Here is a 143,237-nt window from a genome sequence, read left to right as displayed (position 1 = left end):
CAGCCAGCCTCCTCTCACCTTAACGCAGTGTCTGCCTGCGATCCAACCCAGTGACAGCTCATCAACTGCTCTGTATCCCAGAGACTCTGATCGGATGGGGCAGAAGGGAACCACTGTCAGGTTACAGCACACAAGCTGGGGCCGAGACCCTGTCACCCTGAGTGAGGAAAGACCTCACATGCACTTGGTGGTGCCCAGGCTGATGCTGTCCTCTTCAGTGCCGTCCTCCTCTCTGGAGAGATCCTCTATCTATATAATCTATAGGAAAAGAGCAGTTTCAGAATCCCATCGCTGGCTGCGAGGCATAGTTTTGTCTGAGCTGGGAGGAAATGTGATTGGTGCCAAGGTTATGGCATGTGGCCCCTAGACTCAGGGTGGGACGGCCTATGCCAAGGAACCAGAGAGAGGGAGGGAATGGCCAAGGAGAAGCAAACACGAGAGGCTTGAGCGAGACTTTGAGGCTACCCCAACTTCAGGGCCCACAGGGAGAGGCTTGGGTGTGTACATGCACGTACGGACTTGCATCCACGTTTGGGCTCTCAGCAGGCTGCGGAACTATGCTGAACACAGTTGTGAGATCTAGATGAGGCAAGCGGGTGCTTGGCTTCTGCAAACAGAAGACTGCAGGCAGGATGAAGGCTGGGGACCAGGAAGAGGTGATGAGTGTTTGGTAAGGAGAAAAGGGAACAGGGTAATTACTCCAAGAGTGGAGAGACCTGGGTTCAACGTGGTTGGCCAGCTGTGCCTTCTCCATCACCCAGCTAAGAATGGTCTTGTCGCTTCCTGTCCATACGGGATGTGATAGTTCCACCTACAGTCCTTGACTGGGCTGGCCTGGCTGGATTTGCTTGGTGGCCTGAGGACCTGTGGGCTACACTGGCATCCTCTGCTGGCGTTCACATAGAGAAGTCCCCTTACTCACTTATAGGAGGTGAAGGCCTCTCACACCAACCCATATCACCTTCTGGCAGCCCACATCCAACATTAAGTAGGCAAGGCCACATTAGGTCACCCAGTGTTTGCCAGTGTCAGATGGCTGCAAAAGTAGGGACCCCTTGACGGGCAGAGTGAAACCGGGCCAGCAGGCTGCAGCTGGACCCACACTATAGGAAGCTCCCTGGGGTGGGTGGGGGTGGGGGTGGATTGTCACCAGCAGCAAATGACTGACACAGTTCCCCCTTCCTGTCTCCTCCCCTGGCTAGCTTTCCTCAGATACCAGCACGGCAGCCTTGTACAACGAAAAGCAGTCCCTGAGGGTAGAAGCATTTCCCTAAGCCCTGTCCCTCTTTACATAAACAAGACAGATGAGCGAGGCCCCTTCTTGTCTCGTTTCTGCTTGACTACTCCTTGGCTTACATCTGAAGAGCTAAGCGTGCTGCCTCTCAGCACCCCACAACCAGGGCACGTTCCACTTAATCCTCCTCTCCTCACCCATCTGGCTCATTAGCATAGCCAGAAGAACAGACGTCAGTTCAGCGTGTCTGTTCCTTCTTGGCCGTAGAACAGGCAGGCCAATAGAGCCTAGCCCTCCTCCCTCCTCTCTGTTATTCACCTACCTCACGCCCCAGCCTGGACAGATTCATCTGGTCAATAGATCCAGACCAGAATCTGAGGGCTATCTATCATTGTGGTGAGCGTGACCCATGCCAGAATGTGAGGTCCAGGGAGATTCAGACCACAAAGGGAGCAGTGAGGTCCCAGTAGGAAGATCAACTAACAGTGTCCCTGTGCTTTCCTGCCGGTCCATAGCCTCAAGTGGCTCTCACTCCACCTAAGACTGCCCTGCTTGTCTGATTCTATGTCACTGTGCTGCCCAGGCCTGGAGACACTGCATGGTGAAGAATATTAGCTTGTGGATTCGCCCAGCCCTGGAGACAGTAGAACTCAGGAACCATGTCTCCTTTGGATGCTGTGGTTGGAAGAAACCAAAGCAACAATAACAACAAACCCTACCAAATGGAAACTGCCAGCCTGAGCCAGAACGTCTCTTATTCCCCCACAGGAACCACAGTAGAGTGGTGTGGGAGGTCCTTCTGTCTATGTATTGCTTTTGTTGGTTAATGAATAAAGAAACTGCTTTGGGTCTATAGCAGAGCTATAGGGGAACAGAGCTAGGCAGGGAAAACTAAGCTGAATGCTGGGAGAAAGGAGGCAGAATCAGAGAGAAGACATGGAGCTTCCACCGGAGACAAACTGGGAATTTTACCCCAGTAAGCCACAACCTCGTGGTGATACACAGATTAATAGAAATGGGTTAAATAAGAAGCTAGAGCTAATGGGCCAAACAGTGATTTAATGAATACAGTTTCTGTGTGGTTATTTCCGGGCTAAGCAGCCAGGAACCAACAAGCGGCCCCTCCTCCAACAGTAGAGGATGAAAAACAATGGCAGATGCAGGAGAGCTGCGACAGGTGTCTATCCAGGTCAGATCCTGCTGGTGGCTTCTGTGCCCCAGTGATGCTGCAGTGCAAGAATCTACACACGTGCTGAAATCCACAGAGACAGAGACAGCAGTCAGTTTTCCTGAATGATAATAAAACAGCACCCAGTTTTTAAACACTCCTAGCTATACAGATCTTGGAACTGTGGTAGAAGCAAAGACCCAGGCAACCCTGGAGATGTTAGTACTTGTCAACCAAATAGGGAAAGCCAGAGTTTGGAGATACTGGGGAGGATAACCCAACCTGAACAGCATTGCATGGAAGAAAGGTCAGACCCTGGACCAGAGAGAATTCTGTACTTGCCTCCCAGGTGGTCACATCTGGAAGGACAAGATGTGGACCAAGTCACTAGAATACACTTGTGGTTACCAGTCTTGGCATGGCCGTAACCCTGCCTTCAGATATCCAAAGTCTTCTCCTTTACAGTACTAGGGATCAAGGGTTAATGTAAGGAGAGGAAATTAAAGGTCAGGATGGGCAAAGTTTGCTGAGAACACTAGTCTCTTGGTGCCAGGGATGTGGGCTCCTCTGAGACCACAAGGACACTGTGTAACACCAGCTTTGACTTCATCCTGAAGCATAAGCGGACACTTAGAACTCTCTGCTCATCCAGCCCTGGCTCTGGAGGCCCTGATATTGGGACCCTGACTGTCTTAACTTCCTTGGTCAAAGAAGATGTACCCTTGGGCTCTAGTCTCCCAGTGGCTCCAGTGGTCCCCTTGTGCCATATTCAGTTACTAAGCTGCATCCTGAAGGGACTTGGGAGAAATGTCTCCAGTCACAGTGTGACCCAGCATGGCCTCAGTAGAAAGGCTTCCACTGTTTGTAGAAGCCCATGCTAACCAGTGGTCACTTCTGGGGATGGCCACTCAGCTGGAACAGCAACAGAGGTATGGGATGAATGGTGACGACATTTCTGAAGCAAGTCACAGCAGCGCTGAAGATGCTGCCCACCCTCGGCTGGGCATTGGCCACTGAGACCACCCTGCAACAACAACAGCCTCCAGTGTCACCGTGACAGCTGCTCTGGGGAAGTTTATCTGTAGGACTTGGACTCAGGCAGACTGTCCCTAGGAGTGCCCCCCCCCCCAGGATATGTCCCTTCAAGGCCACACAAAGTCATCTGGACACAATGGCTCTAATGGGACTTTACGATGGCTGAATTATGGTGGGGATGACCTTGAGATGATCTGTAGGGACAGTGTGGGGAGCTAGACAGGACAGTGACCAACTCTGACCACAGGCTCAGATAGAATAGGTCCAGAACCATAAGCACCGTTGTTAGAATGAAGCTGCTTCTGAGGAAATAACATAACAGCAGGGATTCAGGACCAAGTGGGCACAGGATCCAGGATCCAATTCAGCAGTTCTGATCCAGTTCAGGATCCAGCGCAGAGCTAGGATAGAGGAGGGTGGGCTGATCAAGAAAGGTGAGCTCTAAAGAAAGAGATATCGTGATAGAGCGAGTCATTGTGGGATTAGGGAGAAACCTGGTATCAGAAAAATTCTCACGAATCCCCAAGAATGACCCTAGCTAAGAGTCCTAGCCATAGTGAAGAGGGTGTCTGAAAGGGCCTTCCCCTTTAAACAGATTAGTGACTGCCCTAATTGTCATCATGGAATCTAAATCCAGTAAGTGATGGAAGCAGATGCAGTGACTCACAGCCAAATACTGGGCTGGGCTCCTGGAGTTCAGTTGAAAAGAGGGAGGAGGGATCATATGAATAAGAGGGGTCAAGAGCATGATGGGGAAACCCACAGAGACAGCTGACCCGAGCTAGTGGGAGCTCACAGACTGTGAACTGACGGCTGGGGAACCTGAATGATGTTGTAAAGAGGAGCGGCAGCTGTGGCCCGCCGCCCAGCTCCCTGCCGCCTGGCTAGCTTATGTCCAAAATAACCACACCAAAATTGTATTAATTAAAACACTGCCTGGCCCATTAGCTCTAGCCTCATATTGGCTAACTCTCACATCTTGATTCAACCCATTTCTAATAATTTGTATGTCACCACGAGGCCATGGCTTACAGGGAAAGATTCAGCATGTCTGACCTGGCAGATTCATGGCGGGCAGCTCTCTCTGACTCTGCTTTCTTCCTTCCAGAATTCTGTTCTGTCTTCCCTGCCTACCTGAGTTCGCCCTATCAACTAGGCCAAGGCAGTCTCTATATTTAACAAATGAAAGTAACACATAGACAGAAGATCCTCCTACACCAGCATGGGATCAAACCCTCTGAATGTGGGTGACAGTTATGTGGCTTGATCTGTTCATGGGACGGGAGTAGCAGCATCACCAAGTCCTATCCCAGGTGCAGTAATGGCTTTTTGGAGCTCATTCTCTATGGCTGGATACCTTTCTCAGTCTTGATATGGGAGGGGGGCATCATGTTCCAGCCTCAAGTTGGTATGCCAGACTTTGTTGACTTCCCAAGAAAGGTCTTACCCTCTCTGAGGAGTGGATGGAAAACGGAAAGGGGGAAGAGGGCAGTGGGAGAGGGGGAAGGAGGGAGCACTTGGGTTGGTATGTAAGATATAATTTTTTTTATAGAAAGTATGAAGAAAAGAAAGGTGAGTTCTGTGGAGAGGACACAGACAGACCTCAGACCTGGCAGCAGCCACATACCCTGCCCTGCTGAGGACCAGGCGGTGGTGGGCAGTGCCACTCCGAGGACACACAGGTTTGTGTGTGTGTGTGGGGGGGGGGGTCACTCCTGGCTGGTGTGCAGCCATTATATAAAGCTGGGTAGATGGAGCAGCTCTTATGTGGCCCAAGAATCCTGACATTCTCACCACTGAGCCCTGGGAGGGGAAAGGATGCCAGCCTCCGTTTTGGAAGCAAAACTGTAAGTGACACCATACACACCAGCGCCCTGTATCCTCCTTCATCTGCCATGGTAATCACGTAGATGCACCCTTTTAATTAGGTGTGCTCCCTCTGTGAAGAGGCTCATTTTCCACTCACAGGAATGCACCTGTGAGCTGTTCCCCTGGGGTCTCAGTCCAGGACGCTGACAAAGCCTCACGGGCACGCAGGAGAGGCCATGCCCTGCAGGCTTGCCACACCCTGCCCAACTCGTTAAGACATCAGCTCCCTCTTGTCTCTTGGCACCAATAAAATCTGCCAGGAAGTAAGAGTGTCTTGAGGGTTAAGAGAGATCATACTTTATCAGTACATGGTGTAGTGAAATGCTTTCACAATTTGCAATGAAAGTTGATAAGCCTGTTATAACTTACAGTCACCAATAAAAGACACAGTTAATCCTAAAGATCTCTTCCTCACGCAGAACAGCCAGGCAGAAGCCTGCAGCAAAGCAGGCGCCCTACTCTGGCCACAAGCTATGGAAGTTCATCTTTCTCTGCAATTCAGCTGGCCAGTGCCAGGATGTGCCCTGTGTTGTCAAGGACCTAGGCATTAAGTTAGACCCCAGAGATTTCAGAGCTAAAACAAACATGGTCCTGGATAACCCAGTGGGTAGGCTACCGGAGTCTGTGCTTCTTGGTGCACGAATTACAGCACAGTATAGTGTTCTTCCAGCTGTAAAGACAGATGCCATGCAAGGCCATTCCTGAGCACACAGTACCCAGAAACACTGAATGAGTGAGCCCTGCCTGGCAGGCCCAGCCCCAGTCCCAGGAATGCACGCCTATGCACACGTTCTAGATCATACCTGAGCTTTGTGTTGTACACAAAACCCTAAGGCCTAGGGTATCCTCGTGCTGTCCCAATTGCCTTCCCAGAATCTTCCATCCCACACTGTCTGAGCCAGGAGGTAAGGCATTGTATGGAACCCTCTGTTTCCAAAGACATGCTTGTCCAGCTGAGCCCCCCTGGAGGCTTCTGAGGGTGCACTTGTCTAGCTGAGCTGACCTCTCACAGGCAGCATTAGCAGAGAAGCTCTTCGCACCCACCCCTCAGCCCACCCAGCTCTCATCCATTTCCCACTGTCTCTCCCTGTATAGCTTCAAGCCTTGAGGCTGCCTTTACTCCCATCTATAGGAGCTGTCACCTCTGCCGTGGTTCTGGAGATTCCATACAGAATGTCGCCGTGGTTTACAGAGAGCATGCTTTCTGAGAATCAGATTCTTCCAGCACTGAGAGCCTTGTAGCACTTGGGCAGTGTGTTCCCCCAGCCTGGGTTCTCTTCAGGTCAGAAAGCATGTTTGTTTTCATATCAGGTGGAATACAGCCACAAGTGGCCTGGGGTAGCTTGCCCATGGCCACGCTGGTCTTAGCTCTAAAAGTTCAGAGGTACATCTCTACTGCCTAGGGGCTGAGGGGAGGAAAATGGGGCCACATCTAGGCACTGGCTGCTATTAGGGCTTGGTAGCAGAATCTGGGATGCAGGAAGTTCTGAATAAGTACTGAGCACTGTGGTCGCCATTGCCACTGCTATCACCACCACTGTCACTATAAAGATGAATGATTGCTATTATCATTGTCACCACACAACAATCACCACCGTTATCATCACCACCGCCATCATCATCACCACTTCCACACAGCCATCACCACCCCCACCATCACCTCATTACCATCACAATCACCACCACCATCTAAGTCATCACCACCACACCTCACCACCACCATTACCACCACCACCATCAACACTATCACAACTATCACTGTTGGAAACAGGATAAGTGTCACAGATCAAGAGACCACTACTCAAGAAAGCTCAACAGGGCAAATTTACTTGTGCATAGAAGGGGGCTTGGCTATCCAAAGCAGGAAAGCACACCTAGTTAAATGGGCTTTTATCTTTCATCCCTAACCCAAGGGGAAATTAGCTGATTGGTCACTTCCTCATTGAATAGCTGTGAACTGAAAAAATGCTGTGGTCAACAAGAAGTGGGACAGGAAAACATGACTTATTTTGTGTAGGAGGAACAGAAAGATATTTTCTGAGATGCAGTTTATGGCTTCAAGCACATGGCTTCTTCAAACCTGTCCTCCCTGTCTGTTCGTGTGTTTAAAGAAGAGAAGCCACATGCAACGGCACAGAAAGGGCTGCAAAGTTCCTTTGGCCCAGATCTTCCTGACAGCCAAAGACGGGAGTGGACTGTGGGCCCTTAGGTTCCGGAATCTCTGAAGTAGATGTTGCTTGAAACTCTTGAGCAAAACTCCACCTAAAGCCCAGGGTGCACAATGTCACAATCGAGCCCCTCAGCCTATGCAGAGCCTGAAGCTTCTCCCTCCACTACCTAGAGGGGCAGCCTCTCTCTTTCCATGTCCACCAAGAGACAATCCTTGGGTACCTCAACTATGTTGATGCAGGAGGAACTTGTAAAAAAGTTGATGCTGTAGAGGATTTACTGCTATCTCACGTAGGAATACTAAGTTACACAAAACAGAATTTAGCTAGAGGCACTGTCTCCAATAGGAGTGGAAGCTGGTAGTGTACCAACCAGGCTTGTTAGAAAGTGTAGGAAAGAGCATTTGAGACGTAACTGAAGTTTAGGGTTGCTGAGAAAGTTTTTGCTCCTCTTTGTTCACCAAGACTGACCTCCATTTAGGCCCCATCCTCATAGCAAAAGGAGACAGCGTTGGTTTGCAGACATCCATTAGGTCAAATCTCTTATCTAAGAACATGTCTCTGAGGGGCAGCTCAAGTGGACAGCATAGTGTCACAACCACCACTAAGTACTCCTCTGCCATTAAGTCCCCATGTCTTATCAGAAAGCCGTAATTCTGCCAAGTGGGCAAAATGGAGCTGGGTAGCAACTACTGGAATAGAACGACACAGGTGTACTTAAGAAATAATCCTGGCAATATCTTTACTGTGAAAATCTCCCATCTGCCCAAGTGTCCAGACTTGCAGTCTCCTGTCCCTGTTTAAATTGACCTGGAGCCAGGACCTAAGAGAGATGTAAGGACGAGAGCTTATGTGGAATGCCTAAGGTGCATGTAAGTTAGTAGAATATCTTCGAGGCTGGATCCTCTTTGGACAATAGCCACAGCTGGACCGGCACTGCTAAAGAGCTTTTCCTTCATTAATCTCTAAGTGTGATGGACGATTTCTCACTAGGAAGGCATGTTGATTCTAGCACAATGTCACCACCAGAATGAAACACTAGGCCCCGAGAAAGGAAACCGTCTGACAGCTTTTGCTAAGCCCTCCAAAGGGAACCCTGAAAAGAGAATCCAAGACTGATGCCATTCTCCGAAACCCTTCATTATAATCAGACACCCTGCCTTGAGGTGACATTGCAGGGTTCAGTTGCATCTACCCTGCCTTTATCCCTGGGAGGATGAGCATGGGGGTCCAGGACCACAGTTGCTCAGGAGCTCAGTCAGAGGCCCTGAGGACAAGGGCTGCTCTGAGGCCAACACAGCAAGCCACCTCCATGTGATGAAGGAGGGGACCGGGATGTTAAAAGAGCGCTTGGGGCAATGGGTATGCAATTTCATGGATCTGTGCTTCTCAAATTCTTGCAAAAATAGAGTTTGTTTTCTTCTTTTCTTTAACAGAAAAAAATTTTATCTTTTCCTTTTATTTCCAGTATGTTTCCAGCATCAAATTATGACTCTGTTCCTAAGAAATGCGTCCTTTCTTCGCCATTATGGAGACGGAGTACAAAGAGCCCTGGCCACAAGCAGTGTGAGCTGCGGGGAAGGGGCAGATCTCCCTTCAGTACCCTAAGTGGTTTATGGTTCCCTGGTTTTTTGTTTAGGTGTGGCTCCATACAAGAAGGGAGAAGTCCCCAGAAACTAAGGGGTAGCTGAGGTCCCAGGCTTCACCCAGAGACCACCTGGCATTTGTGTCTCTTCTCCAGAAGAAAACACTGGTCCTAAGACCAGGAGCTTTTGGATAAATGCCATCCTGTGTCACAAGACCCAACCGACTTAAAGCAATTCCCAGGCACTGCTTTGCTTTTTCATCTTTGTTTGCATACAAGGTGTCTATTCCCACCAACTATTAGTTGGGGTGGGGAGGGGGGGAGCAGGATGGGGGTCCGGTAGGCGTGGAGGGAGCAGGATGGGGGTCCGGTGGGCGTGAGCAGCATATGCCTCACCAACAGGAAAGGGAGGCGGTGTTGTCCTAGACAGTCATCAACAGCAGTGAGTTCAGAGGTTCTGTTCAGGTGGTTGGTGGTCGTCTCTTGCCATCCTACCCTCCTCTCTCCTTCATGCCCATCCCCCACATTCTCCATTTTCCACCCCCCACTCTCTCTCCACAGCCACTGACTAAGGGAGAACTCCTTAGATCCCTGAGACCTAAACACTGAGTCTCAAGACTCAAACAGAGAGAAACCAGGGCTCACTCTTTTCCAGTCTGCAGATGGCCCAGAAGTAGCTCGGTACCTGCTGGAGGCAGACAGAAGACTGAGTGAGGCCTCCGAGCCCACTGGTGCCGCCCCTTTGTAGAGCAGAAAGGGCAGCTCATGGTCACTTGTCACTGATGTAGCAGCCTGGTCCTACCCAGTCAGTACCCTAGCAGCCAGAGCCCACAACATTCCTCAGAGCTCTAGCCAGCCGGAGTCAGAGACATGGATCTACCACACCGCCCCTTTTCTTGTACAAAGGTGGGTGCTCCCTAGAGAGCAAAGACATGTCCCTCCTTCCTCCAGCTCCTCACAGGTCACCCCAGAGTTTGCCCATAACTGGCAGCAGCACCCAGAAGACTTCTTGGAGTCACTGTGGAAAGGTTCAAAGTCTTAATAATAAACAAAAGCAAAAAGGTTCCATCATCAGAAGCCTCTAAGCCATCAAGCAGGGAGTGGGCGGTGCATGCAAAACTGTGTTGTCACAGCTAAGGGGACTTCTCAGACTCCATGAGCTGTTGTGGAGAGGTGGGTTCAAATTCCCACAAAGGGAAGTCAGGCTGGACACAGGCACCTTCTGTGATTGTTAGCTGTTTTGAGCTTTAAATGCCTGTGAAAAGTATTGTGCCGGGCACACATTACAGTTGCAAGTGCAGGACATGGCACTGGGGATGGACAAACCCTGCCCTCATAATTAGGGCACACTGAGTCTGCAAGGGGTCACCTACAAGAAGGACATACCCCAATCTGTCTCCATGATGGGGACTTCTGAATTGGACAGAAAAGAGGTGATACCTGCCTCTTGCCAGTGTTGTGTCCACTTGCACCCACCAAGAGTACATTTGGCACTCACTAAGCTGTAAATAGCTGAGGTCCCAGCAATTCTCCAAGGGCATTCCACTGAGCCTGCCCTGTGGGCTCTCTCCAGATGAAGCCCCTGCCTTCGAGCTGCTGCTGCCCGAGGTGAGAGGAAGTGGCAGCTGCGGGGTAGGAGCCATCCCATCAGAAAAGGTGGGCTGAGATTTCCAGGTCACCAGGAGGTGCGCTTGGCTATTCTTACCTAAATCACTTGTACTTTTATAGGAGGGACTAGCTGTTTCTTTTCTTCCTGTCAGACAGCTGCTGCCACTAATGGCAAATCTGTCTTCAAAGATCTAGAAAAGGGCTCAATAAAAAGTGCCCATAAACTGTGCTAAATTAATATTTATACCTTTCTGAGCCTGATGCTTGTCAGGGGCTGACAGGTTGGTTTCTTTTCCTGGTTTGCAGAGGAGCTTTTGTCAAGACATCTTTATCACAGGGTCAGGTGGAGACTGTCTCCTCTCTGGCCAGCACAGGACCGAGAGCCCCAGGCGTCAGGAGAGTGGAGCGTGAGGAGGGGCTGGTTGTGGGATCTGACAGAAGGCCTGCCTGTGTGTGGAGGTAGGCTCCAGAACATGGCGTTCTGCACCTGTCAGAGTCGCTGCAATTTCAGACCTAAGACACATCTCTCTGGTTACTTAATCTTATCTCCCTTGACCTGCCAGGGGCCCAAGCTTTTAGGTACAACTGAGCCTGAAGGCAGAAAGAGAGTTCATCCTCCCTCCTTCTCCTCCTTCCATTGTCATTGTCCCTCTTCCTTTTCTTCTTTTCTCCTTTCTTTCTTTCCTCAAAGTCTGTCTACAGGAGTTTCCAGGAGGCTTCCCCTCTCTGGTGATGCTCAGACACCATAGTGACCTACTACTGCCCTAACTGAAGATGGCCGTCTACATGGCCCCTCTCGTGGGCCTTCCACAGAGTCAAACTCAGATATCCAGCATCCTTCCAGAGCACATTGTTCTGGAGCTGCCTTTGTGAAAGCAATATAGCATGTTGCCCTGGTTATGTCTGGTCTCCTCTTAGGTATAGCATGCTGTCCTGGTTATGTCTGGTCTCCTCTTAGTGGGTACAGCATCCCACCCTGGTTATGTCTGGTCTCCTTTTAGCAAGTACAGCATCCACTCTGGTTATGTGTGGTCTCTTAGCAGGTACAGCATCCCACCATAGTATGTCTGGTCTCTTCTTAGCCTCTTTCTGCTGACTTGGTCACAGGACAACAGTGGCATTGATGCTGCAACCTGACTGACTCAGCACTGACTGTCAAAAGCCAAGCCCTTCAGAAGACTGTTCTGGCTCATGTCCCTAGGATTTTGAGCAAGATCAAAATCTGCCCCAGTGTTTAGCTGAAATTTCTTCTTAATGGAAGCCTTCTTTCCTAAAGCCAGGAGAGGGTCATTAGGACTCAGAAAGTAAGATGTCTCAGGATCTCACAAAACTGACAAGACTCGTGGGGTTAAATTCAATTAAAATATGCATATCTGACATTCTTAGAGAATAGAAGGAAAGAAATCCGTAAGGTTCGCATGGCTCTTCCTCAAAGCCATCCATGTACAGCGATGGCTGGTGAGAGGCTCTCTGGCTGCCAACAGGTCCTCCAGAGAAGTCCAGGGAAGGAGCTTTCGTGAGCCATCATCCATGCAGAGTGGGCTTCTCAGTCGTGCAATAGTGTCTGGGAGTCATCCCTGCCCCTGGAAGTTACCGCAATGGATTCTGGTTCACCAGGATAGGTTCAGGTGGGTTGTGCCATTGTTCCGTTGCCTCTCTTAGATGAACAGACTTTAGCTCACAACACATCAGGAAAAGTCACACAGCACCTGGCAACGGCCCAAGCTAAAATGGTCCAGGGATGCAGCCACCTGTGTCTGCCACACCAGCCATCATGTCCCGTTTGGAAGTTAAAAAGGTTTAGTAACGTCCAGCGGGTCCCCAGCTCTCATCCTGTTAATTTCCGATTTACAGTATCTGACTATCCTCTAGACAAGGATGCTGGAGATCAGTGACCTCTCCACTCAAACGTCAGGGTGACATCCACACAGGGGACTTTTGCCTTTTCCTAGTTTTCTTTCTTGAATTATGATCGGGATAAAATATTCATGTGAAGCTTTTTCCTAGGTCACGAACCAGTGAGTTGAAGAATAAAAACATGCCTAAGGGTGGCATGAGGGAGCGGGGCTGAGACCTCACATGTGTTTCAGAACGTGGGGTCTCAGAAATGAGCTCTGTCAATGTCGTGATGGGAGGGAGCTAAGGCTTGCAGAACAGCGAGGCACCGATTTGCATCGCTGCCCAGGCTATCATGTGTTCCCACAGAAAGGGGTTTGAAGGCCACCATCTCATGTCCCCACCAGAGAAGTGGTTCCTCCTGTTTTGAACATCATAGCAAATCTAGAACCTTGAGTTCGGTCATTTGTCTCACCTGCTGAGCTGGGTCACTGGGACACAACAGGTCCATTAAAAGATTCTGATTCATCCCGCATGTCTCCTTTGGAGCTCTGAACCTTTATATAGCTGCCTCCTGGAGTTGGGGTGAGGGCAGGGCTTCACTAAGAGGTGTTGGTAAGAGGCGTCCCCCAGCTTGGAACCAGCATCCCAGCTACAGGACAATCCCAGCTCACCCCCATGGGCCCTGATGTCCTGTGTGGGTTCAGTGGCTCTGGTATCTAACTGATATCCCAACAGTCTGAGAACTCTCTGTACCTGGGGTATCTGTCTTCTCTTCCTGGACATCTTCCAGGACCCACATCCCTTCTTGTTATAATCGGTCTTGATTTCAATAGCTCCTACAAGTTGGAGACCCAATTTTCTGCCTGAAATGCTCCATATATTTGTGACACCAGCATGTTTCCTATTTTAGTGGACCCACTGGAGTAGGGGTGGACCCTGGGACACTGCGAGCCAAGCAAGGTGACACAGTCTCAGTTCTCAATTGGCTGAAAGAGTAGACGTGAGGCTCGACAGGCCCTTGAGTCCTGCCTTTGGTAACAGGTTGAGCCGAAGGGGTGAAATCCCAACAGCCAGTGTTTCCAAACGTGGCCATGCTGCGTGGCATGCCAGCCATGGTCACATCATTCCTCTCTACCCAGCTCCTGGCAGAGCCAGCCACTTGGCTCTAGTGATAAGGCCTGTGTTGAGGAGTCATCATGGTTTAGTTTGCCCTCCACTCTGACCTTGATGGAGGGGGCACCTCTGTAGGCCTGGGAGCTGTTTCTGCATTTTCCTTTCTTTGGTGTGCTGCTCTTCCCTAGAATGAGAAAGTGCGCCCACTCGGTTCACATCCGAGGCTTTTGTTCCTTTTCACAAACTGCCTTTTTATTTTCTCAGTGGTATCTTTCACGGGAAAGATTTAGGTTTTGATAAATTGCATTTTGCCACATTTTTCTTCTGTTGTAAATGACGAGCTCCCGATAAGAAATCTTTGTGTAGCCCAGGATTGCAGAGATTTTTCTCCTGTGCATTTTTCTGGAAGCTTTATTGACTTAGGATTTACAGTGTGGCCTGTGGCCCACTGTGAGTTACTTCTTAGAGGGCTAGGTGAGGGTAGATATTCTTTTTTTTTTCTTCCACATGGATATGTAGGTGTTCCGGTGTGATTTTTTTTTTGAGAAGATTCTTTCTCTGGGGAATAATTTCCACATTTTTGTCAAGCAATTCTCCCACCAGGAGCGTGGGAGCCGGATTACACTGCTGCGCTCCACTGCGCTGATCAGCATGTCTGGCTTTTCGCTGTGAATGGGGGTCACCGAGCTTCACAGCCAGACTGAAATCAAGACTGCAATTTTGGTAATTTTATTCTTGTTTTTAATAATAAGCTGGACATTCTGGTTTGCTGGCATTTTTATACTTCCATATGCATTTCAAGACATCCTGTCAATTTCCACCAAAAATAATTTCACTGAGATTTTTCTTTAGATGCAATTTTTGTGTCTATAGCCCAGTGCGAAAACCAGCAGCCTTCTAGATTTAATGTCACTCCATCTGAGAACATGACGGAGCCTGAAAATGGCTAAGGTCGGTGTTAACTGAGCTCAGGTCCACAAACTGTTCTGCAGTTCCAGCAAAGAATTTGTGTACAATACATGTTTAGTTTATTTCTACATTTTTATATCTTTATTATGTAATTATCTCATATTTTTTGATCTTATATTTTTTTTGTGTTTGTCTGCTTATACTACATTTACGTATTTACCATGGACTTGTTTTCTTGAGATTTCAATTTCCAAATGTTGGTTGGGATCATATTAAAATACACTTTATTTTAAAATACATGCCCTGTACCTCTGCTGAACTTACTTATTATTTTTCATAAGTAATAAATGATGCTACTTAAAAATAGAGCCAGCCTTATTTCTTTCTTCCAAATTTTATATGTTGATTTTTTTCCTGCTTTATTGCAATGGCTAACACCTCCATGACAAAGCCGAATAGAAATGGTGAAACTGAGCATCTTTGTTTTGTTCTCAACATCAGCAGGAAGGCTGGGGATTTTTTTATAGATGCCTCTTAAGATATAAGAAACCCCTTTCACTCCTAGTTTGCTGAGAGTTTTTGATGGGTCATTATTGCTAGTTATTGAGTTTTATCAAATGCTTGTCATCTGATGAAAGTTTTTCTTTTATCTTTTTAATGTGGCTAAAAGTACTTTCAAAAATGTTAAGCAAAGCCTACATTCCTGCGGTCATGGATACTGGACCGCACTGTGTTATTGGCTATTAAAAATATTGCATTTTATTTATTTATTGTGAGTGTGTGTTGCTTGGGGGTGCGAAGTTGTTATGGTGTTCTTGCGGAGGCTAAAGAACAACCTTTAGAAGCTATAGAAATTGGTTGTCTTCTACCATGTGGGTGCTGCAGACTGAACTCAAGTCATCAGGCAGGGTGGGAAGCTTGGCTGATATTTTGTCAGGAATTTTTTCACCTATACTCATGAAACATGATGATGGAATTTTCTCCCTGTTCTTCCTCTTTCTACTTTTCTTTAAAACATATTGATTTGTATTTCACAAGCTGTGACTCTTTGTCCTGCATAACAGGGCATCAGATCCCCTGGAACTGGAGTTAGAGGTCAAGGGGGTCTTCTGGAAGAGCAACCAGTGCCATTAACCTCTGAGACACCTCTCCAGCCTCCCCTCCATTTAAATAATGCCTTTGCTACATTTTGGGTTTCTGGGTGTGCTGAACTCATAACAGAAGGGAAGAATTGTTCCTTGACTGTGAACTGTCTGGAAGCTTTTGTATGAGAGTGCTCCTGCTTATGAAAACTCACCATCCAACCATCCAAACCATTTAGGGATGAACATTTGGATGAAGGTTTTGGTGAGAAACAGCTTTGAAAGGATGGAACCATTCATGTTTTCTATTTTATTTTGGGTCTACGTAGTCATTGGAACATCCAAGGAGTTTGTCTGTTCTGGTGCTGGAAAGATGGATCTGAATACGGCAGAGACATGAACAAACCACACACTACAAATAAGATAGGCAAGTTTTTCTATTGGGACATCAGCTTGAGCTGGTTGAATTGAGCCAAAAGGGGTGAGCACTGATCTAAGGTGAGCATGCTCATAGCTTAGCACAGGGAGCAGCAAGCTTTGGTTGATTTTTCTGGAGTGGGCTCATCTGGTAATTGTGGGTAGTTTCAAACAATGCCTTTTCTACTGTGTGAAAACACCTTAGCTTCACATCTGGAGGGTCCACGGGAGGACCCTTGGCCTTTGGAGAGGGCCGCAGGCCTTTCAGCATCAGAGATGAATGAAGCACACAGGTGATATAGATAGAACACACACATTCCGACAGTCAGCAGATCAAGTTCACCCTGGGTGACAGATAGTCGTAGGTAAAACATCATTCAAATGGTTGGCATGTCTAGTGTGGAGCTCAGGAGAGTCAGGCTCAAAGGTGAAGGCAGCAGAAGGGCAAGCATGCTGTGTAGACAGAGACATGGACCTCTTACTCTGTTCAGACGCACACCAGAGGCTAGAGGCACTGGTAAAGAGCCAATGTTTTTACTAAACGCACACTGCGAGTTTCTGCAGTGGCCTGAGCCACAGTTCCTGCTATTCATTCATCAGAGGAGACATCCTGCAGCACATTTAGTGGGAAGTCAGTAACATACTGCTCAACTGTATGACTTCTGCAGGTCATGATTAATGGGAGCAAGTGAAGAATGAAGACTTTTTTTTTTCTTCTGTAAAAAGCTCCCCTTGTATTTGCCATGTGCGATTCCATCATGACACCCATTAACTTGGTTAGTCATGGGCTCTCCTAGTCACTTCATCATCTGACTCGGGGACCTTGGACTTCGGTCGGGACAAAGCTATTGAAAAGGCACAAAGACAGAGGAAGAAGAGAGTGCATGTCGCTGCTAACCGGAGACAGGCTAGTGCCCCCCGTTACTGCCATTTGTTTCTTTGTAGTGGTCCCCACCCCACACTCTACCGAAGCTGGCTTGCATGAACTACTCCAAAGTCCGTGTTGTCTGCACACATGCTGTGGCCTTTTATTGTGACGAGGTCTCATTCTGCAGCCATAGCTGGTCTAAAATTCAAAGAGATCCTCACCCCACTGCCCGCCTCCCTGCTATTTGGATTACAAGCCTGAGCCGCCACATCCAGTCTGGATCTTTAGTAGTGATGGTCAATTATTATAAGTCCTTGCTATTCTTTATCAACGTGACACAAACCTAGACTTACCTGAAAGAGGGACTCGAAGTTAAAACATTGTCCCCATCAGTTTGGACATGACCTACTGGACATGTCCGTGGGTAACTTTTTGGTTGCTTAGTCACCTGTAGGTGGTGCCCTCCATGGGCAGACAGGGCCTGTGCTGTGTAAGCAAGGGAGCTGAGAAAGCCAGAGGGGCAAGCGAGTAGACTGTGCTTTCCCGGAAGCTGAAATACATCATTTCCTCTTCAAGCTGTGTTTGATTACAGTGTTTACCACAGCAACAGAAACCAAACTAGAACGCTGTGCTAGTGGGGGTTGGCATTTTCTACTACAGCCCTTCCTGTCCTCAGGCAACTCATTTGTTTAAGGAATTGGCACTTGGTTCTGAAAGCTTTCGCTCTCGCGTAGGGTCTTCTATCTTGTTGATAGAACAAGTGTGTGCTTGTCTTAACTACTTTAGGTTTATTTTCCTTCTCCTCTTCATGTAGTCACTGGTCGTAAACGTTGGGCATTTTCCAGTGCCGAGCTTCACTGTACAGGGTCCTCTCAGGGTTATTTTAGCTTTGCTCATGTAACTGTGTTGTTCTCAGTGGTATTTGCTCTTGATATCTCCTCATTTTCTTTTTTTTTATTTCATAGTTAATCCTTGGGTAATGTAAGTTTTAATTTTTTTAAATTTACATTAATTCTAATGTAATGCTGTTTATTGCAAATATTTGTGGTTTTCCTTGTCGATCTCTGAAGGGAGCAGGCAAAAGCACCTTGGCCTGAGTACTGCCATTTTGACTTCAGACTCCATTTTACCTGTCAGATGAAATAAAGTTCAGGTTCCCAAACCCTAGGGGAGTTGAGAATCATCTAATGGCTGGCCCACCTCCTCCCTAAACCATAGAAATAATCATCGTGCATCTTTAGTTCTCTAGAAACATTATGACTGTTCCTGTTGAAGGAGCAAATGAATCTGATTGGTTGGATTGAAAGGCTTGCATTGTTTATCAGCTGACAATGATGGGATAGTCAAGGAAAATCCCTCTTTGATTTCTGATTGGTGAAAATTACAACTGTAACTTGGCAACAAATGTTTGTGAATTTTATGTTGATAAACCCTGCTTCTGCCCCTGCTTGGGGTGTTAGGGGAAACAAGGCTCCTGTTTCCTTGTCCTGCAGCCTTGATCAATCCACTTATGTGGTGAACTGTTAAAATCTTTAGAACCCCTAAGTGTTGTCTCTCTCCTTCCTTGTGGCATAAAACAGGCTCAGTGTAACAATCTCTAAGTTAATTTTACTGTGTTCAGAGGGCATCTTCTATATGGTTTTTGTTCTTTTAACTTTGTTGTTGGGTTTTTGAAACAGGATCTGGCTCCACTAGTCCAGGCTGGCTTTAACCTCTCTAGTGCTGGGACTACAGGCACTCTCCATACCTGGGTCCATCTCTTTAACACTGAAAATTGTTGACTGACCAAGGACATAAGGGCCATGCCGGGCAGTGGTGGCGCACACCTTTAATCCCAGCACTTGGGAGGCAGAGGCTGGCGGATCTCTGTGAGTTCAAGACCAGCCTGGTCTACAAGAGCTAGTTCCAGGAATGGCTCCAAAAGGAGAGAGAAACCCTGTCTCGACACCCCCCCCTCCAAAAAAAAGACATAAGGGCCAGTTCAGTGAAGAGACTGTGTGTGTGTGTGTTGGCTATGAAATTTTCAAGCGCCAGCTGCTCCAAGGCACTGGCTGTGAAGGAAAACCCATGCTGGTTGCTTTTTGTCTAGTTCCATCAATTCCTGAAAGAGAAGTTTTCAGATCTTACAACGGTGTAGAACAATGTTTTTCTCTTTGAGTCTGTCAATTTTTGCCTCATGCATTTTGAAACCCTGTTTTTATGACTATAAATATTTATAACGGTTGTGTCTTTTAGATGAATTAACCAAAATGGATGGTTTTGGAATGTCCTTTCTTACTGCAGTAACATTCTTTGTAATGAGACAGAATTTATTTTTGTGACTATACAAAATATGGTTCTCCCCACATCCCTCATGCTTGCTGCCATCTGGGTGTCTCTTCCCACAGTTTCTGCTTGAGGACAGAGTTGTCCTCTGTGGTGGCATGTTCTGTCCTCCTCTAGGCATGACATGGCTGCTGCTGTCCTGATCAAAGTAGGTGTGGTTATCCACAGGAGACCCCACAGAATGGGCCTATGAACATTGCCTGATGGAGTTGGGGAGAGTGGCTAGAAACTCCCGAGAGACGGAAGCTATTTCCTTGAGCCCTCTCCCAAGCTGTATGTTATTCTTCCTTGTGTCACATCCCCCAGAAGTGCCAGGATATGTACAAGAGAGAAGGGACCAGGGAATCTGTCTGCACAGTTCTCATAAATAGTCACCAATGCCGGAAGTGGGGGGGACTTTTCAGTGACACTGACATCCATGGTTCATCCATGTCCATCTCTGGTTCACCAAGATGGACATTAGTGACGTCATTGCTGCCATTTGTAACTTCCCTTCCTGAAAAACAGAGAAAAGTTCACAGCAGACTCTTAGAGATGACATATACCTAAGTTGCTTTCGTTTGTTTACTCTTTTACTCATTTTATAATCTCTGCCTTTTTATTGCCATACTCATGCCATTAATATTTAATATAGCAATTGGTATGGCTGAATTCAGTCTCCATCATATATGTCTTGTATTCTTTTATAGTTTCTATTGGCTTCTCTGACAAAATCTCTGCACTTCCTTTGTTATTTTAGCTCTTGCTTTAGGGATGGCAGTCTTCACACGTCACTACTCCCTCAACTTAAGAGATATCTTGTAACACTTTCCATAAAGTGTGGAAACTTCATAGCCCTGTGTGCCGTCTGTTCCCACTCTCACTGTCTTTGTTGATTCCTGCCAAGCCCTGTAACCTCTTTTTTTTTTAACATGTCAATGCTTTGTTTATACAATTATATGGTTTTCACAATTTTAAATTACATTTATTTTGTATGCCTGTCTCTGTCAGTCTGTCTGTGTGTTAGCACACCTACGGGCCTGTGTGCCAGGGTGGGCACTGGAGATCAAAGGCAAGAGTCAGTTTTTTCCTTCCACCATGTAGGTTTAGGGTCTCAAACTTAGGTAACCAAGCTGGGTGCAAGAGCTTTTTCTCACTGAGTCATTTTGCTGATGACATATTTATTTATTTATTTATTTATGGAATTAAACAGTAGATGGCTCGTGCAAATAGCATCTGTTTACCAAGTGCTCTGCTGCTCTAAAGTGTCTGAGCCTCAGACACTTGTCAGGGAACTTTCCATGAGGAACTCTCACTGCTCTTTGCTTTTACCTGCAGTGGCCTTCTTATGGAGATTCTTGTCACATACAGAATTTTGGACTATTTTTTTCTCTCAGATTATATCTCACTTTTTTGGAATCCAGTTACCCATGTCAGGGTGTCAATCTTGTCCCACAGTTCCCTGAAAACTGCTCTTTTCTCCTCTTCTCTGTCATTCTTCTCATCTCGTCTTTTGATTAGATTTTTTTTTCTGTTGACGTGTTAAGTCACAGTAGATACTTCCCCAGCTTCTTTTGGTCAGTATCATCTCTTTCCTGGCTGATAGGTCCCCCTGTTGCAGTCCCTGTGAGTAAACCTACCACTTCCTTTGAGATGTATCAAAACCCTTTTCTGACTGCTGTCTTGAGGTCCTTTAGCATCTCTCCGGCATCTTGGAGGAGTTTCCTGACTCCGTATACTGAGTGATAGGGATTATATTTGCAACACTGAGTTTTAAGCTATGCTGACTCTGGATCCAGTCACATTCCCCAAAGAGCACCGATGCTTTCATTTGCTGTAGTGTCTTGGTGCATGCTTACACTGTGGGTTATGCCTCCCTGAGGCAGTGGTTTGGATCAGTTCAGAGCTGTTGGTCCTTCTCTTCCTGGAAAGTTGAGATCAATCCAGAGCCTGTGCCAATCAAAACACTGTCTCCTCCCCTTCTGGATTTCCCCATTTCAAGGTCCTTGTCCCCCCTCTCTCTTACATACACTCAGGCAACCTGAGTGTCCAGGGTCCCTTGCTTGTCACCTCGTTCCACCCATGCAGTGTGGCTATTGGTGATGTTCTGACACTCAGAGGCAGCCATTGCTGCCCCAGCTTAGACCTCTGAAGTCTGCCCACATTTTCCCATGGGGCCCTTGGGGCTGCTTCAGTGCTTCATCTGAGCTCCACTGTGGGGATCTGGGAATCCTGTATGTTAGCCTCTGGCTTTGCCACATCAGAAGCAGAATCTTGAATTTCTTGATCAATATTCTCCTGCCAACTGTGTTCATTTCCCACAGTGCCTTCTTTGTCTCCAAAGGTCTTAGTAGCAGAGTTCCATCCAGCACCTCATGTAATGTCAGGAATATGTGAAAGGAGTCATAGGAAGATGCAGCAGTTAGGCCTGATGCCAGGAGCCCCATGTTAGGGAGGTACAATGCTAATGTTTCCCATACTACCACTCTGGGGTGGCTGCTGAGGCTACAGAACACTGTATACTATGTCCTGGGCTCATGTTCCCCAGGCCAGCATGACCCACTGCTTGGGTGTTGCTTTCCCAGACCAGCATGACCCCATGCCCTAGACCCTGGCCTCCTCAGATCAATGGGATCCTTTGTTTTCCCTTTAGGAGACTAGGATTCCTGAGATTGGTGACTCACCCTGGTCCAGTGGTACTAGTGGGGATGGGTGAACGGGAAGAAGTGCAGGAACACAAAGAGTTGAGAGACCCATGAGGACACCTTTGTCTGAGGAAAATCCAGACAGGACAGGCAGGACTCTAGGTCAAAGGCAACAAAATAGGGCTTTGTGGAAAATCTGGGGCATAGCATATCCATTGTTAGGAAAGCCTGCCTCAAATGCAAGGACCAGAGCCTCCACCTCCAAGGGAGTTCATGGAGCACTAGAGCCCAGGATTTAGCCCCAGCTACCTATCTGTCCCAAGCCTGAAATAGCTAGCTTACAGAACCAGCCTTCTGCTCAGTTGATGGAGATTATCCTGTGTGTAGTCTCTGAAATTGCTTCAACCTTTAGAATTGGAGGTGGAGGGAAAACCTTGCCAGTTCCCCACCAGGTTAAATGTCAAAATGTCAAATTGAATTGCTGTTAACCTATAGAAGGTAAACTAATCAGAACAAGAAATTAATAAACAAAAAGGTCCCACCTGTGCCCTGACAAAAGTAACATTAAAAAAAATACACCAAAATAACAGCTTTCTTGGAATCATATATATATATATACACACAACACTCTTCTCTTGCTTGCCATTAGAAGGTGTCAGAGGAGGGCAGTGACAACATGCACAGGATCCGCACAGGTTTAAGCCAGATGGGGTCCCAGCATTAAGATGGGGAAATGGACACAGGCTCCCACCTCTAGCCAAGAAGCTATCTGCAATTAACACCCGCCTGTAAAGGAAAAATGTGTTGTCTCCAATGGAGTCTCATTGAGAATATAAACCACATTTAAGAAAGGGCCCTGTGTCCAGCAGTAGATGACCAGCGCAAAACAAGCTCAATGGTATTTTTGTAGGCTTTTTCATATGGCTGTTTCTGGGCACTTTTCATGTCTCTCTCTCTCTCTCTCTCTCTCTCTCTCTCTCTCTCTCTCTCTGTGTGTGTGTGTGTGTGTGTTCCTGTGTATTTGTATTATGTGTATATGTGTACACGTGTTTATGTATACATGTGTTTCTTGCATTTTTTCTTCTTTAAAAAAAATTCTTTGTGCGTTTGTTTACTTGCCTATTAGTTGTCTAAAGACAAAGAAGGAAAGGAATTGGGTGGGTAGGGAGGGGATGTATTGTATGAAATCTTTTTTTAAAAAAATTATCTGCTGTGTTAGAGTTTTCCTTCTTTTCACGTTTTTACCAGCATCAGGTCATCAGACTGTGACTATGAGCTACAAACTCTAAAGGGTTGAATAGGCTGCTGGGGATATATGCTTCTTCCTCGGGCATGGGTGAGCCCCCTCTGCACACACAGACTTCACCACGCAGCATCTCTTGGGATAGACAGAACTATAAACACATCCTGTGATACCAGTGTGTCTGCTGGAGGCAAGTGGGGCATGGATGTTTCCACCTGTGGGCAAATATGATGCTAAAATAAAGCCCCCAAACCCCATGGGTTGAGGCCCCTCTGCGGTCGTACTGCCTGCAATCTTTCTTGTGTATTGTTCAAGGGAATCCTAGACATACAACAAACCGTCTTGTGTGATGAACTTGTGGACCCCAGGAATTCCAGATCATTTACGGAGGCCATCTGGTATTACCCACCCCAGCTGTTCTGTTTTGAAACAAATCTCAACAGTAGAATCTCATGTATTAATATTTCAGTGTATTTCGCAGGAACTTGGACCCATTAGATAAATAACTTCAACACCATGTCTCATTTAAAATGAATGACAGCCAACCATCACATGCCCAGTAGGAATCTGTCACACTGTGTGACTCTGTGGCTTTCCTGTCTCAAGACTCAAAATACCTGGCATGGGCACTTACCTGTTAGGTCTCTTCTGCTCCACAGTCCCCCCATTTCTGCCTTTGCTGTGATGGTCCTCACTCCTTGAGCTGTACCCCCACACCCCTCCTTTCTGATTATCCCATTAGTAAGACAGTAGGAGCGAGGCATGATCATACACAGAGTCTTTGGTTTCGCACAGAAATCCCCCCATCAGAACACAGGTGACATCTGCTTGTTTCTCTTTGGGGAGGGGACTGACTATCATTAAACAATTTAGCAGGGAACTGTTTCTGTGGACAGAGAGGAGGGGGGATGGATGAATGGAAAGGTGGGAGGACAGGAATGGAGGGATGAGTATGAGAGTGGATAGGGGTGTATGTGTTTGTGTGTGGATGGATGGATGGATGGATGGATGGATGGATGGATGGATGGATGAGTGGGTAGGTGTGTGTGTATGTAGAAGGGTGGATGAAAGGATGGATGGATGGATGGATGGATGGATGGATGGATGGATGGATGGAAGAGTGGGCAGGGGTGTGTTTGTGTGTGTGTATGTGTGTGTAGATGAATGGATGGATGGGCTTGCAGAGTTCTGCCCCGAGGCAAGCATGTACATGCTTTTCCTTTGGCCTCTTATTCCCTCATGCATGACTTCTTCAGTTTCATATTAAAATTAATAAAACTTATATGGAAGTTGTAGAAATAATAGACAGATCCCATCTGTTTCCTGGAGACCTTCATCACTCATCCACGTGGGAACCCACTGCAGACACTTAGTTCCTGCCATGCTTCACATCTAGTGCATTCTCCAAGAGCAGCTAGTGCCCTCTTCCTGCAGCACAGCCCCAGCGCTGCCCTCCAGTCCAAGGCCCCATTCAGCCCAAGGCCCCTTTCAAAGTCCGGGGCTGACTTCAGTCACCAGGGTCTGGGGATGAAGCAATACCTTGACTGCCCTTGAATTTAGAGCTCCCACAGAACAACTGTCTGATGCTATGTCCTTCAATTTGTCCAGCGGAATGGCTTGTTTTTCCAGAACACAATGCTGTCCTTGGTTGTTTTCAGGGAAGGCTCAGTGCCACTCATTTGTCCCTTGCAGATCACCTGCCTAACAGGATGTCTGCTGGGCTTCTCTGTTGTTAAAGCAACTTAGCGAGCATGATGTGGCTGGCAAGGCAACGGTCCCCAGCAATGTTCATGTCCTGATGCCCAGAATACGGAATCTATAGAGCAGAAGGGTCCCAGACTACAGATAAAGAACAGGTGGCAGACAGCTGTCCTGGAGACGGGAGTCACTCTGGGCTCCTCTTGTGGGTTACACAGACAGAGTCTAAAGAGGAGGAAGCCTGAGACTCTAGGGCTAGGGAGAGAGCCAAAACTGCACCTTAGCTTTGAAGACTGCCCTTAATACAGGAATGTCATCATCCACACAGCTAAGGATGTGGAGTTCTGGCAGGACGGTGTGACAAGGTCCTTATGACAGAGGATGATTATGTTTAGGTCGTTTAGAGCCACCAGGTTTGTGTTCAATTTTTTTTTCTTTTCGTAGTCGCTGAAAATGGATCCATGTGGCACACATTAATTAAAAAGCAATTAATTCTCATTTTCTGGGGAGATGCTGAGAGACCAGTTTAGTTTCCTATACATCGGAAATTTGCCTGCCAAGTTGCCATCCTTGGAGGACTCCTGCCTGAATTAGTCGCTGCCGACGTGCTAGTGGCAACTGTCGGAGCCGTGCTCAGTGGAAGGCTTTTGTAAGGCAGAGCACTTGAACCGTCCAGCAGCCATGTCTCCACCAGGTGTTTAGGGCTCGGGGGCAATGCCATCACTGGGTAGAGGTTCCCGCTGCCCATGCCGTTTCCCTTCCCTCCTCTCCTTATAGTCCCGCCCCCCAAACCTTTCTCTCCTCACCCCCAATCCATTCCCCCTCCATTTCTGTTCAGAAAAGAGCAGGCCTCCCATGGATATCAACAAAACAGGGCATATCAAGCTTCAGTAAGACTAAGTACCTCCCCATGTATTAAGGCTGGGCAAGGTGACCCAGCATGAGGAGTAGGGTCCCAAAAGGCATCAAAAGAATCAGAGACATCCCGTGCTCCCACTGTCAGGAGTCCCACAGGAGGACCAAGCTGCAGAACTGTAACATATATGCAGAGGGCCTAGGTCAGTCCCATGCAGGCTCCCTGGTCATCAGTTCAGTTTCTGTGAGCCGAGGTTAGCTGGTTCTGTGAGTTTTCTTGTAGTGTCCTTGACCCCTGTGACTCTTACAATCCTTTTCCCTCCTCTTTTGCAGGATTCCCCAAACTCTGTTTAATGTTTGGCCGAGGGTCTGCATCTGTTTCCATCAGTTTCTGGATCTAGGCTCTCTGACGACAACTGGGCTAGGTACCGATCTGTGAGTATAGCAGAATATTGTTAGGCATCATTACACTGACATTTTTTTCCTCCAGTCATGTTTGGTTTCCGGGTCATCCAGCCTGTACGTCTTGGTGTTCCAGGCAGTGTCAGGGGTGGGCTGACTCTCCTGGCATGGGTTTTAGGCTAGACCAGTCTTTGGTTGACCGCTACCTCAATCTCTTGGTCACACTTACCCCAGTAAGTCCCTAGGCAGGACAGACTGTATGTAGGACAAAGGTTATGTGACTGGGTTGGTGTCCTATCCCTCTATCTGAAGTCTTGCCTGGTTCAGGAGATGGCCTGCTCATCCCCGCTTGAGTTTCCAACTCTTTACAGCAGAACAGAGGTCCCTTTGCCATGCTCTTGCGACCCTTACACTTGGCAGACATATCTACACTGTGTTTTCAGCCCCACCCCCAGCACCTCCCCCAGGCCTAGTTCTCCTTATCTCCCAGACTCACTGGCTTTGAAAGCATGCGAATCCCATTTGTGTCTTGTTCTGCTGAAGTCTAAACACTACCTTTCTTTCCAGGGGCTTCCTCTTGCATGACAGCCAGAGCCAGGAGGCCAGGTGAAGGTGTCCCTGCGCCCCCCTGCCCAAGGCCTTCTGTAGCCTCAAAGCCTATGGGTGACGGGCTGCCTCTTGCCTGGCTTTAAATAGCTCCGCAGGGAGGTGAGGCAACTCAGCTCAGAGGACAGGAAGGTAATCACGCCTGACAAGTGTTATTTTTACACAGATCTGTCCAGCTGCGGGGGGGGGGGGCGTTATGTAACTAAAAGCAGGATATTTGCTAAGTCTAAGTAAACCCTCAAAAATAGGAAGGAAGAAAGGGAAGGAGGACGGGGGGGGGAGAGGAAGGGCAGGAAGGAAGAAGGAAAGAAGCAAGAGAAGGAGGGAAGGAGGGAGGGAAGCAGGAAGGCAGAAACATATAAACAGAGATGTAAGGGGGATGGATGAAAAGAAGGAAAGAAACAGAGGAGGAAAGGAAGAGGAAGGAAGGGCTGCAGATGCCTGAGCAGCACAGACCATTTGCAGCTTTCTTTTGTTGCCACCTGGTGGTCATCAGTATTCACTGCAGGTATGGGCCCACCCACCGCCCCAAACCCAGGAGTAACCTGGGACAAGGGACACTCACTTACGTGGGGCACAAGGGAGAGGCCTGCCCGGCCTAGGCTGAGTACTGAGCCTGCAGCTCCCAGCACAGCTGGTGGCGGTGTGTATCCTGAGCCTGAAGCTTTGTATATGATGGAATTGATTGTCTCTCTTTGAGGATCGGGAAACTGTCAGGAAAGTGAGCATCATGACACCATCCTGCCATAGGGAGGTCGCAGAGCATCCTGTCAACTACCAGGGTCCTGATCTGAGGGTGCCCAGACCCTGTCTCAAGGGCTGGGTGAGCCACCTCCCTTCGATAAAGGTATCCCAACTCCTTGGGCTGAAGCCAGGGACAGTGTATGCTTGGAGTCCCACACAGCATGCAGAATGGTTTGAGGCTCCCGGTCCTTGGTTACTGGGTGAACTAACAGGTCACAATCTGTGCTTCTGTAACAGAGAGACCTGGCCTCAGGTGGAAGGTGAAATGGCTTTCCCACAGTTCCCATGAATGAGCCTGTCTAGAATGGGGCTCTATGTCATCTCCATGAGCACAGAGCGCCAACTCCAGCTCAGCAGCCCCAGCGACTCGTCAGCAGGCCTGAATCTCTACACTGGTAGAAATCATCCACTCTAAAAGAGAGAGAGTATTTTAAAGTAATAGAAGGGAGGAAGTGGCCTACTGCACACAAGCGTGGAGTCCCAGAGGGACACGAGAAAGACAGCAGGAAAAACTTGCCCAAGAAGAAAACATGTTTATAGATTCGCGAAGTCCAGCAAAGCAGAAAAAAAAAAACATCACACCAAGTCACAGCAACATCAGCTAAAAAGCACAGACCAGGAGAAACCTCTTCCGCAGTCAGAGGAAAGGGAATAATGGCTGGAGAAGGATTACACTGGTGCTGGCTGACTTCAGGGGAAATGGACAGCAGAAAGAACACTTTGAAACCCAGTGATTTTTATCTGCAAATACAAATACATCTTTGAGTAAGAAAATACTTTTAAAAATAGAAACTGGATCTACAGTCAAGCAGAAGTGTTCCAGAGGCCATATGCATGTGATGAAATGTGAAGGACTATATTCCTTTGCTGTCTGGTTATTTCAAAATTATGTGACTGTTTAACATAAAGAGGAAAATATTGCTTTGGAGTTTACTAAATATATAGATTTAAAATATGAGAAGAAGAGGCAGTGCTTGGGGCTGCACGGCATTATGGGAAATGGATCAGTGTTTATCCTAAGGCGGAGAAAAGTCGAAGGCTTGCTTCCTAACTCTGCGAGCAGGCATTAAAATAACTGTGTAAAGAGGCAGAGGAAAAGCGTAGCCAGGAGAGTTAAAATATATTAACTGGCTTCTAGAGAGATGGAAGGAGCAGAAAAGCAAGAGGCAAAAATAAGAAAGAAAGAAAAGAGAAAGAAGAAACCAGGCAGCAGCCACGTAGCAGCCACGGCAGCAGCTCCAGTAGTTACAGAAGGATGGACTTCTCTATAAAGGTTGGATTGTCGGGCTGGAGGGCTCAGGATGTGGGTCAGGTTGGGCGCTTGCCTGGCATTCATGAGGCTCTTGAATCAATGCCCAGAGGTGTCAAAATATTAAACAAACAGATAAAAGTTAAAAGGGAAATGCTACTTTATAGTGTAAGAGATTATATTTTCAAGATTCCTTTTTTATTATTTTCATTTATGTGGGGGGTCATGCTATGTGTGTGGGGTGCAGTGTGAGAATGTGTCCTCTAAGGCCAGATGAGGCCATTAGATCTCCTCTTCTGGAACTGGAATTGCAGGTGGTTGAGAGCCCCTCAATTTGAGCTCTGGGCACAAGCTCGGGTCTTCCATAAGAGCAGTCCAGGCTCTTTATGGCTGAGTTATCTTTCCAACCTTCAGGCCGTATTTTCAACAAAGTTTGGAGAAAAGAAGGCAAAAATGCCAATAATGAACAAAAGAGTAATCTACAGTAAATTAAAATTAATTACTCGATATCAGACAAAACAGATTTTAGAAAATATAGAGACAAAGGGTCAGTTCATCAATAAGACATACAAACCATAAATGTATATACCCCTCTCAGAAGCACTTGAAATATAAGCCCAAACAGTTTATAAAAAAATAAAACATAAACTGAGAGTTAAAAAGAAATATAGGAATCTGCAATCACAATGGGACATTCTGTCCAGCCTCTTTCCTGATCGATAGAACAAGCAGCCGAGACAGGAGCAGGGAATTACTCACTCCCATCCACATGGCCCCATGGCTCCCACAGGACACTCGTGGTTCCTTCAAACTGCGTCATCTTAGGCGCACGTGGAACATTTGCCCATGCAGTTGCTATGTTTCGCCAAAATAAGATTTTTTTTTTTTTTTTTTTTTTTTGGTTTTTCAAGACAGGGTTTCTCTGTGGCTTTGGAGCCTGTCCTGGAACTAGCTCTACAGACCAGGCTGGTCTCGAACTCACAGAGATCCACCTGCCTCTGCCTCCCGAGTGCTGGGATTAAAGGCGTGCGCCACCATCGCCCGGCTCAAAATAAGATTTTAATAAATTTCGAGACGTTGAAACGGTATTGAATGTTCTCTAATCACAGTAGAATTAAATTAAAAATGGTGCCAGAAAGATATCTAGGAAAATCTTCTGCCTGCCAGACATTCGGCAATTAGACAACACACTTTGGAATAGCCTGTGGGTCAAATAAAATAAAAAAGTTAGAAATATTTCACATTGATAGTGAACATTCAAAATCCTCTTATGTGTCATCTTACTTGGATGATTTTAGGGAATGAAAATTCAAAACCATTTATTTTAGGCAAGGTGCTGCCGAGAAACCTGATCACTGGACAGATAGATGGATAGGTAGGTAGGCTGATAGGAAATAGATACACATAGGTAACTGATGATAGGTAAATAGATACAGATAGATGAATAGATAGATATGATAGATGGATGGATGCATGATAGACAGACAGATGATAGGTAGATAGAGATGGATAGATGAGACAAACCAACAGGTAGATAGTACCTGTTGCAAGTTGAAAGATAGATAGGCATCTAGATAGATAGACATCTAGGTAGTAGGTGTAGTTGATAAATGATATCATCTATCATCATAGATAGATGATAGGTTAATTAATAGAGAGGTGATAAATAAAAGATAAGTAGAGCAGATGGTAATTTAGTTCAAGTTCAAGGGGCTGAGGACCCAAATGCTGTCTGAGGAAACAGGTTTTCCAGCTCAAAGGAGGCTGTGTGCACCTCTGCCTTTCAGTCCGGTTCAGAGGCTCTGCGGTGTGGGTGATACCCCAGCCACACTGGTGAAAGTGCATCCTCACTCAGCTCACTCGTTCAACTGCTGGTTTCTTCCAGAAGCACCCTCACAGACACTCAAGGAATCCTTGTCCTAGCTGTCTGTGGTCAGCCACCAAAACTGTGCAGCCCAGCTCGTAACCTCCTAGGAGTCCTTTAGACAGACGAGCAGAATGAAGGAATCACTGAATATAAGACTAGAACTCAACACTGTAGGAAGCAGAGAAAAAGGAGCTAGACTGATTCAAACTTAAATTATCTTTTTACTTTAATTTTGTTTTCATACTTATGCGTATGCCACAGAACATGTGTAGAGGTCAGAGGACAACCTGTGGGGATTGGTTCTCTCCTTCCACACGTGGATTCCAGTGATCATTCTTAGATTGCCAAGCTCGACAGCAATGCCCTTACCCACTGAGCTGTCCTCAGCCCCCCAGATATATTTATTAATCATTTTTCTGCATATGGACACATGCCTGTAAGTATGCACCGTGTGCGTGCCCGATGCCCGAGGAGGCTGGAGAGAGGCCATGGATCCTTCGCACTGGAGGTAGACAGCTGAGAGCACCTTGTGAGTTCTAGGACCCGATTGGTTGCTCTCCAGCCCCAAAATTTCATTATTTAAAAAGATAAGTATTATCAAGAGAAGTCAGAGGGTATGTTAAATTACTCTAGAGCAAAATTTAAAAATCGGAAGATTTCATGAAAAGCACGACTTACCCCAGCGCTGATGAAATGAGATGGAAAGTCTGAATGCCAGCTCACACTCGTCCCTCACAAAATAGTTGGCCTGAACTCTGCAAAGCAATCAAAGTCCGGTAATCCAAAGCAGGGCTAAAAAGAAAGTCCATAATTCAAAATGAGGGATATGAAAATAAAATCAGTCATGTGATCCTAGTTTAGACACAGAATGTAGGGAAAGGGGAGAACACTTTGACATCTGGTGACATCTGAATTATTTTGCAGTAGTTATTTTTTTTCTGGTGTTAATTTCCTTCATTTTGATAAGTATACTTTGGGTTATTAAATTATATGCCTCTGTTTGGAAATGTAGCCATGAAGTATTTAGCAGCAAACTGGCATAGCGTGTTCAGTTACCAGCCTGATCTCAAGCACACACCCATGTGTGCCTGCACGCATGCACGCACACACTTGCGAGGTGGGCTGTGGGGGCAGACCAGGAAGTTATAAGAAGCCACCTCAGGAGCCCTTCCTGAGCAGGAGTTCTTGGTGGGCCTTGAGGTCCTTTTTGCGACTCTCTGTGAATCTGAAATCCCAGTCCTTGGACTCTGTGAGCAGCATCCGCCTTATCCCAGACAATGCAGATCGGGACAAGTGGGCTGCAATCTCTGAGCCTTTGGCTACACTGGGTCTCATGCAAAGGTTGGTTTCAGGCTCTTTAGGGGGAAGTTTCACAGCGTAATCACAGTTAGCAACTACTTGTATTGTCTCACGTCCCCTTCTTACTTCTTGTCAAACTGTCTCTCTACATCTGTAAAAATTATGAATAGCTGGCTTAGCCCTGATGCCAGACTTGCAGAGTCGGGTTACAGGTTCCTGGGATGAGAGGAGAGTGCAGAAAGATTACTGTAATAGGGATGTAGAGGTGTTGTTTGCAGAACCTGAGGCTAGGACTCCTTCTGACTCTGTTGGGAGGAGTTTCTTCAGCACAGACTCAGAGCGCAGAATTGTCACGGAGGGGAGGCTGAATGAGGTCCATGAAAGGCTGGGACAGGCTACTCTCCTGCCTTCTCTCACCTGTGCCAGCAAGCCTAAATGGTTGGCATCACTGGGTACCTGTTCACACCAGCATCTTGTTTATGTTTGTGTCGTCTTGCAGTCAGGTCTCCTTTTTATCAAAATCTTGAAATGAAGCCCAGACAAAGCCCTTAGCAGTTCTAAATCCCACTTTTGCAAGTGCGCGATCCCTGGGAGGGTGAATTATATCGTACGAGGAGGTGGAGCTGGAGGTCTAGCTCCTGTTCTGTGCTGTGACCTGCTCAGAGAGCAGCTCAGGTGAGAGCGGTTTGGATTTAGGGCTGGCCCTAGATGGGATGGCTGGTGTCTTTGTGAGAGGCGTGTGAAACCAGACAGGCATACTGGAAGATGGAACAAAGACTTCAAGAGAGGGACTGCCTTTTCTGGAGCGTTCCAATGGTGCCGCTCTGCTGACCTGGGATTTTAGGCTTCAGGCACCTGGATTGAGGGGGGAATAGATGTGTGCCATGTTCAGCCCCCCATCGCTGCTGCATCCCGGGAAACCAGAGCCCATAGGTTCCCATGGCCATTCCTCCTGATGATGGAGAGTCTATCCAGGGAGCTATGGCAGCTCTCCAATGCAGCTGGTTCAGCTGGTGCAGTGGGCTCCTCAATCTGCCGCCCTGGGGCCATGTCTGTCCATCTACGAGAGGCTTCCTCGGGTCCTCCGAAGGTGACAGAGCTGTCTCTCCCTGCATACACCCCACCAGAGCAGCAGAAAGGGATGTGTGTGCAATTAGCAGCTTTGGGAAATCCCCGGGGAAGTGAAGATACAATCCAGGTTTAAATCAGCCCCCGACTCAATCCCGGGAGTTATCGGAATGAAATTTACCTTCGTGAAAGGAGGCACTCAACCACTTTCCGCTTCCAGCCTGTCTGCATTCGTAAACATCTTTATTTTGTTTTCATATTAGACAGGGAAATCGTTTAAAATTTAATTTCAGTGGCTTGAGATACCAGGGCTGTTCGTCTTGCCCATTGTTTTCTGGGAAAAGATTAGGATCGTCTTGCCAAAAGGAAAAATAAGCTTAATAAATAATGAATACAGAACAAATTACTAATGCTTAAATTTTCATACTTCTATGAATATTTAAGCAAATAGTGAAAGGTTCTCCCGCCTTGCCATAATAAGGCTGTCAGGGAGACACCTTCTTCCCAGGACCCTCATGATGCCATTGTTTCAGATGGACACAGGAGCCCCTTCCATTTTCCAGTCCATTGGAGAGAAGATTGATAGGCAGAGCATCCCTCCAGTACCGCCCAGGTGCTTTCCAGAGGCCTGGTGTCAGCTCCTCGGAAGTCCCCTGCCTGGCTTGGAGCTGATGTGCCAGGCACTTGTCTGTGACAGGGCCACCTCAAGTGACATTAGCTAAGGAGGTATGAACACAGAGTATCTGCCTCGGTATGTGTATACAAAGAAGTGGAAACCTCACATGCGCCAGAACACATATGTGCACACAAATGCTCACACCCCCACACTCATATTACATACCACACGGCACAAGTACTCCACACTCATAGCCCCTAAACATGCCTATAGTTATACACTCGTGTTCATGTATCCCAGTGTACATGGACTCATTCACGCACGTGGGACCCACCCACCTACTCACATGCACGCATACACACACTTACGCGCACTGGTATGCAGTCACACCCACAAGGTATGCACTTCCTTACACTTGTGTGCACCACATCCACATTTGCTTAGTTTCATTTCCTTTGCTGTTGACAGAAGCAACTTGAGGGAGAAAAGGTTAAATGAACCCAAACAGGCTCACATTTCTGGGTCACCATCTGCTATGTGGAAAGCCAAGGTGGCAGAGACGTGAAGCAGCTGGTCCTGCCACTCTGACAATCAAGAGCGGAGAGTAGCGAATGAATACATACATGCATGCTGGGGCTCGGTTCACTCACTCCTTTCTTCCATAGTCCGGGATCTTCTTCCTAGGGATTGGTGCCACCCACAGTAGATGGGTCTTCCCATCTCAGTTCATACAATCAAGATATGCCCACAGATGTGCCCTTAAGCCAACGTGATCTAGACAATTCCTCATTGAGATTCCCTTACCAGAGATTCTAGGTTGCATCAGGTGACAACTGAAACTGTCCATCACATTCACATGCATGGTCACATATACTCATACATGGCCAGCACCCACATGTTCACAAAGTTGCATACACACATGCTCACATTTGTGCATGCGCGCTCACACATATACGCACACACAACATGCATACTCATACACAGAATACATGTACCTATACTTGCATAGGCATGCTTACACGTATTTGCTCACATACATGCCAACATACTCAGGAGAAGGGGCGATACAGAAGGACTCTCAAAGCAAAGCCAAGGATGGGGGAGCTTTGCCTAAACACCGTCCTTAAGGCCCTGGTTTTGGTTGTGCAGGAAGTGTGACGTTTCTGGCATGCTATCATTTCAGCCTTTTGTTCTTCCTCAAGCCCATAGAGATGGAACTAAAGCCAACCTCAGTCAAAACATTTCCAGATTTCCCAAGACATTCACTGATATCACTAACTAGCACAACCGTCTTTTCTACCCTTTTAAAGGCTTAAGCATGAAAGTCCTAGATTCGAGCCGTGGGCTGGTCCTTGACACTTCTCCCCATCCTCTGGGAAGCACGGGTTCTGGTTGGCTTTGCTCTTGCTTGTAGACACCGATAACGTCACTGCTAGACCCACGTCTGGACGCATGAGCGAGGACTTTACTTTAGGGGTGCGTGTGGTGTACCAAGGAGTGTGGCTCCGGCCCAGGGCCTCCAGACCTGCACGAAGGAGCAGAGTTCCCTTGGCAAGACATTGTCCTCAGCATCCGGCACACGCCTGACCCTTGCCTGCAGCAGGAGGCAGTGTTGTTAATGGTAATGATGCTAACGATGTAGGGAACCGAACCCCAGTGAGCTCTTGGAGGCCTTGCTGCCTATGAGAAAAGTCTGGGGGCCCAGACTGGATGATTAGATGGGAACTCCTTCTACTAAGAATGGGGATATCCATGTGACAGGACCTGTAAGAAAGGAACTGTGTGTCAGGAGCTCCCATCCCCCACCTAGCCCCACTCCCAACTCTAGGTACATTCTGCTCATGCCCTCTTCATCCCATATAGCAGCCCCGTGAGAGACATAGATGAACTGTGTGGCTGTACCCCTAGGACACGTGTGGCTACAGTCAGATGGTGCATTACCCAGTCCCTCCTGGCTTTGGGTCAGGCATGGCTTCACCTGACCCCATGATCACTAAGCAGGGAGGTTCTGACTCAGACTATTCACAATGCAAATTAGAAATACCCACTTCACTCAGCCTAGCCTTGAGAAGCCACTAGCTCTATAGGGAGGGGTGCTGTGGAACAATGTCTGTATCCTGTCAATCATATTTTAAATAAATGCTGATTGGCCAGTAACCAGGCAGGAAGTATAGGCAGGACAACCAGACAGGAAGTAGAGCTGAGTCAAGGAGAACAGGAGAATTCTGGGAAGAAGGAAGTCCTAGTATGCAGTCATGACCCAGCCACAATAGAAACAGGATGTGACTGCGTTGCCAAAAAAGGTACCAAGCCATGTGGCTAACATAGACAAGAATAATGGGCTAATAGAAGTTATAAGCGTTAATAAGAAGCCTGAGCTAATGGGCCAATCAGTTTATAACTAATGTAGATTTCTGTGTGATTTCTTTGGGACTTAACAATTGTGGGAACCAGAAGGACAGAAATCTCAGACACAGGGGAGGTCACCTTGATTTTCACTTCTTCTGAGAACCTAACTGATCCAGGTCTTGCCTGAGATGAGAGCCTGGGACCACAGATGGGATCATCCCTTGGGAAGGCAACCTGTGTCTCCAGTCTAGTGGGAAGCATCCTTCCAGAAGCAAGCCCCACAGAAAGCTTCATCTGGCTAGACAGGAAGAGCGTGCTGCGTGCCCACTTGGGGCATGTTGTCAAAGAGACTCAGGCCATGTGTATAGTATCCACCCACATCAGGACACCTTCAGGGTATTTTAGCAAAAGCAGCACACAGGGGTTGGGGAGGCAGCACCAAGGTACCAGAGCCTAGGCTGGCATAAGCAGAAGCCCCAGGGACCACTGTTCACAAAGGTGTTCTTAGTGGGTCATGACAACCTGGCCACCACCTCCTGAGGCTTCCTGCAGATCAGTACTGTAGTCCTGCCTCTCCCATCCCAAACACCCATTCTGTCATGGCTGCTCCTAAGGTTGCCCAGCCTCTGTCAGCACCTGCCAGCTTATCCACTTCAGCCTGCAGGGGGTCCAGCAGTGGCCCCAAAGCCATCTCAGGAGTCACCTGTCTACCGTGCCATACCTGGGTGGACCCTCCACACTCTAGAGTCCCAAGAGAGGCATGATCCACCCCTACTGGGTGTTCCAAGTCTTCATGGGTACCACCACACATTTGACCACCATTCCTTGGAGAGTCACCCTGAGTTCCATAGGAAGCCCCCTCTCCACGAGGCAGATGACTCCAATAATGTGGGATGTCCTTCTGTACAGGTGATGCTTTTATTGGTTAGTGAATAAAGCTGTTTTGGTCAATGGCTTAGCAGAGTAAAGTTAGACGGGAAATATAGAGAGTAGGTAGAGTCAAGGAGATGCCATGTAGCTGCTGAAGGAAGAGGACCCAGACCCTTAACTGCAAGCCGCAGCCTCTTGGTGATACACAGATTAATAGAAATGGGTTAATTAAAGATGTAAGAGCTAGTCCCATTCACACCCCTGATCTCACCACCTAAACTTGGGTAGACCTCGGAGGTGATATGAGGGTGAGATCCTTGGATATGGAGGTGTGGATGATGCCAGTCTGCCTTTGTCGCATAACTAGAAGGTTTGAAGGGCAAGATTTCCCTGAGGTCTGAGGATCCAGGGCACACAAAGAAGGTGACTGTCCTCTGAAGAAACAAGCAAGTGGCACAGCTAACCGAGTTGCAAAAGATGCTTCCTTGAAGGGTTTAATTGTCCACTGCTGTTGGAACAGCTATACATTTCTGGTCCCAGTCCCATGATGTCAGACGTAAGGCCAGGGCAGCCCCTAGGCTAGGACATATAAGCTCCAAAGCAGTCTAGCTTCCGCCTCCTCCAGGCTGTGTATTCAAGGAGCACCCTGGGCCAGTCTTACAGGGACAGATTGGCCCCTTGCCATTTTCCCCCAGTGTCCAGTTGAGGTTACGTCCTCAGAAGAAGCCCCTAAGACTCCTTACATATTCTCTGGGGTTGGGAGGAGTGTGAGTACTACAGGACCCTCTCCATCACTTTCCAAGAGGCCCCCGCTGAGGCTGATGGCAACTAAGTGTCTAAGGATTGGCTGTCCCAAGCACGAAAGTTCAGCATGGCCTTTGCTTGCCGGTCATCAGGTGGTGAGGTGATGATCTATACCTCACTTTTAGTCTCTTCCTGCTTAGGGGGTAGAATTATGACATCTTCCTCTCAGATCAGGGCATCCTGTCACAGCCCCCTGGGTCTGCATTTAAACAGCTGCCTGCTGGGCCCTGATGCTAGGAAAATAGGAATTGACCTCAGTTCCTAGGCTGTGAGATCCTGTGCTGGGTGCCCAAGAAGAGCATAAGGCCTGTGGAATTCCTGGAATTCCTCCTGGGATGGCCTGAAGAGCTGGGTGGTAGTTGGTCAGGGTTCTGTCTTCCTGAATGTTAGTCACTAAGAATACCCTGAGCATGGAGGCAACCCACTGGTGCCTCTGGAGTCAGAAGCCCAAGGGGCAAGGCCATCTTGTAGAAAAATATTCCAAGTCCCCCATTTTCAGAGTATCTATTAGACACCAACCCCCATCTCCCACTCATTCAAACCCTGTATATGTCTCATAAACCCAACACAAATGTTTCCCAGGCTAAAGAGACCCTGAAGGGATAAAGGACCCAGCTCCCTGCACTAATGGAAGAACCCCTTGTTATCATCTCAGAAAAGTACCTCTTGGCCCAAACTGGGTCCTATCCTTCCCCTGTAGCTTTCACCCAGTCACTTTTGATAGTGGAACCCAACTGTCAGGTTATGAGCCCATATGGATTCTCCCTGCAGGAAGCAGACCAGTAGCCAGAGGGGAGCACAGGGAAGGGGGAACAGGGCTCCACTGGCATCACCCCCATTCCCCATGATGAGAGTTGGGGACAGCCTCAAGTGACCTGTGCAGACACTGATCTACTATCTCACCTGGCTGCTTCCCCAGGGCGGAAGTGCTATCCTGAAGGTGGCCTTCAACTAGAGATACACACACTTGTGCTTATGTATGCGCGCACCTGTACAAGCACACATGCAAACACACACGTGTACACACACCTGTGCTACATGAGATTGAAAAGCAGCAGCCCCAATCTCGTAGAATCCAGGAAACCTCTAGGAGCACAGTCGTGGCCTCTGAACCCAGCACAATGGCACAGAAACACAGGAAGAGCACATTTCAAAAGCGGGGCTTGAAAGGAAACGGGGGAATGAGCTTCTGTACCAAATCAAATTCCTCAAAGTCCATGCAAGATCAGCAAAGTGCAGGGAAGGAAGGTGGAGCACCACATGGGGTCCTGGAGCAGGAGTCCCCACCTCAGGGTGGTCAGTCAATCCATAATTGAGTCTCTATCATCCTAAAGGAAATGTCATGGAGTGTTTTCAGTTTTGTGTTTTCTATAGATATATTTTAACTAGACCAGATGACGCAGCATTTACATAAACATGCAAATATGGGCTTGAAAGATGCTAAGAACGGAGACAGCCCAGGCTCGGCCTGGCAAAGCAGATGCAGAAACATATTGGAGATGGGAACAACAAAACAGTGTGTGTGAGCTCCACACAGAGATGCAGGAAGAAACCAAACCAGAATACACAAGCCACCATGTGTGTGAGACCTGCAGAGACCAAGAAAGAAACAAGACCAGAATACACAAGCCAGCGTGTGTGAGCCCTGCAGAGACCCAGGAAAGAACAAGACCAGAATACACAAGACAGCATGTGTGAGCCTTACACAGAGAGCGGAGAAAAAATCAGGGCACACTACAGCGGGGTGGTGTGTCTTACACAGAGACTCGGGAAGAATCCAGAGCAGTCCTCACCAGGACAGCGTGTGTGGGAACAGGTTTGTCTTATTCCTCACTCCCGAATCAATTGGTTTGTCCAAGACCTTGGAATCCCTGAACTATGGGAGGGCAGAGGGAGTTTCTTGGAGGACTGAAACCAGGCAGGTCTTTCTGGGGAGACAGAAACGGCCAGATTACCTCAGCTACATTCAATTTTTAAAATTCTGGCTGACAGAAATCAAAGTAAGCAAAATCAAAGAAAATAACACCAAAGCACGAGACATACTTTGAATTAATATCACAAAGTGGTGGTTTCCTTAGCCTTTAAAGTCCCTGACAGTCTTCTCAACTTGCCAGGCACCTAACGGAAATTACCCGTAGAACACAGTGCCCGGCTGACAGAAAAGGACAACAGCCGACATGCAGAGAAAGACGCCCTGGTTAGTGAAAACAAACGCAAGTTGGGACTCCTGTGGGAGCTGAAGAAAACATGTTCTCCATCACACTGGTGATACTCAGTGAATTTGACAGCATCCTGTGTAGATTGGGTGTGAGGCAGCAGCCCCGTTGTTCCTTGTCAGAGGAAATAGAAATCAATACTTCACGGAAGTGGGGGAGCGGTTGAGCCACGGAGACAAAATTTTAGATGCACAGGGGCCTGTGACATGACAACTCTGCAAATTCCTTGACAGACTGACAGACAGAAAGACAAGGTAGCTAGAGGATTAAGGTGCACAAAAGGAAACCAGAAAATGGGTGCAAGGTAAGCCCCACCCACTCCTGTCTCACCTTACCAGACCATGGACTATCTTAAGTAACCTCCCCCCTCCCCTGTGCTTACTCCCCAGGGCCCCTTTCCTGAGTCTCCTGCTTCCACACTTCACCCCTCTGTTGAGATGCTGCAGGCACTAGGACCTCCCCAGCTGCAGCCTCACGTTCCTTTCTATCCTCAGGAGACCCTTAAGCACGCACAAAAATTAAAATGTTAACATCAAATAAAATGTGTATCCCATTTCATTTCTAGGGCCCCAGATGCTAAACCCAAGAGGAAAGGGGGAAGTTCTTACTCCCTTAAAAGAAATGGGAGGCCAGACAAGAAAGGTAAGTTCCTGTTGCTGAAGGTAACACATGCCCTTCAGACACCAGGTCCAGAGGCCCCTGAGCTGGAACTGAACTCACTACCTCCTCCATGAGGACTACCTTTTAGGGTACCAGAAGGCACCATGCAGGCTTCCAAAGGAAAGAAGCAACTAGTGTCCCACCTAGCAGTGAGGCCCATGAACTACAGTGACCAGCACGCTCTGGTAACCCTAAGGGTGCAGTAGGCATGCATACATTGATGGGAACCAATGACTGTCTAGACGGATGTAAGACCTGCTCAACAGGAGGCAAATCACGCCTGGTACTGGAAACCTAGCTAACTACCCAAGGCTATAGGAAAGCCATGGATCTTAGATAACAACCTATAACCACTACTTAACTAAACCAGCAAACTCCCTAACTACTTTCTAAATGTTTGCTTTTATACCCACAGGTAAGTGTAGTCCTTACCCCCCATCAGGGAAACTTCTCTTTGCAACAGACAAAGACCACTACAGAAAACCACCACCAGTTGAAATGCAGAGCTGTGGAGTCCAGTCCCGAGAGATCAATCTACAGAGTGACTCCCACACCTAAGGTGCAGGGGACATGGCGGAAGAGGAGCCAGAAAGATCACAAGAGTCAGGCCAGGAGGTTTGTTTTGAGAGTGTGTCTCCTAGTAAATGTCAGAAGCTACACCCATAGTCTCACAACCATGAATGCATAAACAGGAGCTGAGCAAGACAACATCAATAGACATGGTATGCTGGATGAGGGTGGGATGGGGTACCTCATGAAGCCTCAGCTCTACACAAAGAACTACAGGCAATTAGGGAATGCTGAGAACAGGAGAAATGTAGTCTTCCCCAGAAGAGTATACCAATTGGTTATTTAGAACCAAATAGTCAGCCCCCAAAACTACAAGTAACATTATGCAGGTTGTATTTATGACTCTCTGTGTGTGTGTGTGTGTGTGTGTACATATAAGCATGTAACAACAATTAATGGGGGAGACCATGAATCTGAAATGAACAAGGAGGGGTAAATGAATCTGGAGGGAAGAAAAGGAAGGAGGAAATGATGTGATTATTATGATTTTAAAAATAAAGTAAGTTAAAATGGTTTAAAACAAACAAAAATAGATGAGAGATATGGAGATAACCTGGGGGTCTCTACTGCAGTTCTACCCCAAGGGATGCACGTTTGTAAACATTTTGGGGTGCTATAACCCAGGCGGGAAAGCAGTGCTCCTGAGAGCTAATGCCATTCAACATCCCATTATGCACATGGCATTCTCTAAAGAACTATGCGATCCAGAGTGTCTCCGTGCTGAGCCTAAGAAGCCCTGATCTGAAGTGGCCATAGCTGCAGTGACTGCCACGTGGGCCCTTGGTAAATGATGCTGAGTAGATGGATGTCTGAGGTAGAAGAAAGTGCGAAAGACAGGTGGTGGTGCATCGCCACTTCCGTGGACAAGAACAGAATAGATGTGCACAGGTCACCTGAGCCACGCTGTGACTGGGGGATGCAGAGATGAAGCAAGAAGCACAGAACGACAGTTGCACACTCTCAGATGCAAACACAGGAAGCCAAGTAAAGTCTAAATGTCAGCTAAATAATGAATAAGCCGTTTAGCATTTCCATAGAATCCTTACATATGCTCTCGCGGTACTAAAATATCATCCGTGTGTCACCTGACTGACTGGAATGGAAGTGCAGTGGAAGGTTTCTGTGGCCTGTTTGAACGTATTCCTTTGTGAAGGGGTGCTGACATACCAGAGACAAAAGGGACAAGTCTGGTCAATGAAGAAAGACTCAGGTTGAAATGCAGAAGGTGGTAGAAGCCATAGGACCATTTCCTGGAGATTCTGAGAAGTTTCTAGTGCTAGAGATACCCCAGGTACTCAGGATGCTGGGGTGCCAGGTGTTGGGTGCTGGGGATACTGGATGTCGGGGTTGTTGTGCGCTGGGATGGTGGATACTGGAGACACTGGGATGCTGGAGATGTTGGAAAGTTAGAAGGGGGATGCTGAGATCCTGCGGATGCCGGAATGTTGGTGATATTGGCATGCTGAAGAAATTTGGGGGTTAGGGTTTTAGGGTAGCTGGGGTGCTGGGTTGCCAGGATGTTGTAACACTTCACTGTTTGCAAGGTGGGGTTACAGAGCCCTCCCATGGCCCTCCAGGGAAGTGCAGGAAGCCATGTGCCCAGGGAGGCAATGTCCTTTCTGTCCTGGGCTTGTTCCTTGAGATAGGCAAAGATGGAAGCTAAGTTGTCATTTTCTCCTGCTCTGTGCTCTCCTTACACTTCCTAAAGTCATCAGCGTCCTCTTCCTGGAAGGAACCAGGTAGTATAGGCTTGGTCTGTCCTCTGATCAACACCCAGGGCCTGGTCCCACACATTTGCTCTGGTAACATCTGAGGGTAGGAGGACTGTATCTCTGCTTCCTGGGCAGCAGCAGGTCATATGCATGCTCTTATAGACACACTCAGGAATACTTACATCGCACACTGTATACACTCACCTACTTGTGCTCATACGCATTACTTGCCCAACACTCATAAACAACTCACATATCCACAGTCACACATATCAACACAATCACATTTACACACACATACAACTCGCAGTCATGTTTCTGCACTCACACATGTGCCTTTAACTCACACACTCACATGTACATGTACACTCAGCACACACAGGAGATGACTTGGAGGACCCGCTGACCGCCTGAGCATTCCCTCCACGCCCATCATGACCTCCATGGGACCTCCTCTGGAGCAGGCCATGGATCCGATTTGCACATCTCCTGATGGCCTCTGATCAGACTGTGCCCACTTAGGGTCACTGCAGCCCAGTGTTCGCCCATACTTCATGCTTGAATTCTCATCCCATCATAAAGCAGACTCAGTGGTTCTCAAAGTGAGCACACAGCCAGGAAAAGCCACCACGGGCTGCTGCCTGCAGTGAATAGAGGACTCACTCCCCACGGCGGTTTCTTCCTTGTGTGGGAGATGCAGACCAGCAGCCCACCGATTTCCTCCAGGGGACATTCAGCCGGGGATAAGCTCCAGCCCACCAGTGGAGACATGTGCAGGTAGTGGTTAGCTAGGCAAACCTTAGGCAGTCTGGGTGGGCTGTGTCCGGAGGAAAAGAACCAATGTTTTGGATCAGGAGGCCACCTTTGTGTTCCCCTGGGGGAGTTACTTTTCCCTGTAGACCCTCCCTTCCCAACTTTGGAAACTCCCAGGTAACCGTAGTACCACAGTCTTCTGAGAGTAGCTAGTGTCCCTCCTGCCCTTTCTTGCTATTGCTAGAGTTCCAGGTGCATTTTGGCTGTCCACCTTCTGGGAGTTTTGCTCACCAGCTGGCATGGGCAGGAGAGTCTATGTGTCTGCTCCCTTGGACATATTAAGCTCTGGTAAAATACTGGAACTTCATGGAGTCGGGAAGTTGTAATCGCATTAGATGGGTGTGTAGAAACTCCTGGGGCTCACTCTTTAGAAGCAGAGAACCTTGCAACACTGCCATAGCTTATGGCCCCCATGCCAACTCAACTCCGCCCAAGGTTAACTTATGGGACACCCAGTGGTGTCTAGAGAAGGTGGGAATGTCTCCTTTGTGGAGGAAAACACATCCCACAAAAACTTCAGAAAGCTTGGTTACTATCTTCCTGTTCAATACTGACCTCAGCACTGCCTGAAAGGATGTTAAAGACTTCCTGCTATAGATGGGTGCCAGTGGCACCTGGGCATCTGAGAGGCAGAGAGGAGTATGAGGAACGACTTGAATAAAAACGTGCCGACCCCAGTCCCAGGAAGCCCCACCTCGGAAGAGCCTGACACCAGGGTCTCTGCTGTCAGCCAGGAGTCGCTGCTCTGTCTCCAGCACTTCTGCAGACAAAGGATGGTGGGTGGCACCTGCAAGAAGGGATGTGAGTTTCAGGGGTGACACAAAGAACCCCACAATCTCACGCTCTCGGAGTTAAAAGCTGACCTGAGTGGTCCGTGGCAAAATGAGGCACATGTAGTCAGAAAAAAATATTTTGTGTTGCAGCCTTCATATTTATAGCTACTATGTAGCCAGAGAAGTAAGTTTCAATATCTGATGTGCTTGGATTTGGAAACCGAGATCTTGCTACATAATGCGTGAGCGATGGTTGCTTGGTGGAAGTAAACATCTTTATATTTACTGCAGTGTACACACTGCAGAGAATCTTTATGAATAAGCAAAGACTCATAACGGTGCCGTCTTAGGGATGGAGAGATGGTCAACTTAGAGGGACTTGGGGCTTCTGTCTCTAGGGTGGAATACTGCTCTGGGACCCTTGGGAAAATGTGACATTTAAGTTTCAAAATTGTATCAGCCATACCCAGCTTTATTATACACCCACACATAGATGGTCCATGGCATTCTCCTGCCTCATGAAGCTGCAAAAGAAGCCTATATTCAGTAGCACCCACACTTCAGTATTGGATTCCAATCTCTTCCCTGATTGACCTGTGAAAGACAAATCTTGGATGATACAAGGCAGTAGCTGGAGCCATAACCTCCTCCACATCCTGTAATCATGTGTCCCCCAGACCTCGGTGGCCACCCCAACAGATCTTCATCCTCAGCATCCCACAAGTTCTAGAAAATAAGAAAGTACCTTATAGATGCCCCAGCCTCCCAGTGCAAACCCAGTGTGATTGAAATCTCAGTCTGACCTGCCCAGGGCCCCAGGGAGCTCCAGCCCCACTGCACTCCCTCCAGGTGGGGTTCTCTGCTCCTGGCCCCACTGCACTCCCCCCAGGTGGGGTTCCCCACTCCTGGCCCTACTGCACTCCCCCCAGGTGGGGTTCCCCACTCCTGGCCCCACTGCACTCCCTCCAGGTGGGGTTCCTCTCTGGCTTTGGGTTTTGTTTGGTTCCTTCACAGAGGGAACAAGAACATAAACCAAGATGCTGCCAGCTAAGAGACCAATCCCAACCTCTGAGGTCTGATGACTATGTACCATGTGTGTATACCACCAACACCTTCACCATCAATCCCAGCCAACAGTCAGTCTGAATGTAACACCCTAGCCTCTCAAGCTGAAACTGTCACAGTTCACCAACATACACAGACCACACATGCATACACACTTGGGTCTGGGCCCATTGTCTCCACATTGCCGGAACTCATCATGGTATTGTTGCCTGCCAAGATTCATTTTTTTCTTTAACTTTTATTCTTCTCTCATACATTATACCTCCACTGCAGTTTCTCTTCCTTCTGCTCCTTCCAGTCCCCCCACATCTCCCTTTATTAGGGTCTGAGAAAAAAACCCCAAAGAAGACCAACAACCATGGGGTGGCAAAAAAGTGACCCCCAAAGAAGGTCACAAGCTCCTTTTGAGTGGAGTTTGGGGAATTCCAGAGAGGAGGGATTAATCTGGGGCTGATTGGTGGAAGGTCCCGGTGGTTGGGGACCTTCCAGCAGCAGGGTAGGAAAAGCTATCGTTAGCCTGCAGAAGTCTGGGGGGTGGGATCTGCTAACGTAGCAGAAGGGCTTTTGGGGCCTGCTGATCCAGCAGAAGGGCTTGTGGGGGGGTGCTGGCTGATGGTCACCCATAGGTTGTGGTTTCATGAGACCTGCTTGCTCAGCTCTGTCCCACTCAAGTGAAGTGAAACTAAGGTCTGGTCTCTATCAGGGCTCTGGTCTGCTGCCCCCCCCCCCCCGCCTTTTCACTTTCTCCCCCAGATCAACTCCTCCTTTTCCCCTTATTGCAGAGCAATAGCCCATTGTGTAACTGGCCATCCTGAGGTTTTTGTTGGCTATTTGGGTCGTTTCTACCCTCGGGCTATTATGAATAAAGCAGCCACAAACACTCTCTACAGAACTTCCAAGGATAGATGCGTCCATCCCTCGGGGCAAGCACATGTGAGGAGAATTTCTGGGTCATCAGGCAAGTACATGCCTCAGTTTACCTGGAGCTAATGGTTTCCCCTCGGTTGTCATTTTACATTCCCACCAGCTGTGTGGCAAATGCAGCTGTTTGTCCTCCCTGGCTTCTTGATTTTAGCTGCACTAATGGGTTTGAACGTGGGAGTCATCTCTTGGTGCTTTCTTTTGTGATTAGTGACAACGTCAGCACTCTTTCTGTGCTGGCTGGATAATCATGTATCTCACTTTGCCACGTGTCTGACATCCAAGTCTTTAGCAGCTTTTAAACTTGCTATGATTCATCTGTTGAACTCTTGATCTTGTAAAAGAGATTTTATTGTGAATGTTCTCTCCCAACCTGTGCTCTACCTTTTTATTTTCCTAACAGCCTGTTTCAAAGTTCAGAAGGCTTTGCTTTTGAAGACAAATTTGTCTGTTTCTCTCTTTGTACCTGCTAAGGTCTCACGGGCACATGTGCTGACTCATAGCCCCAGCAGGTGGCGCTATTTTGAGAGGCTCTGGATTCCTTAGAAGGTGGCTCCAGGCTAGAGGAAATAGGTCACTGGAGGCGTGGCCTTGGGGACTGCGGCTCCTTCCTAGGATGCTTTTTTTTTTCTTTTTGGTTTTTCGAGACAGGGTTTCTCTGTGGTTTTGGAGCCTGTCCTGGAACTAGCTCTGGTAGACCAGGCTGGTCTCGAACTCACAGAGATCCGCCTGTCTCTGCCTCCCAAGTCCTGGGATTAAAGGCGTGTGCTACCACCGCCCGGCTCCTAGGATGCTTTTGTCCTTCTGCACGGCACTCCGTTCTAAATGCTTATTTGATCTTCTAGAGCCAGCTTTGTCTTTGCCTACGCGCCTGCTCACCTGATGCTCCGGGGGTCTCCATCGCTGCCCACCCACCATTGCTGAAGCACAGCCCCAACAATAACCAGGGGCTCTGCCCAGCTAGGACCTCCAAGACTACCGTGTCTTATTTGGAGTCCTCTGAGAGTCTTCTTCGCCCAACGGCCCTAGAGAGCATAAAAGGAGTCTTCCCACCTTTGCTGACTCCACGACTGCTCCTATCCCTGGGAATGGAGCTTCTGTCCCGGCAGCTACAGGCGGATCTGCTCAGTCTTCCTTCCTCACATCCCTAAAGGCTTAGATGGATGTCACAAGTAGACCTGCCACAGGTGGCACCTGAAAATAGAAAGGGAGACTCTTTCCCAGACTGGCAGCCTCCCTGTCCGCTGGTACCCAACAGCCCTCCTTCCTACTCCTCTAGACATCCTCTGTTAGATTCTTGCAGACGTGCGTCCAACCCGCGCTCTCCCATAACAGGGAGGTCTTATGAAGAACTCATATTTTCCCTAACTCAACAAAGCGGGACCTGAAGAATGGGAGGTGAGCGCAGCCTGGCGAGAAACTGAGGAAAGCACGGCGTTGGTACCAATTCAACACTCAAAAGTTCTTGACCTGGCCGCACTCTGTGTCCGCCAGTCCCGCCCCACCCCTTCTTGCTTCCTTCCCCGCCTCTTTCCCCTTTCTACTCCGGGAGTCACTTACCCCCTCCCTCCCCAAGTTAGCCCCGCCCCGCCCCTCCGCGTCCTCAGTGTGGATCCGTCTCTTGGCAACCAACCGCTACTGGTACAGCAGCGAAGTCGCTGTCTGGCTGTGGGCCTTAGGCGCCATGGATTTGGTTATCACGCAGGAACTGACCCGTGCCCAGAACCAACAAGGTGGGTCTCATCCTAGCTCTGCTGATGGGAATCTCTTGAGCCCAAGAGAGTGGCACATGATGCGGTGGCTACAGCTGTTGAGCCTGACCTAATTGTTGAGTAGGGAAGGTTGTGGGCAGCCTGACTAGGAATTCAGACCCGTGTTTCTGTGCCAGAGGAAGGCTTTTTCCGGGGACTGTATCTCTCTGACACACCCATGCCGGGCCCCTCTGCTGATCCTCTGCCCGACAGATGCAGCTGCCCTGCGACGAGCTTATGAGCTGATCAAGTCCGCAAACCTGGGAAAATCGGAGTTCGACCCCTCGGAGAGCTTCAGCCCGGACCTGTTCGTGCTGTGTGCAGAGCAGGCACTCAAGGTGGAGCCCCGGGCCTGGTTGGCACTGGCACACGAAGAACCTGCCCCCCCCCCCACATTTGGGAGTGTTAATGGCAGAAGAGGGTGGGTGGGACACCGATGAGTGTTGTGGGAACGGGGATGACCAAGCTTTACTTTCCCTGGTTTCAATCTCCTGCAGATGGGAGAGCCTGAAATGAGCGACGACTGCATCCAGATGTACTTCAAAGTGAAGGGGCCAGTAACTCAGTTTCTGGGTCGGGCACACCTGTGCAGGGCCCAGCTCTGTGCCCCACAGTCAGAGGAAAACCTGGTGAGAACATCCCCGTCTGTTTTCACCCCCCCTGGGGAGAGCAGCAAGTCAGGTGTTAAGAGTGACTTTTGGCCTGGAGAGATGGCTCAGGGGTTAAGAGCACTGACTCCTCTTCCAGAGGACCTGGGTTTCAATTCCCAGCACTCACATGGTGGCTCACAGCTCTCTGTAACTCCAGTTCCAGAGGATCCCATGCCCTCATCTAGACATATATGAAGGCAAAAAACACCAATGCATGTACATTTTTTTTTTTAAAAAAAGTGGCTTTTAAGCAAGATGGAGTTGAGGAACCATTCTCTCCTCTACAATGCTGCACAACAGTCAGAGTTCCCGTCTGTGCTTTTCTCTCCACTCAGCATTTGCAGTGTCCAACATGAGTCCGTCTGACCTCCCATCCCCATGCGGCAGTGCTATGGTCTCTCTGTCTTCTAGTCATCCCTGAGCTGGGCAGAGAGGGAGCTGGGAGAGTCAGGCACTCAGGGGCACAGCCAGCTGCGGTTTCTGTGCAGAAGCTGGGGTGCCACGCAGTTTGCATTTGGTGACGGAAGTGGAGATGCGTGGTGACAGCTGCTTGTGTGGCAAAAGCGCCTTACCTGTGCATTCACTGGGCTCTTTTAGGAGGAATTTGAGAACTGCGTGACTCAGTACATGAAGGCTATAAACTTCGCAAAAGGAGAACCAAGGTAGGCATGCGGAACTGTCTGCTTCTGCAGGATTGTGTAAGACTTTGGTGCCCGAAGGTACCAAGTGATGCTATTTATTTATGCTTCCCTCCATCCATCCCCTCTCCTTTCTGTTTTGTGTTGAATGGAGTCATGGCACAGGCTTGTCTTATTACCTGGGAGAACCATCCATGTTCATGCAGACTTCCCAGAGCAGCATCCTTTGTCGTGCTCGGGACTTGTTGGGATTTGTTAATGGCTGTCAAAGTGTTTTCTCTATGGCCTCCTTTCCAATCCGTCCCCCAGGACCCCTTGTTCCTGACTTTGGGCGTCAGCCTTTCTGAAGGGAGAAGGGCACACTCTGGGGCTCCTCTGGTTGGATTGTGGTCCTTTACCCCTTCCCCTCTTCTTGTCTTTGCAGCTGTGAGTCTGTGAAACCCTAGCACAGACTTCTAGTTGGTGGCTGTCTTTTTTCCACTCAAACCCAAATTCAGCTATTGAAACGTTAAGTCAGCATACACTGGCATTGGCACACTGCAGTGGGACCCAGCATTAGAGGGGCTTTCATTCATTTTGCCCATGCCCACTGCTCATCTGTTGAAAGCCTTCTCAGGTCACACACTGCACAGGTACAAGGGTCCAGGGTCCAGCCCCATAGGCCTTCCCTCCAGGGGTCAGGAGCCGACCCTGCGCCAGAGAACTCGGCAGAGTGGATGTTTCCAAATACAGCCTTCAGTTCCTGGCCATGATCCACTGCAAGGGTCTGAGCTGGTCACTGCGACTCACTAGTCTGGTTGCTGGTCACTTGGTTTCCCTTCTTCCTTCCTGGGTAATGAGCAGCCATGGCCTGTCTGATGACCAATCAGTGTTAGAACAGCAGGGCTGCCCACTCCAGACAGTGGCTTTCTGGTAAGAAAGTCCTGAAGCTTCCCTGTGTGACTCCCTCTGATGCTGCCCTGCCCCTCAGAGGGAGGTGCTTGGGAAGTGCCTCTCCACACACCTTCATCACCTCCACAAGGGTTTATGCTCAGACATGGAGTTTGTCCTTCAGTCCCCATTTCCACCTGCAACACACTGTGTCTGACCATCTTTTGTCCGCTCAGCTGCTGGCTGAGTCTTGGACTTCTTTTTGGTCATGGTAGGATGCCATCTCCTCCAAGAAGCGTTCCACGCTCTTCCTTCCTTCCTTCCTTCCTTCCTTCCTTCCTTCCTTCCTTCCTTCCTTCCTTCCTTCCTCCTTCCCTCCCTCCCTCCCTCCCTCCTTCCTTCCTTCCTTCCTTTCTTTCTTTTTCTTTTTTTTCCTTTTTTTTTTTGGTTTTTTGAGACAGGGTTTCTCTGTGGTTTTGGAGCCTGTCCTGGAACTAGCTCTTGTAGACCAGGCTGGTCTCGAACTCACAGAGATCTGCCTGCCTCTGCCTCCCGAGTGTTGGGATTAAAGGCGTACGCCACCACCGCCCGGCCTCCACACTCTTTCCTTCCTTGCTCATGACTGTGTTTTCATGGGGCATGGTTAATTTGTGGACTAAGGTACCATGTCATCACCACCACGAGACAGCCACTGCTTGTGTGGAACAGGGCTGTGTGGGGCAGGGGTGGCTCTTCATCCTGGTGCTGATGCAGGCTGGAGAGAAGTGTGTCAAATGAAGTGCCTGCATCTGATGGTGATGGGACACACCTCCACACCCCTTTTGAATTGGTCCAAGAATCAGGATGCCCCAGCCCTGTGCCTCAAGCATTCTGATTTCCCCTCCCTGCCTAGGTATTACTTCTTGGTGTTCAATGCTTCTGTTCTCTACTGGAACATGGTGCGGCCATTCCTCAAGCCTGGCTATCACCAATTTGTGATCCCCAGCCTCTCTCAAATCATCGCCGTGTTAAACCAGACAGAAGAAGAGGACAAGGAGTGGCGGGCAGAGCTGATGATGTGAGTGGGGGCAATAGGGCAAGTCCTATACTTATTGTGACTCAGGCCATATGAACCTCTTTCTCTCCCGAGGAAGGGGCTGGATTCCTGACTTGTCAGGGCACTCTTTCTAGAATCTATGGCTATTGCAGCAGGTCTTAGAGATTCCTCAGGACTCAAAGAAGATGAAATGTGACTCCATCACTGGTCCTGGCCCATGCTTTTAAAACCTTAGTGAGTAGAGTTTTGTTGTTGTTGTTTGGTTTCGGTGTTAGTAGGCACTTTGGCAAGTAGCTATGCCGATATGAGCATCACATCTGGGTTCCCAGGTGCCTGAGCATGGGAGCTCTGAGGTCACTGCTCGGAAGCCACAAACTGTCAGCAAATGCCTGGTCACTGTGCCAGCTAGACCAAGAGGCGATCTCTCCCAGGTTTTCTCAGGATCTTTCTGCAAGCACGAGACCAAGTGGATTTTTGACAATGTAGATCCCAGCACCAAAGATGTCAACCCAAGTCTAGACCACAGTCTGCAATCTTGGGGCACCTGCTTGTGGCCAATGGGAGGAACCTCTAAGAGAAAGTTGATGCAAATGAGATCTGCCTTCAAAGTGCCATCCGGAAATGTCCTTGATAATTAAAATGCCAATCACCCGTGCTGTCTGCCGTCATTTCTTCCACTCCCACTGGCCTTGCTGTGGATCCTGGCGGGTAGAGGGCACTTTCCTGGGAAGCATTTTTTTTTTTTTGGTTTTTCGAGACAGAGTTTCGCTGTGGCTTTGGAGCCTGTCCTGGAACTAGCTATGTAGACCAGGCTGGTCTCGAACTCACAGAGATCCGCCTGCCTCTGCCTCCCAAGTGCTGGGATTAAAGGCGTGCGCCACCACCGCCCGGCTTCCTGGGAAGCATTTTTAAAGCTCGTGAAACACAGAGTTTGCAAAAGCGCAGACCCTGGCTCTCAGAGATTTGCAGCCGAAGGCTGCTAAGAAGGCTAATGTCTGCTGCTTTCTGTTGTCCAGGGAACTTCTTGAATGCTACTTGCAAGCCGGGAAAAATGAGGATGCTGCCAAGTTCTGCTTGACGGCTGCACCATTCGTCAAAACCCATGTGCCACACAAGTACAGGCAGATGTTCTCAGTCATGGTAAGCGGACACGTTACAAGGAAAGGCAAGGAGTGGCGCTGTCAATCATTCAGAGACTATGCAGAAAGCCTCAAAAAGTCCATTTGTTGAGGAATATAAAAACATACACATATGTGAACAAAACAAGCAAAAATGATGAAGAGAACAGGCAGTTCATCTTATAGGGAAGAGCAAAGTTCTCTCACTACTATTGGTTAAGTATTTCTTTTGTTCTAGCATCAATTTTTTAAAAAAAAATACTCACAGAAAACTTGTGAAATACAAGTAATTGCTATAGCACCATGTCCCCAACACGTCTACAACCTGCTAATTTTGATGTATAAGAATCATCATAAACCATATCTAAAAATGTATAAAACTTAGTGAGAATTTGTCTTAATTACAAACATTAATTTTATAGGGGAAATAAAAAATACGTAGGCACAAAATCTGAATGCATCTCTCGTTCCTCATTTGAACGCAAAGTAACATGCAGTTGCATTCCCGGACAGGTGCGTCATGAGCTAATGGATGATCATCAGTTAAGGGAAGAGAAAAAGCATTCCACGAGTCTCTCCATCACTTACCACATTAATTCACTAAAAGCGTAAGTAGTCAGGGGAAGTTGAGCTCAGGCTGGGATCGGGACACCGTCTCTTCTCTTAGGGTGCCCTTTGTCAGTGAGAGGGAGTTTTAGGGCTTAGGACTGGCTATAGGGCCTGTCCTAGATGAGATGGTACTAGGGGTTTTGTGGGGAGGGCCTAAAGTAACCCCCATTTACCACATCCATTACTGAGAAGCAAAGGGGGGATGATCAGAGTCCCAGCGGGTGAAAAAAGTCCCCAGCTGAATCAGATGCTTCTCACAGCCCTGCTGGCCTGCCAAGGAGAGTGAGGAGGAGATCACAGTGTGCCTGGTCCTGAGGAGAGAGAGGAGATTGCAATGTGCCTGGTCCTGAGGAGAGAGAGGAGATCACAATGTGCCTGGTCCTGAGGAGAATGAGGAGATCACAGTGTGCCTGGTCCTGAGGAGAGAGAGGAGATTGCAGTGTGCCTGGTCCTGAGGAGAGAGAGGAGATCGCAGTGTGCCTGGTCCTGAGGAGAGAGAGGAGATCGCAGTGTGCCTGGTCCTGAGGAGAGAGAGGAGATCACAGTGTGCCTGGTCCTGAGGAGAGAGAGGAGATCGCAGTGTGCCTGGTCCTGAGGAGAGAGAGGAGATCACAGTGTGCCTGGGCCTGAGGAGAGAGAGGAGATCACAGTGTGCCTGGTCCTGAGGAGAGAGAGGAGATCACAGTGTGCCTGGTCCTGAGGAGAGAGAGGAGATCGCAGTGTGCCTGGTCCTGAGGAGAGAGAGGAGATCACAGTGTGCCTGGGCCTGAGGAGAGAGAGGAGATCACAGTGTGCCTGGTCCTGAGGAGAGAGAGGAGATCACAGTGTGCCTGGGCCTGAGGAGAGAGAGGAGATCACAATGTGCCTGGTCCTGAGGAGAGAGAGGAGATCGCAGTGTGCCTGGGCCTGAGGAGAGAGAGGAGATCACAATGTGCCTGGTCCTGAGGGAGAGGAGATCACAATGTGCCTGGTCCTGAGGAGAGAGAGGAGATCGCAGTGTGCCTGGGCCTGAGGAGAGAGAGGAGATCACAATGTGCCTGGTCCTGAGGAGAGAGAGGAGATCGCAGTGTGCCTGGTCCTGAGGAGAGAGAGGAGATCACAGTGTGCCTGGGCCTGAGGAGAGAGAGGAGATCACAATGTGCCTGGTCCTGAGGAGAGAGAGGAGATCACAGTGTGCCTGGGCCTGAGGAGAGAGAGGAGATCACAGTGTCCCTGGTCCTGAGGAGAGAGAGGAGATCACAATGTGCCTGGTCCTGAGGAGAGAGAGGAGATCGCAGTGTGCCTGGGCCTGAGGAGAGAGAGGAGATCACAATGTGCCTGGTCCTGAGGAGAGAGAGGAGATCACAATGTGCCTGGTCCTGAGGAGAGAGAGGAGATCGCAGTGTGCCTGGGCCTGAGGAGAGAGAGGAGATCACAATGTGCCTGGTCCTGAGGAGAGAGAGGAGATCACAATGTGCCTGGTCCTGAGGAGAGAGAGGAGATCACAGTGTGCCTGGTCCTGAGGAGAGAGAGGAGATCGCAGTGTGCCTGGTCCTGAGGAGAATGAGGAGATTGCAGTGTGCCCGGTCCTGAGGAGAGAGAGGAGATCACAGTGTGCCTGGTCCTGAGGAGAGAGAGGAGATCACAGTGTCCCTGGTCCTGAGGAGAGAGAGGAGATTGCAGTGTGCCTGGTCCTGAGGAGAGAGAGGAGATCACAGTGTCCCTGGTCCTGAGGAGAGAGAGGAGATCACAGTGTCCCTGGTCCTGAGGAGAGAGAGGAGATCGCAGTGTGCCTGGTCCTGAGGAGAGAGAGGAGATCACAGTGTGCCTGGTCCTGAGGAGAGAGAGGAGATCGCAGTGTGCCTGGGCCTGAGGAGAATGAGGAGATCACAGTGTGCCTGGTCCTGAGGAGAGAGAGGAGATCACAGTGTGCCTGGTCCTGAGGAGAGAGAGGAGATCACAGTGTGCCTGGGCCTGAGGAGAGAGAGGAGATCACAGTGTGCCTGGTCCTGAGGAGAGAGAGGAGATCACAGTGTCCCTGGTCCTGAGGAGCGAGAGGAGATTGCAATGTGCCTGGTCCTGAGGAGAGAGAGGAGATTGCAGTGTGCCTGGTCCTGAGGAGAGAGAGGAGATTGCAGTGTGCCTGGTCCTGAGGAGAGAGAGGAGATCACAATGTGCCTGGTCCTGAGGAGAGAGAGGAGATCACAGTGTGCCTGGTCCTGAGGAGAGAGAGGAGATTGCAGTGTGCCTGGTCCTGAGGAGAGAGAGGAGATTGCAGTGTGCCTGGTCCTGAGGAGAGAGAGGAGATTACAGTGTCCCTGGTCCTGAGGAGAGAGAGGAGATTACAGTGTGCCTGGGCCTGAGGAGAGAGAGGAGATCACAATGTGCCTGGTCCTGAGGAGAGAGAGGAGATCACAATGTGCCTGGTCCTGAGGAGAGAGAGGAGATCACAGTGTGCCTGGTCCTGAGGAGAGAGAGGAGATCACAGTGTGCCTGGTCCTGAGGAGAGAGAGGAGATCACAATGTGCCTGGTCCTGAGGAGAGAGAGGAGATCACAGTGTGCCTGGTCCTGAGGAGAGAGAGGAGATCACAATGTGCCTGGTCCTGAGGATACTTCCCTGGCATTTTCCTGCAGTGATATAAGAAAAGGAATATTTCCTGCAAAAAGAAAGCCATGGAGGCATGGAAATTCGCCCGGGAAATTAGGCACAAAGAGAGGAGAGGGATCCTTTAAGATCTCCATTCTTTAGGAAGCATGGGTTCATTGATTGAAGACTTGCCCTGAGAATAATTTTTTAACAAATATGACAGGATGATTTGACAACATAGCGTTTAATTAAATCAATTCTAGGAAATTGGATAAACGTAATTTGCCAGAAGACATCGACCAGATTCTGAGGAAAGCCTATAAACACTTGAGTCACTACAATCACCACCGCTTCCCTTCCATCAAAGAAGAAAAGTAAGTGGAAGCTTTGCTTTATCCGCACGCGGAGACACCCACACAGCCAGTACACAGCACTCAGAACACACCTGAGAGTGTGACAGAGACCCACGCAGCCAGCACACAGCCACCACACAGCCACCACACAGCCACCACACAGCACTGAGAACACACCAGAGAGTGTGACACAAACCCACACAGCCAGCACACAGCACTCAGAACACACCAGAGAGTGTGACGCAGAGACCCACACAGCCAGCACACAGCACTCAGAACACACCAGAGAGTGTGACACAGACCCACACAGCCAGCACACAGCACTCAGAACACACCAGAGAGTGTGACACAGACCCACACAGCCAGCACACAGCACTCAGAACACACCAGAGAGAGTGAAAAGATACACGAACAAGCAACTAGACCCAGGTAACTACCTGCTCCACGCCAGGGGAGGATTTGGGGCTGCCTCCCTGGCAATAGCATCATGACATTTATCTCATCTGTGAACTGCACTTGGGGTGTGGGCCTTCATGTCCTACCTCGGAAAATCAAACTTAACTTCTAAGCACAATCATTTTCAATTCACGGCCGTGCCTCGGAAACATCTTAGTAGCTACACAGAAGAACGCGTTGATTTGAGCCTTTCCGGGGAGCCTATCTTAATTCTGAGGTCTCTGGCATTTCTGGAACCTGGAGGAGTCGGGAGGAGCTCTGGGCTGGCTCCTGTATGAAGAGTGGGTGGTGTGAAGCAGAGTTGAAGATCTGGAATGTTCTCTCACAGAGGTGGCAGGAGTCTGTTTCTCGCCTCAGTGGCTGTCCGTCACACCCTTGTGAGCGCAGCATTTGTTTGAGATGATGAGATCATAATTGCCACCATGTGTGGGCTTTTGCTTTCCAAGTCTCTGATCACCAGAGGGGTTCAGCGTTCACCTATGATTGGGGCTTTCGAACCTACTCCTCTGGGAATTTATCTTCTGAATTCTCAATGATTTTCTCAGTAACTTCTGTTCACTTCTGATGGAAGAAACCCATTGACCCCTTGACTATGATAATTGTTTAAGCCACAGAGCCTCTCCATATGAAGTCCACTGTTACCAGAGGCAGAGCACCAGCTGGCCTCACTGGTCATTTGGCCACTGACTTGGGCTGTGGTGTGTAGTTTTGTATACAAGAGGATGCACCCTTGATGGGAATGGCATCAGCATCAGATGCAAACATGATGTGGAAACAGGCCCTCGTAGCCAAGAGTTCAGATGTGCCACCCCGAATAAAGGTGGGCTCTGGCTCCCAGGACAGGTGTCCTTCTAAGGAAAGGGAAATTTAGGTCCAGAGACACACATGGGAACAGAAGGTACCAACAAGTACCGGCCACAACCTGAAGAAACAAGGAGGGATCCTCTGCTGGGTCTCTAGATGCAATGTAGCGTGGGGGAACGCCTCGATCTGAGGCCTGGCCTGAGAACTGGGAGACAATCGTGCCTGTCATTTTACGATACGTGGCCTGTAGGGCTTTGCTGTGGGAGCCCAGAAAGCTGATGGAGAGCACGTGTTAGCTGTCTGTGACAAATGGCCACTCACTGGACCTCAAAACAGGGCACATTTGTATCTATCTGGTTGTGTCTGTGGGCAAGACTCCCGTGCGTTTACCAACAAGATGTTAGCTGCCTCCCTCAGGTCTCTCTGGCAGCTAAGTTGGGAGAGAGCTGCCCTGCTCACATGGCTGCTGGCACAATTAGTTCCTTATGGCCCATAGGGTATCTCCACGGGGGATGGCTTGCCTTACCAGAACAGCCAGGGAAAGCACCAACTGTCTATAGACGGGGCTATGTATGGTTCAGGGCTGGGGTAGACTCTGCTTACATACAGGAGCTGTGTAGTGCTTGACACATACTTCTGGGGGGGCACGCAAAGGGCCACACTTGGGGTCCCAAAGGCCTGAGTAAGAGCCAGAGGAGAGGGATCGAGTGTACCGGACGCCCCATATCAGCTGCCAGACCCTCCTGTCAGGCTAATAGCCACTCTGAGAGGAGTGAGTGCTTGTAATTATTTGAACGTGTGGCCGTGCTTGTTCCTGGAAGGAAAGCCACATCTGTCATCAGATTCTCCAAATTTAACCGCAATTGACTCCAGCAGTCAGGCAGGGTATTCTCCCAGGGGTTTGGTGATGGTGAGGTCCCTTTATGAGAACATGCTCATTGCTGTCCGAGGCAAATTCCTAGAAATAGGGTTGCAGGGCGCTGCACAGATAAGCATGCAGGGAGCTTGCTTTCTGATCTCTTGGTGACTTCTCTGAGCCTGTAAGGTAGAAGTTCCACTGCTTGACTATGATGAAGCCAGACGCTTACCTATGCATGTATGAGTATTGGTTTCTTTGTTGGCCCCCCTTCCTTTCTTTTACCTGACTTTAAAAATACGGCCTATATCCCCACTGTACTGCTCACTGATAACATTCTTGTACTGAGATCCAAGGATCCAAGCCCTTCAACTTTGTGATAGTTCCAAGTTATCCAGGTGACCAGTTAAGCTTTTTCAAATTTTGATATACAGAAATGTTTTACTTACTATAGAAATAGTGTGAGCTAGCATTCATTCCCACCAATCCTGGGCCAGGTGCTGTCTTTGGTCTTTTATACATGTGAATTCAGCTGCCTAGTGGAACCTGAGGGTGGATGTGTGGATTCTCAGGGGAACTCACTAACCCTGGCCTCCTGGCTGACGTTTTCTCTACCAACATACTTCCGACAGCATTCCCTACAGTGAGCTATGGGGAAGCTATTCTCTAAGGCTCCATTTCTGTGTGAACCTCTAGTTGAAATGCACAGGGACCCCCAGAACCCATGTGTCTAGAAGGACCCCAGAACTCTTTCCAACCCCCAGTTCTTCGTGCAGTCACCACTCGCTGCCACTCCTAGGGAGCTATCTTGCCCAGGATACATCATAAGCAGCTCGAGCTGCCTTTAATGGCTGTAGGACCCTTCCCCACAACCCAGAGAGCCTTGGAGCTTCCTGACACTACGGGGCGCTACCGCCATATCTTCATTTGGGTTTCTGTGTCTAGAATTCTGACTAGAGAAAAAAAATGTAACATCTGTTTAAAGCCAAAATGGTCCAGGGACCAGCTCTTTACCCTTCCCTGAGTTCCTCCTTTTTGGCCTGACTATCAAGCCCAGAACACAGGTGAAGCAGGGAGGCAGAAGTGCTAGGACCATGCCTTGAGTATGCAGAGCCTGAGGAGAGAAGGGTGGGCAGTAAAAAGCTGCCCCCACCTGGAAGAGCTCAAGACAAAAGAAAGGGAGGGTGGTGCCACCATGCGAAGTCACTGGGACTCAGCCTGAATGTGTCTCTAGCAAAGGCAACGAGATACTGGGTCTGTTCCTGCAGAATAGCTGCCAGTCTCTGGAGACACTTGATGGTCATGGACAGGGAAGTTGCTGGAGTCCAGTGGGAGGAAAGCAGGGATGCAGTGGTGGGACTGAGGATGCTGAGATGCAGAAGGCCCCAGGATGCTAAGGTCAGGAAGCTCTGGCCAGTCTCCTAAAGGACCTTGGCCTAGCACACGTCTCTCCCAATTTGTTCTTTTTCAAAATTGTTCGTCTATCACAGGTCCCTGCACTTTAATACACATTTAAGATCACCTACTGAGACTCACATTAGTGACAATGACTGTCTTGACGCCATCCCATACGCCTGTCACAGGGAGGAAGAAGCTGGGCTGTGTCTCTCCCCGACATGGCCTTTTTCCAAACTGCGCTCACCAGGTGGGCGTCGACAGAGCCTCAGTGGGCACCTGGACAGGGAGTTCGTGATGACCCAGTATTGCCGTGGCATCTGGGCCGCAGCCTAAAACCCTGGGTGGGGACAGTGTGTCCAGTGGGGACTGATGTAGCATTGAGGAGAGTTTTGGGCCCCACGACAGCTGTGGGGCAGGGCCAGCACAGCAGGTACAGCTGTAGCTTGGTATGTCTCACTTTGCTCTCAGCTCCTGCCCCTGCCACGCCACTGCCACGCTGGAGCAAGACTGGCACCGCCACTGCCAACATGTACTTATGCCCTGTGCTGAACCAGGGCCTGTTTGTTTCTTTGTTTCCAGAATACTTCTGCTTTTTGAACTGGCTCGCCTGTCTCTGACCTTGAAAAATGAGCCAATGACCAACGACTGCCTCTCAGATCTGAAGAAAATTGAAACCAAAGTAAGTGATTAGCTCTGAATGGTGGGCACAGGGGGTAGCTCAGAGCTGGTGGGAAAGGCTTCCATTCTCAGCATGTGCCGCCTGCAGGAGTGTACTGGCCATGTCCGCTGGTCTGCCCCTGTGTCTTCTCTTTTACCTCTGGCCCGTGTTGCTACCGCTGTTCAGGGAAGGGCTGTGTAATGCTCACAGAAGTAGTGATGTACCCCTTGATCCTCTGACCCCTAGACATTTAGATCATGATGAATTTTTGCTTATTTCTTGAAGGACTACCATAAAAATTCTGTGCTTAAACCAGCAGTTAGGGACTCCTCAGTGACATGGATTACCAAGGAACCGTCACTGTTAATTTTTTTTATGCTTATGACAATATTGTCATCCAAGGGAAATTTAGGACATACACAGTAGTGAAAGCGGGCTTTGGGATGGTGGCCCCTGTAACTTCCGAAGCTGCCTGAGGCATTTCCAGAGTGGAGAGTGTTCTTCCTACGCATGCTGCCGCCTTCAGGAATGAGGTTGGATGATGGTGGGCTGGATAACCTGGTCCCTGTCTTGACCACTGCTTCCTGACATCTCCATTGAGGACTTGTTCTCTGCTCGGTCCTGGTGGCCTGTAAAGGTGATCTTTGGATATTTGTCAACTAAATAAAGCCATGGGGACAGAGCAGACAGTCAGGGGCAGTTCACATTGCGAAAGGGAAAACAGGGGTGCAGAAGGGGTGGCAACACAGGATTGCTTTAAAAGGAAATAAGACGCCATCTGGACTTTGATCATCAGGCGACCCTTGGATAGGATTTTCCAATGGGGTGAGGAGAAAGCAGTTGAGGCTGGGGATACATGGAGTGTGGAAGGAGCATATGATAGGTTTATTTTTCAGCACTTAACCAAAGTCTTTTGTGGTCCATTTTCCTTTTCTTGGTGTCTATGACACCAGCACCCAAACCCAGCATTGCCCCTTCTTCACCAAACACTGGCTTCCTTCTCTCTCTGAATCCTGGGTTTTGTCTATAAGGAGGCAGTGCTAACAGGGCACGTCTCAAAATGACACCTGCTCTTGGTGAGCGAAGAGGTGTGGAGACAGGTCCAGCTCGCCAGCTAGGCCTGCAAAGGGCTCTACCCACAGAGCACTGCCCAGTCGCAGACCTCTCATCTCCTCTGCCACAGCTACTGCCCCATCCACCTCTCTGCCACCTGCTGGAGCAGGCCCCAGCTAACATTCCAAGGAGGCTGCTGGGCTTCCTGGCTCTGCCTTCCCTAACTGAAGCTGTTGGTCTGTGTGCTAATGCACCTTGGCTCTGGGTATCTCTAACCTTCTCCTCCTATTCTGTCTGAGGCCTCCACCTCCATGTGTCCAAGTGTGTCATTCTTAATCATGTAGACTTGAGAGAGAGAAATTCATTTTTAGTTAAGGAGTCTATAGGCAACTGTAAAATAGTATGTTTGTGTCAGTAAGTTTTCCAACCTTTTACCTTTTTTGGGGGTGTGTGTTCAAGACAGGATTTCTCTGTAGCTTTGGAGCCTGTCCTGGAACTAGCTCTTGTAGACCAGGCTGGTCTCGAACTCACAGAGATCCGCCTGCCTCTGCCTCCCAAGTGCTAGGATCAAAGGTGTGCGCCACCACCACCCTTTCCAACCTTTTACATCGTGTTTGATGTTTGCTTTGTGTTTACTTCCTGTGAGAAAAATCTCCATTCTTCACTTGTGAGATTGGATGTCTCAGTCTGGCCAAGAATATCTCTCATTTGTTTTGTTCCTTGGTGTGAGTTCAGGGAAGACAGGTCATCCTTTGCCGGTGGAGTCTCCGGGGCCTTCCTGAGAAGCACGCTGCATTGTGTGGTCATTGTCCACCTTCCCTGCTGGGATGCAGCCTTCCTGAGATGGGGACATGCCTACTTTACTCCCCACTACACCCCACCTCCTGCTATAGAAGCTGGTGCCTAAGAGCTCCTCAGGAAATGTCTCCATCTTGCTGAAGATGGCCAGATTCAGGCCTGCAGGAAACTACGGCTGAGGGTCAAAGAACCAGGCCACTACCAGGCTCAGTACAGAGACACCCCTAGGAGGAAGAAGCCCTGAGCCCAAACATCTGGCACTTTGGCAAAAATTAAAGCAAAAACCCAATTCTATGCGACTGTCCAGAAATAAGTGAGCCTTTTGCCATGTGAAGCATTGCAGGGAGACGATGACAGAGTCTACCTTGTGGTCCAAGCAGCAGAGATGCAAGAACATTGTCTTTGAGTCGGAAGTAGCTAAAAACCAAGCAACATAGAAGAAACTGCAAGCTTCAAGACCCTGGAGAGCAAGCAGATAACGAGGGAAAGTTCTGTGCCATTTAACCATCTTAGGAACCTCAGGAGAAGCCTAGGGCAGGAACCTGCGGGAGGGGGTGCAGTGGGGTGCAGTGGGGAGAGAGCAGCTACAGGTCACAGGAGCAGCCCCTGAGTCAGGCACACAGGAAAGCCGCCCTGACCCCTTAGCTGAGCGCTGAGGAGCACATTCAGCAGCAGCTCTCATGTTGGGGAAGCAGTTTACCTGCAGATGACGACAGCAGAGCTCTCTGCAGACAGCCTGGGTACAGGTCCTGTCCTCTTCAGCCAGAGACCAAACTCTGGATTCTCAGGTTGAGTGCCCAGAAGTGTGGTGAAGGGCCATCCCCTCTCTGCTGCGTTCTGGTTGTGTGTAACAAAGCTTAAGGTCAGGAATAAAGAACTGAGCTATGATGAGACAAATTTAGGTGTAAACTCACAATGGCTGTGACTATTTGCACGAACAAGGTCAAGCCAGACAAAAGTCCCCATGGTGGAGGGGGTTGCTATGTCCCACTCTAGCTGGGGAATTATTGGCAGTTGATACCTGGTGGCAGGAGAGTAAGTGTTCTTCAAGGATGCAATCCCCAAGGAGGTAACTCAAACTCTAGTAGATTATCCTGGACCCATGCTCATTCTAGAGAACTAAGTAGACTCAGTGCATGAGAGAGAGAGAGAGAGAGAGAGAGAGAGAGAGAGAGAGAGAGAGAGGAGGAAAGAGTAGTGAGAGGGATATGGAAAGAGTTGGAGGGAGGCAAAGGGAGGCAGATCAAAATACGTTATGTGAATTGTGAAGTACCCAAACATTAAAGAAATCTACATTATCCAACAAGGTAGAATCGACAGTCTGTGGGACCTGATAAAAATTACCAGACATGCAAAGAGAGGAGAAAAAATGACCCATGAAAAAATGAGAGAGAAAAGCAATCAAAATCAACCACTAAATGATATAAATGGCACTATCGGTTGATGCGAGTGCTGTTAACTCTATTATAATTTATCCCAGACGTTTAGAAAGGTGCTGAGAATCTCTGAGGACAGAAGAAGGGAGGGGAAGGAAGGAGAGGAGGAGAAAGGAAAGGGGAGGGGAGAGGAGGGGAAAGAAGAGGGGAGAGGAGAGGAAGAGAGAAGAGAAGGGAGAAGACAAGATGGGAAGGGAGAGGAGGAGGGGGGAAAGGAGAGGAGGGGAAGGGGAAGGGAAGTGAGGGGAGAGAAGAGAAGGAGAGGGGAGAGGAGAGAAGAGAAGAGGAGAGTAGAGGAAAGGAGAAGAGAAGATAAAAGAAGAGAAGAGAAGAGAAAGATACTGGAAGATATAATTATCCAAATGCTACAGTTGGCAACCTTGAAGAAGGAGGATTAAGTTATGTTAGGTATCTAGAAAGTGCAATTAGGGGTGGCATCAGCCTGCTTGCTGGAGACAGTAAAAGCAAAAGACAAGGATGGTCATTAAGATCCTAATGTCTAGTCAACCTAAATTCTACATCTTGAGAACATATCTTTTTAAACAAAAAGGTTTTCCTTGGCCTCCTCCAATTCCCATGAGCACAAAGTAAACTCTGGGGGAGGAGAAAGTGGTGCTGACAGTGAACTGGATCTGCACAGGACAGTGGTAGCAGCAAAGATAACCAGGATGTACTGTGGGGGCACTGGTAAGCAGAATGTGAGGTGAGACTCCACAGCAGAATGGTTGGGAACACACCAGGATGTGTGTACTGGCATTGAAGTTACTAACATGAAGTTACCTTGGTGAGAAGACTGCAGGAGGTACAGTCTGATAACAGATGACAACTGCTATATGTCACATGAAAGCAGCACCAAAGTAGTAGTAGTAGTGGTAGTAGTAGTATATAGCTAGTGAACTCTCAAAGGAGACAGAGGGACTGAGGATGTAGTTCAGCTGGTAGCATACTTACCTATTAGATATGAACCCAAGATTCCATCCCTAATACTGAGGAAAAGGAAAAGTGGAAAGGGAGAGGAGGAGGAGAGAATGAGAAAAGGAAAAGAGTAGATCATCTAAAGTAAAACTGAAGAAACAGAATAGAATAGAGAAAATATGGAACAGACAGAAATAAATGGTAAAATGATATAGTATATCTGATCTATTATGCTGTAATCACAATAAATGTAAATGTCCTAGTTACCACAATTAAAAGGCAAATGCTGTCCAAATGAGAAAAGGCCAGGTTCTAAGTCCATACAGACTGTGAGAAACCCACATTCAGTGTGAAATGCTTGAGATCTAGTTGAAGCATGCAGCAGTGCTCACACTGACAAATGTCACCTGCTGACACTGTAGGGAAGAAGCTGGAGTGGCTGCTTTTCTATTATTCAGTGTCTGATTTTAAAACTGCTAGTTAAGGGAAGTACGGGGACTTCCGGCTGGCATCCCACGCGTGCAGTGCAGTCGTGTTTCTCAGGTAAGGCATGGCTAAGAGCTTACGGAGTAAGTGGAAAAGGAAGATGCGTGCTGAGAAGAGAAAGAAGAATGCCCCAAGGGAGCTCAACAGACTGAAAAGTATTCTCAGAGTTGACGGGGATGCTTTAATGAAAGATGTTGAAGAAATAGCGACTGTGGTGGTACCCAAACTGTGCAAGGAGAAAATGCAGTGTGCGGTGGAGGGTGAAAAGGATGACATGAAAATGGAGACTGAAAGTAAGAGAAACAGAAAGACTCTTCTAGACGAACATGGACAGTACCCAATATGGATGAACCAGAGGCAGAGAAAAAGACTGAAGGCAAAGAGAGAGAAAAAACGGGGGAAAAGCAGAGCCAAGGCAGCCAAGGGCCTAGCCTGGTAGACCTTACAAACTGGAAAGAAGGCAGAGGCAGGTAGATCTCTGTGAGTTCAAGGACAGCCAGGACTGCTAATGTGGAGAAACCCTGTCTCAAAATCCACAGCAAACAAACAAACAAACAAACTGGGAAGTATTGATGGGACAAAAGTTAAGTTGTTAGGATTGTCTTCACTGATTTCAGCTCTCTCTGATGGAAGCTCTTTGTTTTCATACTTTAGTTGTTAGGACTGTCTTCTCTGATTTCAGCTCTCTCTGATGGAAGCTCTTTGTTTTCATACTTTAGTTTCATCTTACACCTGTAATTCAAAACCAGAATAATTCATTTGTTTTGGGAATTGAATAAACTATTTTCTGTTTTAAAAGAAAAAAAAACTGCTAGTTAAAGAGAGGTAATTTCACAAGGTGAATAGGCTTAGCAAGTAGGGAAAGAATGCCAGTTGTCAGGTACACCTCTTTAAAATAAAAGAGTTGTTAAAACTGTGAGGGCAAACAAAGTCCAAAAGTAAAGCTGGACATTTCAAGGGGACACTCCGAGTGATAGATAGGGTGGGAGATGTAAAGACTGGAGCTGGAGAGAAGGCTCATCAGCTAAGTACACTTATTGCTCTTGTATGGGACCAGGTTCCATTCCCAACACCCACATGGTGGTTCACAACCATCTATAACTCCAGTCACGGGATATTCTACACCCTCTTCTGACTTGCACATGCACATGGAGTGCAGACATACGTTCAAAACATTCACACATATAAAATAAAAATAAATCTAAAAGTTTGAAAATTATCTGGAGAAATACGAAAGGCTAAGATAAGACATCCTATTTGTTTTGTTTCAGCTATAAAGCACACCCCACACTGCCCTGCCCCCCAAGCAGCAGAATCACCATCTTCTTGGGTCACAGAGCATTTGCCACAATAGGTTATATTCTAGACTTAAAAATACATACGTTTTGGATCGTCTGGAGGCATTACCATCCCTGACTTCAAACTCTACTACAGAGCTACAGTATTGAAAACAGCTTGGTATTGGCATAAAAACAGAGAAGTCGACCAATGGAATCGAATAGAAGACCCTGACATTAACCCACAAACCTATGAACACCTGATTTTCGATAAAGGAGCTAAAAGTATACAATGGAAAAAAGAGAGCATCTTCAACAAATTGTGCTGGCAAAACTGGATGTCAACCTGTAGAAGAATGAAAATAGATCCATATCTATCACCATGCACAAAACTCAAGTCCAAATGGATTAAAGACCTCAATATCAGTCCGAACACACTGAACCTGATAGAAGAGAAAGTGGGAAGTACTCTACAACACATGGGCACAGGAGACCACTTCTTACGTATAACCCCAGCAGCACAGACATTAAGGACCTCATTGAATAAATGGGACCTCCTGAGACTGAGAAGCTTCTGTAAAGCAAAGGACACTGTCACTAAGACACAAAGGCAACCCACCAACTGGGAGAAGATCTTCACCAACCCCGCAACTGACAAAGGTCTGATCTCCAAAATATATAAAGAACTCAAGAAACTAGACCGTAAAAGGCTAATCAACCCAATTATAAAATGGGGCATTGAGCTGAACAGAGAATTCTCAACAGAAGAACTTCAAATGGCCAAAAGACACTTAAGGTCATGCTCAACTTCCTTAGCGATCAGGGAAATGCAAATCAAGACAACTTTAAGATACCATCTTACACCTGTCAGAATGGCTAAAATCAAAAATACCAATGATAGCCTTTGTTGGAGAGGTTGTGGAGAAAGGGGTACACTCATCCATTGCTGGTGGGAATGCAAACTTGTGCAACCACTTTGGAAGGCAGTATGGCGGTTTCTCAGGAAATTCGGGATCAACTTACCCCTGGACCCAGCAATACCACTCTTGGGAATATACCCAAGAAAGGCCTTATCATACAACAAAAGTATATGCTCTACAATGTTCATAGCAGCATTGTTTGTGATAGCCAGAACCTGGAAACAACCTAGATGCCCTTCAATGGAAGAATGGATGAAGAAAGTATGGAATTTATACATATTAGAGTACTACTCAGCAATAAAAAACAAGGACTTCATGAATTTTGCATACAAATGGATGGAAATAGAAAACACTATCCTGAGTGAGGTAAGCCAGACCCAAAAAGAGGAACATGGGATGTACTCACTCATATTTGGTTTCTAGCCATAAACCAAGGACATTGAGCTTATAATTAGTGATCCTAGAGAAGCTAAATAAGGAGAACCCAAAGAAAAACATATAGGCATCCTCCTGAATATTAACCTTCAGCAAGCGATGAAAGGAGACAGAGACAGAGACCCAAATTGGAGCACAGGACTGAAATCTCAAGGTCCAAATCAGGAGCAGAAGGAGAGAGAGCACGAGCATGGAACTCAGGACCGCGAGGGGTGCACCCACACACTGAGACAATGGGGATGTTCTATCGGGAACTCACCAAGGCCAGCTGGCCTGGGTCTGGAAAAGCCTGGGATAAAACCAGACTCTCTGAACATAGTGGACAATGAGGACTACTGAGAACTCAAGAACAATGGCAATGGGTTTCTGATCCTATTGCACGCACTGGCTTTGTGGGAGCCTAGGCAGTTTGGATGCTCACCTTACTAAACCTGGATGGAGGTGGGGGTTCCTTGGACTTCCCACAGGACAGGGAACCCTGATTGCTTTTCGGGCTGGGGGGAGACTTAATTGGGGGAGGGGGAGGGAAATGGGAGGCGGTGGCGGGGAAGAGACAGAAATCTTTAATAAATAAATAAATTAAAAAAAAAAAATACATACGTTTTAAAGGTATTTGATTCTTATGAAGTGTTGACTGACTAGTATAGAATTACATGTGGAGCCATGTTTCTACATAACTCATGAGTCCAATAAAATTTAAAAATGGAATTAGAAGGAATTTTTAATGGAGTAGAAATGTAAAAAAAAAGCACCTATCAAAGTTTGTGAATTATAAAGAGGTAATTTTTAAATATGTGGCATGTGTGTTTGTTTGCATGTGTGTGTTTACACATGTGTGTATGTGTGTATACATGTGGCAGCCAGAGGTTGATATTCGGTATCTTTTTTATCATTCCACACCTTATTATATGAGACAGAAACTCTCACTGAACCTGGAGCTTGCCATTTCAGCTGGACTGTTGGCTAATGAGACCCAGAACTGCCAGTTATTGTCCTGCAAGCACAGGGGTTACAGTCAAGCACTGCTGTGGCTGCCTTTTCCATGGGTGCTGGGGATCCGAAGTCGGGTCCTTGTGCTTGCACAGCAGACACCTTACCTACTGGGTCATCTTAGCCATGTGGGATGTTTTTAAAGAGAGAGACTGCATTTGGTCAAGGAAAATGAGACCTGCCTCCACTGAGAACACTTACACACAACATTCCATTTGGTAGCAAAAGAAAATGGGTAGGAGCCAAAGTGGACGTTAACAGGCGGACAGACAAGTTGTGATGTGTCGGTCGAGAAGGAACAGTGCCAAGCAGTTCATAAAGACATGGCAGGACGAATGAAGCTCTTAATTTTCCGGGACTTAGAGCAACAAGCAGGGAGCACCATGAGATTCCCTCACTCATATAAGCAGATGGAGATGTTGTTTGGAAAGTAGATGGGATGCTTGGGCACCAGTGGGCAGAGGCACAGGCACAGAAAACCGGTGGGTCAGTGTTATTGTGTCTTCAGCTGGTGAGGCTTTCCTGGGTTTATAGAGGCGTAAGTCAAAGCTTGCCCAATTGTGCACCTTAAATATTTGCAGCTGACTAGATGCCCTGTGTGCTCTCAGAAAGCTATTTAAAATAGGGATAACAGAAAATCAATAAATTAAAATTGCCCATGAAACAGAGATGAATTTCATCCATGCAGGAGCCTCCTCCATCTCCAGAAGCCTGTGCCTTGGGCACAGGGATCATGTGTTCTCTAGAAATGCTTTGTCATGAAGATCTGAGCAGTGTAACTGTGTAACTCTGGAAAGTTCAGAAATTCTGGTTGTGCCCCTCCCCATAAACCTCTTGAAGCTTCAGACATCCAGCTGTGGTATTTCAAGACTGTGATGGGGTCTTCACACAAGGCTCACTCAAAGAACTCTGCAGTGGTCACAGTGATGGCAGGGATAGGGCTTCTGTCACACCCACCCACAAGGGCAGGGCGCCTCATATCAAAACCAGGAGTTTTTGCTGCTCAATTATAGTTGCTAAATTTTATAGATGTTGTAAGGTAGTTTGTTATTTAAAAATTTAAGCCAGGATCTCACAGACTCCCCGCTTCAACATTACATTTGTTCTTAGCTGCCCTCCAAAACTTGATGGCTTAGACCCTATTGCTGAAGATACCACAAGCTTTAGACATAGAATTTAAAGAAGTCAAGCCAGTATGTGGAAGCTTCATTCCTATTCAGAACTCTGGCTTTCAGAGTACTGATTCTAAACACACTACCAAGGGAGAAAAGTTGCCATTAGTCTTGCATGGTTGTGAATCATGTGAACTACAGTAACTTCAAGCCGAACAAGACGTGCCCATGGTACAATAGTGGCACAAATGTTATAGGGAAAACCAACCACTTTCTGACTGCCGTGTCCACTCCAAATGGCAGAACTCACGTCTGGCACTGCTAGCATGGCCCAGAATCCAAGGTTATCCAAAGCTAGGCAGGTTTCAGGCTCCAGAGAGAACCTAGTGTTGCTGTTCTACTGTAAGGGCATCGCAATAGACCGACTCCTGAAGACCTGTCATATTCATAGGTCAGCGCATCGCTCAGTCGTGAGAGAAGTTCTGTATGGTATAAAATGAACCCAGAGTCCCACAAATGATCAACATACAGAAAACAAAAAATTGCAGCGTGCTCATCCCTAAATGTATTGTACCCCACCTCCCGAAACTCAGGATTGTCGCAGAAGCGAGGGTAGAAAGAGTCTAAGAGCCAGACACAATGAAACAGTCTCATGGGCTGTTGCACACATGAGCCAACTGTGGCTGTGACAGAAGGCACAAGATCCGTAGAAGATCAAGCCAACCCAAATCCCAGCATGCAGTGAGGAGGTCAGAAAGATTCCACACCTAGCTGAGAAACTATTGGCGATCAATGGCTGCTAAGAGAAGGAGAGGCTGTTTTCTTCAGGGATGCCACCCCCGAGAGGTTACCCAAGCCCTGGTAGATGGCTCTACACCAATGTACATGCTGACAGCAATAAGTGGGCTCTGTAGTTGTTTTTTTAAGTCAACACGGAATTTGGAGGGAGTAGAGGTGGTGCTGATGGAAGAGGAGTTAGAGCGGAGTGCATGGGAGTGAGTTTGGTTCAACCACATTGTATGCACTTATGAAGTTCTCAATAAAAAAGGCAAAAGAATTTAAACCAGAGGCTAAACAGACGACTTGGTGTGTAAAAGGTGCCTGCCACCAAGCCTGAGCACCTGAGTTTGATCCTTAAAATCCACATTGCGAAAGGAGAGAGCTAACTCTTGCGTGTTGCCCTCTGACTTCCATACTCATGCCATACATTTACATGATCATTGTTTGAAAAAAAATCTAGGCCAGGTGTGGTGGTTTACTTCCATTGTCCTAACACTCAGGAAGGTGAGGTAGGGCTGGCATGAGTTCAAAGCCTTCCTGAGCTATATAGAGTGAGTTCCAGGAGTCTTGGCTATCCTGTGAGACCCTGCATTTTAGAAAAGAGAAAACGAAAAACTAAAGACAAATTCAAGGCCATCTAAAATCAGTGAGGGTTTTCCTCCCTCCTGTTAAAAGGTTTCAGAAGTCTCTCTCCCTTTGTGTCTTTCGAGACACCTTAGGTTTTTGTCCCGGTGACTTTGCACTGCTCTCTGTCCGTTTTCTGGTTTCTGTTTCTTCTGGGAGTTGAAGGCATTTGAAGGGTCTTTAGGGCTGATGAATGTGGCTTGATTGCCGCCATTTGTGTCTTTGTGCTCGAAGTTCCACCTGCATCCACAGGATCCTAGCAAGCTGCTCGAAATCGAAGGCCTGGAGTGTGAACTGGAAGCTTTGAGACTGGAGAGTAAAGTTAAAATGTACTTTCGAGGAGCCGTTGAGGTAAAGCCCAAGTCAGAGTTCCCCTGGAGCCAGGATCCCTGGGGTCAGGCTAGCATGGCAAGCACTGGTGCAGCCTGACAGTGAGGTGCCTGGATGTGGGGAGCCGGGGACCATGGGGGATACGACTGAGAACAGGATCAGTGTGGGGCTTGAGGAAGGCTCAGAGAATGGTGAGTGTGTTCCACGGGCTCTGAAATCCCAGCCTGGAGCATTTCTTCTGGGAAGGACGTATAACACAAACCAGAGGTGATTCTTCTGGGGTGGTGAATGAACGAGGCAGCCCGAGTGAGGAGACAGCGATAAGAAACAGTGGGCTCTGACTCCACTTGTGCAAGAAACACCATGAACCACAGCTGTGTCTAAGCCCTTCATAAAGTGCCCACTTCAGAATAGGAAGGATCACTGTGGCATTCTCAGAGGGACCGGGGCCCTGGTCTGATGACCCCGCTAATCTGCCACCTACCCTGACTGCCATCCCCAGCACTGGCTTTTCCAGATGGCGACCATAACTAGTTTCCCACCCTCGCCTCCCAGCCCTCAGCCAGCCACTCAATATGCCCCCTACAGGAACTGCTGGATATCATCAAGAGACTGGACATCACGCTGCAGCGGGCCATCCGTTTGGGTGACACCAAGCTCATCCACGTACTGTGTACCGCACAGTGGAACACCTGCTTGCCCCTGCTGCAGCGCAACCTGAGGTTATACCTCCGGAAGCCACTGACCGCCATCGCTGAGATCCTGGAAAAGCTTGATAGGTGGGCGCCATTTCTCCTGTTCTCCCTAGGGTCGGCCTCTCAGTAGGGGAGAACTGGGAGAGTCCAGGGTGTGAGTGCCCTGTTCTTGGCATCACTTGCGGGATGCACAGGTACAAGAGCCCGGCTTCCTCCTCTTGTGCCTTTCAGTCACCCAGGCAACACAGATCAAGAATCCTCATGGTATAAACAGTCCTCATCCTGTCTACCTGTCAGCGGAGGGCGGTGGTGATTATCTGGAGGGAGACTTGGAAATGTATCCTCAGTAGCCATTGTGGGCATGTTGTGGATGGCCTAGCATCATAATCCGAAGACTCCTTCTAAGTGCACCGCCCTTAGCTCGCAGCACATTGCAGGTCCCCTGCCATTTCATGTCCTCACAAACCCTTAGCTTGATTCACCCCTTGGCTTCGGCTGTGCTGTGGATGTGCGCTTATATTCAACAGGAGATCCTTTTTTATTTCCCTGGGTGGGCAACAGTCTTTCCTGTGCTGTTGACATTTGCCTGTCCGTTTTGGTGACCTGCCTACTCAGACCTTACGTCCCTGCCAGTTTAACATCAAGGTCATGCTGACTTTATGTGCTGATTTGTAAGGTACCCTTCTAAAATCGCTTTCCAGAGGAGTCGATACACCTGTTTGTCATGTTTGCCATCACCATGAGGGAAGTCGTCCAGGTCCAGGGTGTGCTTGTCTGATTGCCACTATCCTGAGAAGGCCTTCAGTCTGAGACAGTCCCCGAGTCTGGACTGAAATGAGTGAGCCCGTTCCCAGAGCACTGTGTCGCCACGCTTGGGTGGTCACATGGCTCATGATCTGCATCCTGCTTTTGGCCAGTTGTAAAGATCTCAGGGAGGGGAGCACCACACGTCCTAGCAGGGTGTGATGCCACCGCCTTCTCTCTGCTCTGGTAGATGCAGTCTCCATTAAGGCTGCGTGTGTGCCTAGCTTGGCATTCTGTGTGGTTTGATGCAGACTGCGACATGCCTGCTTCCTGTGCCCCCTGTTGCACAGCTTGGTCTACCAGAGCTTGCCTTGAGGTGAGCAGCCTGGGCCCTCACCAGAAGGCTGTCTTCATTCTGCCACTGCTCTGTTCCCAGGAGCTAGCTGAAAAGTTGAGAATTCCCTCTCCCTTCTGTTGGCCTCCTCGCTTTTATGTGTCTCTTAGGAGATTGGGGGGGGGGCTCCTCCAAGATCATAACTGGGCTCCCTTTACCTAAGAGAACCTGTATGAAGCACTCAGTTCCCATGATCCCTCTCTCCACCCATAGAGATGCCAGCCTTATACCACCATGGTGCCACCCCACAGCTAATCTGTGCCCATTGCTGGTCATCTTTTAATTCTGGGAAAACCATAGCCTTTTATGTTCACCTCATCTTTGCGGCTTCCTGGAACATCTCCTTCTTCCAAAGAGCAGAGCTCTCCAGCTGTGGGGGGGGGGGCACCCATCCTGAAGCACAGGGTATGGCCGATGGATGCCCTCAGCCCTGCTGAACAGATCCCACCCCATCTTAGTTTCAGAAACTGTTGCTTGTTACTGGATGCAGGGCTGGCAGGCACACTCGTCTTTAAACACCTTGCAGGGGTTTTCCTTCCGGCCTCCGCCATCTCTGATGGACAGTCCAGGGCAGTGTGACTCTCTGTGCACTGTTCCCCCCTATATTTTCAGCATGTTGATTATAATACTCCTGGGAGCCTTTAAAATTTTTAATATAATTCCAGTATGCTAAATGACACTTTTATAAGATTTGGGGAGTTATGAGCTATTGTTTCTTTAGATACATTCCTCTTTCTGGGATTCTAGCTATATGCATGCAGAATATGCCGTGTTCATCATGGCTCCTGGACACTGCTTGGTGTTTTAACCTTTTTGATCTCCATTCCTCTGATCAGACCATTTCTGCTCCCAGGCTTGTGAGCTTGCTGGCTGCCCACTCTGCCATCATACTAGTCTAGAATGGCCCTTCTTTCACTCACTATGGATTTTGGGTCTGATAACGACTTTTTTCCACTGTTTTGCCTTTTTTTTTTTTTTTTGGTGAGCAGGCTCATGATCTGTATATTGTGATATCTACTTTAAAAGATTTATCTGCAAAACCCAACAGCTAGTCCATCTGCGTCCTGACCCTGTGTTAGAGTCTTCCATCTCCTGGCACAACTAATGGACTCTATGTTAAGCATTGCAGATGGTATCCTATGGATTCTTTGCATTTTTTTTATTTAAAACAGAGTCCTACATAGCTAGTAGACAACGAGGCCCTGACTAGCTCTGAGTTGACCTCCAGTTTGCAATGATCCTCCTGCCTCTGCTTCCCAAGTACTGTGAAAGCACCACCATGGTTGTTGCCATTTTAAAAGAAGTGTTGTTTCAGTTTTGGTGGGCAGTTTAATGTTGGCTGGTGCTCTTAAAATCACACTGACTGGTCCACCTTGCTCTAGCGTATCTCTGGGCGACCAGGTGTTTCCCATGCCCATCCCAGAGAGAATTTGCCTGCGACACAGGCTCTGTTCAGGCTGAGCTTTGTATCTTGCTGCGGGCAGAGGGACAGAGATCCCTGCCATTCAGCAAACCCATGCTCTGCCTACTGTCTGCTCAGAGGACACTGTGCCCAGCTGCTCTGCCTCTCAGGAGCCCATGGCTACCTCCTTCCTGAGTTTTCTTCCACGGGACCTCGATTTCATGCTTTCCAGGATCAGTGCCTAGAAACAGCTACCCTCTTGTTAGATCACTTTTCAGATGCTGTGGGTGACTGGGTAACTGTCTTCTGGAAGCAGAAGCAACTGTAGCCTCAGGCCAGCTCTCTGGCTTGTTTTCAGGTTGAGAACTCTGGTTTTACATCTGTTGGTTGTGATTTTCATTTCTGGCCCCCTGTGGGCTTCTCTTTATGACTCCTGCTGTCTGCTCCTGGCAAGTTTCACGTGGGCCCCTCTTCCCCCATCCACTCTAGGCTGAGGCGCACCAGATCCCTGCTCCTTTGGGGAGCAGAGCTCCAACACCTGTTAACCACAGACTCTCTCAGCTTCTCTGTACAGGTTCATAGTATTTCTATTACCCCTGAGGTCATGGGAATGTTACTATCACTTTTCTTTCTCCATTTTAGTAGAAAAACCAATAAGCCCATGCCCTAGCAGTCCATAGGTGATTAGCTCTGTGTCCTGTGGCGGTGATTAAGGTGACCCCCTCCATCACCACTGTCCAAAGCTTTTACTCAGGTGTAGGGGCTTCTCTAACCCTGGCTGAGTTCCAACCAGAATGTGGCTAAGCCTCCTGGGCAAACGTCCCGTGTATCTGTAAGAGTAAAGACAGTGGACCGCAGCACCGACACCAAGCATGTTCCAGGAGACAGAGGTTCTTCACAAGTAGACAGCAGGGCGACAGTGACATCTGGGTGGCCATGGGAAAGCTGAGCCTGCCCTTGTGCTCTTGTCTCTGTAGGGAACACTACACTAACCTTTCCTCTGCTTCTTCTCAGCCTGGGCCCAAGGCTCAGGAGCACAACTCTAGCAGCCTACTCCAACCGCTGCGGATTTTCTCTCCCTTTGTGAGGTTTCTAGAAAAGACAGGAAGGAGGCTGGAAAGCAGGGCTCTGGGGCAGCCATGTCAGTCCATGCCTCTTGCTGGTGACCAGACATAAGGCCCCCAGGCACACCAGCAGCCCACCATAGCCCCCTCACATGTGCTGTTATCTCTAGTCTCATGATCCTGATGCGCTGCCAAGTCCACATGGAGCTGGCGTATATCGACCAGGACGAGGACCGGCTGGAGCCCGCCATTGATCACCTGCAGAAGGCCATGCGTCTGGACAGCCTGGGCCTCTACGAGGAGAAAGTGAAGGTCACTTACAAACGGCTACAGCTGTGTACCATGCTGTACCAGTCCCCCGACCGTCCTGAGGACAAAGCCATCATGGCCATTGAACAGGTGCAGACCCAAACCATTGTGGGGCTAGCCCGCAAAGGAGGAGACTAAGGGGAAACCCTTAGTGGCCATGCACACCCACGCATGAGGCCCAGGCTTAGCTATGCAAGGTCTGTCTGGCATCCTGAAGGCCTGTGGGAGTTCTGTTGCCTGAGGGTGGAACCATAAGTTACCTTAAGAGTCTCAGCTGTCCCTGGAGAGGGGCTACCTCACATCATGTCCATCATCCTGTCTGCAGGCAAAGAAAGCCACCATGAAAGACAGTGCCCGGAAGAAGCGGGCACTCCTGGTGAACGCAGGCCTGGCCCTCGCCCCTGACACCTTCCAGATTGTGCTGGACAGCGAGAATGAGGCCAAAGGTTAAGTGCTGCCCTTGACCTCGCTGCCCTTGACCTTGTGACACACTGCATTGGTCTCTGGAAGCACTAGAGAAGGATTGTGTCTACATGTGGCTACTAGTAGCAGAGGCCCACCATCAGAAATTAACTTCTCTGTTCTAGACGCTGGACATCAGTGATAGGGATGCAATGGGCTAGTCTCTTTCGGTGCCATCTCCCCTGGCATGTGGATAGTCGTCTTTGCCTTTCATCCTCACTGTCTGTCCTATACATTGACCTCAATGTCCTCTTTGCACAAGGACTCAGTCACCCTGTGAACAGAGCCTCCTGGTGGTTTCCTCAGCCTTATCATTTATTCAGACCCCATCTCTTGAAAATGAGGCTGTGTTTTGGAATCCCAAGGGCAGGGCTTGAAAGCAGCCTGTCTGGGTACACAATTCAGCCCACGGTGCCATTTGAGGAACAAAGGCAGCAGCTCTGGGGATGCTCTTTGTATCAAAACCAAGTATATTTCACTGACCTGCTTACCTGGGCCACCTACTTTGTCCCCAGGGTAGAAACAGGATTGTACTATACCCTAGTCGCAGCTGCTGAGCCCGGCTCTCAGGGTCAAACCAGCAACTCTGGCTAGATTGGTAGCGCCACTGTCGCTGGAGCCGCAGACAGGTCTTGGTTGGTGGGGGCACTCTCCTGGATCTCCCTCCAGCACAGCTCTGACAGAAAGCGTTATAGGGACGGGAGCCTTGGAGATGACCGTTTGAAGTTGAGTTGGCTGTAGCCCATGTTGTGGGTCCAAGACAAGGGGCAAGAAAGGGAGGGCAGAGTCATGGCCCTGGGCTGGGATCAATGAAGTCTCTGGAAAAACAGCCCTGCTGGCCCAGGAGCTGTCTGTCTTACTCCACCGCCTCCTTTGGCCTTTTCACAACTCTGGCTTTGTTTTGCCCCTCATGAGTCTGAGAATGAGAAGCTGGAGGTCTGTTGACATTACATGGGTGGGCCCATCCTACTTGGTTGATTCATTTCATTAGATGAATATAAACAGCCAAGAGTCTGCATTTTTACCAGACGACAGAGTGCCAAGCTAGCACCTGAGGGCTTATCAAGGCAAGGGGTGGTTTCAGGGGGGAGGGGACCCCAGCAAGTGAACACCTATGTTATATATGGTAGGAGATCACCTGAGAGGAGACACACTCTCCCAAAGCCCCAGTTTCCACCTGGTGTCTCCTGTGGCTGGCTCTGCACTGGACAGCTGGTTCTCACTGGGAAGCTGAGCTCTGGGTGGGCGCTCATCTTAGATCTGGAAAAGGGGCAGTGATTCAGAACCTCCACATCAAGCAGACATGACTGCTGAGTTTGTGAGTGAATAGTGGGTGCTGCTTGAGAGGCCAGGGTGTGTGGGGCAGGTCAGAGGCTTGATGTTTCTGAGTGAACACAGGCTGTCTCGGAGGACTGGAGGCTCTACTCACTCCATAGCAGCTCAGTGTCCTTGCTGGTCCAAAAGCACTAAAGATGGATGCCTTTAGTGATGATGATGGGGCCTCTTCATACCCCTAGAATGAGCTCAGCTGTCCAAACCTCATTCCTGACTTTGATCCCATTTGTCTGGGTCAGCATTGCTATCGCACGCCCAACCCTGGCCCACCTCCTCAGCTCGGATGTTTTCTGCTTTCAGTTTCCACAGGGAAAAACAGGGGTCGCTTCACCTACCTCTGCGCGAAAGCGCGACACCACATCCTCAGTGTGGACAAAGCTGCTGGGCACCTGAGGCGTCTGGGAAATGAGAATGACAAAGAGAGGTGAGCCAAGGAGGAGGGATAAGGTAGGTCTGTCAGCTGATGCCTTCATCCAGGCACTGACTCTGTGGCTACCTGGGACCCTGTGAGAGGGGACAAGTCACGTAAGCTCCAAGGGCAGCCTCTGTGCTGAGGACATGGCCTTTTCCTGTGGAACAACTGGGCCACTTACTAGGGCATTCTGGCCAAGGCAACCACAGGAGTCCCCGACCTAGGGATACCCATCCATACCACACGCAGGAAACGACTCTGGGGACATTTCTCCTTAAGTGACCAGAAGTGTCGCTGGCACTGGGGAAAGGCCAGCAAGAGAGCTGCATATAACTTTGGGGACAGTCGTAGCTCTGACCTCTGGGCCTTGACCCAACAAATTGTTCTAGCTCTGACCCCTGAGTTATGACCCCTGCATGACCCCAATGTCCAGGACAGTCTTCCCATTCATACCCTCAGCCGACTGCACTTCTGTGTCTCATTCGGTACTTGGTACCTGCTTGCCGTAGGGTGGCTCCCCCCCTCCGCCCCCGGAACCATCCCTCCAGGTGTTCCTAACTTCACCTGTGCTTCTTTTCCACCGCCTGGATCCTGATGCGCAGAATTGTGATTTGGGCCGAGCTGGCTAAAGTGGCCTGGAAGCAAGACGTGTGCGACGTGTGTCGCACAGCAGCCCGCTTTTGCCTTCTGTATGACAATGTCAAGTCAAGGAAGTCCACAAAGCTAAAGCGAGGTGTGCATCCCTACCCTGCGTCCCCTCGGCTTGTGGGCAGGCCGAGCTTCAGGGCGTCACGAACCTCTGGTGGCTGTGGCAGCCACAGCACCTCTGCACCAACAGAGCCCACCACGGGACAGCCAGCAAAGGGCGCAACCCGGAGCCAATGGCCACTTCCTGGAAAGATGCTGGCCATGGGTTTGGGTTTGGAAGGGCCTTTTCACAGATAGCAGCATCTCTGAGTACATATTGGGTCTGGCCTCTGTGTCTGCAGACTCCACATCCACAAGGTCAGCCACGAAAGTCTGAGAATATCGGCAACAAAAACAAGCATTTCTGCTGAGCATACATAGCCTGCTTCCTGGCCCTTAGCCCCTGACCATTGCCCTTTAACAGTGAACCACACGATGCATAGATGGCAGTCAGTGTCACGGTCAACTACAGATGGTTTATAGTTCAAAGGGGGACTGTGTAAATCCCAAGTTTACTTGGCATCGTTTTATAGAAGGGAGTGTGCCTCAGTACCCTCGGGGGCAGGTCCCAGCAATACCGAGCAGCAGCTGGATTTAAAACTGATCAATAGTAACAATGAGGGCTACAGGGTTATAGCAACCCATGCTGCCCTTCTTGAAGGGCTTGTCCCACCAAGAGCTGGACAGAGACTCGGGGAAGCAGGTTGGTGGGGGAGGAACTGCTGAGGTTTGGCTTGCTCAAAAAGGGCCTCTCTGTGCCTGTGGCTGTTTTCTCAGGGAGGAAGAAAAAAGGTGCCGAGGCCTCCCAGCACGACTGGGGACAGTCTGAGGCGGTCCTGCACAGAAATATGTCCACTGACCTGCTGAGGAAGATCGCGGAGGTGGCCTTCCTCAGTGCTGAGGTGCATCATGAAGGCCTTGGCTGTCGTAGCTGCCAGTGTGGATGTGGCCAGTAACACAACAGAGAGACTTGTCATACAGGCTCCCCTTGGCACACACATCCCTAAACAAGACTGTACTCTAGAGAGAGAGAGAGAGAGAATTAATTGATTTCTTAGAACAGTGCATGAGAAAAGTGTGAACTGAGATGCCTTGTGCTGTGTGTTGGTGTAACTTTTCTTCATGGGAAATAATTTCTGAATTCTCTGGATGTGAAGTTATATTTGGGGATTGAACGTGGAGGTGATTTAGGAAGTCCCTGAAGGAGGTGTGATCTCCACTAATATGACTCTGTCGGCTCAGCCGAGACTTGGGCTGGATCTTGGTTCCCCAGAACCAATAGGCCTGCTCCTTTGCAGATGGGGTACTGAGACCCAGGGCTGGATCTACCCAAAGCTAACCATGTATATTGTGACCTAGATGTATCTAAAGCCCTTGATGTGAGCTCTCAGTCCCCACACCCGTGCCAGCATCAGAGGCAACCTTGGCCATGTGTTTAACCCTCACTGTGGTACAGCATTTCCATCGCTTTTACCCAGTGGGTTCAAAGCAGAGGCTGGGGGCGCTCACCTGTTTATTCTATCAGAGTCTAGTGACACAGGGTGACCAAAGACAAGCCCTGTGCTCAGGGAGCAAATTGCCAGATGGCAGTGCCGAGAGTGGGCATGCAAAGAGACCTGTGGCTGAGACTGACTAACTGGCCTGCCAGCTAGGGGCCGGCCTGACCCATGTGACCTCCCACCCCATCTGCCTGCCAGGTGGGCTTTGCAGAGGCCTTTGGTGCTGCAGAGCAAGATTGGGAGGCTTCAGGGAGATGAGCAGTCAGCCGGTTGCCGTGGGAGAACACGAGGACTGTTCTGCCCACTCGCCAGAGTGTGATGTGGCTGTGGGCTGTGCTCCTGAAGGAAGCCCTCCTCCCCCGGGGATGCACGAATTGGCAGGCTGTTGAGGCAGGTGGGGTGTGCAGGCCCCTCGTGCACTCTTTACTTGTGTTTGGCTTTTTCAGAAGCAGAATTTGCTGTGTGCTCCCCGAGTGCTGTGGTCTGCCTAGCTATGACTTCTGTGACCCTGTACTTCCTCACAGGCCACGGTCCACTTGCTGCGCTTGGAAGGTGTGGAGCTGAATGACCAGGCCATCCCCCCTGAGGACTTGAGCCAACACCCAGCTGGCTATGTGCCTGAACCACCAGACAGCAATCCCGAGTGGATCACGTACAGGTGGGTGAGAGTCCCAGCCACCCTGTAGACCAGCGGTTCTCAACCTATAGGTCACAATACCTTTGGGGTCACATACCAGATATCCTGCAGATCAGAGATTTATATGACATTTCGCCACAGTAGCAAAAATTAGTTATGAAGTAGCAATGAAATAATTTTATGGCTGGAGGTCCCCACAACATGAGGAACTATACTAAAGGGTCCCAGCATTAGGAAGGTTGAGAGCCACTGCTCTGGACCACGGGTTGAAGAACCACTTCATTTGCCCAGACCCAGTTGTGGATGAAGCAGGATATACAAGTTAGAGCCTAGGCTGTTTGTAAGCCGTGGCTAAGAGTGGCTTGGACAAATCAAACAATTGTAAAACAAAATGAAAGAAGCATGCTGCAGAGACTTTAGCAACTCACTAAAATACCACTTGGCTCCTGACAGAAGGAAGTTTCCCAGCCTGGGCTGGTAGAAGAGAGTTGCTTTTACCACGAGCACTGTGCAGAGCGGCTACATTGCCCTGCTCTAGGTACCACCCGGCAGGCTATGTGTGCTGGGGACAGGCACAGCTATAGATTATCTTGGAGCCAGGGGGTGAAGGCAGCCAAAGAAGTGAGAGAAGGCAACCTGGGAAAGGCCTTAGGCCAGCACCCCTCCTCAAATCAGGGAGCTCTTAGCAGGGCCTGTAAGACTCATAGCATGGGTGAGAGGTAGCTTGCCAGTATCTGGGTCGTAAGGAAGGACAGACGGGCATTTCCAGAGGATACGGCAAAGTCTAGCTAGGACTAGGTGTAATCAGGGACATTTGGGGGCAGCTGCATGCGGGGAGCAGCACCAAGACAGTCTCTCTTGAGCCTGGATCCCTGGCCTATACAGACAGTCTGAAACACCCTCCAGACCTAGGTGGGGATGACACAGAGAGCCCAGGCTCACATCCTCAGTGGTGTGTGGGATGGGGAAGGTAGAGTCCGGATATTGAGCTGACCGCTACATGGTGTGCTGTTGCAGAACCTGGATAGAAAGCCTGTCGCAGTATGCCATGAACAACTGGCTGCGGGCTGCAGAGATTGGGCAGGAGCTAGGCGAAGCCTGGATCGTGCAGAACGCCGTGGTCTATGTTTTAAACCACAATCGTCACCTCATCGCGGCTGGGAGGCAGAAGGAGCTGGTGGATTCCCTGTGTTACCTCCTGAACACCCTCAAGGCAACTGGCTATAAAGGGTGGGTGTTGCCACCACATCTGTTTATGTTAGGGAGTCACAGCTGTGGGGTCAGGCATGGCCATTGTGGGGGCAATGAGTTGAGAGACTGCTAGGCACAGGTAAGGTCTATGCATGGAGGAGGCGCTCAGCCTGCACTGGGATAACCTGGTCACCATGACCCAGCTGCCTCACTGCCCCCTGCTGGCTCTGCTCCAACACTGCCCTCTGAAGGCTCTGCTCCAAGCCTTTACAAAGAGTTCAGCTGAGGGCCCAGGTACTCTGTGAAGTAGCTCAGCGGTCACCCCACCTTGGGCTGGAGGTGGGGAGAGGGTGAGATCTCATGACTGTGTTTCTTTTCCAGACGAATGAGAACTTAGATTAATGTTTCCCCAGAATAAATTAGAAGCCTGAATGCATCATGTTAGGTTGGGCTTGAGGCCAGCCTGGTCTACAAAGTGGGTTCCAGGGCAGCCAGGGCAGCATAGTGACAATCTGTCAAGAACTAAAAAAAAAAAAGAAAGAAGGAAGGGAGGGAGGGAGGGAGGGAGGGAGGGAGGGAGGGAGGGAGGGAAGCAAACCAGCACTCACCCATGGTCTGTGTTAAACCACAACTATCCTCTCCTCTTGACTGGGAGGCAGAAGGAGTGGGCGTGGTGCTGTGAGGTTGTGCCTGGGGCTGAGCCTTGTCCTGCCCTTGCTGGTGGCACAGCTCACATGTTACACCCTCCAGGGATTTAGTCATGCTGGTCTCGCTGTGTGATGCCCTTGCTCGAGGCCTGATCGTCAGCTGGATTCCCACCCAGACATCTGAAAAGTCGAAAAAGAATGTGCGCTCTAACTTCGTTCATATTCCAGCGGAGTTTTCTGCCTCTGAGATCAGAGCAGCGTTGGAGGTACTCCATCCTGCAGCCCAGGAATGGGCCATGGAGTGGGCCCTGGACTGGGCCCTGGGGTAGGCCCTGGGGTGGGCCTTGGGGTAGGCCCTGGGGAGGACCCTGTGGTGAGCCCTGGGGAGGGCCCTGGGGGAGGGCCAAAGGTTAACTTGATGCCTGGGTACAGAGAGTCATGGAGACAGCCAGAGGGAGGATGGCTTAAGGACCCCTCTTAGATTTGCCTCGTGATGAAGACGCTTGTTTTAGGTCTGTGAGTTTGCGCTGCACCTCACTAATGGAAATGTGCCTGATGACATCGTCCCCACCAGCGTGCGGCAGCCTCTCATCTCGGCCTGGGTGAAGGCCAAGCAGCTACTGCAGCAGCAGATTGGGCAGCGACTGGGCACTGATGAGCAGGTGGTTGCCGAGGATACCGTGGGGGCTTAGGACCCACAGACTGCCTTTCCCCGGCGTTCTCCTTATTCAGTGTGGCCACAGTTGCTGGAAAGGGGGTGTTTCCGCCTAGTAAGGTCTGAGGTTATTCTCTGCTGTCACCAAAATTGCCGCTCTTGAGAGCCAAGGCAAAAAGTCTTCACCAGGTCTGAGCGCTGGGCCTCTGGGAGTGCTGCCCACTCTCAGTGCTACTCAGTCATCGCTTTGATATGGCACCAGCCCACCTCCAACACTAAACCTGTGGGAGCCGGTCTGGGAAGGAGCAGGGAATAGTTTGAACTCGCGAACCCTCCCTATGACCCCGACACAGCAGCAAGTAAACCACGGGACGGAGCGGTCAGGAGGGAGCAGGGGAGAGCTCAGGAGGGACATTTTCCTGGGCCAGACAGAAGCGGTGCATGGGATAGTCCCAGACCAGCAACTTCTTACCAGGGCTCAGCAGCCTTCTCCCTCTGGAAAGTCGTCCTCAGTGGCCAGACAACACTGTCTTCAAGGCTCAGAAATATGCAGATTTCATGCCTTGTTGCCTAAGAAGACAGCGTAGAGGTTGATTCCTACCAGAATAGCCTCAGATCTCAACTTTGCGAATACTGTGGTCTGGCTGTCCCTTGCGGCTAATGCAGCACAGGGTTATCTCAAAAAGTGGCTCAGATATCCACAGTTTTTCCTCCCTGTTTCCTGGGCAGTGAGACACTATCCCTTCCATCCCTCCAGGGCACCAATGAGGATATCAACTCCATAACCAGAGTCCTTGTGGCCCTTGAGATGTATTCGTGCAATGGACTGGGTCTCATGGACTTCACGGTTCCCCCGCTAGCTCAGGTGGGTTTCCCAAGAGGTAAGTCAACAACCCCCATCCAGGAAAGACGAGGAAACTGAGGCCTAAGGTCCTGCCTGAGGTAGTCAGAACTCAAACCCACATCTCCCTCTGCTTCCTGACAGCTGCCATCTCTCGAGGCATACATATCTGGCTTTTGTATGGGACAGTCCTTTATACCCGTGGGAGGAAGATGCTTCTCTGGGTGGCTTTTCTGTGTTCTTCTTCATCTCACGATCTCAGCCCAGGCAGAGACATATAAGAGGACAGGCATGCCTTCGGTGGTGGGAAAGTCATGAGGACGGAGCAACTGAGATCAGTTAGGCTTCACCGATCACTAGCCTATCTAGGCCTGCATATGCTTAGTAATCCATGCATGCGAAGCCGTGTGCGGACATTGCAGGGTGGATGAAGCTCAGCAGGCTGGCAGCAGTGCGATTGTTGAAAGCCACAGACTCCTAGAGAGTCGCTGTTGCTAATGCAATGTTCTTTTCCTCACGTGCTGGGAAGGTGGTGAAAATGGCTTCTGAGTGCAACTGGTCAGAGCCCCTCGTGGAGCTGCAGACCCTGACGCGCCTCACCCACTTCGCCTACGTGGCCCACGACCATGAGATCACCATGGCATGTTCTCACAATGCCACCCAGATGGGCCTCAAGCACCTGAGGTCATTTAATGCGTAAGTGACCTCCGCAATGGTGTCCTAGAGGCATGCAGGAACATAAGCAGAGTGTGGACTATGTCCCATGCCACAGAGCAGGGGCCAGAGGTGTAGCCCTGCTGAGCAAGGGACACCTGGCAGGAATCTGACTGCCATGCCGCTTCCTCTGTGTGTGCCACAGGACAGCACAGAAAACAGGACCCGCGGAGCTATGTGGGGTGTTAATGGGGACTCAAAAGACACATAGGTCTCAGTTAGGAGGTCTGTGCAAAAGCTCTCAGTGTGTGACAGATAGATGAGAGCTGATGGTTCTCTTAGATGAGGCTCCTGTGTTAAAATACCACAGCTGGGGAGGCCTTAAGAAATGGGGATTTATTGTTCATGGCATAGAAGCTGGACGTTCAAATTCAGGGCATGATAGTTGGTATCTAGTGACTGTCGCTGCCTAGTTCAAAGTTGGCCACTTCATGTGGTGGAAGAGGGAAAAAGCACTGTTATTCTCCCCTTATGGGGCAGGATTCCATCCTGAGGTGCCAGCCCCGCACTCCACCACCTTCATCTTCCAACAGCCCTTCTACTTATGCCGTCATCCGGGGAATCAGATATCAGCATGTGACTTTAGGGAACACATGTGGTTCTCAGATCAACCACGGTTCCATCCTGACGCATGCAGCTTTGTCCGAGGGATTTGGGGAGAAGCAAGATGCGTGATGCTGAAGTGTACCAATGCCCCTGGACAATGCCCCTGGCTTGTTAAAATGGGAGACAGCTTCTCGGTCAGGTCTCCATGGTAGCTGCTGGAGAATGCCAGTCACCAGGTGTATTAGTTGTTTTTCTCACTGCTGTGAACTGATGAGAAGCAATGCAAGGGAGGCAAGGTTTACCTTGGCTCATGGTTCCGAGGTCCAGTTCATTATGGAGGAAGGCATGGCGGCAGGATGCTGGAAGGCAGCTGAAGTGTGCAGAAGAGGAAACCGGGAGCAGACAGGGAGTAAGGCCAGGCCACACAAACATCATGACCTGTCCTCAATGACTGGCTTCCTTTAGCATGGAAGTGTCACCCCTTATAGGTCCTACAACCTCCCACAACAGTGCCTCCAGCTAGGAACCAATGCTCACACATGTGAGCCAATGAGGGACATTTCTCCTTCTACCTACAGCAGCAGTGAAGCACCGGAACACGTCCGTCTTCCTTCATGGTTTCGACAAAATTCCACAGTGTTGACCCATGATCAGAAATATCAGCCTTTCCTTCTCCCTGAATCTGGGGCTGTTGTAAAAGGCAGTGTTGTAACAAATGCCCATGTAGCCAAGAAGGTTTTCTTCCGGGCTCTTCTTTTTGGCTTCTTTCCCAAGTCCAAGTATCCTGAAAGATAGAGTCATGACCCAGGACTATAAAGGTATTTCCTTTGCCCAGTGGCCAGTTTGGACAATGGTCACCAAATCCACAGAGTTCTTCCCCATGCCCATGTTACTGGTCTTGCACCATGTCTACCAGCCTTGCTTTCTGAGGCGTTGATGTGCTCCTGGTGTGTTGGCAGGATTTAGTGGGCATGTAACATGTGCCTCTTAGTTGGTTGGATCCCAATGAGGACAAGGCCAAGCACATGCCTTGCTCACAGTGACAGCTCCAAGGCTATGTTCATACAACTGCCGAGAGTCTGAGAATCAGCAGAGCCCCATGCCCTGCAATGTCTGTAACAGAAGCATCCACTTGTCTAGACCCCCTGCACACATAGGGGCAAGGACATAGCATTGGTTCCGAGGAGTAGGGTGCTGTTTCTTTGACCAACCTGCTCATGTGGTTCATGGGCCTTTAGAACTGGTTTGTGGGAGGAATGTGGAAGAGTTCGTAGGACTGAGAATTCCTAGAAACCCTGTAAGCAAAACTCAGTGGACCATTTTGATCAGAGTGTAGAAGAATAGAATGCTAGAGGGATCAGCAGGGGAGCCCCAGCTCGTGAGGTTTTCAAGAGGAAGAAGAGCTTTGTTGGGGACTGGGTCACACTCCTGTCCTATTCCAACAGAAAATCTGGCTACTTTCTCCCCGTGTCCTGATTATTTTAGTAAGGCTGAATTCAAAAGTAATGGAAAATCCATTATAGCACAATGACCAGGCTGTGGCATGGTTACTGGTCACTGTTGTTAGTCAGATCTACAGTGATAAGGAGCAACAAGGTAAGAAAAGTGTACAGCCTTGTGAGGAAAGGAGAGGCGCAGGTTCCAAACTTGTGCCTGAGCAAAGCAGATGTGGTCTTAATGCCACTGGAAAGGAACCTAAAGTTCTGCCCTGAGAGCACAGGAAAGGTGCCTCTGGAAATGCAAAGTCATTTGAAAGAAAGAAAAAAAGAAAAATGACACACAAAGTATTTTCTGCTCAGAAGCAGCTGTCAGGGACATCTTTTCCCAGATTGAGCCAGGGTACAGAGACCACCACAGCTTTGGGAGAAGGGGACCTAACTACATCTCAGGCTAACATCAGAACTTGGCAATGTCCACATGATGCTGGTTTTGTAAGCAGGCAAAATTCAAGAGTGAGAGATTAACAGAGGCTTATACCCAAGTTCTGAAAAGTCATTAGGGCCAGACAATGTGTGACAGAGTCTAGTTTCCAGAAGGGAGATGCTGAGAAGCCACCCTATGAAATGTGAAGGTGTTACTTAAGTTGCAGTAGGGAACCCAGGATGTTGGAGATGCCAGGACCACAGTAGCCAACAAAGGAACACTGTAGACATGAGCGGAGTTATCCTGAGAGAGAGGCTACATGTATCGCAGGTGATAGAATTGGAGGTGTGGGCTCCTTGGTGCTGCTGAACCCATATGATTCCATTATAATGGTAATTCCAGATGCTGAATGGGAGCTGCAGGGTTTGGTTCCAACCCTGCTGAGTCTGTCTTTCTTTGGCTTTGTGTTTCTTTGGATATGTTTGTTCTGTATCACTGTATATTAGAAGTTTGTAACTTTTAGATTGTATTTTATAGGGACTCATAAATGAGAGATGGCCAGAGTCTCAGAAGAGACTCAACCGTTTAAAACTCTGAAGGCTTTGGAAGTTAGAATTGCTTCATTTTCCATTATGAGAGGGCCGTGAGACTGGGGGACCAGTGATATGCAAACACAGGGGGAATCGGAGATAGCTTTATTCTGAGCCACAGGGAGCAGGGCTTCAGATGAGATTGCTCTGAACAAAATGTTCCTCCTTGAAAGCAGTTGCACCTTGTTAGGCACAGAACAAAAAGAAATCCTAAATCAATGTATTTACTCAACACACTGGTGGGGACGGCAGAAAGGCAGATTACAGACAAGCAGGGAACTCTGCTATCTGAAGACATTCTTCCTTTTTGGGTTGGTGGAATCCAGTGTCTTTATATTAATACATTTCAAAGGTTTGCCAGTAGTTAGGAGCATGTTAAGTCAAATACCAAGATGACACATGAATGGCTGTTAGGCGCACTAACCCAAGGTAGTCTTGACTTTGGATCTGCAGCATTCCAGCTCTGACTGACTGGTCAGTCCTATAGAATCTTTACCACATTTTCCCCTAAAACTTCAGTTCACAGAGAGAATGTTATGGCTTAAAGTGATGTGTTTGGGTGTCAAGTTGATAACAGGTCAAGGTGTAGTGGTTAGTTTACTTCAATTGCCACTTGATCGTATTAAGATGCACATAGGACGTTAATGAGGCAGACCTCTGGGGCTGTCCTTGAGGGTGTTCTCACAGAGGTTTAACAGGACAGATGGACTCACCTTGAATGCTGGTGACACCATCTTACGGGCTGGGGACAGAGACGAAATTACAAAGCGGGACAGGAGAAAGCCAGTGGAGACCAGAATCACCTCTCTCTGCTTTCTAATTGTGGGTCCCATCCATGTGGCCAACGGCCTCCTGCTCCTGCCTTTCCTGCTGTCACTCCGGTTACATGCACTAGCCATGAACTCTGAGGCATCCTTTGCCGTATCACATTAAAGAAAGAAAGAAAAACTCCTCCCCTTTGAGTCATTTAACTAAGAGTGAGTCCTGATTGAGTTCTCTGCTTCATGCTCCCTGTGTCTTCTGTCCTCTGTCTGTCTGGTGCATGAGTCTGAATCTGTGCCTGCCTGAAGACTGTGTCTGCCCCCCCAACACCCCCAACATTCATCTGTTCTGTCTGTGTGTGTCTAACAAAGCGCTTCCGTCGGTCTTTATTGGACCACACAGAAAGCATCACTGGAGGAGGAATAGGGTGCTCTTATAGCGATCGCTAACAGAGTTTTAGGAGGGATCAGGTCTCTGGTTCCAACTGGCCCAGACAACAGACACCAATCAGCGTTTATCAACCAATATCCACAAATGGTGGCTTCCAACCATTATCACAGATTTTAGGGAGTGGCTTTCAATCTCTGTAGTTGCTACTTTCAGCAAATGATACACACACATCGTCTGGGGCAGGGACATGGACGAGTCCATAACTTAAGATCATAGCTATGCATTAGCTCAGGTTGGAGAAGTTGATGCTATGAAAACCCAAGGCAAATAAGGTTGATTGTTACATTGTTTCTTAAAGACAGGTTCAACAAAAGGTTTGAGTACACAGCAGTCTTAAATCTTGAGTGACCACACAGTGCTTAAGGCTGTGAGGTCCAGCAAAAGTTCTGGTCTCTTAGAGTGTGGAACAGATATGTTCACAAGATAGTATTGCCACAAGTCATGAAGGACTATATTACCTCAATTGTGAACCCAAACAAGCCCCCCCCTCAAAAAAATAGTTCTTCAGGAATTTGGTGACGGCCATGAGAAAAGCAGCTAATACAGTCTTTCAGTGCCCTTGCCTTAGCGGGCAAGACTTTTACCACTGAACCATCTCACCCACACTAATCTCGCTCTTACTTAGACCTCATAGTGAGCTGGAAGGGGAAGTGGGCGAGCAGAGTAGCTGAAGTCCACTTACCACAGGCTCTTCAAGGAAGATTGACAAGGCCACAAGGGTGGGGGCCAGGAACACAAGGTGACTACAGATTAGAAGTCACACCCTGTGGGGTCAGGCGAGGCCTGGCAGAGGTGGTCCTATTCAACCCTGTGCAAGATTCACTTCCATAACTCCAACATTGTCCTTAGAAGACGTCAACCAATTGCGCATCCCTCCAAAAAGGGTTGCTGTTAGTGCTTCCGTACGCAGCCACCAACTGCTTGGGCACCGGAAGAGAACTGGGCACAGCACCAGGCCAGGCTAGCACACTCTTCCATCAGTGATCCTAGCAACTCTAATTTATAAAGGAAATCCGTGTAATAAATAAAGCAAAGATATCCACGCTTACAAACAGCGACAGGAAACCTGGAGATTGCGCTAGGCCCTCTGAAGGTCTTTTGTAGACCACTGTTGTCCCCTCCTGGTGACTGCTGTCATTGCACCCTGCTGGCTGCAAGGGTCAAAATTCCCAACTTCCACTCCCCAGGCTAGGGTCACAGCCTTCTTTGCACCAGCCTACCACCTATGAAGGGGAGTAATTACTACCCAGCCTCCATTTACCTTCAGACCACAAATTCCCACCGTACAGCAGTTCCTTGCAGGCTTAGGGTCAGACACACTTTCCCCCATTGCCTCCTTGGAACGTATTTGGCTTCAGCAAGCAGGTGCCTCTTGTAGAGCACCAGGACCCAAAGGAAATGTTGCCAGAACAAGTATATCGCTCACAGAATAAAATCTGTGCTGCTGAGCTGAGCATGCCCTCTACCTTTCACCCCACCACACCCCAACTCTGCAGGTGCCCAGACCACTGCGGCGCCTGGTTTGGAAACCAGGAGAGTATCTGCAGGGCTGCTGTGCTGCTCTGATATGGCACTGCAGGCCCAAGTGCCCCTCTGAGCAAAGAGTGCAGAGAGAGACAAGACTTTCTGTCCAGGGAGCAGAGCCTAGCTGAGGACAGAACCCAACAGATGGTTCTACCTGGCCCATTGATAGATGGGAAACCCACTCCAAAGAAATGACTAACAGCCAGTTAAGGAGTCTGTCCCATGGTTCTGTGGTTCACTGGACTCTGCAAATTCGTTCTGGTTTGGGATCTCTCGTAAAGGTCTCTCAGTCAGGCACCCACAGAGCTGATTCTCATGTCTCCCAAAGTTCTCTGTGGGTGGGCATCTCCAGGAACTGCCACTGGCCTTGATGTGTAGTATCTCTGTAAATGCAAGCACCGAGAGACCATCTCCTCAGTGAATGCCCAGGACACCCAGGCCAAATGTGGGCATCTCAGTCACTGGCAAGGAAGGCCCCAAAAGGCAGAGCCACTTGTCCTGCATCATCTATCAGTTGGGCACGTCGCTAAGGCACAGGGTGGGTTGGAAACACACCTCTATCTTTGAATGCACCTTCAGGGCCATGGATGAAAGGAGAGCATTTACAACAAGTGGAGGCCAGCATGCATCACCCCCCACCTCTCCTCTAAATCACTCTGTGCCCTCTCCAGGACCGACGCCAAACTGGCCGCAGAGATGTTGTGTACTGTGTCCTGCATCCGGGGCCGCAGCATCATGGAAAACTTGAAGGGTAGGAAGCAGCTACGCCTAGCAGCCTCCAAGACGTTCGTAGAGAGTGCCAAGTATGCAGCTGGGGATGGGCTGGCGATGTGTGGGGGAGGGGAAACTGGTGTCGTGCCACAGTGATGCTGTGGGGACATTCCTGAGTCCCAGGGAGGGAACGGGTGGTACCAGCAAGCTTTTGGCTACATCCTGTGGTGTAGCCGAGCTCACAGACACCAGGACATCTGTGGGCAGTACTGGGAGAAACTCAATAGAGCTGTGAGCTGAGTGGGTACTAAGGCTGTCTGGAGGGTCCCTAAGCATACAGGGGCTTAAGTGGCAAGGGGCAGGTAGACACAGCAAGGACCAGACCAGAAGAGCCCGTCACTGCCCTCTATTGTGGGTAGTACCTGACCCATACAATTTGCTAAGGCGGAGATATGGCAGGCTTGCCTTTTCATGGTGCCTGCCGTACAGTGCCAAAGCTGTACTATTCAGATTCTACTCCTTCCCTACACAGTTCAGAAGCTTCAGGATTGGATGTAACAGGGGAAAGGTGTGGCTGAGTGAGCCACCTACGTAACTTGGGATGAGGCATGTCATTTCAGGTATGGGGGCATGGCAGGCAACAGTTCCCTGGTGATGATGGCGGCCCGGCACTACTGGAACACATGGCTCCCACTTCTGTCCTCACCGGGCAACAGGAAGAAGGCCAAGGGATCCCTCCAGCGAATCATCAGCATCATCAACAAGACAGAGAGCAAGAAGGAGGTGCCATAGGGACACGGGCTAGGGTCCTAGGAGGCCTTACCCTCAGGCCTGGCCAGACTCATAGGAAAAGACAACCTCGGCTTGCCTCCCACAGAGGATGCCTGCCTTGGGGCTTGACTGGGACATGGCCCCTGTGGGACACGACTTTCACCAGACACAACTCCCGTGGGACATGGCTCCCACAGGCTATGACCCCAACCAGACACGGCCCACACTGGGCATGACCTCTACCAAACAGCTCCTTCAGAACGTCTCCTGGGAATAGCAGCATTCTCCAGATCCCAGAGAGGCCGGAGGTTCCTGGCCAACCTCAGTGGTGGCCTCTGACCTCCGGTCCCCAGATCCAGAATTCTCTCCCATTCCCTCTCTGTTTTTTTTGTTTTGTTTTGTTTTTTGTTTTTCGAGACAGGGTTTCTCTGTGGCTTTGGAGCCTGTCCTGGAACTCGCTCTGTAGACCAGGCTGGTCTCGAACTCACAGAGATCTGCCTGCCTCTGCCTCCCGAGTGCTGGGATTAAAGGCGTGCGCCACCATTGCCCGGCTTCCCTCTTTGTTTTAAACAACTTTGAAACAGCAGACTTCCCCTATTCTCAGTTTGGTTTATTCTTCCCTCTCTGGTTCATAATTTTCTGTTATCTGGAGATTTAAAGGCAGGTTATTGATTTGAGATCCTCTGCACCCACAGGAGTATTCACAGCTGTTGGCTTGCCTTGGAGCATGGCTTCCACTATGTCCCATACGTTTTTCTTTTTCTTTCTTTCTTTCTTTCTTTCTTTCTTTCTTTCTTTCTTTCTCTCTTTTTTTTTTAGACAGGGTTTCTCTGTAGCTTTTTGGAGCCTGTCCTGGAACTAGCTCTTGTAGACCAGGCTGGCCTCGAACTCACAGAGATCTGCCTGCCTCTGCCTCCCAAGCACTGGGATTAAAGGCTTGTGCCACCACCGCCCCTATTTCACATCATTGAAAACAACTAGATCAGGGAGGAAGTAGTCTGTGTGCTGTATGTGTGTATGTTACACGTGATGTAGGGGATGTGTGGTATGTGTGTGTGTTGTGCTGTAATGTTGTATGTGGATGGTACATGTTGTGTGGTAGGTGGTGTGTATTGTATGAAGTGTGGGTGGTATGGTGGAGTGTGTGTACGGCATAGTGTTTGATGTATTCATATAGTATGATACGTGTTGGGTATAACATATACATATGTTCATATATGCGTGTGTGTGGTGTGTTGGTTACAGTTTGGTATGTGTGGTGTGGCACGTGTGATATCATATGTGTATGGTTATGTAGTATTGTACTATGGTGTGTATGGAATGTGTGTAGTGTGGTGTATGCACAATGTGGTGTCTTGTGTATAGTTTGAGAGTGTGTGGCATTATGTATGTTTGGAACGGAAGATTTGGTATGTATAGGATGTGCATGGTATGACTTATGTGTAGTGTGGTGTGTAGAATATGGCATACAGTGTGTTATGTATGTGCTGTATTGTGTGCATGTGACATGAATGATGAATGGGCTTAACATTTTGTGACTTGATAGCTGTGAAATTTTGCTGCAATTTCTGCCTTTTGCTTGTTTTTACTGAAACTAATGAGGAACAAGACGGAGGGACACATCAGTCCCCTCCAACGTGTTCCATTTGTTTATTTCACTTAAGGATACAGAGAAAACACTGTTTCTGCACCAGTGGCCAACAGCTGACTTCCAGGGTGGAGGCACAGGACCCGAAGGCCCATTCCTTCCAGGTTGGTAGCTGTGGCACCAGTGAGAAACGGGGAGTTCTGGAAGTTTGAGCATTCTGTGCTTTACATCCGTATCCTTACATGAGGCACAAGTCATGGCTATGCCCAAGTGTCTATCTGCTTCTCCAGCACCCACACAGTGGTTCATAACCATCTGTAACTCCAGGGCATCTGATGGGAATCCATGGGCACAGTCATACATGCGGTACACAGACACACATGCAAGCAAAAAACTCATACACACAAAACAAAACACTACCACCACCAACAACAGCAAAAGAAAAAAAAATACCCTCCCATTCCGGACCAGGTGTGTTATCACACACCTTTAATCCCAACACTTGGGAGGTAGAAGCAGGCAAATCGCTGTGAGTTAGAGGCCTGCCTGGTCTTTATAGGGAGTTCTAGGCCAGCCAGAGTTACAGTGAAACTTCAAACAAGTGCACAACAACAAAACCACCTTCTACTCCAGAGGAAAAGCATCAGAAAGTAGCATCGGGCAAGCAGAAATTCTGGAGAAAGAGGCATACTTTCAAACAGATCAAAAAAATTTTACAATGATAAGAAAGAAAGAAAATTAAGGAATTTAAGGAATAACAATGTGAGAAATCCCCATATCCATGCGGCAGTGTGGGAAATCCCCATATCCATGCGGCAGTGTGGGAAATCCTCATATCCAGTGTGACAGTGTGGGAAATCCTCATATCCAGTGTGACAGTGTGGGAAATCCTCATACCCAATGCAGCAGTGTGGGAAATCCTCGTATTCAATGTGGCAGTATGGGAAATTCTCATACCCAATGCGGCAGTGTGGGAAATCCTCATATCCAGTGTGACAGTGTGGGAAATCCTCATATCCAGTGTGACAGTGTGGGAAATCCTCGTATCCAATGCGGCAGTATGGGAAATTCTCATATTCAATGTGGCAGCCGTGGGAGGTCAAAGACCCATCAGCTGCTAGTATTAGCCTGATGAGAATGGAGCTCTGGCTCAGGGCTCAGCTCTCCCAAGCCTTGCTCCCTTTCCGCAGCCTGTACCCTGAGGCTCAGACCTGAGCCTCCATGTAAGGACAGCACTGAAAGGCAGCCCACTGTCCTGCTGCTGGGTGGCTGGGAGATCTGACAAGTGGGTCTCTGACCTAAGTCTTTCACACACTCATTGGTGAAGCACCAGGTGGACAGGGATATGTCCGTGGTATGCTTCAATACACCAAACAAGGAACCAAGAAGGAAACGTGGAGTCTGAGCTATGCAGGATTAAGAATGAGCATGTGTATAAGTGTCCCTCCCATTCCGATGCAGCTGGCAGGTTCAGAGAATAAGCTCAAATAATAAAGAAACTGTGAGGTCCCCAACTATCCGAGGTTAGCCACTTTTTCCAGCCCACCTTGGGTTTGGGGAAAGCTAGCAGAGCCACCAACCTGAGCTGTGCCTCATGGTGCCATCTCTCAGCCAGCGTGTGGCAAGGGCATGGGAGTGTTCAATCCTTTACCCAGCACCCCTATGCGAGAACACTCAGCATGAGAAGCAAGAGGAAAAGAAGCACCCTGCTGACCACTGCCACCCACACCCACCTTCTTGCTCAGTGCCAGGATTGACCCTGGGGACATGTGACAAATTTGGTGGCAAGGCCTGCCACTTTCCCTGAATGTTACTGGGAACATGTAATATACAGAGGCAAGAACAGACTTCCATTTCCTCATGGCCATGCTGTTTACTTGAGATGAAAAGTAACAGACTTTCTGAGAAGAGAAGAGAGAGGTCATGGGACACCCTGGCCCTCGGACCATGTGCTGGGCAACCAAGAGACCCCATGAGAGTTAGAGGGAGTTCCTCAAGGCCAATAGACAGAGATAAGTAGAGACCAGAGTGGGCACTTAGAGCTGGTTCCTCCAGATAGAGGAGTACCTGAGCCATGAGGTGGGGGTGCTGTAGGCAGGGGCCACATTGATCTCCCACCGGCACTATAGGACAGCTTCCAGCCTTCTGATACACAGCTGCATATGAATGGAAGACTGTGACACGGCTTGTGAGAGAATAGAGGTGGGGGGTAAGAGGTCAGAGGGCATCAAGTCAGTTGGCAAGGAGCTGGCTGCCCAGTCCCCTTGAGACTCCATCTCCTCTCCCCCTCCCCCAGGGTCTGAGGATGACCTCACCCTCCGTGCGGTACTCTATAGCCTGCTCTTCCATAGCCACGCTGACCAGAATGACTGGGAGATGGGCCTTAAAGTGCTGGATGAGGCCGTGCAAGTGCTGCCAAGGACAGCCCACCGCCTGTGAGTGCTCTTACCCTGAGCCCCCTGGAATGCTCTCTGCACTCCTCAGCGGGGCTTCCCTGTGGTCCCTTTCCACTAAAGGACCTCACCTCCCACAGGAAGAACCAGATATACAGCACAAAACCTCAGCTAGGTCCCTATCTGGTTCCATCCCTGCCCGCAGGAACACGGGCAGCAGTAGTTCTGTATGTCATATGTCACATGTGTGCAGTAGTTCTGTGTGTCATATATCACATGTATGCAGCAGTAGTTCTGTATGTCACATGTCACATGTGTGCAGTAGTTCTGTGTGTCACATGTCACATGTGTGCAGTAGTTCTGTGTGTCACATGTGTGCAGTAGTTCTGTGTGTCACATGTCACATGTGTGCAGTAGTTCTGTGCGTCATATATCACATGTATGCAGTAGTTCTGTATGTCACATGTCACATGTGTGCAGTAGTTCTGTGTGTCATATGTCACATGTGTACAGTAGTTCTGCATGTCATATATCACATGTATGCAGTAGTTCTGTGTGTCACATGTCACATGTGTGCAGTAGTTCTGTGTGTCATATGCCACATGTGTGCAGTAGTTCTGCATGTCATATATCACATGTATGCAGTAGTTCTGTGTGTCACATGTCACATGTGTGCAGTAGTTCTGCATGTCATATATCACATGTATGCAGTAGTTCTGTGTGTCACATGTCACATGTGTGCAGTAGTTCTGCATGTCATATATCACATGTATGCAGTAGTTCTGTGTGTCACATGTCACATGTGTGCAGCAGTTCTGTGTGTCATATGCCACATGTGTGCAGTAGTTCTGTGTGTCATATGTCACATGTATACAGTAGTTCTGTATGTCATATGTCACATGTGTACAGTAGTTCTGTATGTCACATGTCACATGTATGTAGTGGTTCTATATGTCATATGTCACGTGTATACAGTAGTTCTGTATGTCATGTGTCATGTGTGTGCAGTAGTTCTGTGTCATGTGTCACATGCATGCAGTAGTTCTGTATGTCATATGTCACGTGTACACAGTAGTTCTGTGTGTCATATGTCACATGTATGCAGTAGTTCTGTGTGCCACATGTCACATGTGTACAGTAGTTCTGTGTGTCATATGTCACATGTATGTAGTGATTCTGTATGTCATATGTCACGTGTGTACAGTAGTTCTGTATGTCATATGTCACGTGTACACAGTAGTTCTGTATGTCATATGTTACATGCATGCAGTAGTTCTGTATGTCATATGTCACGTGTACACAGTAGTTCTGTGTGTCATATGTCACATGTGTGCGGTAGTTCTGTGTGTCATATGTCACATGTATGTAGTGATTCTGTATGTCATATGTCACGTGTGTACAGTAGTTCTGCATGTCATATGTCACATGTATGTAGTGATTCTGTATGTCATATGTCACATGTATACAGTAGTTCTGTATGTCATGTGTCATGTGTGTGCAGTAGTTCTGTGTCATGTGTCACATGCATGCAGTAGTTCTGTGTATCATATGTCACGTGTGTGCTTAGCACTTTGTCATCTCAGTTGACCCGTCCTTTCCTATTCTACAGCTTGATTTTCAAACATATGGTAATTGTGAAGGCCAAACTTGGCCAGAACTATAGCATGGAAATTCAGAAGTTCAAGGACGAGAGCGAAGACTATTTGGCACACATGTGGTACCAACTGGCTCAGAACTCGAGGAACATCTGTGGAGAGCTCACCTGTTATCAAAATGCTATCCAGGCACTGCAGGTCTGTGTGGTGTCCACGTTGGTGATGGTGGGTGGATTTGTTTCCTGATTGCAGAGAGAACTCATAGGAAAGCTTCAGACTTAGGGACTTCCTGGGTCAGCTCAGAGGAAGCCACTGTGTAGCAAGCCCTGGCTAAGGCCAGAGATTTCCTTCTGCTGATCCGCCCCTTTGTCATCCCTCTTGGAAAGGAGAGAGTGGGGAGAGCCCTGAGGTAAATGCCTGGGCTCCCTGAAGCCTGGGACTGCTGAGCAAACGGGGCTCTGCATGCAGCTGGCTGGGACAGGCAGGTCTTGCTGTCCCCATTCCGAGCACCTGAGTGGCAGGGTGCTCTGACTTCTGACTTGATGACAATGGTCCACGTGGGGCTCCTTGGAGTCCTGAGTGTGGGACCAGTGGTGTCCCGGACCTCTGAATTGAAAGGCTTGGACAGTGAGGAAGCACCTTGAAAGGCTGGTCTATTTTGTGAGGTCCTGGGTGCTGCAAGGACCAGGCAGCTCTCAGCCAGGGAACTATGTCCCTCTCAGGGCACAGGCTGTGGCTTCAGAGACCTGACACTCATGCACGTGGTTAAAGGGAACCCTGCATTTTGCTCTTGGTCATCCAGCTGGGTCTCATGGTCAGGCAGTATGTGGGCATCTCAGTGAGGAGGCTGGAAGGGCAACTCCCTGAGAAGGGGAAGTCAGCAGGCTATAGGAAGGGCAGAGAGCTCACACATTCAGCTGGACACTGCGGGTTTATCTGTCTTCAGTGACCTTGAGTCTTATCTCTGATACTTGCTTTTATTTACTTATTATTTAAATGTACTTGTGTATAAAATATGTGTGTGGTATGTATATACGTGTGTGTGTGTTCACGTGTGCAAGCATGAACATGCATGTGCCATGGCAGCCTGTGGAGGTCAGAGGACAACCTCATGGGTCAGGCCTCACCTTGTACCTTGTTTGAGGCAGGATCTGTTCCCCACTGTGTATACCCGAGTAGCTGACCCACAGGTTTCTGGGCCTTCTCCTGTCTTGGTCTCCCATCTTGCTGTAGGCGGGCTGGTATTATAGGTGCCACTGCCACATCCAGAGTTTACATGGGTCCTGGGAACTCAAACTCTGGTCATCAAATTTTGCACAAGAAGCACTTTATCCACTGAACCATCTCTCCAGCCTCTTGAATTTTTTCTTTCTTTCTTTCTTTCTTTCTTTCTTTCTTTCTTTCTTTCTTTCTTTCTGTCCCTCAGTCTTTTCCTCCCTCCTTCCATTCCTTTCTTTGGCACAATACAGTCTCTAGCTTGTTCTCAATGCTTTTACCACAATCTGTTTTAGAACATTTTATCACCCTGCCTACCCCCAAATCATGTCTGTTAGCCGTCACTCTCCTCCCCAACCCTCCTGCAGTCAGGGATCACTGACCCATTGTGCTGTCCGGACCTTTCACAGAATGAAATCAGGCCTACTACGTGGTTGTCATAACTAGCTTCTTTCACTAAACATGGTCTCGTTCTGTTATAGTCACACGGTATTGTGTGACTGTCCTGAATTCTTTCCTGTGACTAAGCAATACTCCATAGACACCCACGCACTTGGCTCCTTGGTTGTTTGCCAGACCCTTGCATTGTTTCTGAAATCGCTTGGCTCCTGTGAGCAGGGCTTTCGTGAACCTGCATGCACAGATTTTTGTGAACCTGTGTTCTTAGTTCCCTTGAGAATGTTCCTAGGAGTGGAACTGACGAATCACACGTGACTCTGTGCTTAGCCAAAGAAGAGCCTCCAGGTTATGCCCTCGTGGACTGACCCGGCCCTTAGTATTGTTCATAGCACAGATTTCTAATTGTGATGAGGTCGATGTCTATTTCATCCTCTGTCGCTCATATTTACGATACTATATCAGAAAGACCATTTTGATCCAAGGTCAGGAAGATACATTCTTTGTTTCCTCCTGAGAATTTGGTGACTGCAGACCTTCTCTCCTGGTGGCTTGTCCATTCTTAGTTGTATTGTGTACAGGAGGCCGGTCCAGCCTCGTTCTCTAGCTGAAGACTCTCCACTCAGCCTTACACCTTTGGATGAGAGGAGCATCCTTTCCCTCCTTAGCCCCTCTCTTGAGGCACCCACACTTGCCCACGCTTGTCCACGCTTGCCCACGCTTGTCCACGCTTGCCCATGCTTGCCCACGTTTGCCCAGCTTCTGTCCAAGCCACAGTTTCCATGGTACATCCTAGACACTCTCTCACCTCCATAAGATGCCTCCCCTCACCTCCACCGAGATGCAGGTTCCAAGGGCTACCTTAGGCCCTGACACCTGCCTGGGGTTCACATGCTACCTGTGCCCCCAATACCCTGTGACACTTTTCCCTCGCAGAAGCTTTGCTCCTCCTTCCTCATGAGACAGCATCCATGTCCAGTTTGCTATGCCCCACCTGAGGCCACCACCTGACCTGCAGCGCTTGTTTATGTTTGCTTTTCTTGCTTTGAACCCCACGCAGAGGTGGGCACAGGCTTGCCTCTCATGGGTACTCATTTGACAGGGAATGAGAAAGCACAGGCAAACACTCAGGAAAGCTACAGAGTCAGCAATAGAGGCAAAAGGGCCGTGACTCTAGGTCCTGAAAAGTGTGGGGGTGATGCCTTGAGGCTGGGCCAAGGAAGAGGCCTGGAAAGGAAGGGAGTATGGAGCAAGTCTACACATTAAAGCTCCGGGCTGTGCATGGGTCTTTGAGCTTTGAGGCTGGCCTGCAGCTTTCAGCAACCATAGGCCAAGTGCGTGCCATGCTTCCTCTCTGGCTGTAGTTCCCCTGACAGCCCCTCCCACAGGCCCGCAACTATATCTAGAAGTATTCTCCACAGAAACGCCTATCTTCACGCAACGAGTCATGGAAGCTATCAATAGTTGAAGCAAAAAGCTGAGCATGCATGGGGAACAAGGCATGGGGCCCTCAAGAGAGGACCTAACCCCAGAACCACCCATTCAAGGTTTCAGATTAGCCTGACTACCTTGCAGGGAGCCCTGATCAACATCTTCTGTGTTGTAATGGAGATTTGGAGAATTGTTAGGAAATACAGGGGCCAGTGGGACAGATAGGCCTGGGGGATTTTACCAAACTTTTTTCCTACCATACTTCTATCCACAGTTGGGGTCCTCGGGGAACTTTGGTGGGAAGACTCATCTTCCTGGAAGGGGCCTCCACAGTGACTCCATGGTGACTCTAGGGTGGCATGAACCATCAGGTCTTTACTGCTCTTTGTGACTTCCCCATGCTAATTAATGGCACATTGACCTGATTAGTGCCATATGCTTTTCTGTCTTGTCCCAAAGAAGCCAGAGAGCAACTGGCAGAAGGTAGATTACATCGTGGAGTTCAGTGAGTGGCTGTATTACAAGCAGTTCCCTATGAAAGATGTGATTGCCCACCTCGAGTGGGCCATTGAGATTCTGCTATCCATGAAACCCATTGAAGACTCCCCTGAGCCGGAGCCCAAGACAGAAGGTGAGGGGGATCATGTTGGCTTCTCCTGATCCACGTACTGTAGGCCCTATCTGGGCCCAGGACAGCCGGATGTAGTGGGACTGTTGTTGGGCCACCAATGTCCTCTGGTCTTATACAGGCTTGCCATCAGTTTTGGCTCACAGCAGTTAGGAGTGGGGGAAAGAGACAGAATGGGAAAGTTCCAGAACTTGTGTGAAGAAATAGCTGTAACTCCATCCAGCTGAATACAGCAGTTGAAACACACTAGGAACAAAGCAGAGCAGGCCAGCCTATGGCCTATTCTGACAGGACACCAGCTAGGCACCTGCACGGGTAGCAACCCCAAGGCCAGCGGCCCTTTGCTTCCCAGAAAATGGGTCTTTTTGACTCCTGGACTCAGAGAGACAAGTCTGGGACACAGGGCAGGCAGAGTAGAAGGTAACCCTGCTGGAGAAACTCCAGTCTGGGGCAGGCAGCAGCAGCACACCTCTAAGCACCTGGTGACGGACAGGTAGCTGGATCAGCATCACAGATCAGGAGAGGAGAAATCTAGAGCCTGCAGGAGCCTAAGCCTGTTCACGGCTCCAGACTCACTCCCACCATGCCCTGCAGGGCAGGCCTCCCCTACCCTGTCTGCCACAGGGAGTGCAGTGTCCTCGAATCTGGAGACAGTCTCCTTAGACCAGTTTCGAAGTGTGAGGCAGTTGGAGGCCCTGGCTCGTGTGCACATCCTTCGGGCCTTGATAATGTCCCCAATCTCCTCTTCCTATGAAGACGACTGCTTAATGGCTTACAGTTTCCTCAGGCGCATCTGGCAGGTGAGGCAGGCTGGAGATGGGATGCCAGACAGTTCGGGTCCCCAAACCCATCCTCCAGCCCCTGGGAGGAGACTCTGAAGGGCTTGCCGCTGCTGTTTTCTTTGTTTAAATCATCATAGCATTTTTCAAAGAAATCAGAGCCTTCCCAGGTACTCTGTGAAGGCCTTTGAGAAGCACACAGACATGCAGACTCTTTTTTTCTGCACCATCCACCTCGTGCTCTGTGCTGAAAGATAGGCCAGCATCTCTCTTGGTCCTGCCACACTTGCGTTTTGGAGGCTCCTCGAAGAGGATGCTCCCCAAACCCACCTCAGCTCTGCTGCCCATCCACCATGAAAGCTTGTAGGTCCAGGCTACTGACCAGACTTGCTCTGTCCTGTGGGGGCTCCTGGGTTTGACCACGGCTGACTAACACCCTCAGATCCAAGAGCTACCTCCCCCCAGGTGCAGAAAAGGGAAAGATACGCTCTGCTTTTTCTGCTCCAAGCTCGTATTTTCTTCCCCTCCCTCCAGATTTCCTTGATAGCAGGAGAAAAACTAATTCCAGAAAAAACTTCACAAGTAGCTAGTTCACAGTTGTTACCGCCAAAAAAGGAGAAGGAACGGGGGAAAGAGAAGGAGAAGGAAAAGGAGAAGGAGAAGGAACAGGGGAAAGAAAAGGAGAAGGAAAAGGAAAAGGAGAAGAAACAGGGGAAAGAAAAGGAGAAGGAAAAGGAGGAGAAGGAAAAGGAGAAGAAACAGGGGAAAGAAAAGGAGAAGGAAAAGGAGAAGGAGAAGGAAAAGGAGAAGGAGAAAGAGAAGGAGAAGGAGAAAGAGAAGGAGAAAGAGAAGGAGAAAGTCAAGGACATGAAACAGGTGAGGAGTGGGCGACATGGTGTACCTCACCTGAGGTGGGAGCTGGAGGGTAACCCCAACCCCACTGCATCCATGTTGGAGGTCTTTCGATTGTCACATGCCTCAGCTTCCCATTCTGTAAGGCATGTTATCCCAACCCTGGCCACAGCCTCCATCCACTGTGCCAGAGGCCGGCAGCCTGTCCTCTCCATATTGTGCCACAGGGGCATCTGTTTCAGAACTCCATGTTTTACGGTAAATCTTGCTTTCTCTCATTCACAGATCTCAACTCCAGTTCCCATCAAGCCACCTGATGATATCCCCTCCAGCATAGAAGAGTGGGCCTCCTACTCATGCCCCGAGGATCTGTTGTCTGTATTCAGGCAAGACAGGAGTGACTCCACTATTAACCCCTCAAGTTTCCAGAAGCCGGTGAGTGGATCTGAGAAGCCAGCCAGGTCTTTGCCACAGGGCTGGCAAACCCAACCTCCCTCCCTCAAAATTATAGCTTCCATTTCTGCTGAAGATATTACCAAAGAGAGACCCATGAGACAGAGGTTTCGTAGAGAGGGCTAAAAGGGAGCCGTTTTCTGCCTTTTAGCATCCACAGCCACAAGGCTCCCTCTCGTCGGCACCCTCTTTCTTCCTAATAGCTGCCAACATCTATGAGAAGCCCCATCCTGCTACATCCACACCCAGGTACACATAGTCTTGGCACTGCTTCTGCCTGCTGTCATAGCTCCACGAACTAGGCAGCAATGACCACATGAAACACAGGAACTTGGTATCAGCAGGAACTTGGTCCCTCTGGATGCTTCACCCCACCCCATCTCCACCACCAAGGCCACACAACCTCTCCTCTCTAGCAAACTCAGCACTTGTAGAGACCTCCAAGGTTATACACTCAGGGCTGTACCTTGGACTGAGCCTCACCCTGGTCGTAGAGCATAATAAATCCCTTTGGATGCAAAGTCAGACTGAGAAGTTCCATGTATTAGGACTCCATGTTCTTAGGGGTCCATGGTCCAGCCATCTTCTTCTGCCTTGTTGGGGTTTCATGGGGATAGAACTGTTTGGCATATTCTTCTCGGTCAGTACGTTGGTAGGGTTCACCCATGCTGTTTGGGGACAACTATTTTTAGTCCCTATCAATGCTGCAGTGCCCACTGCAGTGAACAGGCCTTGGTGAGCCTGTCCACTCCCCTGCTAATGAACATCATGCTGGTGGTTCCTACAAATGAAGCATGTTTATTGCTGGACCACAGTATGGGAAACTTTCCAGTGGCGATGAACATTGCCAATTGACAAATAGCATCCCAGGGTTGCCGAGCTGACATCCATCCTTGTGCTTGCAAGGGGAGCTCCTGCTGCCCACGTCCTGGCCAGCCTGTGCTAGAGTGCATGTGATGGCGTCTCCCATGGCTACAGCAATGCTGGGTGCCCTGTCGGCCTGTCCTAGCCCTTTCTCTTTTGTGATGTGGCTGGCCAACACACCGCCACAATTTAGCAAGTTTTCTTTTTCTCTTGTGGAATTGAAAAAAAATCACGGGCCTTTTCTGAGAGGGACATTCTGACTGTCCTGTATACAGTCACTTTGTGACTTGCCTTTCCTCCCATGATGGGGTTTTCTGTGTAGAAACGTTAACTTTAGTGTTACGAAAATCAGGAATCTTTTGCCCTGTGACTGGTGCTTCCTTCTGTCCTTTTTTTTTTCTTTTTTTTCCTTCTGTCCTTTTTGAAAACAAAACCAAACAAACAAACAGTTTCCTTTCCTGAGGTCAAAGATAGTATCCTCCCCCCTAAGGCACAAATACCCGTCACCTGTATAGCCTAGTATCAGATTCAGATCGAGTCTACCTTATATGGTTTGTGTGGACAGGGGCCAGGAACCACTCAGGCTTGACACTAATCCTGGGAATTAGCTGGGTTTTTTTTTCTCCCCTAGATAGCCAGCTGTATACATATATGAAGAAATTCTGTATTTGGTGGATCATGAGTTTTAATTGGAAAAAAACTAAATGGAATATGAAATTAATCAATTAATGGTTGCATCTCTTGTGCGGATTGTTAACAATACTGTGGTGCTGACAGCCATGGCATTGCATATGGCAAAGCAAAACCTGTAATGACAGATAGGGAAGAGGGTACCCCACACACTTGTAAAACCCTTGCTGAGTGCTGGCATGCAGGCAAAGCTGGGTGTATTAGCTAACTTTTCTTGCTGTTGTGACCAGAATACCAAAGCAACTTAAAGGAGAAAGCATCTGTTTTGGCCCATGGTTTGAGGGTACAGTCTACCCTGGTGGGGAAGGCACAGAAGTAGGAACTTGAGGCAACTCATCACAACCATCAGCATTCAGGAAGCAAAGAGAAATGAATGGTCCATGCCAAGCCAGCCTCCTCCTCATTATGCAGCCCATGACCCTAGTCCACGGCATGGCCCCGCCCATGACCCTAGTCCATGGCATGGCCCTGCCCATGACCCTAGTCCATGGCATGGCCCCGCCCATGACCCTAGTCCATGGCATGGCCCCGCCCATGACCCTAGTCCATGGCACGGCCCTGCCCATGACCCTAGTCCATCGCATGGCCCCGCCCATACTTAGCGTGGGTCATCTCACTTCAGTTAATCTAATCAAGATAACCCTTTACAAAAGAAACCCAGAATCTCTAACCTACTCTAGATCATCTGTCCTAGGCATGCCCAGACTAGTCTACCAGGTGATCCTAATCGTGCCAAGCTGACATCAGCATTAGCCATCTCTCTAGGGGACTAGTGTGTTACCCCTGCCTGTGACTACACCCATTTGCTATGTGTTGCTGCAGACGTACAGTTTGTACTACATAGACCATTTGGTCAAAGCCCTGCAAAAGATGTACCTTCACGAGCTCAGCATCCCGATCCTGCAGCTGGCTGTGCTCATTGCAGATGTTGTGGTGGAGAGCAAGAGCCTCACAGACCTCTACCACCTGCGGTTGGTATCTCTCCTTTACCTGAAGTGGTGAGAGTGGCAGTTTGCCCAAAGCAATATAAAAACAAACAGCGCCTTAGATATTAATTCTGTAGCTAATTGTATAAATAATAAATGCCCAAGACAGCCAGACAGTGAAATGGTACCTTTATTGTAAAACTTTACCTGCTCCTTAGAGAGTACCTTTTTTCCCCAGGAGACACATACTGGGGTATTTAAGGATCAAGGGACACTATACTTCCCATCAAGGGTCTAGGAGGAGGAGAACTGGGGGAGACAGTGGTAAAGAGAACATGTCGACACTCAGGGGAGGAGGAACACACAGATAACGCTTGAGTGTGTCTGCATGGCTACAGCCAAATGAAGTGCTTTAAACAAAACCTCAGCTGAATTTCCTGCTGGAGGCTACGGCAGGGTTTGGCAGGGCCCATATGGGTACCTGGCTGTTAACCTCTAAAGATGTCCCAAAATGTACCCACAGGGAGTAAAGTATGTGAGTGAGTGACAGGGAAATTACCACCTGAAGTTTCACAGAACCACCTAGCATGTTATATATATATATATATATATATATATATATATATATATATATATATATATATATATACACACCAAAGTACATTTGCTTTAGTTCCCCAGCCTTGATTAAGCACCCCAATCCAGGACCGCTCTCTTTGGAGATGACTGCATCAGTGCCTCATCCCTCCCCGCCTTCCCCCTCAGACTTTTACAGGTGTGCTCTGACCTGAGGTTGCACAACGCAGCAGCTCATCATGAAGAGGTGGTTGGACAGACATACATTGGGGACATGGAGCAGGCCAGGTGTGTGCAGCGCTTGCTTCCGGGTGTGGGACTCCTCTTTGCAGCGAAGTAATATCCAGGCTGTTTAGGACAGTGCTGAGGAAACCCTAGCCCCAAGCTGTGGCTCCTCTCAGTCCCAGGCCCATTGCAGCTACTGGATCCTTAGTCTGGGCTTGGAGGTCCTGGAGGAAGTTTCTAGGGAGGAGCACCTGGGAGGGCAGTGCAGAGAGAAGTATGAGCATCTCTTCCAGGGTTTTCATGGCAGGTTTGGGGACTGCCAAGCCGTGGGTGCTCCGCAGAGGAAAGGGAAGAGGGGGCAACAGGACAGGACCGGGACGGCTGTCCTTCACCAGTCCCAGACTCCTCCCAGGGGGTGCTGGAAGTGATGGCACTGAGTGACACACATATTTGGTTTGGGGTTTTGGGATTACTCTGAAGCTCTTGTGGTTGGTTGATAGTAGGCTGGCCAACAGTTAAATTCACCAATTGCAGATTTTGTAGCAATCCTTTTCAGACTTAGAGACCACCTAAGAATACATAAGAATGTATACATAGTCATATTATTGTTGATTGTTGCAATGTGGCTCACACACACACACACACACACACACATAAATTATATGATCATTATGCGAATTTTAGAAAACAGGTAAGGGAGAGAATAAATGTCAGTGCGGGCCCCATCCCTTGGCAGCAATCCCCCGGGGTTTCGCCATCGCACGCTGGATCAGTCATGAAAATGTAATTCCACTGCATACACTTTTCCCTCTGCAGCCTTTGGCAGTGAGTATCTGTCTGCAAAACCATTTTTTGTGTTCTTAGCATAGTCATTTGTCTGTGCATTCCTGCACTGACTGGGAGATGTTTGCTGAGGAGGTTCAGAAATGCAGCCGCCAAGCCCTGGAGAGGCGCCTGCCTCTGCCTGCTCTTGGGTTCACTCTGAGAACCTGCTGTGCGGTATGGGAGGCACTGCAGGTGGGCTGCAAAAGAAGAAGGTAACCGAGACTGACAAGAAGGGTTGGTGCCAATGGAGATGCGAGGGCTGGAGATGCAGAGAGCCCTCAGTTTCAAGAGAGCATGCAGCCAGGGAGTCCTGGGCAGTTGGATGAGCAAGACTTTTGGGGATCTGTGAAGGGACATCATTGGGGTGAAAGTGTTGGATGCTCTGATGGGAAGAACCGTTGTACGAGTGAGAATTTGGCCAGACTGGGTTGAACGCTGTGATGCACTGGCCCACCTCCCAGGGGACCACTCTGGATGTAGTATGGTGGGTGACTCAGAACTGAGGTAAGTGGTGAGGGAGGAGGAGCATCTTGGGTAGTGGGGCTACCTCGCTGCTCTGTGGGAAACCCTGAGTGCTAAGTGGCTTTTACCTATTTGGAGAGGTACCAGAGGCAGGTCTGCTCTTCATACATTTGGCTTGAGAAGCTCTTTAAACTACACTCAGCTTGTCAGACAGCTGCAGAGAGAACGGGTGGCTGGTGTGGTTCCAGGACCCAGGCTGCTGCCCAATTGGAGACTGGCTTTCGTAGTCGTGTGTTGACTTAGTTTGGGTTTTGGTTGCTGTGAAAAGACACCATGACCCCGGCAAAACTTATAAAGGAAAACATTTGAGGTGGCAGCTTACAGTTTCAGAGGTTCAGTCTATTATCATGGCGGGGAGCATGATGCTGTGTAGCAGACACGGTGTTGGAAAAATAGCCAAGTGTCCTACATCTTGCAATAGAAAGTTGACTGTAGTGACACTGAGCGAAGCTTGAGAAATGAGACTTCAAAGCCCGCCCCCACATTGACACACTTCTTGCAACCAACAGGGCCACACCTACTCTAACAAGGTCATGCCTCCTAATAGTGCCACTCCCTTTGGGGGCCGTCTTCTTCCAAACCACCACGTGTGTGAATCGCGGCTTCTCCTGGTTGTGTTAGCATATGTTTCTTTGACTTTAAACGAAACTCACCAATGTCACCAGCCATTGCAATTCTTTTGTTTCACGATGTTATTTCACTTCATCTAGCTGCCGAAAAGATATTGCATTTAAGAAAGAGAGGAACAAGGAACCTGTGATAGAAGAAAGCCAGCCAGCCCTTTATGAGCAGCTGGCTCCAGCCCGTTCTGAAGAAATGAAGCCACTAATAGCTCAAGACAAGGTAGGCTGCCACTGCCTCGGTGGGATCCACAGACCAATGGTGACACTGACTTAGCCTGACTCTGCCACAGTGGGGTCCAAAACCTAGAGGTGATATCAGCTTGGTTGCAGTGTAGGCATGGCCTGAGTCCAAGAGCCATCATTGATTTCTGAAGTGCTCACTGCATATGCTCTTTAGGTATGGTTTTTATGGGAAACACAGAGATCTGACCAAGTTTGTCCTACCCTGGGACTCTGAATTTCCTCAGGGAAGGCAAAAATCATATGTAAAACAGATAACCTGGGGCCTGAGCAGCAACTTAAAGCATCAACAGGCTGGAAATACAGTGTTATTGTTTACCCTAAACTATTTAAGGCCTTGGGCTCAGGCCAGGGGAAGGAAAATGGGGGAGGATTTCTTCCAAGAAGAGTACATCCAAGGGGGTCTGACTAGACTCCCGCTGTCCTGTCACCAACTGGCTGTCTTCTTCAGTCCACAAACAGGAGAAAAAGCCATCCCAAAGAACCTTGGTTCCTCAGAGTGCCAACTCTGTGAGCCTGTTAAAGTCAGTACTTGGGGCATAGTGGAAAGTACCCAACATGGGGTTTATTTTGGGACCTGAACTCAGAACAAATGAGGGTCAAGGACTCAGCGAGCCATCCACAAGGGGGGTAGGGGATGCTGACAAGTACACAGGAAAAGGAGAGAAGAGCTTATCACGGTGGGACACAGACTAGAGGCAGAGTCTCTTAGGGACATGGTGTCTCACAGATTTTGAAGATAAATGGAGAGACTGGCAAGGGCCTGGATGGAACATCCTACCCCCAGCTGTGGATGCTCAAAGGGGAGGTTCTACTGGAGCTGGATCTGTACCAACCAGCACGGCTGCTCTTGGCAGAGGCCCAGCAGACATTCCAGGTAACAGGACTCACCCATCCCCATTAAAGCCATCTTGACCTGGGCCTGAACTCTTCATATGTATTCTTACTCCTCATCTAAGGACTTTCAGAGGCACCTGGCTTCTCAGAGTCTCCACTGAGTCCCCCAAAAGGCTTGAGTTAGCATCCTTCCACAGAACACTGCTCAGGGGCCTGCTCTCTATAGACTTGGGGGCTTTGACTGTTTTTCTCTAAGGAGATGCTTACTAGAGGAACTTGCACCCAGACCTGGGGACCCAGTACCCACTCACTCCCTAGATTGACGTTTTTTGAGTCTCAAGTTCCAAACTACACTCGGCAGGGATTCTTCTCTCCTGGACTCTGACCCCAGTGAAAAGCTGACCTTGGACAATCTGGATGGAAGAAGCTATTTGTGTTGTCTGCTCTGATGATGCCATTCTCCCAAGTTACAATCCCCATGACTCCCCCAAACCCCTGCAGACAGACTTCGAATTGCTGTCCATAGGAGGATGAAGCCAAGATCCTGACACAGCCAGCCTGTGCTTGTTCTGAAGAATTTAAGGACTAGAGGAAAACTCAGCAATGACAGAAAAAAAAAATCAGTATTACCAGAAAGCTGTGAGCCCAGGCCCTGGTCCATACAGTGAGAGCAGGGGTGCAGTTACCAGAGAGGGGTAGGCATGTAAGTAGCAGGGGTGTGACAGATGTGCAGGTGCTGGAGTGTGGGAATAACTATGCAGATGTCAGGGATGAGAAAGATGTGCAAGTGATAGAGACAGGACAGATGAACAGATATAGGGAAGAAGTCAAGGGTGAAGGCGTTGGACAGGGAAGAGATGCGCAGGTATCAAAGAAAGGGGGCAGGTGAGGAGGTGTTAGGGAAGGGAAAGATGTAGACGACTAGGAAGGAACAAGTCAAGCAGACAGATGTTCAGGTGCCAGGGAGAGAGTGGAGTGTCTTAGTTAGGGTTTCTGTTGCTGCAATGAAACATCATGACCAAAATACAATAACCGCATTGGGGTGGAAAGGGTTTATTTGGCTTACACTTCCACGTTGCTGCTCATCATAGAATAAAGTCAGGGCAGGAACTCAAACATGGCAGAAACCTGGAGGCAGGAGCAGATGCAGAGGCCGTGGGGGTGAGTGCTGCTTACTGGCTGGCTCCCCGTGGCTTGCTCAATCTGTGCCCAGCCACCAGCACCACTCAGCCCCAGGATCTGTGTACTAGAAACCTGGCCTTGGTTGGAGATGATCCTACTTGTGTGCTAACCTTATTCTCTGGGCCCATTAGGCCCCTGACTCTCCCACCTTGGAGCTCGGCACCCTCCTGACAGGATCTGGTCCAGAATCTAGAAATACTCTTGTATAGAAGGTGGTCACCTTCTACCCTCAGACAGCCAGTTTGTCCTGTGATCTGGAGTCCAGCATCCTCTCTCACCACCAGCGCAAGGAGGTTCAGGGCACAGAGTCCAGGTGGGACAAGTGTTGGGCAGGATTGCAGGCGCCTGGTCCAGCTTATCCCACTGACCAATGAGATTTGAATATGTGAATAATCTCGTGAGCCACCCTGACAGGGATGCTCACATCGCTCCCAGAACTTGCCTGTGTCTGGTCCTCATCACAGAGGCCTGATAGCACCCCATGGCTCAGCGGGGTTTGTGAAAGCGACCTGTCTGTCTCTGTCTGAGCAGACACACGACTTCACATTTTCCCAGAAAGCAATGCTCTGTACTTTCCTGTTGTGAGGACAGCAGTGTCGGGCGCTGTATGAGTCTTCACCTTCCCTTGGTGCTTAACATAAATTGCATTATTCACCCTGGTATTTGGCACACAACTGCCCAGGATAGATGAGGTTGGATGCTGTGAGCTGATGGAACCTTCTGGACACCAAGTACTCTCTACATATAAACTTGCCCTTGGGCTTTGACTCCAGGAAGTCTTATGCAAAGAGAGATCAGAGCCAGCAAGAACCTGGGAGGACTAAGGAGCTGGCCTTGTACTGCCCAGATATCTCACCACACACCCTCCTCCAAAGAATACCCTCCAGCCCGCATTCAGGCCTGGATTTCCTCAGGTCCAGGGAGAACCACCACGGGTTGTCTGTTGATTACCTGACCAGCTGAGTAGAGCTACTGACAAGTCCATGTATGCTGTCTCAGTTAGGTTGTCTATTGCTGTGACGAAACACCATGACCACAACAACCCGAGGAAGAAGGGTTTATTTGGTTTACACTTCTATATCACTATTTATCAAAGGAAGTCAAGACAGAAACTCAGAAAGGGCAGGGACATGGAGGCAAAAAAATGTTGCAGAGGCCATGGGAGGATACTACTTACTGGCTTGCTCAGCCTGCTTTCTTGTAGAACCTCAGGCAGCAGGGCTGAAAGGCACTACCAGTATGCCCCAAATCCTTTGCCGGCTGAGTCCCATGACTCCTGGGCACACTTGGCATGTCTGAGGGCTATCACTCCCAACTAGTGCCTATGCCCACTTGCGTGGAACTGACCATCTATCTATTGTATATTGTCTATTCCTGCTTTTAGGAACTAGGTGATAACTGTTCAGAAGCACAGTGCATGTTGCTTCTAGCACAGTTGGCCAATAAAGAAAGGAACCACGGACAAACTATGCTCATAATTGAGAGGGCCCAGCAGCTAGGTGGAGCTGAAGAGTTCTGGTACAAATCAACCCTGACTCTGGCTGAGGCCATCTTATCCTCTGCAGATGATGAAAAAGAAATGTCAGTGAGTCGCGGTGCCCGGTGGACAATGAGGGGGGCATGGGGGAGGGTATGTGTTGAGGTCTTGTCCCCGGGCCCTGCTGAGTGACTTGGTGGCGTGTGATCATCACATCCAGGTTTGCAATCTGTTTCGGAAACTCATAAATACTCTCAAGATCCTCCAGCATGAGCGGCCAAACCGAGTGGCCCTGCTAGAATTCTTCATCATGGAGCTGGAAGCCAGGTAATGATGCCTTGTGTACCAAAGCTATGGCTGCTTTCCCCACACATTCCCTCTCATGCTATACGTGCCAAACCCAGGAAGGCTTAGACTCAGTGGAACCATGAGTCCCTTCCCTGCTCTGTGTGCCCCATGCATCCTCAGCTTCCTCTACTATGTGCCTCAGAGGAGTCATGGCTTCCTCCCAGACAGCCCACATTTCCACAGTGTCTTTGCAATGACTCCTGGAGCCTCTGGTCTCTGTCAGAGAACCCCTCCACCACCACCGCTCCCACCCCAGCTCTTCCACACATGCCAGTACAGACTTCAAGTCCCATCACAGGCCCTTTCCCGGGAATCCTCTGAGCTCACTGACCACAGATGCAGGGATCCTTGTCTTCTCTAATTCCTCTCTGGAAAGTGCTGTACGCTCTGGGTCCCGATGTAAGTCTGTAAGCAGGCCCACATCAGCATCCTTTTCCCGTTTTCCAGGGGTGAACTCAATACCTGGGTGGGATTGCTAGATTCTAACTTCACTGATCCAGGGCCATGGCTGCATGACATCAATCTTGGGACAGAAAGTCTCATTGGTATTTGATTCAGTGTCCCTGAGTGGGCCCTGGGCAGAAGAAGGGTTGCTGTGGTCTTGGGCTTTTGAATCTGGTGTGGAAAACTTCAGTCTCCACCATCCTGAGAAGTTGCCTGTCTAACAGGTGCGTGGAACTTCAAACTCAACTTGCCTGCAACCTGGTGAACAAAGAACTTTTTGAGTACCCATTTTTGCTGTTAGACCTGGAGAAGCAGTTGTTGGAAGTCCAAGAAAACCTTATTCTCTGTGGCTGCAGGAAAAAATATGTCGACTTAAAACTAGAGCATGCAAGGATAAAGAAGTAAGGGCATCATCACCCCCTCCAACCACACCACTAGAGCTGCTGGAGGCTCCACCCTCTGAGCAGGGTCCACCTTTGAGCTCCCACAGTCAGCCCCTCCCCTCCTCAGCCCCAGACATGACCAGACCCAGCTCCCTCCCCATCCTCGCTGCCAACTCACCCCTGCCATCCTGCAGGGTGGCACAGCTGTGTTTTTCAATGGCTGTGCTGCTCTCCTCTCACGGCAGCCCCCAATGCTTCTCACAGTGTCTCTGCCCACTCTGGGTGCCCACAAGCTCTTTACACATGAGCAAATCCTGTGTAGGTATGAGCCTGCCTTCAGGAGTCATGATCAGCCAACGCCCAAGTCACACCCATTACTCAGGGCACCATTGTGGGCCCCCAGGGAGGCAGGAAAGTAGGTGACTGAGCCAGCAGGTGGAAATTGGTGCGTTACTTCATCAGACACCTCTCAGGCAGAGATTCCTTAGAAATGACATATACTCTGTCATTCCAACTGTTCAACATCGTGTTTTAAAATGTATTTATAAGGCTGGAGAGATGGCTCAGTTGGTAAACCACTTGCCTTGCAAGTCAAGGGCTTGAGTTCATTCCTCAGAACCCATATAAAGAAGCCAAGAACGGTGGTGTGCATTTGTAATGCCAGCACTGGGGAGACAGAGACAAGTGGATCCTTGAGGGATGCTGGCTAGCAGTCTAGTCTACTTGGTGAGTTCTAGCCCAGTGCGACACCCCGTCTCCAAAGGATGGATGACACCTGAGGGACAGTGCCAGGGTTGATCTTTGACCTACACATGCACATACATGTACCTGTGCACAAAAATGAACAAATCTACATACACATTGAAAACAAATAAATAAAATTTACTGAAAATACCTTTTGTGTAAAACACATAACTGTAAAAGTTTAGGTACTGATAAAATGTATATAATAATTATGTAGAAATTAAGTATTATAATATTATATAACATATAATTATAGTGTGTTATATAATATATAATATACTATATTCCTATATATGTATGGCATACTATATATATCCCATCTATATGTATTATAAGAGACATAATATATTAATTATCTTTAATATCTTTGTTCTAAATTCCACTCTTATGTTATATAAAGGTTATATGCTGAAAGGGAGAAAAATGAAGAACAAAAAACTGCCTATCGCCTGGAAGTGTATGACTTGTCCCAGAAGGCTATAGCTGAGGAAGAAGAACAATTTCACAGAGTCCAGGGGATACTGTCACTTCATGATGTAAGTATGAGCCTGCACTTCGCAGTCATTTCTGTGTACAGGACAGCACTGCCTGACAGATAAGATCTTAAAACAAAACCAGCCAAGCACGGTGGGGCTTGCCTGCAATCCTAGCACTTGGGAGTAGCATGACTAATAAAAATCAAGAGACAGAAACTGGGACTCAAACTGAAGGTCAGAAAAGCAAAACAGCCAACCACTGGCTCTTACCTCTACCTCAGTCCAAAATGGCAATCTTGCCTCCAGGACTCTCAGAAGGAGACTGTGTGTGAGAGCTGTCTCCTCCTGTCTTATATTCCTCCCTAGTGCTGGGATTAAAGGCGTCCACCACTACAACCCGGTTTCTGGGGCAAACTAGTGTAGCTAATGGGATTAAAGGTGTTTGTCACTACTGCCTGGTCTGTAAGGCTAACCAGTGGGGCTGTTTTACTCTCTGTTCTTCAATCAAGCTTTGTTTATTAAAATATAAATAAAATATCACTACACTTGGGAAGCTGAGGCAAGAGGATGGGAGTTCCAGGCCAACCTAGTGAAAACAAAAAAATGCCTATTGCCTGGAATAGGCTCCCCAGTGAGGCCCAGTCCTATAAAACCACACACACACACACACACACACACACACACACACACACACACCAGTATACATTTTCACAAAACCCATATACAAGGACTGGGGACCAAGTTCAGTCGGGAAAGTTGTAGGTATTCTCTGGGCCTACTGGGCCTCAGTGCCGTCCCCAGATCTGATCCAGAAAGTGGAAATTCTCTTGTATAGAAGAGAAGCTCACCTTCTACCCATGGAACCTTTGAACCCATATAGCAAAGAAGTAAATGTGCTGACTGTGCTTGTCATCCCTGCACTGGGGAGGAGACGGGGGATCCCCGGGCTCACTGCTAGGCATCCTGGCATGCTCGGCAAGGTCCAAACCAGCAAGAGACTGTGTCTCCAAACAAGTCGGATGGTTTCTACAGGACAGCTCCTGAGGCTGTCCACTGGCCTCCGCATGAATGTCCACACACATGCCCATACATGTGCACTGAGCATGCGCACATATACAAGCACCTACATACATTATATACATACTTGAATATACACATATCACAGAGCACAAAGCACCTGATTTTCACTTGTTGGCCAAGATAGAGTGACAGTAATCAGACTCTTGCACCGACACAAAGCAATTAAAAAAAAAGAAGAGACAGAATACAAGGCTTTTCAAAACCCCATACATCAACCATGCCAGTTAGTGATCCCTGTGCTTAAGTCCCAGCTAACTGCAGCTACAGAGATGTAACCAGGTAGAGCCTAGATGAAGACCTGAGTCAAGGAGATTGAGTCCTGAGAGTCTAGAGAAAAGAAGGCAAAACAGAGCCCACGGAGAATGCTGTTCACAGACGTCTAGGGGATACCCCCGAGTGCCTAAAGACTAGTTACCGGTTCATGAAAGAAGGAAGCTGCCCAAGACTAGGAAAGAACCACACGGAAGGATTACAGAAAACACCCTGGTGCTGACCGGGGGGTCACGGAAGTGGGGTGGGAGGGGCTCTAAGACCTCAAGATAGTGAACAGAGAGCACAGAGGGCCTGACCTCAGAATTTGGCAGTAAGTAAGTAAGTGAACCCTACCATGCAGTGCCTACAAGAAGGCCATTATGGACATAAATACAGAGATTAAAAAAAAGACAAGTCAAATGCTGGAAGGAATATCCCATGCAAAGGCTGATCGAAGGACAACTGCAAACATCAGCAGGGATGAAAAGATTTACCGCATAGAGGAAACTAACCAAGAAGAAAGCTAACCTAAACATTATGACCATGATAGGAGAGCTGTAAAAGCAAACATTGGTCTTTAAAAAATTGTTAAATCTATCAGAGCCAAAAGCTTCAGTGTCCTTCTCTTCAATTATTAGTAGAACAAGTAAACATGAAATCAGCAAAGAATGAGAAGATTAAAATATTATCAACAACATGACCCAACAGACATTTTTTAATGTTTCACTCAGCAATACTGAAATACATTCTCATACAAATGTGGACTGTCTTCCAACATAGGCTATACTCTGAACATAAGATGAATATCATTAAATATGAATCATACAGAGGATTGTATGAAATTAAATTGGGAATCAAAACCAGAAAGTAAGGGCTGGAGAGATGGCTCAAAGGTTAAGAGAATTGACTTCTCTTCCAGAAATCTTGAGTTCAATTCCCAGCAACCACATGGTGACTCACAATGATCTATAATGAGATCTGATACCCTCTTCTGGCATGCAGGCAAACATGCAGACAGAACACTGTGTATATAATAAATTATTAAATCTAAAAAAAAACAGGAAGCAGAGTAGAAAAATCCATAGACAGAGAAAAGAGACTAGTGGCTTCTGGGGGACAAGGACAGGAACAAGAAGTGATGGCTAATGTTAGTATCCAGGCTAGAATCTAGGTTTCCTTGTAGAACAAACACTGTGGGTTTATCATGTGCTACTGAATTGCATACTTCAGTGATTAGATTAATTTTATTTTATGTGTACGAGTGTGTTACCTGTTAGTATGCATGTGTGCCTGGTGCCCATATAGGTCAGAAGAAGGTGTCAGATCCCTTAGAACTGGAGTTACAGACAGTTGTGAGCCACTGCATGGGAGCTGGGACTCAAACCTGGATCCTTTGCAAGCATAGCAAGTGCTCTTAACCACTGAGCCATCTCTCCAGCCTTTATACTTCATATTTGTTGATTCATTTATGTTGCTTTTACCTCTGATTAAAAAAATATTGTGTGCATGGGAAGCCCCTAATGTTTAGAATATAAGTAGAATAAAGCCGACAGCTCTAGGTCACAGAAGAAGCCAGAGATGGAATGTTTTGAAATGGAGGGCAGAAAGGACATCGGGGAGTTTAAGATGTCATCATTATAGTACTTGGGGGGACCTGGAGCACTAAGCACCTGAATAATAGCAATAATAGCAATGGGCCAGACATCAGTGAGCTCAGCCTTCACCTTAAAAACAGAGGCAGACTGAATCCTGAACAAGTAGCAGATGGGAATTAAAGGTGAAACAAAAAAGTCACTGAAAATCCAAAACAACCTCCAAGCCAAATAAAATCCACGAAACAAGAATTGTCAAGACCTTGGGTATCCAAGGGTAGTCTCTGAGCTGAGGTTCAAGCTCATTGCAGCTCCTTAAAGAAGAAGGTCACAGCTGGGCACATACCATTAATCCCAGCACTCTGGAGGTAGAGGCAATTAGATCTCTATGAGTCCGAGGCCGGCCTGGTCTACAAAGAGTTACAGGATAGCAAGAGTGGTTACGCAGAAAAAGAAAGAAAAAACAAAAACAAAAAAACCTGTCTCAGAAAAAAATAAAATAAAAGGAAAGGAAAGGAAAAAACAAAACAACAGAGATGATCACTAAAGTCAAAGCTGGTTCTTCGGGACAGATCAGCGGTAAACTGAGTCAGACTTATCAGACAGTCGGTCAAGATTTAAGTGCCAAATACCAGAAATGAGTGACCTAGCCCTGCCATGGACTCTGCCCATGTTCAAAGGACAGTGAGGTGACATGTGAATTTTACAAGTTAGGTGAATTAGACCCACACTTGCTCAAAAAGAAATAACTCTATAGCAACTCTGTGAATGAGGGGAATTGAGTTTGTAATTGAAAACCTTATCACAAAGCAAATGTCAAGCCCGGGCAGATCTACTGCTGACTTCTACCAAATAGTTTTTCAAAATACCACCTCTAAGCAGATGATTTTAGAAGTTGAAAGGCAGAAAACATACGTGAATTTTTCAATGAGATCAGTCTAACTCCAAAATAAGGTAAAGGAGGGCATAGTGGCACTCACCTTTAATCTGAGAATTCAGGAGGCAGAGGCAGAAGAAGCTCTGTGAGTTCCAGGACAGCCTGGTCTATATAGTAAGCTCCAAGACAGCCAAGACTACATAGGGAAACCTTGCCTCAATTTAAAAAATTTGAAGCTCAAACAAACAAACAGGCAGACCAGTGCTACACCTGAGCAGAGCTAACATAAAAGTATAATACCATTTTTACTGGTGAAAGACTCCCCGATTCTGTTTTTGCTGCTAAGGACTAATACAGTGATGCCTTACGACTTCTATTCAGCCTTGTTCTGGGTGTTCTAGCCAAAGCTCTCCCATGCTCTTGGGTTGGTAGAATTAACCTAGTAAAAATGGCAATCTTACCAAAAGCAATCTACAGATACAGTGCAATGCCCATCAAAATCCCAGCAAAATTTTTCACAGACCTTGAAAGAACAATACTCAACTTCATATGGAAAAACAGAAAAACCCAGGATAGCCAAAATAATCCTATACAGTAAAGGAACTTCTGGGGGCATCACAATCTCTGACTTCAAACTCTACTACAGAGCTACAGTACTAAAAAACAGCCTGGTATTGGCATAAAAAACAGACAAGAGGACCAATGGAACCGAATTGAAGACCCGGATATCAATCCACATATCTACAAACACCTGATTTTTGACAAAGGAGCAAAAAATATAAAATAGAAAAAAGAAAGCATAATCTACAAATGGTGCTGGCATAACTGGATATCGACATGTAGAAGAATGAAAATAGACCCATATCTATGATGATGCACAAAACTCAAGTCCAAATGGATCAAAGATTTCAACATAAAGCCAAACACACTGAACCTCATAGAAGAGAAAGTGGGAAGTACACTTGAATGCATTGGCACAGGAGAGCATTTCCTAAATATAACAACACTAGCACAGACACTGAGAGAAACAATTAATAAATGGGACCTCCTGAAACTGAGAAGCTTCTATAAAGCAAAGGACACGGTCAACAAGACAAAATGGCAGCCTACAGAATGGGAAAAGATCTTCACCAACCCCACATCAGACAGAGGGCTGATCTCCAAAATATACAAAGAGCTCAAGAACAAAATGTCATCAAAAGAACAGATAATCCAATAAAAAATGGGGTGCAGACTTAAACAGAGAACGCTCAACAGAGGAATCCAAAATGGCTGGAAGACACTTAAGGAAATGCTCATCATCCTTAGCCACCAGAGAAATGCAAATCAAAACAACTCTGAGATTCCATCTTCCACCTGAAAGAATGGCCAAGATCAAAAACACTGATGACAACTTATGCTGGAGAGGTTGTGGGATACAGGGAACACTTCTGCATTGCTGGTGGGAGTGCAAGCTGGTACAGCCCCTTTGGATGTCAGTGTGGCGATTTCTTAGAAAATTAGGAAACAACCTTTCTCAAGACCCAGTAATACCACTTTTGGGTATATATTCAAAGGATGCTCAATCATGCCACAAAGCCATGTGCTCAACTATGTTTATAGCAGCATTGTTTGTCAAGGCCAGAACCTGGAAACAACCTAAATGCCTCTCGACCAAAGAATTGGTGAGGAAAATGTGATCCGTTTACACAATGGAGCAGAAAAAAATAATGACATCTTGAAAATTGTGGGTAAATGGATGGAACTAGACCCAGAAAGACAAATAGAATATGTACTCACTCAGAAGGGGCTTTTGGACATGAAGCAAAAAAAAAAAACAACAACAACAACAACAACAACAAAAAAACAGCCTACAATTCAACAATCCCAGAGAACCTAGACAACAAAGAGGACCCTAAGAGAGACATATATGGATCTCATCTACATGGGAAGTAGAAAAAGAAAAGATATCCTGAGTAAATTGGGAGCCTGGAAACCATGGGAAAGGGTTGAAGGGGAGGGGAGAGAAAGGGAAGAGAGCTAAGAAAAATATATAGATCAATAAAAACAATAAAAACAATTTTTCACAGGAAGCATGATTTTATAGAAATTCATGTTATATACCAAAATTAAAAACTAGAAATAAGCTAAATTAAAGTTAATAAGCATTAATGTTTAATTGAGTTTCAGGATCATATTATATGTCTATACAAAGAATGATTGATTGTATATTAAAAATTAAAACAGTATCATTTATGGCTACTTAAAAATAAAAATTGTCCTCCAAAATGTGAATGCTTATACAATAAACCTTTGCTGAGTATTGTTAAGGATGTCTTAAATAAATGAAAACAAAAGTCGCATTTCTACATCAGAAGACTAAATATTGTTAAGATGTCAATTCTTCCTTAACCATAACTAAGATTACTACAGACACTTTTTAATATATGTTGGCAATATAATTTTAAAGCGTGAAAGGTCTAAAATAGCCAAAACAATTTCAAACAAGAGTAAACTTAGAAGCCCAATAGTACCGGACTTTATACCCTGTTATAGAGCTACAGCATTCAAGACGGTGTGCTTAGTGGGAAAACAAACAAACACGCAAACAGATCAAGAATCCAGAAATAGACACACACATAGAATCTAACAGAGGCACAACTCCATGGACAAAGGATAGTCTTTAGGTGATGCTAGAACATCAGGAAATGCATGTTCAAAAACCTCACCTTCCACTCACACCTCAGCCTGAGGTAGAAAATAGCCTCAAATGGATCAGAAGCCTAAACCAAAAGCCTAGAACACGCAGCAAAGTCCCTTGGTGATGAGATATTTAGCATAGACATGCGCCTAACACATGATCCAATAAAAGGATAAATGGCTAAATTGGTCTTTTCTTTAAGCTACCAAGAAAAGGTGGAAAGACACAGACTGGGAGAAAACATTTGCAAATTTCATCCCTCGATAGCAGTAATGGATCAGGAATTCATAAAGAACTCTCAAAATTTTAAGGGTGAAATATTAAAAATGAGCAAATTATTTGGAGAGGTATTTCCTCAAATGTGTGAGAAACAAGCACACGGAAAGACAAACATCATCCTTGTGGCGTATGGAGGAGTCTCAAAACAACCAGACAGAGGTAAAGCGGACAGAACGACCACGCGCTGTAAGATGCCACGTCTCCAAAGCTGATGCTGCGCCACGGAGCGGCAGACTCTTGGGAGATGGAAAGGCTGTCTTGAGCATGCCCTGCCAGAAACAGAGACAAACACATTTGTATCTTTTTACAGCATGGAGGTTTGTTGAAGAAAAATTAATTCAGAAGGATTAGGAGTGTTCATGGCAAGCAATTTGCCAGATTATTTGGCTGCTTTAGTAATCTGGCCAAGGCAAATGCAGTTCTTGTCTTCCAATCTCAATTACAAATATTAACTCATATTACACCGCACACAGTAAGTACTTCTGTATATGCATATGTGTGGGTTGCAGAAGTAATACAAGTTAAAGAGGCTACCGAAGGGTTCAAGAGGTTTCAGAGGCGGGCTGAGAGAAATTTTATGGAGTTTGAATTGGAAAGAAATCCAGGAAAGAAGCTGTTGCCATAGAGACTGAGCTGAGGACCAGTCAGGTTTGAGAGCAAAAACCTAGTCATCTGCAGAGATGCCAGGGAAGAGCCAGGGCAGAGCAAGTTTGGGTCTTAATGGGCACACACGTAGACAATCAGAGACAGCTGCGTGACCAAGGGAATTAGAAGCCTCCAGATTAGTTAGAGATTTTCTGCCTGGTGTTCTGCATGCACACACACCAGGTATCGGATGATAAACTGGTTTGGGGCCATGCCTTCACAGTGGTAGGTGTCCATCACTTTATGGGTGGTAGGTGAGGGAGTCATGTCCTTTCCCTGGTGTGACATTCTGGTAACGTTCTTGGGCCTGGTTTCCCTAATATGATTTTAATATACCTATATACCCTTATGGTTTCAGTTCACTCCAGTAATTGTACAAAGCGGCTTTTTTTTTTCTCCCAGGAATAACCCATGTATCTGTCCAGACTGCATAGGTTGTGCCAGACAGATGGTGGTGTTTGTGGGTCCAGCCAGGAGCTCAATCATCCTCCATCTTTAAAACCGCTTGCAAAATGGAGTCTCTCAGGGCAAAGGCCCAGCCTGAAAAACTACTGTTTATATACACAATACGAGCAGCTTAGAGCAGGAAACAGCCTGATGTCAACACAGGCTCAAGAGAGGACATGGGGGAATCCAGAGGGTGAGCACCATGTTCCTTCCCTTAGGTTGGTAGTAGTTTTGGTATCTATTGGCATGTCAAAATGTATATCCATTTTACAGTTCAGTTTCATACTTAAATGCATTCTGCCTATGGCAGGTCAGCTATGCTTTGTCAGAGTACTTAGCAATAGTTAGTGTCCTCGGGAAAAGGACCCTGCTTTACCCAGTCCCAACCATCTCAGTTACAGAACATCAACTCCCCACTCATGAGGAGACTGGCTCACCTCAAACTCTGCCTGATAGAAACATGCCTGGACATGCAGCAGCTCATCTGCAAGGAGGCCTTGGAGCTGCAGCTGGAGCAGGGCTCCTTTGAGAAGCTGCTTGCGGACTTCCTGCATAACACCAGCGACTTATCATCCATCGACTTGGTGACTGCAGGGTTCCTTAGCCCCTGTTCTCTCCTGGGGGGCTGACAGTCACACTAAAAGCAGGGTGCCAATCTGTGGGACCCCAATTTCCACCCACCCCACCCCTGCCGTGGCAGCTCTTGATGACTCCCATACCTTGCTGCCGGATCGCCAAGAGGATTTAACTAACAGTGAAGAGCTTATTGGAAGGCATTTCCTTTGTAGGCTTACAGCTTCCATTCCCAGGCCTTGGGGTTAGCCCCCCTCCCCCATTCCCTCCCATCACTGCAGACAGTACAATTTGAATAAATGAATACCAATTGGAAAGAAAACCCTTCTTCCCCTTCCCTTCTTTTCTTCTTTCTCTCCCTTCCTTCCTTCCCTTCTTTCTCTCCCTTCCTTCTTTCCCTTCCCCTTCCTTCCTTTCCTTCTACCCCTTCCTTCCTTCCCTTCTTCTCCCTCCCTCCTTCCTTTCTTCCTTCCCTTCTCCTCCCTCCCTCCCTCCCTCCCTCCCTCCCTCCCTCCCTTCCTTCCTTCCTTTCTACATTTAGCCTCTATCTATAAAAGTTCTGGTTTATATTAGTAGAAGTTGTCTTTGATTATCGTCCCAATATCTAAGTCCCAGAGACACCCCCTCATATTACCACACAGGACTGCATAGAGCAAAGACATCTCAAAGTACCCAGAAGTTCCCTGCTAGGCAGTCCTGGAAGGCAGCTATCTGAGACCTCGGGGTGACTGGGTGGTGGTGACGGAATCTCCTTGTCTTCCTGAAGCAATGGTTCATACTGAAGCGGACCCTGCCTCACACCGTGCTGGCACAGCTGGAGAGTCTGCAGCCGCTTTGCGTGGGCTGCATGGACATCCGTGCCCAGCTTCTGGTCCTGGCTGGGAAGGCCCTCCATCTGCTTTCCGTGCAGACAGACCCGGTGTACCCTTCCTTCTGCTGGGAGGAAGAACTCTTGGTAGGTGGCCATTCTTCCTGCTGAAGTCTACTCCCTGATTGTTCCACCTCGGCTGTAGAACTGGGGCATAAGAGGTGTTCCAGCAACTCAACTAGGAGGGGTCTAGCCTTGTCATCCCTCTGTCTTGGTGGCTTGTGTCTGGTTGTGCACAGGCCCCTGGGAGCTTCAAAAAACTCATGCACTGCTTGGGATACACCTAGGCCCTGGATGTTGACCTCCATGCTAAGATGCGCCAGGATGGGTATTGTCTGCCTCTATGGCCCTCTATATACCACACGGCCCGGGAAATCTCTGAGAAGGGCAAATGACTCCTTTTCCTCTGATCCTCCCAGGGCCCACCCTCTTTTAGGCCTGGGTTCTCTAACAGAAACACTCACTAAATTCAGAAGCCTGGTGACAGTTCTTGCAAGCCTGCCTATCCCTGGTCCCCTTCCTCAGAACCTGCACAGAGATACGTCTACTCCAAGATGGCACCAGCCTCAATAGACAAGCCAGAATGCCTAGCAGACAAACCCCTGTAGGGTTCGCCCTCACAACCCAGTGTAGCAAGTCATGGCCCAGAACTCAGCGCCCAGAGAAGCTCCCAGCCAGCTAGCTCTGAAGCCCTTGGCTTAGAGCCCGGGGTTGTTTGTGCTGAATCCTTAGGGTATAGACAGCATGAACCCAATAAGACCCATGCTGGGTGAGCAGACATTTGTAGCTCCTGTCAAAGTCAGGCTTGAGATGCGGAAGCACAAGCCCCATGGCTCTCTGTCCTGAGTTAGGGTCTTCATCTGTAATACAGTGGGAACCACTGTCTCTAGACATGTAATGATGGCAGTGGGGAGCTCAGGGACTCCAGGAAGCACACCTACTTCCTCCCAGACCCCGGAGTCCCCGCCTCTTTGCATTTGTTCCTTTTCCTCTCCCTCGGCTATGCCTGGCTGCTACTGTCCAGTTTCCTGACACCAAAGCTCACCCTCCTTCTTCCGAGTTTCCTTCTTGTTTTCCAGGCGCGCTCTTTCCCCTAAGCGCCTCTCCATGAAGCCTGCTAAGTTTAATGTGGAGAACTCTCATTCTCCAAGTTCATTTCCCCAATGCCACTGTGATGAGCCCTTGATGGGCTCGATGGCGCTAAGTGGCGTATCTGACTCTGAGGCTACTGCACTGTCTCAGGCGTCTGTTCCTGATTATTAGCCCCATCTCACTCGTGATCACTGTCCTTGGGGATCTGCTGGTGGTCAGGGCCTTGTGGGTTTTGGCAGCACTGACAATCTTGAGAGGTGGCGTTACCCGATGCCAGGTGGGCCAGGGCCTGACTTTTCTCCCACTCTGTATGTGGGCCATGGAGAGACTGCCTCTCAGTTCCTACCAAATTGGCAACACCATTGATCCCCCCCCAAACCCATGGCTCCTGAGCACTGGCAACTTCCAGGACCTACTGATCCCTACCATCTTCCCCTTTCCTAGCGTCTGTGTTCCCCTCTTAGCATATGGTGTACACTGTAGGAAGGCCCCAAGCAGAACAGCCTGCGGTCGCCGGAGCCGGAGACAGACACAGAAGAAAGGAATGTGGAGACCACCTCCAGGGACTCGACAACCTTGAAGGAAGCCCCCAAGGAACAAAACCAGAAGGCTGAGGGTCTGAAGGTACGCAACCCTCCCTGAGGTATTCTGATGGCCTCTGCCTGAAGAGCCGGCCTTAGCTTGAGCTTTGTGCTGCCCGCAGAAGAGGGTGGCTCTGGCCCAGAGGTTCCTGGCTCAGACATCGGAAGTACTGCTGCAGTGTTTGCAAGCCGCCCTGAGCAGCAACCTTCTGGACATCGCAGCCACTGCCAGCTTAGAGATGGTGGAGTGTATTGGCACCCTGGATCCCATAACCACCTGCCAGTTCCTGTCACTGTCACAGGTACGGACCTCCTCTGTGCATCTCCAAAAGGGGCCTTGTCTGTAAGTACCAGGTGCTGCTCTCATTAGGCAGGAACGGGGTGGCCCTGTGGCTGAAAGAAGAAGGGACCCTCCTTGTTCTCTGAGTCTTAGGTTGTGCTGGTCTTCAAGGAGTGGAAGCCAGCCAGGTACCTGTTCTTGTAGCTCTGCAAACACATGCTGTGCTTACCCTGTACCCCAAGTTTCCATGGTGGAAGGTACTACTCTCCCTCCCGTAAGCTGGCATAGTCCAGCTACACGGTGGACAGAGGTCCAGCACAGGGTGACCCACACAGACTCCCAGATGCCCATTTGAGGCTCCGTCACCCTCAGCCCTTTCCCACCGCACACACCACCCTTCTCTGCTCCGTTCCAGAGCTGTTCAACCTCAGAGATGATGCGAGATGTCCTGCTCACAGCCACGGACAACACCAGCAGCTCCCAGCTGGCGGCCCTGCTGCAGCTCCACCAGCGGCTGAGGCAGCAGGACAGGACCTCCACCAGCCTGTTTGCCAGCGTGGAGCAGAGGCTGGCCTCCACTTCCAGGGTAAAGGGCAAAGGAGCCTGCCGAGCTGCTCCTGTGGCCTGGAGGCCTCTGAGCTCACTTGCTGACTGCTAAGAGGACAGCTCCTAAGTGACGCTTACCTTACCCCTTCTAGCTGTGTGGGTCTGGAGGGCCATGCAACTTCTCTGAGCCTCATGTGCTGTGGGTACAAGGACGAGAAAGCTTAGAGAATTGCAGTTCCTTCCCCCCACTTGCCCCAGGGTAGCCTAGGTGTAGTCGGACCTTTTCATGGGGACCGCTAGCTCACAAATAATGACACGTAGATTTATTATTAATTAGGAATGCCTGTCTGCTGGCTTAGACTTGTTCCTAACTAGCTCTTATAACTCAAATTAACCCATTTCTATTCATCTGTGTGCTGCCACGTGACTCATGGCTTGTTACCTCATCCCCCCCATGCCATGCTTCCTCTGCATCCCCAGTGCTGGGATTAAAGGTGTGTGCTACCACCACCCAGCAGTTAGGACCATATTGAAGAAATGTTGTTTAAGGCTTCCAGAAACCACACCAGCAAGCCAAGCTGGACATTTTAGAGGCGCCTGTAAACGTCTCGTGCCTCTGCTGCCCCCTTGTGGTAGTAATGCATTTCACAGCCCAGACCACCCGGGAGAGAGCAGTGGCCCTGAGTCCTGAGTGATTTTTCCCCCTGTCACACACAGGCATGGCAGAGCCTCTGTGTCACAGATCAGCATTTCACCTTCCTGAATGAGATCCCATCCATGTTCCGGATCCTCTTTCTACAGCACTCACCAGACAGGTGAGGTCTCCCCTCCCCATCGCTGTATATTTCTACCCTGTTGAGAAGCGCAGCCAGGAAGCACAGCAAGGAGGCATGGGCATAGCAAGCTCGCCCCACCTCAGCTCCCGTCCTGAGGCAGACTGGGCTATCTAGAAAGCATACTGGACAGACTCAGCTAGTCCACTTGTCAGGCGTGGGCACTCGTTCAATCCAGAGACATGGGAAGTCCTCTTCTGACCCTCCTGGGAAAGGCCAGGGTGAATTTCCGTGATGATGGGGGTGCTCTGTGATCCGTGCCCACACAGGGTCTTTCTGTTAGGTCTGTGTATGCTTACGCTCCTGGGTCTTTTGTAATTTCAAGTCTCACTTGGGTTATATAGACTGATTCGTGGGCCTCTGCCTGGCAAAGGAAGCAAGGAAAGGTACCGATTGGGTGCCAGTTGCCGATTGTCTCGATGGGCTCCTGAGACCCATGTGCCTTGCCGTTTACCTCCTGTGGGAATGAGCTTGTGACCTTCATTCTACCTGCAGGTCCTGTCTGTATGGTGCTGCCTTTGAGAGACCAAAGTCCATGCCTGCCCCCAAAGGAAAAACGGTCTCAGTGGGCGGTAAGCTTGGGTGTGAGCAGGGCTCCTCCCATTGACTGCAGATCGGGTATGGTGACTGTGGGACTCCTCCCCCCCCCACCACACAGCAGGACCTCCTGCTTCCAGATGCAGGGCTGAGGGGAGGCTGAGCCCAGGATAGAAAATAGAATCATCACGTGTTTCTAAGGGATCCAAAGGAGTCCTGCCTCCCGAGAGCTCCCCCATCAATCACCACTGTGTTTTGCCTCTGCCTGAACTTTCTGGGTACCAGACCCTGTGCTGCCCAGGGAGGAATGGGGAAGGCCATGTGAAGGCCTTCCCATCACACGCCTCGCCTCTGAGACATCAGAGTTGAAGATGTCTTCAGGGCCTCTCACATCTCCACTTGTTCACACGGAAGCTCTGCTCTGAGCCCTGTAAAGGCCGTGGGTGTGTCTCTACAGGTCACTGCAAGGTAATGCGGGTGACTACGAGTCGAACTATGTTCTCAGAGCTGTTGACCATGGTCCAGTGGATGCAGAAGCAGACAGAGGTCCAGGTACACAGCAAAGATAAGACCCTGAACCCAAGCCCTTGAAGTCTAAGGCTCCATCTACAGACTGCAGCTCATCCTAGGGAAAGTCAGGTTCCAAGTCTTGGCTTGGGCAGAGTTCTGGGCCCAGATCTCAAGGGGATGAAGGTGAAGCCCTGGGAAAGGTGGGGAGCTCTCCTGACTCCTTGAGTTGAGTCTGACACCAGCAAAGGTACCTGCTTACCTCTTCTCTGCAGAGCATTGGGGTTAGCTGTCCTGAGTCTATCCCTATCACTGGGATACTCCATAGTGTCAGCAGAGACAGGGACAGGGCTGAGATGTCAGGACAGTCTCCAGAAAACCACTAGGAGCACTGTGCTGGGAAGGACCAAAGCATGTCAACACTCTGTCTGGAAGGGTTGAAGCTCAGTTCTTTCCCTGGGTTTTTCCCAGTTTGGTAGCAAGTCCCTATGTAGACACCCATGAACAATAGGCTGTGCTTTGAGTTGGGACAGAAATTGGACACCTTGAATGATGAGGAGCAAGACCCATGTGTACAGAAGCTGAATAACATCCTGGAATACATGGAGGAATATATGAAGCCCATCGCCCCCCTGTTCACCTTCCCAGATGTCAGGTATCAACACGTCATTTCCTCTGAAAGTTTCCAGGAGCAGCCAGCTTCCTGTCATCAGGTGACAGGCAGTTGTCCCTAGCTGAAGCAGGAGCTAGAGACTGTTGGGCATGGGCTACAACTCCCGCAGTAACCAGAATCTTCCCGGAGCCCCAGGAAAGATCAGCCGGGTATAGCTGAAGGCCAACTCCGACTCCAAATCTGAACAGCAAAGTACCGATGTGAGCCGAGTAGCCAGCTGTGATGGGTAGAAAGCCAGAGCTGCGTCCTGAGAATGCCCTCCACATGGAAACTGGTCTCTGAGTGTCCGGTCCCTACTAAGAACCAACCGAAGAGCCTGGCTGTTCTGTGGGTTTTGTAGGCAGGAATCCAGCCGCTGCAACTGCTGCTGCTGCCCCTGCCCCACTGACCTCCTGCTCTGAGGATGGTGTAGGAGAACTAACAGGTCCCCAGGACTCTGGCTGGGCATTCATTCTGAAAGAAGAGAAGGCAGGTGGAAGGTGGCGGTGGCCTTCTTGTCCAGCAGCAGGAGCCCACCCCGAGGTCCCTGTCTGTTGACACTCTGTGAAACTCCTCTGGTATAGAGATGGCCCTCAGTGATTGCTGGGTGTGGTAGCACATGTCTTCAATCCCAGCACTCAGGAGGCAGAGGCAGGTGGATCTCTGTGAGCTCAAGGCCAGCCTGGTTTACATGGAGAACCGTGGGCCCAGCGAGAGCTGTATTGCAAGACTGGCTATGCCTTTAAGAAACAAAACAAAGCAGCAATTATTGGCTGAGGAACAGGCTGGGTGGTGCCTCTCATAGTCTTTGAATATCTTCCTATGCTTTCTAAAGTCTGAACACAGTTGCTCTGAATTTCAGAACACAGATGGCAATGTCAATGGCGGACGCAGGGAAACACAAAGCCAAAGAGAAAGATAGGAAGCTCTCTCTCATTTTAGGTGAGTGGCAGGAACAGACCCACAGGCCACCACTGGTTCCTGAGGAGCCTGTGTGGGCACTCACCCTCCCATCAGGAAAAACCTAGGTGGGTCAGGAGTCACAGGTTCCATACCCAAACAAGTCCCACACCCAAGTGCTACCCAGGCGACTTGAGGTCCCCAGTACACAATTACCCAAGGCGAGGTGAAAGGTCATAAATCAGTGCTTCTTGGTCTTCCTAATGCAGTGACCTCATGCTGTGGTGACCTCAGCCATAAAATCATTTTCATTGCTACTTTTTACAACTGTCATTTTGCTACGGTTATGAATCATAATGTAAATATCCATGTTTTCCGATGGTCTCAGGCAACCCCTATGAAGAGTCATTTGGTCCCCAAAGGGGTCTCGACCCATAGGTTGAGGACCACTGCCCTAGAAGGTGCTGGGCACGGAGACTGACGGCTCACTGAAAGGGGTTGTCAAACAGCAGAGCCACCCTGCCCTTTCTGAGAAAATGGTCACTTCTTGACACACGCAGTGCCTGTAAGCAAGAGCAATTAGTGCTGACCCAGCCCTCGCTACCCTGGCCAGGCAGGAGGAGGTGGCTCTGCTGACAGTCTGCTGATGTTTCTAGGAAGGATGGGTATTGTGGGCCTGCCTTAGGGAGCTCATCAGAGGCAGCCATGGGAAGGCGCTCGGTCCCATCCACCTGATACTCATATGTGGTCTCTGCTGGGGGCATTGTCTGTGGGTATCTTTAGCACAGCCCTGCAGATTTGATTCCTGCTGAAAAGAATGGGAGGGTGCTCTTTTTTAAAATTATAGTATAATGTGGCATTTTATTTATTCTGTCAATTAAAAATGCAATTAAAATATTTATAATAGTAATTGAACTTAATCTAAGAAATCAATTATCATGTTTTTACTTGTCAATATTGGGTATTAAAAAGACTCAATATAATTATGTTCAAAATTATTCATCCCCAAACTTGTAAATATTTGGTGTTGGGATGCTACATAACTCCTGGCAGGAAGGTCGAGTGAGTGCCATCTTGGCTACTTCTGTGATTTTACTAACTTCTTTTTAAAAAGGCAATTTCCTATCTTAAATGTTGTCTGCTTTTCTATTCCCACAAAGAATTATTGACATATGGCCAAGCGGATGGCTGCTTGCCCTCCTCCCCCTCAAAAGAGCCACAATCCCTCTCCCAAGTCAAGCTGGTCATACTGCCATGACCCAGACGTTGTAAGCACTGCAAGACCTGCAAGTTGTGAATGGGTTAGACCTGAATTGGGGCGAGGGGAGGTGGTGCAGAATTATTGCCTCAACTAGGGGTGTGGAGGCTTCACACTTTGTGGGCAGGCTGGTCAGGCCCTGGGTCCTCGCTCCTAGACTGAGTCTCTGCCTTGCATTAAATTCCCAGGATTACAAACACGAACAAAGAGTCACTGCTGGGTTTCAGGCAAACCTGCTCTGACTCTAAAAATTAAGAAAACACAGCTGAAGTGTCCGTAGCCCCGCCTCTGGGTACCAGCATAGCTGCAGGCAGAGTGGCAGCCCTCAGCAGTCTGCGGCACATATCTGTGGGCAGTGAGAGGCTACCGTTTGGGTCAAGAGAGCAAGCCTTCCTTCCAGGATGCTCTGGAGGACTCACTGTTTGAGAAGTCCTCTGGGAGGAGTTTTCATCAGCCTGGACTTTACCCGTCCTGCCTTGGGAGTCAGGTGTCCTGAGATGTAGCATCCTGTAAGGTGTGCCCAGGTCCACGCTGTGAGCTTGATCTCACCATCCAACCAGGTCCACGCTGTGAGCTTGATCTCACCATCCAAACCAGCGGTTGCCTCAGGGACCCTAGCACGCCATCAGTGCAGCTGTGCATCTGCAAGCTGGGCTGGGGCTGCCCTTTTCCCTCGTACCTCCATGCCGGGTACAGCTGCCACCAGGCCAGTCACCTAGACACGAAGTCAGGGCTTGGAGTGACGAAGCCCAGGCTCTAGGGTCTGCCCTGCGCCCAGAGCTCGTCTTTCTTGTGTTTGAGCTGCTGTCGTTTCCATTCCGCAGGGCAGCCTTACCCCGAGTACATGATCCTGATCGTAGACAAGCTCCTCCTAGAGCTGCCCCTCGAGGGGCTCTCCGTGCTCGGTGAGGTCACCTCCCTGTCAAGAGAATTTTCTCTCCAGATGCTATGGAACCGTCTCCACAAGGAGGAGCTAGGTGAGTCGTGCCTTAGCCACCGTAATGCTTGATCTCAAAATGGGCATTTTGAAATCACATTTCAGATAAAACATCGTTAACTCCTGTCAAAAGGTAAGGAGCAAGGCACTGGGGGTGCAGCCCAGTGTGGAGCATTGACCAGCACGTACAAGGCCCCGGGCTCTATAGCCAGCCCTGCAAACAATTGCCAAGTGTTTTTATCATTTTCCTTGGCCCTTATTCACTCAAAATCAGTTCCAGAATAGATACTTGATGCCGAGAATGGAAAGCCCACTTGAGTCCCTGTTACCACAGTAAAGAAGAATCCTGCTGATAAAAAAAAAAAAATTAACACCCAGAATCGTTTGATTAGATGTGGAGGGGCGGTGAGAGAAAACAGGCCCTGAGTCAGGCCTGGGCAAGGCGGAAAACAAGGATTTGGGGACCATCACCTGTGAGACCGCAAGATACTTCAGTCTGTGAAAGTCCTCTAAACTATGCCTGGGGCATTCTGCCACTTTGGAATACATGTCATGCATCAACAAATAGTAAACTGGAGCTGAAAATGTGGCTCAACGATAGAGCATTCACCCAGCGCCAACAAAGCCCTTGGTTATAAACCCAGGACTGCAAAAAGTGAAAAGCAGTCAGTAATCAATAAATAAAGTTAAAAATCGATTAGACTTCTGCTGCTACTCCAGATAAAATAATGCAAGCCATATTCTTCCAACCAAGATGAAGAGAAACCGGAAAAGAGGAAGCAAGGTACCAGCCAACCCAGGATGGCAACATCCTCCGAGAGAGGAAATACATGCTGTCTTAGTTAGGGTTTTTTTTTTTTTTTTTTTTTTTTTTGATTTTTCGAGACAGGGTTTCTCCGTAGCTTTTGGTTCCTGTCCTGGAACTAGCTCTTGTAGACCAGGCTGGCCTCGAACTCACAGAGATCCGCCTGCCTCTGCCTCCCGAGTGCTGGGATTAAAGGCGTGTGCCACCACCGCCCGGCTTTAGTTAGGGTTTCTATTGCCCTGGAGAGACACCATGACCACGGTCACTCTTGTAAGGGAAAAAGATTTAATGGGATTGGCTAACATTTCCAGAGGTCATGTGACATGGTGGCATGCAGGCAGACATGGTGCTGGAGCAGGAGCTGAGGGTCCTACATCTTGACTAATAGGCAGCAGGAAGTGGTGTGAGACACTGGGTGATATCTTGAGCCTGTGTGAGACCTCAAAGCCCGCCTCCACAGCGACACACTTCCCCCAGCAAGACCACACCTACTCCACAAGACCACACCTACTCCACAAGACCACACCTCCTAATAGTGCCACTCCCTTTGGGGGCCATTTTCTTTCAAACCAGCACACTTGACCCAGGAGCTTCTTAGAGACTTGTGACTCAGACATGGGCAGGAACACAGGAATAACCCAGGAGGCTCCTGGGCTGAAGGCATGCAGCTAGGAGCCTGGAGGGAAAGCTGAGAAACTTCGGAACAGCATAGCAAGAGGTGACAACTGTTTAAAAAGATCTACAGAGGACCCCATGGAGGCCAGTGAAAGTGAGGCCAACAATAGTGACCCCAAAGATCAGGGAAAGAAGCAAGCAGCCATGGAGCAAGGGGGTGATAGCTTTTTATTTAAAAAAAAAAAAAGCCGGGTGGTGGTGGTACTCGCCTTTAATCCCAACACTTGGGAGGCAGAGGCAGCAGATCTCTGTGAGTTCGAGGCCAGCCTGGTCTGCAAGAGCTAGTTCCAGGACAGGTTCCAAAGCTACAGAGAATCCTTCTCTCAAAAAAAAACAACAACAAAAAACTGTTTAAAATATCTTTGAACAGACAGTTGAGTGAAAGGAAATAAGAGCAATACTTGTGGGATTTCCTGACAGGCATGGCAAGACCAGAGCAAGAGCTGCGGGGAGCTACTATGCAGGCTCTGCCAGGGCCCTATGCGGTAACTGATGCAGGGCGGCGTCACTTACAGGGGGATTGTGGTAAAATGCAAGCTAAACCCTCAAGCAAACATGAAGAACAATCCAAACCCCAGTGTTCACTCAAGATTGGTGCTGGTGGGGAGTGGGGGAAAGAAGCAGACTGTGGGAGGCACACACTGAAACTCCACACACATCCACAGCTGCTAGGGCAGCTGCAGTTGGGCAGGCCAGTGTGGAGGGTGAGGACTGGAGGCCTCTGTGCCCGAGGCTGAGCAATGGATGGGCGAGTTTGGAATGGTGGGTAGATACAGTGGGTGTCCATCAGAGGAAATGGGGTCCGCCGGGTGAAGGAACACCTGTTCTCCCAAGTCTGTGGCATTCCCATTCACAGTGGCCTAAGTGTCCATCCCTGGATGAAGAGCTACAGAAGATGTTGTGTATCTCTACAACAGCTGTAGAGAAGAGGAGGGTTGCTTTAAGACAACATGGATGAGCCTGGTGGGCCTTATGCTGGGCGCAGACAGCAAGCATACACTATGCCGCTGATCCTGGGAATCTCAGAAAGTTCATCTCCACAGCAGAGAGAAAGGGACAGGCAGGGGCTGGAGCCAAGGGCACAAAATCCTAGTTGCAGGAGAAAGTTTGAGAGCTCGGTTGGGTGACATGGTGATGGTGGCCAATGCAATGCCATGTTTCTTCTGGTTTTTTGTTCTTTTTTTTTTTAAGTGGCAAAGAGTGGGGCTTAGGAGATTCTGCCAGGCAGCAGCAAAGGGAGTGTGTGGTGTGACCATTTGGCAGGCTCAGCTCCACTAGTCCAGTGTATATGTGCTTCAGAGTGGCCTGCTGTGCACCAATTGTGTTTCTCAATTCACGTAAAGAATGAATGATTAAATTAAAAATTTTAAATAATAATTAAATGGAAAGATCCGCTGTTCTGTGTAGTGGGGAAGAAGCAGAGGCACACGCTTGCCCACTGTTGGTGGGACTGCTGCTATTGCTGGGAGGGCACGCAGGACAGCCACCCTGGGAAGTGGTCAGGGGGGTCATGAAAGTTACACGCTGGCCCACAGGTGACACATGCACCCCTCTCCTAGGTCTTTATACAAGAGATACAAAGGCATGTGTAGACAGAAACACTCTTAGGTCATACAACTCCCTGTGACAGTCCAAACCTTGTCCTTGCAGAGATCTGGGGACTTGATCTGACTGGGACCGGTGAGGGAACGAAGACATCACACACACACACACACACAGAGAGAGAGAGAGAGAGAGAGAGAGAGAGAGAGAGAGGAGAGAGATTGGGTGGACTGGGCCCAAGCTGGAAGCTTGGCATGTTTGTCAGAGAGTTGAACAGAAAGACAGGGTTATTGCATAGAACTGGACAAGGGGATGGGTTATTACAGACTGATAAACATGGAGGCAAAATTATTATGAAGAGCTAAACATATCAGCTAACCTCGGTAGGAGTGGTAGTGGAGGAACATCCTCAGACTGTAACTTACTGCAGGGAAAAAGTTTAGCACGATTCATAGAAATCCAGAGACAGAAATTGGGTTCAATCTAATGGTCAGAAAAGCAAAACAGCCAGCTACTGGCTCTTACCTCTACCTCAGTCTGAAATGGCGATCCTGCCTCCAGGAATCCCAGGATGAGACTGAGTGTGAGAGCTGTCTCCTCCCGTCTTATATTCCTCTTTAGGGCTAGGATCAACGGCGTGCACCATTACTGCCCTGTTTCTATGGCTACTAGTGTGGTTACTGGGATTAAAGGTGTCACCACTGCCTGGTCTGTAAGGCTGACCAGGGCAGTTGTTTTACTCTCTGAACTTCAGGCAAGCTTTATTTATTAAAATACAAATGAAATATCACTACAGAAAGCCATGGTGGACTTTTCTTAACACACTACCAACATCCAAACATGGACTAGAGGAAGGTTTAGCCGTTTCCTTCCGAGTCTTACCTTGGGGTATGGGATGGACTTTGCCGTTTTCCCTTTCATTAAGGTCTTTCTCTGACCCCCACAACTGAGCAGGCTCTTGATGGTCATTTGAACACCCTCTTGAATGGATGGCACACGGTAACATATCATCGGTGAGGAGACTTATGCCCAGAGAAAGACTCAAAAGAGGGCACACAGCAGATGCCTTCATTTCTGGAAAATTCTAATAAAGGCAAATTGATTCCTCTTCGAAAGCAAATAAGTAGCTACTTGGTAAGGATAAAGGCCTCAGGAAGCGCAAGACTGAGGGGCATCTGAGGGCCTGTGTGAAGTGCAAGCTGACTCTGACAGAAGTCACCCTCTTCGTGTAGCCCTGAGAAGTGTCCTTGGAAAATGAGGATGGCAGAGAGCCAGGCCTATATCTCAACCCCACTGCCTGTGGAAGCGCTACCCTGAAAGACAGAAAAGGGAGTGGAAGGCACAGGGTGGAAAAGGGTGAATATGGTCACAGTGGGGTACAGAGCCATTCACACGTAACCTCTGGAAAGAACTGCTCCCTGTCCCAGCTGAGCATAGGAAAGACACAGGCTATAAGTCTCTGTGCAGAGACCCTGAGACCATCCGGGGCCCAAATACTACAGGCATTCTGGTGCATTCCTTGTGTGAGAGGTCAGTGGTCAGAAACGGGTGCCTAGAAGCCTTGGGGCTGGTCGTTCCTCAAGAGCTTTTCTTGGGCCTGGGAAGCTTTGTGTTTTGACACGACAAAAATGGGAATCAATGGTTCTCAACCTTTCAGAGTCACGAAATTCAAAATTCGACCTGAGCAGCGCCTAGCGCCTTCGCGGTGCCGCGTGCCTGCTGACGCGTCACACTTGCCTTTGTCCTCCACAGAAGGCAGTATGAAGAAAGAGATCAAAAACAAGGAGTTCAAGAAGAAAAGCCCAGGAAAGAAAGGCACGAAGGTAGGTGGGTGGGAGCCCAGGGGCCCCTTGCTCCGCTCGGCCTGAGTTCAATAAGGCCCAGCTGGTGGCCCAGGCGTTGACGCCTCTCTCTGTGTCGCAGAGCGCCATAATCCGGGTCATCCCACCGGAGTGCATCCTAATCGACTCGGACACTATCAAGTGTATCCTTTGCTGGGTGCTCACGGCCCCCCGGACTCTGCTTTGGTTCTTGAGCTTGTCCTTGACTCGGACCCAGTTGTCGTGGACCCTTACGAGAAGGCCCACGGCAAAGGTGAGAGCATCACGGGGCCCTTGGTATCATGGATGTAGGGAAATCGCCTTGAGTGGCCTTGGAGCCTTGGGTCTGGACACATACTGACCGCCTTGACACTCTAAATACTTTGGGATCTCCTCCCCTCTTCCTTCTCTCTCCCCCTCCCCCTTCTTCCAGACTGCTTATCCTCTGCCAGTTCCTTCATCTAAAGAGGAAAGCAGAGGCGCCAACACTCCCACCTGCGCTTAACACTCTCTCCTCCCCAGCCTCTGTCCAATCCCAGCGGCACAGGGCCCCATCCCTCATGCTCTGATGAGGAAGCCATGGCCTGTCTCTTTTAATTCTTGCTGCAGAGGTGCTGAGCCCCTTTTCCATAACCCAGGACATCCTGGAGAAGTTCCGAGATACTTACACTGCACGTTGGACGGGGCATCTGGGAAGCTTCAGCATTCCAAGGTTGGAACCTGGGTCTCCAAAAGCTGACTAAAGAGGCTGGTGCCCTCATGTGACTCCTTCCCTGCTGGCTGGATCTGCTCTGTAGAGCCCCAGGCACAGCAATAGGCAAGGGAAGCTGTTCTAATCCCAGGGTCACTCGCCCACATGTGACCTACCCCCAGTGACCTTAGGTCCCCTTCAGGCAAAACCACCCAAAGAAGGTATACTACTAGCATAGGGTTAGGTAACTTCCTGTCACTGGCCCCTGAGGGGCACGCCTTCTGTCTTCTCTGTCCGTTGATATGTATGGAACTGGGTCAGAGGGAGCCAAGTCAGTTGGTACAGGGGTAGAGGAGTAAGGCTGTCTGGGGCTGGGGTAGAGGTAGGACAGGGAGGGTGACTAAGACCGTATTAGAGGTTCTATAGTACTTCCCAGAGCCAGCCCCACTGGTTTGAGACACATGTCTGTTTTTAAACTACCATTCTCAGTGGGGACGTCCGTCTGAGGACAGCTATACACTGGGAAAACAAAAATCATCTGGGCCCCACGACAGCATAAAGGGTTCTGTACGGGTGGCAGGGGACATTCCCTGCTGGACAAACAGATCTGGAGAAGGGGCTTGCAGATACATGCCCCAGCCCAGATGTGTGATCACACCGCTGTTTCCACCCTGTGTAGCCAGTCTGACTGGGAGCAGGTATTGGACAGCTGCCGAGGCTTTTTCTTCTACGGGATGGAGAGCAGCTTCCTGTCCCGCCTGGTAGTGGAAAGACTGGTAGCCATGGATCTGCAAGGTGAGACCCCCCGTCCCCCATCGGCAGCCCCAGCCAGGACTGCTGCTTCTTGATCCAGAGTCCAAGGCTCGGGTTGCTTCAGGAAGGCCTAGCACCCTATCCTAGCCTGTCCTCTACCTATCTGAAAACTGTCCCTGTACTCCTTCCAACAACGGTATGGCAGCCACAGGACCACTAACTGCCCTGGTTGCCCTCAGCACCTCCTTATATGCAGACCTCCAGACCCCCCCTCATAAGAGTCAGCTCTGGAGTGTCACCTCCTATGGTTGGTCTGGTAGATACCAGAACCCTTCCAGTGTGAACATGGGTGTTTTGAGAGCCTTGTTCTCTCTGTGTGTCTGCTGACAACAGGCCCAGGAGGCCAGTGAGTCCCAGAAGTGCTGTACCCAGACATCCCAGGAAACCAAAGGGGTTCAGAGAGTTGGTAGAGGACACAGAACCAGGTGATGTATGGAGTACGGTGTGCTCACAGGCACCTGGCCAGCAAGGCCATACCGACACAGCCCTGACAACACACAGCACTCCAGGACAGCAAGCTTGGTGTTCAGACCCATGGAGAATGTGCTGCAGTGTGCTGTTCTCTGTGGGCCACAGCCATCTCAGCAACATGGCCATAGACCTCTCTGGTGTGTCCACATTCTTCCCCATACTCCAAGGTCTTATCCCCACTCACAGGAGGCTGTTTTCTCTTGGCTGCTTAGGGCCAGCCGCCTTGCATAGCCAATAGATAAGCCTTCTCAGGACCTCAGAGATGTCCCTTCCTCCCTCGTGAGCCATATGGTCACTCTCAGGTTTCCATAGCAGCTGTCTGAATGCTCTTTCCACACCAAGACACCCGTGTCCACCATGGCACGTGCTGGCCAGGTCTACTTCCACGTGCATACACCAGTTATACGCGAGTGGAGTGAGCAGGAGCCCCATGGCCAGAAACACTCAGAAGACATTTCTTGTCCCAGTGATGGAGAAAGCCCTCTTAGAAGGACTAATTCACATAAAGTAGGGGGACACATGCTGCGGTCCTTTCTAGTGTCCCCTGTTCCCAGGAGGCCATGTCCCTTCACAGATGGACATTTTCCCTTTGGGGACAGTTGCCAAAGCCCATCTCAGAACTCAGGAACAAGAACAACCTTCGCCTCTGGGTTCATGTTGGTCCTGTAGGTAGTCACGCCAGAAACACATGCTTCCGCTTGTCTCAGTGCGCATGCCTGTCTGGGGGGGGGCACTCATACACACACACTTGGGACCATCTCACATCCCAGAAGCTCTCACATCCACAGCAAACTGAGGGGTGGTAAGTTTGGTCAGCATCCAAAGCCTCTAATATTACAAGGGTACCTTTGTCCGGTCCCTCTTCAGGACCAGCTTCTTATACCACACCACACTGCAGGTAAGTACTGAGGTGAGGTTCTCTCTCTCTCTCTCTCTCTCTCCACCAGTATGGAATCCCAGAAGCTTCCATAAGCGATGGAGGAGTAGAACCGCTTATGCTAGGAAGAATTAGGGGTGGCCCTGAGTGCCTATTTCCTATTGCTCCCTATTTCCTGTGTGCACTCACTGGGTACCTGAAAAAAAAAAACCTGTTGAGAGCCCAAGCCTCAGGCGAATTAGTCAGAGTACAGCTCCCGTGGGGGTCTGGTAATGGTGTGGGTGACCACTGAGGAGCCTCACTGTGTCCTGCAGATTGCCAGATGATGGTCCTACTGGACTTGACCAAGTCCTCTGAGAGCCAGAAGCGGAAGGCACAGTCCTCAGAGAACAAGAGGTACTTAGTGTCCTTGTGTCATCGGGAGCCTGTGGATGGGGAAGGGGGTGTTGTGAGCAAGTGCTGGTACAGTTCAGCTCACCCCAGGGATGGGTGGACTACCAGAGCTGGCTGGCCAACACCTTCCACCTTATGGTACCAAGTCCACTGCTGGTGGGCTCCAAGCTAGGGCTAGGAGCTGTTTCCGGATGGTTTCGACAATACTCAAAAAATGCCATTTCCTGTTAAATGACATTTAACTTTTGCATGTGAGATTGAGAGCTGCTGGTGTAGGACAGGATGGAGGGAGGGACACCAGTCCCTTGGTACTAGTCTGTGTATCCCCACAGCACATCACAACTGTCCTTGGAGAATCCCATTGAGACCGCCATCCTTCTGAGCCTTGTAGGGGTTGAGAGCATTGTGGCTAACCAATGGCCCACGCTGCTGCAGGACAACGCACTGAGGGCCACCACCCTATGGGATAGTGAGTGGACACGCTGGCTATCCCCAAATCTCCTTGGGCTTTTGCTAGAAGCCTGCCAAGGGTGTCCATAGCCCACCTGAAGGGTCTTTTTTTCTGCCCTAGACCTGCTAGCATTTGGCAAGCCACTTGGGAAAACAGTTCGTCTCATTCAGAGGCTAGGCAATGAAACCATTAACCAAGGTAAGGTAGAGACTGCCCTTCCATCTGCATGTCTGTGTGATGTGGTTACATTGTATCTGCCCTCAGGGACAGGGTACTCCCCACTTCATGAAAGAAAAGGAGAGGGAGAGGGAGGGAAGGAGGGAGGAGGGAAGGAGGGAGAGGACGTAAACCAATAAGCATTGTTCTTGTGGAGAAGCCTATGTGATTTGCTCAGCCTCTGGGTGAGGTGGAGCTGAACAAGAGCAGAGAGAGGGGGAGAGGGAGGGAGGGAGGGAGAGAGGGAGGGAGGGAGGGAGGAAGAGAGAGAGAGAGAGAGAGAGAGAGAGAGAGAGAGAGAGAGAGGGAGAGAGAAAGCAAAAGAGCTCAGCTGTATCCTCTAAGCAGAGATGGAGAGACCTGGGTGGTCTCTGTACTTTCTCTCTGCCCAGAGAGAGGACTCTAGGAACTTGGTCACCTAGGCTGCCTGGCCCATGGACTCTATGCAGCCACATGGTCTCCCTAAGCCAAGACAAGAAAACATCTAGGAGGAGGAACTCCCAGACTGAGGGTGTGTCCTGCTAGAGCCAGGAGAGTCACTCTACTCTCATCTCCTGTCCCAGTAAAATTTCCAACAGCCTCTAGCCTGGGGCAGGGGTCGGGTAAAGCTTCAGGCAGGGCTGGAGGATGTTGCCTGTTCTACAGGAGACAAACTCCACCTACCCATCCTTCAAACAAACCTTGTGCCAAGATGCGCCAGCTGCGGTGAAAGAATTTGCAGATAAATTTCACATGTGGATACTAGTGTTAAAAAAAAATCAGATAAAACTCTGGCTAATTGCATTTAGCAATACACTAAAGTGAAAACGGAACATAACTCACGAAGATTTATCCAGGGAGGGAAGAAAATTGAGAAATCTGAAATACATTCGATACAACTCAGTAGGAGATTAACTTCTGAGAAATCGTGTGCTCTCCGGTGCCTGGGATGCAGCTGCCAGGGAAACGAGGGGAGCTGAGTGTGTAAATGAGTTCGGAAGAGTGAATGAGTAGACAGCAGCGAATGAGTGACTGAGGAGTGGGCGGGTGGGCGAACATGTGAGTGAAGGAAGGAGGGAGGGAGGGAGGGAGGAATGAAGCTGCGAGCTAGGGATTGAATGAGTACATTTGTGAGAACAAGTGAGAGCAAGCAGCTGAGCAGTCAAGTAAAAGAAGAGGGACCAGAGAGGTGGACAAAGGTGGTGAAGCCTGGCACTCCTTCCTAACAAGCGAGAAAAAGGACTGGGCAGAGTCATGCCCAGTCCTTCTGCTCTCCAGAGTGGCCTGTGTGCTTCTTTGCCATAAACAGAGAAAGAGCAAACCGTGCAGGTCTCTAGTTCCTGTCATCACAGAGGGGCCCAAGCATGTGTTAGGGAGGAAGGGACCAAATGAGGCTTTTGCCTGTGGGTCGTCCTGCCCAGGGTAGGGGTGCCTCTGGGCTTCACAGAGGAAGCTATGAGGCCTGTCTCCAGGTTCTAGATGTGTCAGGAAGTCCAGGGGAGTAGACAGGGACTGCGATTAGATGTGATCACGTTCCGGTACTGTCGTTGACAACCACAAAACCAGACCACCGTAGCTTCTACACTTGACAGCACTGAGGAGCAGGAGGGTAGCAAAGTCTGTTGTGGTCAGGCTGCAGGGAGAACTCATGGCTCCTTGCAGCCAGAAGCACCAGCCTACTCCCTGATGCTCTCCTCTCTCTGGTATTATGCCCTTGGTGAGGCTGGACATCCTGGCAGCACCCAGGCTGCTGTCAGAGAGCTCTGGGGTTTACAGCTTGTGTCTCATGCTCCACAGATGAGGTTCCCCAGGTCTCCAGGGAAGAGATATTCTCCGAACTGCAGGCTCAGCACTTCGAGCCACGCCCCGCCTCCCTCGGCTTAGTTCTATATGGACTGCCTCACCAAGCCATCGTGTGAGCTAAATTCCGGAATCTGTGGGGCCACTGTCCCTAGTTCTAACCCTCTGAGGAGCCTCCCCACTCAGGACTTTTCCCTCGCTTTCTGGAGTTCATCCCAGCATTGACACAGCCTGATGTGTGTCCTTCTGTCCATGATACATATCCTGAGAAGATGGCTGTTGGTGGGTATACCACCTACGCTCCTGCTTGTCCTCTTTAGCCCACAAGTGTTTCCTGCTTCAGTGTTTTAGTAAACAGCTAAACTTTACACATAACTAAATGTGTGGTGTGTTTCTGGAGGTCCAGGACAGGAACTGGGGCGTCTGGCTATGATCACCACCACATTCGGATGCCATCAAAGATGACAGGAGGACACTATCCTTGTGTGAGCTAAGGGCCGCCACACT

General features: G+C 48.9%; 1 protein-coding gene and 1 pseudogene across 1 annotated transcript; both read left to right on the top strand.

The window, feature by feature from the left end:
* Positions 1-47,872: 47,872 nt before the first annotated feature.
* Positions 47,873-142,994, top strand: Cfap46 (cilia and flagella associated protein 46). Its single transcript, XM_075974885.1, has 59 exons — positions 47,873-47,977; positions 48,209-48,333; positions 48,493-48,624; positions 49,243-49,307; positions 51,046-51,210; positions 52,206-52,329; positions 52,821-52,915; positions 55,747-55,857; positions 59,930-60,029; positions 71,087-71,185; positions 71,753-71,943; positions 75,634-75,862; positions 76,098-76,218; positions 77,870-77,993; positions 78,584-78,714; positions 79,446-79,570; positions 80,692-80,825; positions 81,822-82,034; positions 82,746-82,908; positions 83,155-83,304; positions 84,055-84,162; positions 84,668-84,834; positions 91,259-91,390; positions 91,919-92,081; positions 93,734-93,821; positions 95,954-96,092; positions 97,660-97,843; positions 101,147-101,318; positions 101,910-102,115; positions 102,629-102,970; positions 103,232-103,381; positions 105,776-105,924; positions 106,645-106,743; positions 108,738-108,870; positions 109,621-109,767; positions 112,294-112,494; positions 112,607-112,713; positions 113,403-113,579; positions 114,706-114,841; positions 123,029-123,217; positions 123,973-124,161; positions 125,650-125,790; positions 125,870-126,049; positions 126,443-126,613; positions 127,291-127,388; positions 127,902-127,978; positions 128,401-128,495; positions 128,984-129,105; positions 129,965-130,044; positions 132,085-132,237; positions 136,972-137,042; positions 137,143-137,203; positions 137,278-137,313; positions 137,649-137,751; positions 138,410-138,525; positions 140,206-140,287; positions 140,617-140,753; positions 140,856-140,933; positions 142,728-142,994. Exons 1-59 carry the CDS (start codon positions 47,929-47,931, stop codon positions 142,847-142,849), a joined length of 7,947 nt encoding a protein of 2,648 aa, XP_075831000.1. The 5' UTR covers positions 47,873-47,928; the 3' UTR covers positions 142,850-142,994.
* LOC142850993 (protein LLP homolog pseudogene) lies at positions 64,702-65,200 on the top strand (annotated as a pseudogene).
* Positions 142,995-143,237: the final 243 nt, after the last annotated feature.

This window comes from Microtus pennsylvanicus, chromosome 5, assembly GCF_037038515.1.
Source record: "Microtus pennsylvanicus isolate mMicPen1 chromosome 5, mMicPen1.hap1, whole genome shotgun sequence".
Classification (NCBI taxonomy): Eukaryota; Metazoa; Chordata; class Mammalia; order Rodentia; family Cricetidae; genus Microtus; species Microtus pennsylvanicus.
The sequence above is the reverse complement of the archived record's forward strand: the minus strand, read 5'-3'. Positions and strand labels throughout refer to the sequence as shown.

Excerpts from the sequence above, each read along its gene's own strand:
- Cfap46 (XM_075974885.1), top strand. The coding sequence starts at position 47,929 with ATGGATTTGGTTATCACGCAGGAACTGACCCGTGCCCAGAACCAACAA. Across the intron at positions 55,858-59,929 it reads CCTTCCATCAAAGAAGAAAA|AATACTTCTGCTTTTTGAAC; the intron begins GTAAGTGGAAGC and ends CTTTGTTTCCAG. Across the intron at positions 77,994-78,583 it reads AATGAGAATGACAAAGAGAG|AATTGTGATTTGGGCCGAGC; the intron begins GTGAGCCAAGGA and ends CCTGATGCGCAG.